General features: G+C 42.5%; 5 protein-coding genes and 2 non-coding genes across 17 annotated transcripts; 6 read left to right on the forward strand and 1 right to left on the reverse strand.

Moving 5' to 3' along the window:
• The first annotated feature begins 26,034 nt into the window (after positions 1-26,034).
• On the forward strand, positions 26,035-29,632 carry LOC138925072 (uncharacterized). The gene is made up of 3 exons (XM_070273515.1): positions 26,035-26,182; positions 26,884-27,111; positions 27,409-29,632. The coding sequence occupies exons 1-3, from the start codon at positions 26,035-26,037 to the stop codon at positions 27,993-27,995; spliced, it is 963 nt and encodes a 320-aa protein (XP_070129616.1). The 3' UTR covers positions 27,996-29,632.
• A 213-nt stretch (positions 29,633-29,845) lies between these two features.
• LOC106783370 (uncharacterized) lies at positions 29,846-45,151 on the forward strand. The gene is made up of 14 exons (XM_070273516.1): positions 29,846-30,149; positions 30,577-30,734; positions 32,103-32,243; positions 32,533-32,650; positions 32,857-33,083; positions 33,279-33,404; positions 33,541-33,733; positions 34,468-34,590; positions 36,873-37,024; positions 37,933-38,019; positions 39,647-39,793; positions 40,228-40,425; positions 43,363-43,485; positions 44,032-45,151. The coding sequence occupies exons 1-14, from the start codon at positions 29,981-29,983 to the stop codon at positions 44,089-44,091; spliced, it is 2,022 nt and encodes a 673-aa protein (XP_070129617.1). The 5' UTR covers positions 29,846-29,980; the 3' UTR covers positions 44,092-45,151.
• A 5,173-nt stretch (positions 45,152-50,324) lies between these two features.
• On the reverse strand, positions 50,325-66,042 carry BTG4 (BTG anti-proliferation factor 4). Of its 3 annotated transcripts, none has more exons than XM_070272763.1 (6): positions 65,952-66,042; positions 54,550-54,775; positions 53,778-53,975; positions 53,148-53,285; positions 52,358-52,556; positions 50,325-50,830 (listed from the first exon to the last, which is right to left on the reverse strand). In XM_070272763.1, the coding sequence occupies exons 3-6, from the start codon at positions 53,948-53,950 to the stop codon at positions 50,648-50,650; spliced, it is 693 nt and encodes a 230-aa protein (XP_070128864.1). In that variant the 5' UTR covers positions 53,951-53,975; positions 54,550-54,775; positions 65,952-66,042; the 3' UTR covers positions 50,325-50,647. The 3 variants fall into 3 exon arrangements, with proteins under 3 accessions (XP_070128864.1, XP_023500549.1, XP_023500550.1); XM_023644781.2 differs by lacking the exon at positions 65,952-66,042 and adding an exon at positions 57,718-59,335; XM_023644782.2 differs by lacking the exons at positions 54,550-54,775; positions 65,952-66,042 and adding an exon at positions 57,718-57,827 and having other exon boundaries at positions 50,513-50,830.
• On the forward strand, positions 64,061-95,549 carry HOATZ (HOATZ cilia and flagella associated protein). 6 transcript variants are annotated; one of them, XM_023644785.2, is made up of 7 exons: positions 64,061-64,336; positions 68,448-68,916; positions 69,430-69,468; positions 69,953-70,023; positions 92,543-92,614; positions 93,219-93,271; positions 95,365-95,549. In XM_023644785.2, exons 2-7 carry the CDS (start codon positions 68,691-68,693, stop codon positions 95,420-95,422), a joined length of 519 nt encoding a protein of 172 aa, XP_023500553.1. In that variant the 5' UTR covers positions 64,061-64,336; positions 68,448-68,690; the 3' UTR covers positions 95,423-95,549. The 6 variants fall into 6 exon arrangements, with proteins under 6 accessions (XP_023500553.1, XP_014596877.1, XP_070128866.1 ...); XM_014741391.3 differs by having other exon boundaries at positions 92,543-92,602; XM_023644786.2 differs by lacking the exon at positions 64,061-64,336 and adding an exon at positions 66,208-66,351.
• On the forward strand, positions 66,771-66,854 carry MIR34B (microRNA mir-34b). Its single transcript, NR_032870.1, has one exon. It is a non-coding gene; the product is annotated as a microRNA mir-34b (primary transcript).
• Positions 67,350-67,426, forward strand: MIR34C (microRNA mir-34c). Its single transcript, NR_032871.1, has one exon. It is a non-coding gene; the product is annotated as a microRNA mir-34c (primary transcript).
• A 3,135-nt stretch (positions 95,550-98,684) lies between the features above and the next one.
• LAYN (layilin) lies at positions 98,685-121,656 on the forward strand. 4 transcript variants are annotated; one of them, XM_014741359.3, is made up of 7 exons: positions 98,685-99,159; positions 102,286-102,583; positions 108,195-108,352; positions 112,590-112,622; positions 116,222-116,305; positions 118,487-118,589; positions 120,756-121,656. In XM_014741359.3, the coding sequence occupies exons 1-7, from the start codon at positions 99,075-99,077 to the stop codon at positions 121,117-121,119; spliced, it is 1,125 nt and encodes a 374-aa protein (XP_014596845.1). In that variant the 5' UTR covers positions 98,685-99,074; the 3' UTR covers positions 121,120-121,656. The 4 variants fall into 4 exon arrangements, with proteins under 4 accessions (XP_014596845.1, XP_070128861.1, XP_070128862.1 ...); XM_070272760.1 differs by having other exon boundaries at positions 98,896-99,159; positions 118,487-118,593; positions 120,760-121,656; XM_070272761.1 differs by lacking the exon at positions 98,685-99,159 and adding an exon at positions 99,380-99,803 and having other exon boundaries at positions 118,487-118,593; positions 120,760-121,656.
• The last annotated feature ends 20,283 nt before the right edge of the window (positions 121,657-141,939 follow it).

Raw genomic sequence — 141,939 nt, forward strand, 5'->3', positions numbered from 1 at the left:
TAGTTTTAGGAAATTGAATGGAAGCACTCAAGAAAATTAGTAAACCTGTGAAATTCATTAGCTATAAGAGACACAGGCCCACCTAAATAGGCCAGGAATTTCAGTAGCAAACGATAAGCATTTGCTGAGTGAAGTTCTATGTGAGGCACGATGGAAAATACCAAGAAGCAACTCCCCAACTTCAACTCTCCTTCAGTTGGTCCAACTTAATTTCTCGTCTCTCCCCAGGGGATGATCTCTCCTTAGGAGCTGATGTCCATCCCACCGCCCTTAAACACTCCGTAGTCTTCCCTGGCTCAGTGCCATTATTGTTTTGCTTTCCATGTACAGAGCATTCTCCTCTCCTCTTCATTTATCTAACTCCCATCCCTTCTGAGCAGTATAGGCCTCAGTGAGCTCTTTCTGTGAATGCAGAAAGCGCACAGTAATAATCGTAGCCAACACTTGGGGAGCCCTTGCTGTGTATCATGCACCGTGCTGAACACTTTTCAGTGCGTGACCTCACTGAATCCTCATAAAAGAACCCAGATGAGGAAACTGAGACCTAGGGAAGTTGAAGAACTTACTCAAAGTCACACAAGCACTAAATGGCAGAACAAAGATTAGAATCCTGGTCTTTATGATTCCAGAACTTAATCTATTAACCACCGTATTTAAGGGCTTCTCAACTGAGATTGGCCATCAAAATGTAGCCCTTCATCATGTGGAGCTAATGTTGTTTCCTAATTATTCTACACATGTTGGCCTTTCCTTCCTTCCAGATTGCAAGCATTTCAAGGGCAGGAACCATGATATAAAAGCACCTGAGCACAGTGCCTCACATGGACAGACTAGCTTCCTTCTTCTCTTCTTTGCCCCATAGTGTCCTTCTTAGTGAGGAAACAGGGCCACATCCAGAAGGAGAAATTAATGGACTTATCTGAAGAGAGACCTGATCTTGTACTTGACCCAGAGAATAAAGGAGGACTCTAGTTTCAGTCATCTGTCAGTTGTCATCATGTGGCGGCTGCATGTTGTTATGATGCCAAAAGCTGTGCCACTGGGATTTCAAATACCAGCAGGGTCACCCATGGTGCACAGGTTTCAGCAGAGCTTCCAGACTAAGAGAGGCTGGGAAGAAGGATCCAGCCACCCACTTCCAAAAAAATTGGCTGTGAAAACCCTATGAATAGCAGCGGAGCATTGTCTCATCCAGCACTGGAAGGTGAGAGGATGGCGCAAAAAGACTGGGCAGGATTTCACTCTGCGGTACATAGGGTCACTAGGAGTCAGAATAGATTGGATGGAACTAACAAAAATGGTTTCAGTATTGTATTGAGAGGTAAACTGAGGGTCGGGAAGTGCGTGGCAAGAGCTACACATTGCTTTGTGGCTGGCCTAGAACCCCAGCTCCAGTATTAACGTCTGCCTAATGATATTATTAACTCTCATTTTTAGAGCCCCTGATATGTGTCAGGCCCTGTCCTAAGCACTGAATTTACGTTATCTCTTGAGTCCACATACCAAGAGTACTAGGCGGGCACTGCTACTATCACTGCTTTAGAGATGAGGAAATCAAGCTCAGAGAATTAGCTTTCCCAAAGGTTCACAGCTGCTAAATGGTAGAGTTGGAATTAGAATGCAGGGCTTTCTGATTCCAAAACCAGAGGGGAGAAGAGGACCCCCAAAACCTATTTAGGGGACAGGACCTCTCACCTAAGTTCAAATTGTTCATATTATCAAATATTCACTATTTATAAACAGATGTTAATTGAGTCATACAAGATATGGCCCCTGCTGTCAAGAGGCTTACAATTTAGACAAGAGGACAGATGAAGGAAAGAAGCAGGATGCAGGACAACAAGCGAGGCTGGACGACATCGAAATGGGCTGCCTTGTGATGGGAGTTGAGGGAAAGCACGGAAGTTTAGGGAGAGGATCTAATTAGATAACTTCTAAGTTTCCTTCCAACACTAATCCGTGATTCTATTAACCGGCCCACAGTCAACCAGAGATGGGAGAACTTAACCCTAAAAAGTTCAGAGCTGAAGACACATACTTTACAGCCATCAGCCCAAAAGTAGTAGATGCTATCACAAAGAGTGGGTGGGATTCCCAATGGCAGACACAGAGAGGGATTGGAACAGAGCCAGAGAACTGAAGATAAAGGAACAGTGAGAGCTAGAGCCAAGGAGACCCTGTCGGAGAGGAAGAAGGAAAATATAAACCAAGTTAGTCAGAGGGCAGCAGCAAGAGAGAGGAGGGCTCAGGGCAAATAGTAAGCACTCATGAGTACCTATTCTTCATGCCTCTGGCATTCTATTCATTCAACAAATATTCATTGATATTCTTGTGTGCCAGCGCTGTGCCTGGAGCTGGAGAGAATGCAGTGAATACACAGGTAAAGCCCGGCTTTCAGGGCACTGACACTCTTGGAGGATGCTTATGAGCAAGACATTCCATTGTGAGGTGACACGCAAGAATGGAGTTCGTGGTCCCTCCACCCAAATCACTCAGAGCTGGGCTATGGATACTAAACTAACATATGGCAAGTTAAATTGCAACCCAATATATAAGTAAGATGTAAAGAAAATAACAGACAAGAGAAACTAGCAAGTCAAAGTGTTATCCTGCCGGGTAGAAGAGACACGAACACGTTTGGAGGCAGGGAAGAGTGCCAGGCAAATTTAATTACATATCGCTTTACACTGTTTAAAAAATTAAACTTTCATGTTCCTCAAAAACTGAATCTTAATACCACTACTCTTCAAGCAGTATATCTGTCCTGCCTAGAAGCAGTTCTAGAAGCCCTTATCATCTCAGCTGGACCAACCCAAGCAGATTCTGCCCAGGAAGGGAGCCAGGAAGGAGACGGTGCCCAGAGTTCATTCATAAACCAGAATTTATTGTTTGCAATAGGCCAAGGAAATAAAATGGTCATAAAATGTACATCAAAGAGAGGAGGGACCTTAAAGATCATCTGGTCTGATTTCCCTATTTTATACATGAAGAAACTGAGGCATGGGGACATGAAACGGTGTGCACACGGTGAATTAGCATCATCAGCAGACTCACATCCAAGTTTCCTAGCCCTCCCGCTTCCTCCAGATAGAAAAAGAAGCATGTATTCAGGAGGCAGTAGGGAGGCAAGGACTCTCTGATGTTCTCCCTAGCCCAAGCCCTGGACAATATCTTTACCCCTTCACCTGTCACTCTCCCTGCCTGACTCTTTCCATCAGCCATTCCAACTCTGGCTGCAGAATAAAAGGCTCTCACCTGGCAGGTCTCTAAAGTTCAGACCGCGTTTGGTCCTGGGGCTCTCCAGCAAGACACAACTCGGAAAGGTTGGCGCAGGCTTTCCCAGGGTTACCTAGTTCTGAGCAGGACTCTGAAGTGTAGCAAGCCCTGGAGGATCCAAAATCAGTCTCGGGTTCTCAAAGCAAACAGAGGTGAGGGCACCTGGCCACAGGCAATGGCAAAAGACCTCTTTGGTGATTCTCTTTGCTGGAATGCTCCAGAACTAGCATCACTCAGGGCTGGAACAGAAACCCAGCAACCCAGCCTGGGCAGCTACTGGGCCAGGGGAAGCTCCAAGCCCTACTCTGCTCTCAAGGACTCAAACCGGGGATGAGGAAAATACTCAAGGGTAGTGTTGGAGAACCCAGGGGCTCTGGGAGACAGGGGGCGGGTGCCTGGAGAGGACCCACCACAACCACCACCACCATCATGGGAAAGAGAAGAAAGGGTCTTGTTTCCCTAGAGGCTGCACCCTACCTGGGGAGAGCAGCTCCCAAGAAATGACACTTGAGGGCCTGGCTTGGGGCCATGAGAGCATATAGCTCAGGGTTTTATTTCCCCTTTATAAATGGAGGCAGGTGAGGAAAGGAATTCTTTGGCTGAGTAACACAATACTTCTGGGTCCAGCCCACCAGGCTTGGCCCTGGGAAGAGCAAACAAGCTGTCTGCCCTGTCCCAACAGGTTTGTGGACACTGGCCCCCAGCTGCCACTCACTGCGCTGAGGTGTGGATGTTGGGGAAGGGGAGGGAAACTGATGCTGGGGGAGATGGGAGATGTGGGGGAGTATCCTTAGTCCAGCCTTAACCTTTGGCAAGGCCAGGGCCCAACACTTAATGCCACCAAGCCATCAAATGTAACTCTGCACCCCATCCCGCACCCCATGCCATCTCAGTTCCCTCCTTCCTCAATGATCCAGGCCCCAGAATCCAGCTGTAAGTCCAGGGTTTCTTCCCCATAGAGCCTATAAGCTGAGGGCCTTCCCAAGTGCCGCTTGTCCAGGCTGAGGGCCTCCCCTTCTGATGTATACGTGTTCTGCACATCACAAGCCAGGAGCAAGCCCCTGTGATCCAAACGCTCAGCCACAGAAGTTAAATCTTATAATAACAAGCATTCGGGCAGTATTCTGCAGCTTACCAAGTACTTCTTACAGATATTATTTCCTGCTAACAAGCTTCTAAGTTAGGCGTTATCATCTCCCCATTTTGCAGATACAGAAACAAGAGGCTGGGAGCAGTATTCACTGGAGCAGCAAAGTCAGTTCTTGAGCCCATACTACCTAACTCGACATCTCCCACTCGTCTGTCCCTCAAACCCAGCAGCCTGGTCATCGGTCTTGGAGATCAGTAGAGTCACTTACGACCAACTCCAGCTTTACAACCCCAGGTCTTTCAAACCTGGCAGTTGAACGAATGAGAGGCTCTCACCTGGCAGCCTGAGGTGGGGCAGGCGGACGTGGGCACAGACCTCCCCTGACCCCTGCGCTCCCAGGCCACAGAGCACAGCAGGTCCCCAGCCCGCCCCTGCAGGTGCCCTCCCACCTCTCCCCGCTGGCCCTCCCTGCCACACACTCCAGGCCGGCGCCCTCCCTCCACACGCTGTTTGTTTTGCTGAGAGTTTCCGTTGGCTCGCGTGTGGGTGTTTGTTGTATTTCTCCTGCAGATGGCAGACAGCGTGCCCTCCCCACCATCACCCCACCCTGAGGGCTGTGTGGAAAGCAGAAGCTACAGGGCAGAACAAAAGCCTAGCAGATGAACAGCCCTGTCTGCCGGCGTCTTTTATCCAACCCGAGTCCAGACAATATCTTTACAAAATTCCTTTCAACTCCCCCCCCATCATCTGGGACTCTTCCTGCCTGGGTCCCATCCGACTGGAGCCCCCAGCACTTCCCCCACCCTCACAGAAACCTTTGCTCCCCCGATGGGGCGGAGGACGCACAGATCCGAAGAGCGATTAGGTTTGTTTCTTGGGCTTTTTTGTTTTGGTTTTTTGGCTTCCATCCATTACGCCCCCTCAGAACCCAGAGACCCCGTGCTCACAGAAACTTCTGGCAAAAGGACAGGAATATATTGATTGTGGAAAATAGAAAATAATTGTCATCCTCCATGCTCAGAACTCCCCTCAGCAGAAGGGCCCAGTGACCCTCAGCTTTTTACTGCCCCTGAGAGGCCCCTTGATGAGGCCTGTGCTCCTGTGGGGACTAGAGCGGAGGAGTGCTGGAAAAGGATGGAATATCTCTGTTTTAAAAGTAAGTGTTTGGGGCTGGCCCTGTGGTGCAGCGGTTAAGTTCATGTGCTCCAATTCAATGACCCTGGGTCGCCGGTTCAGATCCTGGACGCAGACCTACCACCACTCATCAAGCCATGCTGCAGTGGCTCCCACACATAAAATGGAGGAAGATGGGCACAGGTGTAAGCTCAGGGCCAATCTTCCTCAGCAAAAAGAGGAGGATTGGCGGTGGATGTTAGCTCAGGGCTAATCTTCCTCAAAAAAAAGTGGGACTGTTTCTCATTCCCAAATCTCAGTGTTCCCATTCTGACCCTAAGAGAACCCAAGAGCTGTGCTCAGCTTGAGGACTGGTGCCTCCCCCTCTGGAAATATGCTGGGCCAATGCCAGTGAACCACCTGCTGCGGGGTTTAGGAGCCGGCAAGCTTCTGAGTGTTCTTGCCTCCCACGCCTGAGGCTAGAGCTCCTACGGTGAACACAAGCAGCCATCCCCTGCACCCCCGCCACTGTCCAGCCATCAGGAAACCAGGCTAGCCTCCCCGGTTTTCATCCTGTGGCCTCTTACATGCTTCTACCACTCTGCCCAGATTCTCGGATTGATGGCTTGGCTACCCACCCTTCCCAGGTTTTCTTTTCAGCCCTGGTCGTGTCTTTGGCGATCTTCATCAGCAGTATATCTCAAAGGCCAAGGGTCCATCTCATTCCACCCTCATGGTCAGCTCAGACCTACAGGACCCCAGCCAGACCCACAGCCTCCCAGGAGGAGGAACTGATGGCTATTATGCCTAACCCCTGTTGGACAACATTTCACGCCCACCTGGAAGTAGGGCCTGAGAGATGTCCTAGCTGACCCTGTCATCAAGGACCTAGAAGCAGCTGAAAATGCTGCTCAGGAAAAAGGTGAAGGAGCATGCCAGGGCATCTACAGAGCCATCAGCAGGCTCTGTGGCCATCCCCTGGCAGTTTGGCAGTTCTGCAGATGCTGACACAGGGTCCCGGAGTCCCTAGATGGGACTCCTTAGTTCGTGTGTTGGACGACTGACTCTAATTCGTGCAGGCCAAATTCAAGCACAAAGAGAGAGCTTGGGCCCTGGTATACAGAAGTTGCTTTGCCTAGTCCCCGGAGACGTGCTGTGACCCAGCACACATCGCTGGTCTGCAGCCTCTGTTTCCAACATGAACCCCTTGGCTCATGCAGCCTCCACCGCCTCACCTGCCCTGGCCTCCAGACCTGCAAGGCCTGGCTCCGTGAAGCCTTCCCTGACCTCCTCCTAATTGAAGCCAAGCACCCTCTCAAGGCATTTCTTCCAGTACTTACCAAATTCCACTGGGTATTTCATTATCTGGGTACACATCTTATCTGTAAACTCCCAAACCACAGAGATATCATCTTCATCTCTGTTCTTGCTGACCGCCCACCGCTCCCCACCCCCAGCACCTAGCACTGTACCTTGCACAGAGCAGACATTAAACATTTTCTGGATCAATAAATCCAGGGTAATCCCTACCACCACCAAGTCCTTCTGACTTGCCACTAGGGAGTCTGGCTAATGGTTGAGGGGAAATAAAACAAGAAAACCAAAATATGTCCCATCTCCTTGGCAGCCGCATATAATACCCTTAAGTTTCAAAGGAGAGAATGCTAGAGAGCGCCCTAGGTGAAACAGTCAGAAGTCCCTGGACATAAGAACCTTCCCCATGCTCACTGGACACAGCCCTGAATTTCCAGTTATACTTTCCTGGTGGCACTTCTCTCCCTACACTCCTATCCATCCATCAGAAACCTCTGGTTGACATGTTCAACACTCTTTTCAAAACCTCAATTTCCTGAACTTGAGAAAAAATAGACTTCTCCTGCCTGGGGTGATGGGTGCTGCCTGGCCAGCCGGCGCGTGTGGCTGCCCCCTCTCCTGCACACCCACCCTGGGCCAGCAGCTAAGCCTCTGTGGTCAGGACCCCAGGGAAGCCTCTCGTGATTTGCATATAATCACACACAATGCCAGGCACAACAAAGCCGCTCCACACAGCAGAGCCTTCTCAGCTGAGTTTAAGGTTTAATCTCCTTAATACAAAAGTTTCTGCTTTGCTTTGGATGGATTCTGGGACTCCTGCTAATGATGCTAAACAAATAATCGCCCTTTCTCCCCCTCTGGAGGGTTTGCCCTGCACATTGTGGCTGCACAGGCCCCGGGAGTTGTGGTTTACGGGCCAGGCCTGCACCTGCACTATGTGTGTGAGGTCACCGGGCACCCAGCAGAGCTCTTTAAAGAGAGCCAAGCACAGCCAGGGAGAAGGCGCCAGCCCAGAGGCTGCGTGAACCCCTCAGCCAGACATCAGCGCTAGGCTTCCCCAACTCCCACAGACCCCTCTGGAAGCCCTCATCCCCATGCCCTCCTCCCCAAATCCAGCCCCTTCTGTACTAGTCTTCCATGCTGATCCTCTTCCAGACAGCGTTCGGCCCCCTCGTGCTTCGCCTGCCAGACTCACCCAGCCCCTTGGTTTATGCACTCGTTGCCCCACCATCTGGGAGTCATTCCATACGTCAGTTGTCCTATTAACTTCCACACTTCACCCCTAGGTCTCAGGCTTTGCCCAAGCTAAGATCCTCTAGGACACTCTTGAAGAGATGCTTACTACCTTTAGTCTTCGCTCTGGACATCTGCCAGATCATTTCCAGAATGAACCATGATCCTCTGTCTCTTATATTGATGCAGGATTTGGAGGATGATAATCCGACAGGTGGCCTGGCTGTCTCAGTTATCTATGGCTGTGTGAAAAACAACTCCAAAACTTAGCAGCACAAAGTCACAATCATTTTATTAGATCTCATGATGTCATAGTGCAGAAATTTGTTTAGGGCTCAGCTGGGCAATTTTTCTGCTCTTTGTGGTTTTAACGGGGGTTCCTTTGTGATATTCAGCTGATGGATGGGCTGATCTGGGGGTCGAAGATGGTTTCATTTTCAGGTCTTATGCCTCAGTAGGTGTGCCTAGAAGGCTCGGCTGAGCTAGGACTGTTGACCAAAGGGCCTACATGTGGTCTCTTCAGCATGGCAGTCTCAGGATAACGAGATTCCTTATGTAGCAGATCGCGGTTCTCAGAGAGAATATTCTAAAAGAACGGGGCAGAAGCTGCAAGGCTTCATATGGCCTAGCCTCAGAAATCCTAGAATCTCACTTCTGCCATACTCTATTGGTCAAGCAGCTTCAAGAGGAGGGAATTGACAGACATCTTTCATCTGCCACACCAGCTAAAAGTCTTCTCAGGAGCCACCAGCCCCTATAACCCTATAACCAGTACAAGAGCAATGTCCTGGGCCCAGAGGCTGAATAGCCTAGCCTTGCAAATAGACCATCACAACTACCAGCCTGTATACACTAGGCGCTGGCATCACTCTCATTCTTTCCAGAGACTCAAACAAACATCCTACCCCAGGCCTAGTGCAGCGTCCCCAGTTGACTCACTGTTTGACCTGCCTCTCACCTGCCTTAGCTGCTAGAAGGACCTTTGGTTTTTCTCGGCTGCTGCCAGAAGTAGAGTTGCCCTTTTCAGGTTTTTGTTCACAGGTGGCTTTAGATAGGAGATAAGGAAGTTTGAGTTCATTTTTGCAGAGGCAAAGATGCTGCCACAAGATAGGGAGGTCACTGCTCCAGACTTCAAGTTTCATCCTAGCCTTTGCAGAGTGGCTCCAGCAGCAAGTCCCCACTGAGGGAAGGAGTTGTCAGCTGCTCTGAGGCTTTCTGGGAGTCAGAGACAAGCCTTGAGGACAAGGAGGGCAAGGAGAGTGGGGGGTAGGTTTCTGTCTGCCACACCACCTAGGTGCTCAGTCACATCAACACTAAGCAACGCCTGGTCAGACAGGCTCCGGCAGACCCACCTGGTCCAAACCAGCTTCACTGTTACTGCCTCCAGGCTGGGAGTGGCAGGCGTAGGTAGAGCAGTCTTTGCTTCAGGAGCAAGGGAGCAAGGCGAAGTAGGGCAAGGCCACACACAGGTCTTTTTTCGTTTTCTTCGTTAGTGTGCTTCAGATTTTATTATGAAATATCTAAGCCATGCAGAAAGGAAAGATGAATACAAAAACAGATACCCGGACGCCCACCCGCTAATGTAAGAAACGAAATGTTACCAATGCTGTTGAAGGTCCCTGCGGCACACGAATTTCAGGGCTCTGGAGAGCTGGGGAGAGAAGGGGGTGTGCTCATTTCTACCTGGGAAGAGGAGAAGCCTTGACAGGGAAGAGGGACGCAAACCTCAGCATTAGCAATTGCTGCTCCATCCAAAGCGGATCTGCTTACTGGGGCCCCAGTTAAAGGAGATTTTATATGAGTGTGGGAATAGAACACTCCTTCCTCCAACTCCCAGTTCAGAGACTCCCCAGCCCTCATGGTCTGAATTCCTCACTAGCTCCTTAGGGATTTCTTAGGGACTGACTTTTACGTCTCTACAGCCCTCCATCTCCCACACTTGACTGTAAACTGCATGTCTGTGCGTTATTCATGTTTGATCTCTCACACAGTTCTTGTGCCAAGTCAGGACTCTTTGCTATCGACTTGAATGTGTGATTAATTCTTGGGAAACACTCATGGTCAATGGGAAGGGGACAGGAAACATAACAGAAAGGGAAAGAAAAAATGGGTTGAAAAATAACAGACCAGAGCCTACTTAGCACCCAGATCTTGGTTCCTAATACCATTCTCCCACAAAAGGAACCAAGATTCCCTGGAGAAATGACTCATTCTAAGACTGGGGAAGGAATAAACAAGATGAGCCTGGGGCATCTTATAATGCCAGAAAGCAAGGAAATGCTAAAAAAAAAAAAATTAATAAAAATATCCCCAATGATAGGTTATATAAAAGGACCCAGGAGCCAACTGAAAGAGCTCCCAATGGCCAATGTTGGATCATTTTTTTTTTTTTTTTAAGATTTTATTTTTTCCTTTTTCTCCCCAAAGCCCCCCGGTACATAGTTGTGTATTCTTCGTTGTGGGTTCCTCTAGTTGTGGCATGTGGGACGCTGCCTCAGCGTGGTCTGACGAGCAGTGCCATGTCCGCGCCCAGGATTCGAACCGACAAAACACTGGGCCGCCTGCAGCGGAGCGCGCGAACGTAACCACTCGGCCACGGGGCCAGCCCCCAATGCTGGATCATTTTGAGCAAAAAAGTATATATTTTCAACCCAAAGTATGAAGTCAATATCTATGAATCCATACTGAAATAAATAAATAAATGAATAAATAGCGGAGAAGAGACAAATCTCCCAATCAGAAGAATTCCTTATACTTTATGTTGGCACTCCACCCTCAGGGAGGTGGGGCACAGCTCTCCCCTTCTTAAATGTGGGCTGTACATACTGACTTCCTCCCCCAGAGTACCATATGAAAAGGAGACAAATAAAAGAGTGACTTTACAGTGGAGAAAGCCTAACAAACACGACCTCAGCCAGGTGTTCATGGTCAACAACAACAGTGACACATCACGGTGATAGTATGTACTCTTGACATCAAGTGATGAAAACAGCACTTTATCTCTCTGGTCTTCTTACCCCAAACCCATAACTCCAGTCTAATCACTAAAACAGTACCACACAGATCCCAATGGAGGAACATTCTACAATGTGCCTCATCAGTACTCCTCAAAACTGCCAGAGTCATCAAAAACAAGTAAAGTCCGAGAAACTGCCACACCCTAGAGGAGTCTAAGGAGACACGACAATAAATGTAATGTGGGATCCTGGAACAGAAAAAGACATGAGGTAAAAACTAAGGAAATCTGAGCAAAATATGGACTCCAGTTAATGTATTGGTTCTTTAACTATAACCAATGTACCATATTGATCTAAAATGTTAAAATACAGGAAACTGGGTATGATTATATGAGAAGCCTCTGTACTATCTTTGCAATTTCTCTGTAAATCTAAAACTTTTCCAAAAAAAAGTTTATCAAAAATGAAAAATCAGCATGTTCTAAGAAAAACTTAAACAGAACTATAAACAGACGGAACAAATAAGAGACTGAAAGGACTTCAGAATCACAAAAGTTAAGAAGTCCCCAACCTGTCAGACCCACTGAAGAGTCAGCTAAAACCAGAGCTGAAAGGTCTAGACCAGCCAGGGGACACTGCCAGGGGCCTGGGAGAGGGCGGGGTTAGGAGATGGTGAGTACGGAAGTCAGACAGCTAGGGCAGACAGTCCAAGGACATGGAAGCAACAAATGTAGACAGACTCTCAGGAAGTGTGTCTTTAGGGATAGACAGAAAGACGGGATGAAGCATCTGGCCTCAGTTAGAAGCCTCAAATTAGACAGACACTTAGCAACACAGATGAGTCTTTAAAACAGTGCTGAGGTGGGAAAGCAAAAAACAGGATGAGACCTCCACATCCATTTAAAAAGCACACGTGCATAAACAATACTCCTTTTGCAAGAACACACACATACACGTGTTAAATTTATTACAGTGTTTGTCTATGGGGAGACAGAAATGAGAATAAATGGAAAAAAAATAAGTGAATAAAATTGAAGAGGGTTCCTGCCCAGAACAGTAATGAAAATGTGCTATAAGCAACTCAAACCTCTACACCTGAGGGAGGTGGGCAGGGTGGGGGCGGGGAGGACGATGAGAGAGAGAGAGAGAGAGAGAGACAGGGAAGGGAAACAGGAGAGCCAGAAGAGGTAATAGAATTAGATTTTCTTCAGAACTAGAGGAAAGGCAGAAGAGAAGGAAATAGTGGAAAGGGAGGGGTTGGCAATGCCAAAGAAGGAAGGAAGGGGAGCACAGCATCCAAAGCCAAGTGGGGATTTCTCTATGGGGGGAGGGTGGGAAGGCCATATCAAAGCAAACTGTCAACTAAGGAAGTTTGTTTTTGCAAGCCACAATCTTCCTTGTCAAGTAGGGAGTTCCTACATAAGCTTTAAGGAACAGAAAAAAAGAAATATGGGGAAGGGGAAAGGAGAGGCCGTGGCAAAGAGGAGAGACTGGGAGCTCAAAGGAAAAACCTTTGAGATTTGATCATGGTATCGTGAAAAAAGCCCTGATGGGGGTTTGGACAATCGCCCTCATTCTGCCATCAACCCTTTATGCAACCTTGTGAAAATGCCTTAACCTCTCTGAGCTTCAGTTTCGTCATCTTTAAAATGAAGGGTTGGAAATAATGTCTAAGCTCCCCTCTTTGATTCCACCAGTTCATGCAGTTTGTGAGTTACGGCAGGAAGGAAGACTGGTAGCATTACCTGACGGTGGCTGGGTTCACTCAGCACTCTTCCTTTACTCTGGAGCTTCCATTGTTTATCGCACCAACGAAGCCCAGAGAATGACCTCTCTCTGCACCTTCAGCATGTATAGTCATTCACACAACTTAGCACCCAATTCTCCATCTTTTATTGTGCCTTCATTTGTCATATACACCGCCTGTGAGGGCAGAGTCCATTCATGTCTCGTGCTTCTTTTGTATTCCCACAGGACTGGGCCTAGGAAAGGTGTTCATTAACTACTTTGCCACATTCTAGGCCCAAAATCTCTCCAATGGCTAAAAACTCTCAGGGCAGACCTCTCAGTAGAGACCCATTCGAATCAGATTTTTTATTCAAACTTTGATCCGAGGAGCAATCTCAACTTTTTTTTTCCTCTTTTCCAGTTTATTATTCCTAGAAATCTGATCCAAGGACTTGACCATGTGGGAATTTTGTGTTGACCCAAGACAAGCCACTTCCCTTCTCTGGGTCTCAGCTTCCTCATCTGCAAAATAAGGAGGTTTAAGAATATAACCCCTAGGCTCCCTTCCAGCTCAAATACTCTCCAGCCACAGGAGTTAGCTGATTCTATTTAGGCCTCCAGGATCCTCTTAGCAGCCAAGTCCAACCTCACTGTCCAATTCACTGGGTAGAAAGTAACTGTCAGGATTGATTTCACAGCAGGAAGGGAAATGAGGAGAGCTGCTGGCCATGATTGTAATAGACACAGGATAAAGAGAGTCCAGAAGGTTACAGACCTTCCCATTAGATCTCAGAGCAGGAAGAAGCCCACCTATCTTCTCACAGAAGAAGAAAGTTTAATGAGATGAACCCACATTCTGCCACCTGGGAAATTTATGTAACTGATATGGAAAGAACACGCTTGGGAGCCAGAATACCTGGATTCTTCCCCTGACCTCACTTCCTATTAATGCTATGATCTTAGGCAAGTGACTTAACTTCTTTGAGCCTCCATTTCTTACATGATAAGATGAGGTTTATTGCAATGTCTATGTCACAAGATTGTTGTGAGTATCAAATAGGAAAGTGTGTGTCAAAGTTTCTTACAAAACTTTGCAACTTAAAGCACGGTGACCACAGCCTTATCTGTGACCTTTTTAGAAATGCAGCATCCCAGGCCTCACCCCAGATCACCGATAGCACTGAATCACAATCTCTCATTTAGGAACTCAAACACTTAACAGAAAGAAAACAAATAACTCAATTTTAAAATGGGCCAAGAACCTCAATAGACATTTCTCAAAAGAACACATACAAATGGACAACAGATATACGACAAGATGCTCAACATCGCTAATCATCAGGGAAATGCAAATCGAAACCACAATGAGATATCACCTCACACCTGTTAGAATGGCTATTACCAAAAAGACAAAAGGTAAGTGTTGACAAGGATGTGGATAAAAGGGAACCCTTGTGCATTGTTGGTGGGAATGTAAATTGGTATAGGCATTATGAAAAACAGTATGGAGGTTCCTCAAAAAATTTAAAATAGAACTACTGTAGGATTCAGGAATCCCACTTCCGGGTACATATAAAGGAAAGGAAATCAGTGTGTTGAAGAGGTATCTGCATGCCCATGTTCACTGCAGCTTTATTTACAATAGCCAAGATATGGAAACAATCCAAGTGTCCATCAAAGAATGAACGGATAAAGAAAATGTGGTATACGTATATAATGGAATATTATTTAGCCATGAGAAAGAAGGAAATCCTGCCATTTGTGACAACGTGGATGAACCTGGAGAACATTAAGCTAAGTGAAATAAATCAGACAGAGAGAGACAAATACTATATGGTATCACTTACATGTGGAATCTAAAAAAAAAAAGCCAAACTTGTAGAAGCAGAAAGTAGAATGGTTGCCACCAGGGGCTGGGAGCCTGGGAGAAACAGACAGACGTTGGTCAAAGGGTACAGAATTGCAGTTATGGAGGATGACTAAGTCTAGAGATCTAATACACAGAGTGATGACTATAGTTAATAATGCTGTCTTCGACACTGGAGATATGCTAAGAGAGTAGATCTCAGGTGCTCTCATCACACACAAAAAATGGTAACTATGTTAGGAAATGATATGTTAATTAGGTTGACTGTAGTAATCATTTCACTATATATATGTATATCAAATCATCATGTGGTAGACCCTAAATATATACAATATTTATTTTTAAAAATATATAAATAAAAGAAAAAATAAAATTAAAAGATCCCCAAGTGATTGGTAGGGACAGCAAGTTTTAGGAGAATTGTAAAATATTACACAGATGTTAATCTCAATTTCCACTAAAATAATTAAGGTAATGATACTAATTTATACACACACACACACACACACACACATCCTCCCTTGCAACAGCATTTCCTCTTCTCCCTCCATCGACTCCCCACAACCACCACCACCATTTCCTGCAAGCTCACAGTGCCACCTTCTGGGAAAACAAATGCAGGACATCTGAGCCACTCAGGAAAACAAAGCAGATGCCAGATGTGATGCGCAGAGCAGGGGGGACTCACAAGCCAAGAAGACCCTGTAGAGAAGTGACTTTGCCAGAAGATGATACCATGTCCAAAATGGTAATCACTAGCCACACAGGGCTGTTCAGCACTTGAAATGTGACTGGTCCAAATTGAGATGTGCTGTAAGTACAAAATGGATTTCAAAGACATAGTACAAAAATATGAAAGTAAAATATCACACTATTAGTTTCTATATTGATTACATGTTGGAGTAATATTTTAGATATATTGGGTTAAATAAAATATATTATTAAAATTAATTTCACCTGTTTACTTTTACCTTTATAATGTAATTACTAGAAAATTGTAAATTACGTATGTGACTGACATTATATTTCTCTTGGATGGCATTGATGTCAGCTATATTTTTTCAGAATATAGGCTCCCATGGATCTTAATTTCTTCTCCCTCAAATATGTCACCACAAGAAGCCTTTACCTCTGCACTCTGGTAATTCTCCTTCTGGCCTCAGTCCCACAAACAACATCCAACAATCCTTCAGGGCTTGCAGCACATTCCTGTAGGAATCACCAGCCCCAGAAAAAAGCCTGGCACATAGCAAGCACACAATAAACATCTATGGAATGAATGAGTGAGTAAGTGAAGGGCCCTCAAGTAGAGGGACACATGGTCCTGGATGGATTTCTTTCTAGAAGAAAACGAATTATAAGTTATTCAGAGCAAAATTTGGTGAATTACATGGGACAAATCAAATCAGATACATCATTTATTATTATCAAAACCAAGGCCTGATTACAAAGTCATGTAACAAGTTTTCTTAAGGCTCTCCCAATCCAGAACTATTCAAACTTGGAGTCAGAGGTCTCGTTTGCAAGTTGTAAGTTGTGCTTACAAGCTGAGTGGCCTTGAAAATCCCAGAGCTTCAGTTCCCTGGCCTCCGCAGCCACACCTCATCCATTACTCATCCTTTAGCACTCATTTCTGTTAGCGCTTTATGGCTTTCCAAGCACTTCCTCACCTGTTAGCTTGATTGATTTTCACAACTGCTAGGAAGAAAGCCAAATAGTGAATGTAACACCTGAAACCATAAAACTCTTAGAAGAAAACATAGGCAGTACACTCGTTGACATTGATCTTAGCAGTATCTTCTTGAATGTGTCTCCTCAAGCAAAGGAAATGAAAGAAAAACTAAACAAATGGCATTACACCAAAGTAAAAAGCTTCTGCATGGCAAAAAAAAGCCATCAACAAAACGAAAAGAACACCTACCAATTGAGAGAAGATATTTGCAAATCATATAGCCAATAAGGGGTTAATATCCAAAATATAAAGAACGCATACAGTTCAATAACAACAAAAATAAACCCGATCAAAAAATGGGCAGAGGATCTGAACAGGCATTTTTTCAAAGAAGATACACAGAAGGCCAACAGGCACGTGAAAACATATTCAACATCACTAATTGTTAGGGAAATGCAAATTAAAACTACTATGAGATATCACCTCACTCCCATCAGAATGGCTATTATTGAAAAGACAAGAAATAACAAGTGTTGGAGAGGATGTGGAGAAAAGGGAACTTTTGTACACTGCTGGTGGGAACGCAAACTGGTGCAGCCATTATGGAAAACAATATGGAGATTTCTCAAAAAGTTAAAAATAGAACTACTATATGATCCAGCTATTCCACTTCTGGGTATTTATCCAAAGAACACAAAAACACTAATTGGAAAAGACACATGCACTCTTATGTTCATTGCAACATTATTCACAATAGCCAAGAGTTGGAAGCAACCTAAGTGCCCATCAATGGATGAATGTATAAAGAAGATGTGATGTATATTTTATACAATGGACTACTACTCAGCCATAAAAAAGATGAAATCTTGCCATTGTGACAACATGGATGGACCTTGAGGGTATTATGCTAAATGAAATAAGTCAGAGAAAAACATGTATGATTTCACTCATACGTGGAAGATAAACAAACACATAGCTAGGGAGAACAGATTGGTGGTTACCAGAGGAGAAGGGAGTGGGGTGAGGATGAAAGGGGTAAAAGGGCACATATGTATGGTGATGAATGGCAATGAAATTTTTGGTGGTAAACACGATCTAGTCTATACAGTAGTTGAAATATAATGATATACACCTGAAATTTATATGAGGTTATAAACCAATGTGACCTCAATAAAAAAAAGAAAGCCCGGTGGCACTATTTATTACCACTTTTTAATAAATGATAAGTCAACTGATTATCCAATTTCCAAAGGTAATTAACAAGGCCAAGACTACATCCTTTCTCTCCACCACCTGCTGCGTGCCTTATCCATTGCATCACGTGGTTATTTTAAGGCCTTACGGCTGATTTGCAGTTTCTAGGTATTTCATGTATACATATTCTTTAAGAGCATTTGACTGGTTTATGGATTTGTTAAAACTTTCCATTTTTCTGGCTTCAGTCTTCTCATCTGTAAATTGGAAGGGTAGAACTAAGTGATCTCTCAGATCCTTTCTGATGCTGAAATGGTACGAATCTCTGAAACTTGGCTGAATGTGCACCAAAGGCAGAAGCCCTATGTTTCATTCCCTTTGCACCTCGCCTACAGGATTTTGCACACGCATAGTTCTTCAAACAGGTTGGCTGGCTTTGCCTTGCAGAAGAAGAGAGCTGGAATGTCCCTTGCTCTCACTGAGCCCACTTCTACACATAGACACACACAACTTCCGACTGATCTTGGAAGGAAAAAGCACATGAAGAGAGAAATAAGAGAGTGGTACTATTTAAGTTGTCTGGACCAAACCCGTCCAGAGGATCCACATCTCAGATTTCATCTTCATGAAATATTTAGTGAGTGTTTCCTGGAGCTCCTGTGAGTGGCAGAGGCTGTCCTTCCTGGCATTCTCTCTGTGTGCAGATCCCTGGGCCCGGATCTCTCTGTGCTTCTCTGATCCTGATCTCATCCTCTCCTAGTGCTGCTGTCACTGTGTCTTTGTCTTTTTCTCCTCTCTCTCTCCATCTGCTTCCCCAGAGGTCCTTCTCGGTTTCTGTTCCCCCTCCACCCTTGCATGTCTGCCTCTCTCTCTGCCACTGTCGCCCCTGCCCAGAAGATGCGGTGGAGTCTGTCCTTTGGAGGCCTCCCTGGGACAAGGGCCTGTGTAACTCTCCTCTGCTTTGCCCTCCAGAGCACCACATGCCTGAGCAGGGAGAATCTTCAGGACTGTGGAGACAAGACGCCCTGTGGAGAAGAAAAGCCGGACCAACCAGGGTGCCCAGAGGGTAGGGGCTGGGGCTGAATTTGCGCCAAAAGAGTTGGGGGTAAAGTTAAGGAATGGGGAAAGAAAAAGTCCCTCCCTGGCTTCATGAGACCCCTGGACTGAGCTGGGCTGGGCTGGGCTGGGGTCAGAAGCCCCTGAGTGGGAAAGAGAGTAGTCAAGGGTCCACGTAGAGGCCCTGGAGGAATCACTTGGGAACCACAGCCCCTGGAAGTCAGTCTTCACCCTAATTACCGTGTTCCCATCACCGCACAGGCAGGCTTTGCCCTGGTTCACCACCTGCTCCCTGTCCCCCTGGAGCTTTCCACTCTGGAGCCGGTCCCCACAACACCCCCTTCTGCCACCTCTGCCCTCGGGGATTCTTCAACCCCTGGCCTGGCCAGAATGCCTGTTTCCCATGTGGCTCGGAGGCCACCCAACCGGAGGAGGGCAAGGACACATGCATCTGCCCAGGGCCTGGGCGAGTGTTCCAGGTATGTCCTCTGGCAGTGGGACCCAAGGACAGGCTGCATTTCCAGAGCTGTTTTGGTCTGAGTCAGGTTCAACTCAGGTGTAACCTGACCCGGGTTAGCTCAGGTTTCCAAGTGACTCACGGATAGGGTTGCTGGATAAAACACAGGGTGCCCAGTTAAACTTGAATTTCAGATAAATTACGGATAATTGTTTAGTACATTTCAAATAGTGAACGGGACATACCTATACTAAAAGAGGATTCATTGTTTATCTGAAATTCAAATGTAACTCAGCACTCAGCACTCTGCATTTTTATTTGCTCAATCTGGCAGCTCTACCAGAAGGAAAGGGCAGGCTGTTGTTCTCCACCATGACCTCGCCCCAAACCCACCCTGGCTCAAGCCCTTCCAATTCGAACTTTCCCTATAAGCCAAAAAATATGCATGTGAACTCTTCCTTTCCTGAAATTCCCAAGTCTTTCGGCTTGAAATGGTAGCACCAGCTGGACCCTGACCAGCACGTGCCTGTAACCTTCCCCTCTGATGTGACTCCTTTCCAGCCCTGTTGATCCCTCACTTCCCCTCCTCTGCCCTTATCTTCTGGCCCATCTCAGGCAGGGTCACAGCCCAAGGGTTGTGTGTGGTTCACCACAACGGAGTATTAACCAGCCAACCAGAAACTGCATTCCCTCCCTCCCCAACCCCCAGCCCAGCGACGGGCAGTGCCCCTGCCTCCCTGGCTACCAAGATGTTGGAGAGCCAAGGGGCTGTGTCCAGCAGGAACACAAGAGCTGCAAGGACGGGGCCACCCGGAATCAGGAGGGCCTGTGTTTGACAAAAGATCAATGGAAAGACCACTGTGCCCATGAGGTAGGAGGCTGCCATATATCTTACCCCTTGCAGTCCTGGCCCTCTGCCCAATCACTCACATGCCTAACCTCCTAGCTGCTGGGTTCATTCCACTAGCCCCTCTCTAAAAATATGGAGACTTGTACTCTATACTCTGAAGTGGGGGAGAATTGGGGAAAACTTCCCACAAGGAGGTATACCCAAGAAGCTTGAGTCTTTGTGCAGGTGTGTGTTACGCCGGGAGATGTCCATGGCTATGACCCAGGCCTGGGGCTCTGTCTGTGCTGGGGACAACACTCAAGTGGAATGTGTGGCCCCCTGTGCCCAGAGACACAGAGACACATCCTGCAGCTCAGCTGCTCCGAGAGCATCCCGCAGATTTCCGTCACTGAAGGCACCAGAAGGCAGGTACAGTGCCCAGAGGTCCAACCCTAGGCTGAGCTGGGGCGACTGCAGAAAGCACAGACCCAGGACCTGTGGCCTCTGCCTCCTAAGAGAGAGCATGTGTGATGTGCTCGTGCACGGGGCCCAAGGCCCTGCTCACAGACCCACATCATTGGCACAACCTCTGGTACCAGAGAAAAGGCCCCGTTCTTGCTTTAATTTCATCCTATAAAACTCCTTGAAAAAGTCATTGTGTTCATTAAAGAGGGAGAAACTGTCATGGAAATTGTCCCACATGAGCAAGGGACAGTACCCAGAGTCATGACTCCAGGTTGCACCTGCCCCACAGAGCTCTTCGTCCTATTCCCACCACCACCACCTCCCCTCCAACCCAGTCAGGACATTCTGACAGAGCTCGAGGAAGGCCCTCTGCTCTCCCCACCTGCCTGCCAGGCCAGTGCGGTACTCACAGCGTCTGGGAAGACCTGACACTGGACCTCCCCTTCCCAGGAATTTTCCCTTCTGGATAGGCCTTCCTCACCACGTGCTGTGGGCCATCCCTGCAACTTGGACCAAGGGCAGAAGCCTGTCCCTCTGTATGTGGTCAGGATGGACGGTAAGAGAGCTGGACAGAGGGAGGCCCCAGGGAGGGCTAAGGCTCAGGACCACATGTGGGTAAGGCTTGTCCTTACCTGGTGTGGACATTGCCCCCGCAAGCAGAACCTGGTGGATAATGGGTGACACCTCCCCCATGGGAAGCTCCCCAAGAAGTGCATGTGAATTCTGACCCCTTGCTTTTTTAGAAAGTTGAATCCTGCCGTGCGCAAGTTCAGGGATGGACAGCCTCTGTTGTATCCATGCACTAGGAAAAACTCTCCCCAGGCCTTGCAGGTTCAGCAAGATCCCTGTCTTGTTCTAGGGACTGGCTTCCTGGGCCTGACCAGACCAGGTCATGAACTACTGCACTCTCTTGGCCTGCCCCTCAGGGATCCAGGGCTCCCAGGCCAGGAAGCAGGTGAGCATCACAGCTGCCACCTGTTGCCTCTCTTCCTCCTCCTCCACCCTTCCCAGATCCGAGCACAAATCCACCTGAAGAGTGGCTACTCTTCCTCATGTTCTGAATCTTGCCCAGGAAAGTCAAGGGAAGGACGTCTGAGCTCTCCTTGGTTGCTGAGCCTCAACTCCACACGCCATGGGGATCTGTCTCCCCCAGAGCCAGGCATCCAAAACCCTACAGTCTGCCTCCAGACCAATGATACACTGGCCTTCCTGGTGACCCGTGAGCATTACCCCGAGTATGACCTGTGAGTGTCCAGAGAACACCACCCTGCCACCATCAAGGCCCTGGGTAGGAAATGCTCCTGTGCCTGCAGCCACTTCCAAGAGACAACACCCTCCTTCCTTTCTCCATCCCCAGGGGCCACTTCTATAACACCGTAGAGGAATTCGACTGGGGGCGCTTCCGAGCCCTGGCTGAGGAGTCCCAGCTCCAAGATCAAAGCCCCTACCTCTTTCTGCAGCAGTTCCAGCAGCCTGGGATCTACGTCTTTCGTCTGAGCAGCAATCGGCATCGGAAGATGGTTTGTCTCTGATGGTTTGCCTCATTGAAGACATTATCCCACCATCCCCCCTCGCTTTAAAAAATACTGCCTCCTAACCATCCCAGACAGATCTCTAAGGAAGGCAATGCCCTGGATGCTCCGATCAAGGTTTCAGTATCAATCCTAGCAGATAATTCTGGGGATGCCAAAGGTTCACTTGATAGCAGCCCACCATGTGATGTGTAAAGAGGGGAGGACTGTGAGGATGACAATACATTGTGTATCTAAGGACATCCAAATGTCTGGCTGTCTCTCACGGCTCTCCATTTCATTGCCCCTCCCCTTGTTTCATCCTGAAGGCACACATCCCAAGCCCATCTACACAGGCTCTTATCCATGTGACCTGCACATGATGCCACCGCCGATCCAGGGGCACTGTCTTGGTCACACACAGGATCTAGCATCTCCATCCATCAGCACAACTTCTAAGAGGTTGTGCTGACCTAGCCCCGGAAGATGCAGTCAGCTCCCCAGACAGTTACCTGATGTGAATTCATTTCCCAGGGAAAACCCAGATTCTGCTTCCCCCAGGGATGTACAAAGATCTGGACTGCTCGGTTACTGTTGACAGGCCTGGGTTCCCACTCTGTCCCCTGCCAGTCTCTGGCAGTGAGGCAAAGGCTGAACAGACTTCTTTCCACCCAGTACATCCGCACCCTCCCACCAGGGGGCCAGTGCTTTGGGGAAGGGCCCTTTGCCTCCACAACTCCCAGGTATCTGATCCAAACTGGCATCGCCAAGATCCCCAGACCCCCGAAGAGGTCTGGCTGGCCCGGAGTCCTCGGGGGGACTGTCCTGCTCCTGGGACTATGCCTGCTTCTGTTGGTGAGTAAAGCTGTGAACAAGTAACATCTTGACCGCTATGCAACACCACCTCTCCAATCCCATGTGAATGGGTCTTCCAGTCCCCGTTTGCAGTAGGCATGACAATAGTTGCTAAGATGAAAAGTGACGAAGGAGGAGCCTCAGGCCTCCAGTGGTCAAAGTTTAGGAGGAAGAATAATAGACAAGGAAACAAATAAATGTCAGAGAGTGTTACAGAGTATGTCCATATAAAGTGTGTCCAGGGTGCCCTGGCTGCACAAAGGAGAGATTGATTGTTCTCCCTGAGGGGCATGAGGACAGAGGACAGACTTTCACAAAGTCTGCGATCCCTGAAAGAGGCTTGAAATATGAGCTGTATAGGAATGTGGTCCCTGTGCTAACAAAGGGATTGGTGAGCTGGAGTAGGGGGAGGGTAATCTATTTGGGAGGAGGAGTGGGGATGAGAAAGGGAGTATTGTGAACAAAGGCACAGAGGCGTGAAATGGCATTCACCTGCTCAGGAAACCAAACATGGTCCCCTGCAACTGGAGCTTAGGCTGCAAGGACAGGAATGAGCTTGGAACTGAGAGAGAGACCAAATTGTGGGTGGTCTCAAGGGCCCTGCTAAGGAGTCTGGACTTTATCCTCTAGGCAGTGGGGATTCATTAGGAATTTTTAGCAGGGGAGAAACCCTGGTAAGAATTTTTTTTCTTTTTTTTTGCTTAGGAAGATTGGCCCTGAGCTAACATCTGCTGCCAATCTTCCTCTTTTTGCTTGAGGAAGATTTGCCCTGAGCTGACGTCTGTGTCAGTCTTCCTCTATTTTGTATGTGGGTCACCACCACATCATGACTCATAAGTGGTGTAGGTCTGTGCCAGGGAAATGAACCGTGAACCCAGGCCACTGAAGGGGGGCACGCAAACTTAACCACTAGGCCACAGGGCTGGCCCCCAAGACTTTTATTTTTACGCTAGCAATAGGGTGGAAGACAGAGATGGATTAGAGAGTAGAAAGCTACAAAGAGATAAGCTGTTAGAATGGTCCAAACAAGAGAAAACAAGGTGCTCCCTATCCAAAGCTGAGCAGAGAGCTTCCTCCTCTCAGAGTCTTCAAAAAGGATGCTTCTCCCTCAGTTTTCCTTTATGTTCATATCATCACATTATGTACCTTGTAGATTCAGTATCAGAGCCTGAGCTGGGCCCGCAAGGCCGCTCCTCACCCCACCTTCCGGAAGCATCAGCAAGGATACAACCTGGCTGCCTACACTTTCCCAAGAACTGGGATGACATCAGTGAGGAGAGGCCGGTCACACCCAGACCCTGAGACCCCCGGAGTTGAGGGAGGTCACGGTGAGTGACAGACTTGGGCTAGAATCCCCGAGGGGCCCCCAAATCCACCTGGCTGGCTCCTGCTTCCTTTGTCCATCTTCCTAGATTACTCATTGTTCCAGTCCTCTCCATTCATTCAGTCATTGGCTCAGTAAATATTTACTGAGTGGCCACTGTGCCAGACACTGGCAGGTTCTAGGAGCACACAGTGCAGAGAGGAGTAGAGACATCTAAATACAAACTTTCCAAAAGAAAGGTACAATCACCGTGAACAAAGTTAGGAAACGACCAGGACTACGTGGAGGAGCGGATTGCAGAAGGCGTTACGTGTCCTGCTGAGGGGTTTCACCTTCTACCCGTCTACTCGAAGTCTGGTCCCCAGAGAGCAGTGCTGGAATTTATCCTTCTCAAACTTGAATGTGATTATTAATTGCCTGGGACCTTCTGCTGCAGTAGGTCTGGGATGGACTTAGAATTCTGCATTTCCACCAAGTTCCTCAGCAAAGCTACTGCTGCTCATCCAAAGGCCACACCTTTAGTAGCGAGTCTGTGTCTAGATGGTTGAGGGTCTGCAGGAAGCAGACACATTGGAGATCTGTAGAGAAGCTCCTATTTGCGTTTCAGGAGGATGACCCTGCTTCCCTTCCCCCACAGAGGGGAGCTGGGAGCCCGAGGAGCAGGTGGACCTGGAGTGGTTTGACACGGAAACCTTCTTTGGGATCCTGCTCAGGCAGTCTCTGTCAGTGACAACCAAACTCAGCCAGACCAAGGAGGAGGTGAGTGGAGAAGCCAGAGAAGCAAGTGGAGCCAGAACAGGTTTGTCTACGGCAGAGTTGGGCCATCGAGACTAAAGAAATCCTCAGTCCGTGCATAATGAAGCAGGAAAACAGGAGAGTATACGGGGAGGGGATAGAGAAGATTTCTGGTTAAATTTTGCACCGATAGGATGAGACCTAGGGCCTCAGATCAATGGTAGGAATCTACCAAGGCCATCTCTGGAGTCTCTTAGATCCCCATTCCTGGTCCTTAACCCAAGTGGGTGAGAAATTCAGGCCAGCAGGTGACAAGGGGCACCAGCAAAAAGAACGCACTAGAAGTCCAAGTGTCAAAACTTGGCCACGGGTTCCCCAGGCAGAAGGTGTGAGCTGGGACTTGCTGGCATCTGCCTGGGCTGGTCCTCACCCGTTTCTTCCAGGCGGCAGGGCATTTTTTCCTCTGGAGTCCCGCCACAAGCTGGCAGTAGGGGGCGCTGCGGTCAAGCAGGGAAAGGGGCTGGGTGGCTCAAGGATCTGAGTGCCGGCGAACTCCACCCTCTCTCACAGCTCAAACTCCTCTGCCTCAAACTTGCGAGCGAAGCCCGTTCTGTCCGGCAGCTGTGGGGTGCTCAGCAGCGCATCCCAGCCTGCACTGACCAGCTTTTGAGGAGCACCCAAGGAGAGTGGCAACAGGTCGGGCTGTGTTCATGCCTTCCCATCTGGTCCCTTGTGCCCAAATGCAACTCTCCCCATCACTGAGACCCACACTCCGCGCTTAGCACCTCTCCCACCTGTTCCATCTCCCAGGCCCCAGGGGTTTTACCCCCACCCCCACCCCTGGGGATTTCTCACCCCGTTTGCCACTGCTGCCATGCCCACCCAGAATGCTCTGGAGTTCCCCGGGGAAGCTGATGTCCGGTCCCCGAGTCTGCTGTCCCTGGAGGCTGTAGCCGCTGCAGGTAAGCAGGCAATTGTCTCTGACCCCAGGCTGCTGAGATGGCTGCCAGGGCTGCGGAGGAGGAGGCCAGGCGGAGGGGGCACCTGGCAGGCGAGTATGCGGCAAGCCTTCGTCGCCAACTGAAGCTCCTTCGCCAGGACCTCCGTGCAAGGCAGGAGCAGTGGGGTTCCTTCTGCTCAGCACTGAGGACGGCTCAGCGGCTGCTGAAGGCACAGACAGGCTCTAGATTGGCAAAGTCCTCCCAGGCTAGGCAGAACTCAGCAGGGTGTGTACCTGGTGAATATGAGTGTGGCTTCGTGAGAGCTGGTCTAGGGAAGGAACAAGTGTGGCTTTGTGGGGACTTGGAACTGGCCAGAACAAAGTGTCCTTTTCCCACCCCTAATTGCCTCTCCCACTGATGGGTCCTCCCCCATGCCCTTGCAGGGATGTCCCCCAGCTGGATGCTGTGCTGGGCCACCTGTCCCAGGCCCTGCTGCATGAGGGTCACCGCCTGAAGGCCTGGGGTGTCCTGGGCACCGGCACTGGGGCGGAGCTGCTGCGACCAGGTGAGCTGAGCCTCAGCCAAGGCCCCCCAGGAAGGCTGGCCCTGCATTCAAGGCAACAGGCCCTGCAGAAACTCAAATCTCACCCTTAAGAAACCCTGCAGGGGAGGAAGGGAGGAGGAGGGGTAAAGACAGTGGAAACCCCCAAGGTTGGGAGGGGCTTCCTGTACCATACCCTGGGCAAACGTCTGTGTTACAGAAGAGGGAGCCTCGGAAATGGGAAGAACAGAGGAGGAAACAAACAAAACCACCACAGATTAGAGCTTTACATGTAACGTAGCACTTCCTGAGAGCAAGAGCCTGGCCGATGAATGCACGGGGCCAGGTCTGGAAAAGGCTGGACTTGTCTGAAAGGAAGAGTGGGAGAAGGATCCCTCAGGGACCCCGTAGGCATGCTGAGTTCTAGGAGTCCCCCGACCCCATCTGGTCACCCCACAGGCTGTCACCACCATTTCCCAAGGTGCTTCCAGTCGCTTCCTGTCTGCAATATGATGATATCACAGTGTCATGCCCAGGATGTGGAGTCCCAACCTGGACTCAGCAAGAGACAAGATCCCCTGCCCTCGGGGAGCACCTGCTACACCTTGGTGCTGGGGTGTGGTTGGGGTGGGGTTCTCACCAACTTCTAGTCACCAGTGAAGGAAACACCTAGTCGCTCTGTTGGCTTCAGACCCAGGGCTGAGCTGGCCTTCACTTTCCTGCAGCCTCGGCAGGCCCTCAAGGGGGCACCGATGACATCAGTGTGAATCCTGTCACCAAGTTGATGGTCCCTGGCCCCAAATGCATGATGCTTCCAGCCAGTGGCCACGCAGGGTCCATCCCCCCTGGCTACTTCATCCACCCTGACACTGGGCGGGTGCTGCCCGAGGCTGGAAATCTGGGATATGATCTGCAGGAAGCTACTCTGGTGCCCACCACGGACTCCAGTTCTGGTGAGCCCCTGACCACTAAGTAGCCCCAACCCAGCCCAGGGCCCTCTTGAATGAATTCATAGGGGCACAGCACAGCAAGCAGGGCACTTGGACAGTGGGGCTTGGTGACCAGCAGACCAGTAACCACCTTCTCCTCCTTCCTCAAAAACATTCTTGCTGCAGAGGGTACCATGTTGAAGAGAGGTGCCAGATGAAAGAAAGCAGGTGCCCAAGGCTTCTCTCTGCCCCTGCTCTGCAAGGCTAGGGAGGGAGGCTGGCATGTCAAGGGTACCAACGTCTCCTTGTCTCCTTGTCCAGGTGGCCTCCGAACATCAGAAGCTGCCATCCTCCCCTATGTGCCCTTCCCAACCTGTCCTGCCACAGGCTCCCCTCCAGCCACCCGCCTGCCTGTCCTGCAGCCAAGAAGGACATCTCATCTGGGGGCTCTCATGACAGACCCCATAACTGGCATCGAGGTGCCCGTGCTGGCTGTGACTCTGCACCCCCAAACGAGGCAGTGGCTCACTCTTGGGGGGACATACTGCAATCCCCTCACCAAGACCTTGGCCCCTCTAGAGTTGGGGGGCCCCATGGAGGATCCAGTCACAGGAGGCATATCACCAATCCTGGGAGTTGGATTGGATGAAAACACAGGTCTCCTGGCAGCCCTCAATGCTGTCCTTCCACCCTCTCGTCCCTGCCTGGCCTGGCTTCCCAATCCCCTCCTCTCAGCCCCCAAGGCCCTCTGTGTTCTGGTCCACCCCAGCTCCATCTTCCCACCCTTCATCCTCACTCTGCCTCTCACTCCCACCTTCCCTCTCCTTCCTAGCTTCCTTCACCCCTTCCCCATCTCCAGCACAGTGCACCCAGGGAGGAAAAAGAGAACTGAGCTGGTTCTGCAGTAAAAGTAAATGGATGTTTTTCTTTTTCTTTTTTTTTGGCTGGGAAAGATGCACCCTGAGCTAATGTCTATTGCCAATCTTCCTCTCTTTTTTCTCTTTTTCCTCCTCAAAGTACCAGTACATAGTTGTATATTCTAGTTGTAAATCCTTCTAGTCCTTTTGTGTGAGCCACGGCCACAGCATGGCTACTGACAGATGAGTGGTGTGGTTCTTCTCCGGGGAACCGAACCTGGGCCACCAAAGCAGAGCGTGCTGAACTTTAACCACTAGACCATCAGGGCTGGCTATAAATGGATCTTTCTCAACCAAGAAGGGGCATTCCTCCTTCTGCCACCACCACGTGCTATCCGTCTGCCCTCTCCCTCACCTCTTACCCTCCCCATTCCCACAGCTTCTGATCTCCCACCTTGTCACTCTCTCTGCCCTCTGGTCCTACTTCTCCCTCATGCCTCATCTGCCTGCATCTCTGCCCCATCCCCTTCCCACCTCACTCTCTTGGGTTCCTGCTTCCAGGTCAGGTGCTTGCCCTGGGGGGCCTGCGAGATGCCTCGGGGAACCTCATGCTGCCTGGTGACAGCTTTGTGGAGCCGCTGAGCAGGAAGATGGTCCAGCTCCAGGGGGCTGCCCAACAGGAGGGCCGGACATTGCCCCACATGGGAGGGCCACAGGCCCTGCTGGATGCCAATGTGCTGGTGGCCCAGAGGCAAGTGATTACAGTGCTCCAGAGGTACCAGGAGAGGCCAGGCTCCAGGATCCAGGGGCCTCTGGAGGCTGCCATCAAGGACATGAGACAGGCACTGGCCTTGAGTCTACACCATGTCCTACAACAGGCTCGGAGACTGGAGAGACAGCTGGAGGCAGCAGATGGCATCGAGGCCAGCGGCGGCAGGATAGGTATGCACTGATCCAGGAAAAAGCTCTCAGATCCTGAAATCCCAGGCCCAGAATGACCTGGTGCTTCGGTGCTCGTCAGCCTATAAGCTCAGGGACAGGCCTGCAGCCCCCTGGCCGTGCACACAGTGACCAAGGGAAGAGAGAAGGAATTCAGTGACTTCATGCCCCGACCTCCTGAATGCTTGGCTTTTAACCTCTGTCTTTCAATCTCTTGCCAATTCCATTGGGTCTTATACTTTATGTTTATAAAGTGTATATTCTCTTGTTATTTCATAGGAATCCCCAAATATAGTAACATATTATGACACCCATTTGACACTAGAGAATGTGAATTCAGGGAGTTAAGTGATTGCCCGTCCAGGGTCCTATCGCTGGTTAGCTGCACAGCCAGGCCTGAAGCCTGAGTCTCCTGAGTCCTCAGCTCTCTTCTCACTTTTGTTCCTGCAACAGCCTTCAACTTTCCATTAATAAGCTCAGGAAAGGAGCCCACCCAACTCCTCTGCCTCCCCCACGGCACTAATACAAGGAAGGGCAGGGAGAGGAAGTAAGAGCGGTATCTTCCTGGAGCTCATCTCAATCCCTCTTTCCAGAGGCTTCTGCCCATGAGGTGACAAAAAAGAATGAGGATTTGGGGTCAGAATTTGAGTTTGAAGAAGTGCCCCACCATTTATTAACTCTTTGACCTTGGGGAAGCTGTTAAACCTTGCTCTGCCTCTGCTTTAGCATCTTTAAAATGAGGATAAAAAGTGTACATACTTTAGAGACTTAGTTGTAGAACCAAATAAAATTTAATTTACAGAGAGTTCTTAGCTCAGCCTCTGGCACATGGGAGGTGCTCAAGAATATTTGTTCCCTTGTTTTCCACCTTTTCCGTGTGGCCTGGAAATGGTTCTCAGCTTCCTGAAAGTCCTGATGCAGCTCAATTCTTCCCTTCTGAATTCAAAATGCTAAGCTGGGCCCCAAAGGAAACGATGCAGTCTTTGTAGGGGAGCCTCTCTGGTCAGGGATGTGGCCCTTTGAGCCTGGAAAGACCCTTGGTGTGACACTTAACCCTCCACTCCTCCTCTCTCTGCCCCCTCCCTCTTGTGTTAGGGATGATGTGCTATCCTGGGACAGAGCTGTGGGTCCCGGCCCTATATGGGATGGAGATCCCAGACCCTGAGGGCTCAGGGCTCATAGTGCCCATCCTGGGCATGAAGAGTGATGGGAATTCTGGTGATGCCACACCCCTGGCAGGTTCAATGGAAGATGCTGATGGCAAAGGTAGGAGGGAGCTTGCGGCCTCTGAAAGCCCTCGGGAGATCAGGAATGTGACTTAGCCCTGGGGGAGAAAAGTCTGTAAAGTTCAAGAGGGGTACCCTCAGTCTGTTCACTCATGAGCCAAGGAATGGGATCATTCTGATGCTTCCGCTAGGGCTGCTGAGAACCAAAATAAAGGTGCTCAGAGATTCCAGAACCCCAGTACCACAGGTCATTTATCCCCCACTGAGAAAATTGGGTCCTTAAAAGACCAGCACTTCAGAAACTCAAGAAGCCCTCTACTCCAGCTCAGAGCCCTTCAAATGGTAGGAGGGGTTCTAAGGGTTCCTTTAGCTCCCTTCCAGCCATGTTTCCTTCTTCCCATGGCTACCCTTCTTTCTTTTTCCCATCTCTGCTTACTAAAGCTGGTGACGGGCTTGGCATCCCACAGGTCTTGTCCCAATCTCAATTGGGGCTCAAGCCATAGACCCGTTGACTGGGGAACCTGGTCCTGTCATTGGTGCTCAAATGGATCCCTCTGCCGGAGTGGTAGTGCCCATTGTCCAGGTGCTGGAGGCCTTACCTCGAGGAATGAGAGACCCTGATCTGGTATGTAGGAGGAGTTCATTCTATTCATTTCTTCGTTCACTCAGCAACTACATTTCGAGAACCTTCTATGTTCCAGGAACGGTGTTAAGTGTTGAGATGCAAAGACACCTAGACAGGGCTCCTATCCTCAGGGAACTGACTGTCTGTGGGTTCCAACCATGATTGTGGTTCACGAGGGTGTTAAGGGAGCCCAGGGGACAGCCATCTAAACCACACGGAGGAGAGTTCAAGGAAGGCCTCCCTGAAGAGGTAATACCTGGGCTGAAACCCAAAGAAAGAGTCAGAGAAAGGCCTAAGGGGCCAGCAAGCGTAAAGGTGGCAGGTGGAGACTACGAATGTTCCAGGATCATGAGGAAGGCATGAGGCAAAGGCAGCAGGTAAAGCCAATGAGGAAGGCAGGAAACAAATCATGAACAGCCCTCTGTGCTTGGCTAAGGCCAAGAAATGTGACTTCTCAGGAAAGTCATGGGGGCCCATTAAAGGATTCTAAATCGACACGTGATCTGATCAAATATGAATATTTTTAAGACTTTTAAATTTGGGAAATATGCAACAATACAAAAGGAAGACAAATTATTCATAATCCTACTACATTTTTATAAGTATGCAAATGAAGAAGCTCCCTCCTTCCCATTCCTCTCACTCCATCCGCCATCAACACCCATCCTAGTGCTCCCATATCCAGACACTACTCACCTCTCCTCCAGTCTCTCCCACAAATGCAGCCACTATTAACAGGTTGGCACACCTCCTCCCAGACATTTTTGTGCTTATGTATGTGTATATATAATCAGCATTCTAGAAAGTTCCCTCTGGCAGCAGAGGATGGATGGGAGCAGGGCCAGACTGGAGCAGAAAGCCCTGTCAGAAGGTTATTGCAGTAATTCAGGCATTGGCAGATTTTCCCCAAAAAGACAATAATTTAGGGTCTGCCCATAAATTCTCAGCCGAGTTACAGTCTCAGAAACAAAGATGGATGTGTTATAAAAGATTCTCATTAGAAGCCAAGAAATGTAAATTCTAGCCCCAACTCAGTTTCACAGATGAGTAGGAAGGGGTAATATGAGAGGGTGAGAACAATTTCCCACTGCCGCGTGCTCATCTCCCCTGGCCTCCCAAGAGAGAAATGGGAGCAGGGAGACAGGTGACTCTGGAGAGTTCAAGTGTTAGAAGGAGAGAGAGAGGGACCGGGAGCTTGAAGAAGGTTTTACCATCTACAACCAAGTCAACTGCCTCACCAAGCTTAGTCACGGACACCCAGGGGTGGAAGAGGCCCATGTCTTGAGAAGCTTTGGGGATCTTCAATCAGACCACTTGGGGCTGTGAGGAGAAAAAGCATATGAGCCCTAAATAAGCTAAATGTTGTAGTTGGACACCCTGGAGAAGGAGCTGAGAGCCCGGGAGCAGTACTGGCGCCGCCAGGAGCAGGAAGAGGTGCGGCTAGCAGAACACCTGTGGGACCTGAGCCGGGAGCTCCTCTTCACTCCAGGCAAAGACCCCAGGCCGCAGGTGAGGTGCAGAGGCACCCCCTCACGGTTCCCACCCACCCGTCTGCCCAGACAGCACAGGTTTCTCTTGGAAGTGTGGAGGCCTTTTCTCCCTGTACCACAGGAACAGAATCTATCTCAGGGCAGATAAAGTCCCAAGATTCCCCAACTCCAGGCCCTAGATTTCAGCTACTCCTAAGTGTCGCAGCAGGATAGAGGGTGGGGAGGAGGAGACAACATGAGGTGGCCCAGCCCACAGCTCCTGCCTCCCCATTCATGGCCCTTTCTCTCGTGCTTCCTGTCCTGTGTAGCTGAGGGCTGCTGAGGAGGCCTGTGTGGCCCTGGAGTCCTGCTGCCTGCGAGAGACCGAGAGGAGAGCCAGAGCCCTGAACACGCAAAGCGGCCCAGGGCGAGGCCTGCTCTGTCAAGGTGGGAAAGCAGCCCCAGGGCCCAGACCTCCAGAGCAGAAATCTCCTGGGAGCGGTGCCACCACCCACAGCTTCCCAGTTGAAAATCCCTCCTGCTCTCTGCATGTGCTCATCTCCCAGGCTCCCAGCTAGACCCTGGCTCTACCCTGGCAGGTTCCCCTGGCTCCAATAAACTCCTATGTCTTTGCTTCTCTTCCCTACCCCCAGAGGTGGCTGCTGCCAAGGGGCCCTTTTCTCTGCCCCTTGTAGGAGACAGAGAGGAGTGGGAACAGGAGGCACAGGTGGTGCTGGGCATGCGGAAGGTCCTGCAGAGTTTAAGACAGGCAGCAGAAAAGCTCAGGCAAGCAGCTGGCTGGCTGCAGGGCCAGGAGGAGGAGATATGGCTACAGCAGAGTAGGAATCAGACCCCACAGATCTGGAACCGTCCCAGGAAGGTAAGGCTCAGAAGCTGACAAAGGGACTCACATAGGATGAGTACATCCTCCCATGTCATCACATGTGGCTCTTCAGGACAATGTAATGTTCAGGGATGGGTGGACCCAAGGAGCAGTGGATGGACTAGGAGGGGAGCAGGAGGAAAGAGAAAGACGCTGCATTTTAATTTGGACATCTTATTTCCTGTGTTCTAGGTGGTTCAGCATCTCTCTGATGAATTTCAGGCGGTGGTGAGAGAAAGACAGAGCTTCCTGGATAGGGCCCTTGCTCAGTTGCAATACCAACGGGATCTGAGCCGCCTCCAGCTCTTGCACACTCAGGTACTGACCTCTGGACTTGGTCAAGGAGAGCTGTACATCCAACTTTAATGGGGGCTTCAGAGAGAAGCTCGCAGAGCAGCCACGTGGGACATGTGGGAACCAAGCATGGAACTAGGTTCTGACTATTTCATCCTAGATGGTCGCCTCAGGAACCCCTGTGTGTTTGGAGAACTACCCTGGAGACATATTTTATGGGACAATCACAACTTCTCTCAGGGACTGGGCTGCGGCCTGCCCGCTGTTGATCCCCTTCCTGAAGAGCATCACGGCAGCGCTGGTGGGAGCTCAAGGCCGTGGCCCAGGATGGGAGGATCAGGGGCCGGGGACAGGTAAGGCTGGTCATGGGTCCAGTGTTCCCTTCTGCTGCCAATTCTGATCATGTTTTGATGAATTCTAATACTACAGTTAGGGCTTCAGGCACCATAAGAGTGTGGCCATGGTAGTCTCTATGGGAAGAAAATAAAGAAACCCAATGTATTGGTTATACATCACTATGTAACAAACTACCCCAAAATTTCCTGGGTTAAGACAACAAACATTTTTTTATGTCACAGTTTCTGTGGGTCAAGAATCTGGGTGCAGCTTAGCTGGGGCCCTCTGGCTAAGCATCTCACACATCAAGACGTCAGGCCAGGGCTGCAGTCACTGCAAGCTCTGACTGGGGAATCCAAGTTCACTCTTATGGCCCTTGGCAGATCTCAAGTCCTTGCTGGCTGTTGGCCAGAGAGATCAATTCGTTGCCACATAGACTTCTTAGGACAGCTCACAACATGGCAGCTGGCTTCCTTCAGAGCAAGCGAGAGAAGGCAAAAAAAATGTAAGCCACGGTCTTTTTATATCCTGACCTCATCACTTGTGCCATATTCTATTCGTTAGAAGCAAATCATTAGATCCAACCTACACTCAAGGGTAGGGGATTACACAAGGTCTGGATACGCCTGGGGGAATCATCGGGGCCATCTTAGAGGCCACCTGTCACACCAATGCTATGTCTGGCTCTTTTGGACTTTGGCCACAGTCCTGTGCCCCTACTCCAACAACTATTTTCTTCCCCTCTGTTCAGACACAGATAAAGTTGACATCATGTGGACCTCACCACTCCTTCCCATCCTGAAGAACGTAGATATCTGGTCCCAAGCCTACAAGGAGGGAGCTGAACTGCAAGGACAAGTGCATCACAAACCAGGTAACCTCCTTTCCCTGGCAGCTTCTGTTTGGAATTATCATGGCACAGTGAAGGTGGGATAACCTTGGGTTCAATGCTACAACCCCTAGGGACTAGGAATGTCAGAATCCTGCTTTGCCAATCATCATTTCTCTCTACCCTCATCCTAAGATTCCCAAGGGATTTTTCCATATAAGGAATAATAAATAGGAATCACAGTCCCACTGTAATAATAACTTGGCCAGTCCCCAAAAGGGAATTCCTAAAGGCCTTCTACCTCCCCACAAAACACTGAATCTAAATCTTGGGATTTTATCCCATACCAGCCAGCCACATGTTACAAAGAGTCAATGGAAAAGTGTGAGACACGGAGATAGACAGAGGAGACAAAGAGAAAGAAGATCTTGCCCCAAAAAGGGACTCCAGATCGCTTACGAATACCACCCTTGAAATTGAAGTCAGAAGAGAATGTGGCTGGCCTGCCCTGAAGAGTCAGGTCTGTTTCAACTATGCACCTCCCAAGTAGAAGAGGATTAACAGGAAATGAGTGTATCCCCTTCAGCTGACCCTGATGCAGGCTACTAGTAAGCACAGTTCCAAGAACATCTTTGAACTTGACCAGGGGTCAGAAAACTATGGCCCACAGGCCAACTCAAGACTGCTATCTTCTTTTGTATGGCCCATAAGCTAAGAATGGTTTTATATTTGTAAATAATTGAAAAAAAAAGTCAGAAGAATAACATTTCTATGGAGTGCTGTACAATAGGTCTTGTGCTATTCTAACTCTTTGGCTATTTTAGCTCATTTAATCTTTACAACGACCCAGTGAAGTAGATACTATTACTCATTTTATATAAGGAACCTGAAGCTTCTGAATAGGTCAAGTAAGTAGTCAAAAATGATATTGCTAAGGAGGGGTTCAGCTGGAATTCAATCCCAGGGAGTCTTACCCCAGGGCCTAACCTAACCTGCTTCCCCAGATGAAAAATTATCCAACACTAGGAAGGCAATGCCAAAAGGGAGATGCAGGCAACATATTCTGGTGAGTTCCCAGGATGGCAGATCACCGTGTATCACAGAAGCAAAGGAAGGCTTTGTAGGAGAATGAGGTCTTCTACCATGATGACAGGGAACACTAAATTTGAACTCCAATTTTGCCTCTTGGCTGGCAAAGCCTAAAATATTTACTTTCTGCCCCTTTACAGAAGAAGTTTGCTGACCCCAGAACTTGACCAATCTTAGTATTAATTCCACTTCTCTTTGGAGGAAACTAAGAAGAGTATGGGCAGAGAAGTGGGCCCTCCTTTGAGGGGTCCCACCATTACGTCAACCTTCGTTGTGTGATAGTTATATTGACTTTATAATGTTGAAAGCAATTTTATATACATTGTCTTGTTTATGCTTGGAAACCAAACTCTAATTCTGTAAGATAGTGGAAGATTATGAACTTATTTTTGTTATAGATGAGAGAACTGATGCTTGAAGAAGTTAAGTGACTTTCCCAGGGTCTTACAGAACCTGGACCAGAATTCAGGTCTTCTGTTAGTTCAGCATTCTTTCCTCTGCCATGCTGCACGAGCCTTTTTTCATTGTCCTCTCAAGAATAAAAAAACAATAGAGGGGCTGGCCGCGTGGCCGAGTGGTTAAGTTCGTGCGCTCCGCTGCAGGCGGCCCAGTGTTTCGTTGGTTCGATTCCTGGGTGTGGACATGGCACTGCTCATCAAACCACGTTGAGGCAGCGTCCCACATGCCACAACTAGAAGGACCCACAACGAAGAATATACAACTGTGTACCAGGGGGCTTTGGGGAGGAAAAAGGGAAAAAAAAAATAGAATCTTTAAAAAGAAAAAAAAATGGAAAATGGTTAAAGACCCAAAGCCCATTAGAGACAATTTTGTAGGGAACTAAGATTGTTAATACAGCTTACATTTACTGAGTACTTACTGTGCACCATACACTGTTCTGAGTACATTACGTTTAATGCTCCAAACAATGCTATGAAACAGTAGAAGAAAATCTGTTGCCATCTTTTCTGGACCCTCATTCTGTTGTTCTTTCTCCTCTGTTCCTATTGACTGAAACTCAGTGGCTCTTCCATGAAGATGGGCAAGAGAGCCTGAAACACAGTGCATACATAGCACAGGAGGGATGGAAGGATGGATGGATGGATGGATGGATGGATGCAAATACACCTTTTCCTAAGCTGAACTGTATTATTGTTGTTGTTACTGTTTTTATCAATATATCATTACTGTACAGAAAAGTCAGTGAAATTGTTACTGGTTTCTCTTGATCCCTGTAGCCCCAAAAAGCCCTTTGCAGGATTTTCCAAAACCTCAGATAATGCAGAAGGAAGAGCTGATAACTGTGCAATCCACAGACCTTTCTGCCAGGGAGTTTGTGGTTTACCAGTATGGCCTCTCCATCCTGCACCTCCTCATCCCCCAGCTTCATGTAAGTCTGGTTTCCGGCCCCTCTGTGAAGCAGTCATCTGTGGAGCCATGAAGCCAGGGTGACTAGGAAGGAGGCTTTGAGGTAGTAGATATTCCTTAGGATTAAACACCTGCAACAGGGAACTTTCTAGTCTCTCCTTTAAGGGGACTGATAGGAATCATTTTACCAATCTAAAGTCTAATCTCTCAAATGATAGTAATAGTAATAGAATGAATTAAGCACTTTGTACATGCCAGAAAATGTTCTAATAATTTGCATGAGTTATTTCATTTCATCTTCAAAAAAACCCATGACATCAATATTATAATTTTTTTTTCTCATTTTGAAATTGAGGAGGAAAAATATAGAGTGGTCGAGTAAACTTACCCAAGATCACCCAACCAAAAGGCTAGCACGAGCGTAGACTCCAGGAGTCACAGTTTGAGAGTCCTCAGGCCTGACTGCCAGTCTAGTCTACCTCTACTTAGAAGTAAATTAATTCTTAGCATAAATATCAAACACATACTCTTCCCACTGTCGTGTGGTGTATACTGAATCTACTTATCCTATTAGCATTTTAAATTGATGTTCCAGTGCTTTTACTTCTCTTTAATTTGGTTGGTGCTATGCAGCTGAGTTGCATGAGAATTTTTTAGCAAAATGATGGGTTTGGGTTTTGGTTTTTGGTTGGTTTTGTTTTTGTTTTTGTTTTTTGCTGAGGAAGATTAGCCCTGAGCTAACATCTGTACCAATCTTCCTCTATTTTGTACATAGGATGCCACCACAGCATGGCTGACAAGTGGTGTAGGTCCGCGCCCAAGATCCAAACCCATGAACCCAGGCCACTGAAGCAGAGGGCACCAAACTTAACCACTACACCACAGGGCTGGCCCCTGGTTTTGTTTTTATTTGTTTTTTATTCTTTTCAGGCTCCAGAAATCACCCTGAAGATTGCTTCTCATCTTCCTGCCATGGAACCCTCCGACAATGCCTTCCAAGGTTCCTTCTTCTATCAGGTGCTGCAAATCCAGTCCCAGAGATGGGTTGTAGAATTCTAGAGTCTAGTAAAGATAGATGCAAACACAACAATGTTATAAAACATTTTCTCTCTCAAGTCCTGATATATTTTATTCTCCCTTGGTAATAAGTCATTTAGCTAAGGCATAATAAATGTCACCATGTAAGAGCTTTCTCTAATTAGTGAAATGAATATGTCCTGGCGTGTGCCCAGAGAATCATAATGGCTTTGTGCCCATTAATGAATCTCTGTCACTATCAAGCTGGTGGTTCCAGACTGGTGTTTCCCGTAAGAGTCACCGTTCCAGCTTCAGGAAATCCTGTACAATCAGCATCTTTCTACAGAAAGGGATCTAAATTGTTCCTGTCCGGGTAGTTCCTCAAATATAGAGGTTGGCAGTGCCTCAGTGCAACTCTAAGCCGGTGTATGTAGACCTTAAACTCTAATGACAGTACATTGGTAAACAATGATTGTGAAAGGAGGAACTGCTAATCATCGTTAGAGGACTGGGAAATGGGTTATACCAGACTACTAAATTGTTAGGGGATTTAATAAGACCAAAAATTACTAAAACATGCTACCCTCCAGGCATTATTTCACTTGATCCTCAAAGCAGCCTGTGTAGTAGGCAAGAATTTAATCCCATTTTTCTGAAGGGGAAACAAACTCAGGATTCATTGAATACTGTGTGTCAGGCACTTAGCCATATGCCTTACATGCATCATCTCATTTACAACTTACAACAACCCAACCCTACGGGGGCGGGGGGGTGGTACTCTTGTTATCTCTATTTTATGAATTAGGAAATTCAGGTCCAGAGAGGCCAAGTAACTAGCCCAAGACCACAGTGTTAGCAAGAGTTGAAACTCAAGTCCAGGTATATTTGAACACCAGACTCATTTTTTAACCACTAGTCTGTGCTGCCACCCACAGCTCATTCCAGGGATGGATCTCAGATTCCAATTCCAAATCACCTAAGGCTTTTCCATGCCAACCTTTTGCCTCTTAAGAAAATGAACAACGGAGTTATTTCAGATCAATTAGGCAAGACAGGAGATTGAGAACTTGATTGCAATACAGGCATGACAGACAGAGAAAGCCTGAGAGCCCTCTAAGGCAATGATTCTCAAACTGTGCTCCTTGGGCCTCGTGCATCAGCCACCTGGGGAGCTTGGTAAAAATGGAAGTGCCCACCCAAAGCCCACAGAACGAGAAATTCTGGGATGGACCCCAAGAATAGACTCACTCCCGTGTGATTCATAGTCACACTAAAGTTTGAGAACTGCTGCTTAAGGAAACAATGATTGGAGGACATTGATAAAAGACAGAGGTACATGAGAAATTTTGCTCTCAATTTCCCACCCTTTGTTTTCTGTAAGATGAGGGTAGCAGAAAAATTGAGACACAGTGGAGAAAAAGATTTATTCACAGAGCTGAAATGAAACAAGAGTTTTCCCTTTGTCATCTGAAATCTTCCCTTCAGTAAATTTCCATTAAGCCCAGGGAGTCTCTGACTTTATGATTCCAAAAGTTATTTTAGACCATATAAAACTAGAAAAAGAAGGAGGTAGCAGAAATGCTCCCTGAGGCTGACATCTCTGTGTTTGGGTATCTTCTCCACTTAGAGTGCTGAAAGCACACTGTTTGTTGGGAGAGAGTGTCTGGCATCCGTGGGAAGCTTTGTTCTGCTCTTGATCCACTGCCTGGCCCACATCGCTGCCGAGGACCTCCAGCAGGACTCCAGCCCCGCCTTTCTGAGGTCATTTTACAAGGTATTTATAACACACACAGGGCTTTTTCTTCTCTTTCTCTGTGACTCAGACTCTATTATCCAATAAACGCTTTAAGCTTTGTAACATTTCAAATCTACTTAAGTCCTCTTGGTGGCCTTTGGTTTCTACTGCTAGGCCAGGAAGAAGATTTTCCTGATCAAATTTCCTATGGCGGCATCTAACAAAATGCATGCGTTCTGTGAGAATGCTGGAGAGAAGTGGTCTTCCTATGAGCACAGTATCACAGCTTTCTCTGGATATTTCCTTGTCAACACATAAACCACCACAATTGCTAAAGCAATGATAACCCATATTGAGGACAAGTAAAGATGATAAATCTCAAGTCCCATTTTTCTTTCAACTATTATTTTAAAGCTTTAATAGCACTTGTGTAGAACAGTACTGATCTGCCCCCTCACCTTTTCCATGACCAGGGGTTGGAAGCCTATTTCAGAGAAGCATTCTCTATCACACTGCGAATGTCCGCAGTTTCCCGGGACAGTAAGCTGGACCAAAGCGTAAGCGCTCTTCTGCTAGAAGAGCAGCCCATCTCTGACAGAGGAAGAGATCTCCTCTCTAAACTCATTGAAATGAAGTGTGAGTCTCACTTGGAGCCAGAGTCATCAGAAGAGGTACCTAACTTTATCTTGTGTAGCACATGGCCTTCAGTAAAACTTTCTTCTTCACAGAGTAAATGCCTCAGTGCATGACCTATTCAGACATTTCTGGCCTCCCTAGGTGGTACACTGCCTTGACACTCAGCCTGCTTCTCAAACCACATATGACAATATTTTTTAAATCCTATATTCTACAAGGCACATAGTGGGTACCTGGCTCTCTGAGTTAAGAGAATTGCAAATGTGACTCCATAGTTACTTAACTTATATCACATAATATATTGTCCATAAGTAAGCAGAATTCCATCTATAAAACTCAGAGACTAAATTTAGATGCCCATGTGGTAGCCTATTTACCCAAACTTACAGTATGCTTTCTGTGCCAGCTTGACGATGGTATTCTTAATATTGTTATTTAAAGCACTTCTGTGAGAATATTATCAACCAGCTTTTTAACTATTACAAATATAAAATTTAAATATATGATCCTCCATTAAAGGTCAATTCATTCCTGAAATATAAACAAGAACATATCTTTTTTCATTATTTATATAAAACTTTCCAAGTTGCAAGGCACTTTTATATATATTGTCTCATTTGATCTACCCAGCAATCCTGCAAAATAGGGAAAATACATATTTTGTCATATTTTGCATTTAAGGAGAAATTAAGCAGTTTGCTCGAAATCAAGAAGCTGTTTATAGTGGTAGAGCTGAGACTCGATTCTAGATCTCCTGACTCCTAAGTAAATGTTCCATATACATCTCCCTGTAATCAAATCTCCATTAGCTACTGAGTCACAGATTTATTTTGTGGTTGATGTTGATGGTGATGTTGGTCATCCAGATCACAGAATTCTGTTACACCTACCTCCCGCAAATCACAGAGATGGTCAGTTCTCTGTCCTCATCCAACAGCAGCATTTACACATCTGATCCTTTTCTCCTCCTTGATATATTTTCTTCACTTGGCTCCCAGGACACCAAGCTCCTCTGGTTTTCCTCCTACCTCTCTGGCTGTTCCTTCTCAGTCTCCTTTGCTGATCCCTCCTCTTCTCCGTGGCCTCTTAATGTTGGAGGGCCAGGATTCGGCCCTGTCCTCTTCTCTTCTTTGTCTATATTTGTTCCTCTTGGGGATCTCATCCAGTCATCCAACTTTAAATCCCATCTATATGTCAATGACTCCCAAATTTTTATCTCCAGCCCCAACCCAACTCTCTAACTCAACTCATATATCCAACTTCTTACTAGCCATCTCCACTTGGATGTCTAATAAGTATCTCAAACTTCAACATGCCTAAAACCGATCTTTCCAAACATGCTCCACTTGAAACTTTCCCCGTCTCAGTTAATGGCAACTCCATTCTTCCAGTTTTTCAGGCCAAAGTCTTCCTTGAAACCTCTCTCTCCGTTACATACACCCCACAACCAATCCATCAGTAAATCCTGTTGCTCTACCATCACAGCATGTCCATAATCTGACCACTTCTCATCACCTACATGCTACCAGCCTCGTGCAAGCCACCATCCTCTCCCACCTGGATTACTATACTCACTAACCAGTCTCTCTGAGTCCAACCTTGCCTCTCTTGAGTCTATTCTCAGCACAGTAGTCAAAGTGATCCTTTTAAAATGAAAATTGGGTCTGCTCAAAATCCTGCTGGGCCTCCCCATTTCACTTAGAGTAAAAGCCAAAGAAGCCAAGTCTCCCTTGTCTCCCACCCCCTCACCCACTATTCTCCCCCTCATTCACTCAACTCCAACCACACCTTCCTCCTTGCTGTTCTCCAGACACACCAGGTAGACTCCCCTCTTGAGGGTTCCGTCTGCCTGCAATGCTCCTTCCTCTGAGTCGGTGGTTCTCAACCAGGAGCAATTTTATCTCCCAAGGGACATTTGGCAATGTCGGGGATGTTTTTGATTGTCCTACTCAGAGGAGGGGGGTGCTACTGTTAACTAGAGGGTAGAGGCCAGGGATGCTACTAAACATACTACAATGCATAGGACAGCTCCCACAACAAAAATTATCCATCCCCAAATGCCAATAGCGCTGAAGTTGAGAAACCCTGGTCTAAGGAGTTAGAGCATGCCTGACTCCCCTACCTCCTCAGGCCTTTGTTCAAGTATCACCTTCTCAATGAGGCCTACCCTGACTTGCCTGTCTTAATTTGCAACCCTCTTTTTTTTTTTTTTTTTTTTTAATTTTTTTTTCGGATGTACATCATATTTCAAATTCTGGATACATTACATCATGTTCACCACCGGAACACTAATTATAGTGCATCCCCTCACATGTGACCCTAATCACCCCTTTTGCCCTCCTCCCTCCCCCAATGGCAACCCTCTTTACCCATGTTCATCAACTTTTTCTTTCTCTGCTCTACTTTTTCCTATACCACTTCCTAAGACCTACACTGCATAATTTACTTACTTTTCTTCTCTGCTAGAATGTAAGTTCCATGAGGGCAGAGATGTCGGTTTTGTTTCTTGTTGCAGCCCATGTGCCAGGCTCAGAGGAGGCTTTCAATATATTTACTATGTTAATGAACAGGTTTATCTGGACCCTGATGCTATAGACTGAAACATTCCAATCTACCAGAGCTAATTATTAGGTAGACAATAGCAAACATTGATTACACACTTGCCACGTGCCAGATGTTCTGCTGAGAGTTTTACATGCATTATCTCATTTTATCTTCCCCATGCTCTTTATTCCTAACTTAAAGATAAAAAAAAAAAAAATTGAGGCTTAAAAGCGTTAAAAAGAACTTTCCCAAGACAGAGATGGAGGTAGAATGTTAGTCCAACCACCATCTAAGAAGAGGTGTCATTTTACTTTAAAAGTAGAATTGTATGTAATACTCTCAGGTCCACATTCTGGCTGAGAATATCCAAGAGTACTTCACAGAAATGGGAGCAAAGATAAAACGTCTGTCCTCCACACTCTCTACAGTATATTAAGAAAAACAAAGATCTTCTCCTCTTCACCCATATGGAACATTTCCTGAAGAGCATCCTCACTGCAGAGCAACAAATCCCAAGAAAGCCAAGAGATCAATTTGGGGGTGAAGACACGGTGAGATGCCCTTATGATCTATAGCATTAAGATTGTACTTTGCTGTACACCTTGAAACTTTTTATCGTGTATTGAACATGTCAGCAGAACAAAGGATTGGAAATCAATGGTGATATGAATAAATTACATCATCAGTCACTTTATTTAAGAGCTTTCCCAGTAGCAACAGATGGTGGATCTTAGATCTCAGAGTTAGAAAGAACCCAAGAGATCATAGAGTTCATCCTTCTGCCTTCAGGCTGGTAAAGTCTTGATCCTAGAGAGCTGGAACTGAGACTCAGACTTGCCCCAGTTCACCCAGCTAGGAGAGGACAAAAAATAACTAGAACTTGGGTCCACTACCTTCACAGGGTTTCTTCCACTCTACCACAGTGATACCTACTGCTGTTTTATAAAAGGTTGTTTTAATCATAAGCATTTAAAATGTTGTATCTTTTAAAAACTAATAAATATTTTGGTTCCACATGACCAACACTCATATTTTGTAAGGTTTACGAACAATTGGCAAAGAGAAAACCTCCAAACATCTTCATTTTTCCCATGCAGAGTGGTGACCTAATGTGTCGAGATCAAGATCAGAAACTAGCAACCTGGAGAAATAACTGAACACTGACGCCAGCCCTGGGCCCCAGTCCACTTTATTTAAAGTTATCACCAATGTCTGGGGTGAAAACCACTTTTAAGACTGTATTAAAATATAATATAGCTTTTAAAAGCGTGCACGTCATAAATGTACACCTCATGAATTGTCAAAGTGAACATTCCCATATAACCAGCATCCAGATCAAGAAATGGAACGTTACCAGCTTCCCAGAAGCAGCCCACGTCCCCTCCTTCCAGTCACCTGTCCCGAGAGTAACCACCACCCTGACTTCAAACATCACAAATTGGTTTTGCTCATTTATGAACTTTACATAAATAGAATCATAAAATATGAATTACTTTATCCCTTCTTTTGCTCAACGTCACACTTGTGAGGTTTATTCGTATTGTTGTATATTGTTGTAGTTTGTTGATTCTCTTTGCTGTAAAACATTCCACTGTGCAGATGTATCACAATTTATTTATTCTTTCTACTACTATGTGCATGTGGGTATTTTCCAGTTTGGGGTTATTACAAACAGTCTTGCTTACCTTCTGGTGACATTTTCTACTTAGTCAGGTATTACTCAGGACTACAAATTCTGGGTCTTAGAGGATGGATATGTCCTACTTCAGTAGATACTACCAACCAGACTTCCAAATGATTGTATAAATACATACTGCCCCCAGCAGTGGATAAGAGTTCTACTCGCTCTCCATCTTTATCAGCACTTAGTATTTTCCATCTTTTTTTATTTTATCCGTTCTTCTGGGTGTGTGGTTTTAATTTGCACTTCCCCGATGGCCAGTGAAACTGAGCATCTTCATATATTTATACACCATTTGAATTCTCTCTCTCTTGAGATGTACCTAGTCAAGTGTTTTGTCCATTTTCCATTGGATTGCCTATTTAATTGATTTGTAGCAATTCTTTATTCTGCAACTATTTTTCATCATTCCGTGGATTGCCTTTTTATAAAACTAACTATATATAATGTTTCTTTTTCTGTTTTGTTTTTAGATCTAGAAAGAGAAAGGTGATCTCATTTCAGTCTGCATGATTAAAAGGCGTTAAATATATCAATACATCTGATGAAGCTGATAAGAGAATTTTTTTAAATACCTATACCATTCATGTATAAATCACATAATGTATATTATAATCTTGCATAGATATATCATACCAGGGTCTAATATTTGGCAAAGATAAATAACATGCTGACATTTTCACTGTGACTAAAAGATCATTAGACCATATATCTTATTAAATATTCATTATTTAAAGATATTGACTGGACCTCTTTCTAGAAATGTAAAGTTTGTATATATTATCATTTATTAGGCTAACATCTAAAATTCTCTGTTACTGAGTCACAGAGGTATATTTGTACAATATTTGGTGATCTGGAATGAGAGTACATAAAATATAGGCCACATGGCACACACAAAATTCACTTTGTAGGCCTTGGTTGGAACACCTCAAAGAGATCAGCTGCCACATGAAACAATTTTCCTGGTGAATCTGAGTGCTGATCAGGAGAGACACAACCATCACATGAATTCGATGTAAGCCGAAGAAATTTTTTCAAATACAAACTCCAAATCAAAAGGCTGCTCATATTACAAATCCAATGCTAGCAATTTAAGCTGCTTCTCACATGGATAATTCTCTTTATTGTGCCCCAAGATGAGAAGTAGAAGGAATTTTTTTTATATACAAGGTTTATTGAGTCTCTCAAGCAATGGAAGACAGACAGGCTAGTAAAAAAAAAACAACCTTTAAACAAACACACTATGTAGGTAGATAATGAATGATAACTAATTAGTGAATTCAGTATCCATCACATATTCAACACTTTTTAGTACTGAAGGTCTTTTGTCATAATTAAGAGGTGTCCATACATGGCTGAGGATTTAACTCTAAATCCAACCAAAATACTAATGGTAAATAACTTTAGGGAACATAAAATAAAAAACACTGTGAGACAACAAGACAAGAAGATTTACAATTAAGGTTTAACAAAGAGTTTTAAATCAGCCATAAAGAAGATCTGCTCAGAATCAACTTACTACATCGAACTCAACCATTTCTCCCATCTTACACTGACGTTGAGTTCTCATTTCTTTGCTGCTAGAGTTTAGTCACTTATCTTAAATATCATTCTATTTACATGATTAGATTAGCCATCAGGCAAAATAAGTACCAAATCTGTCAGCCTTAAAACTGTTTCATTAGTTACTATCTCAATTAAAATCACCTGCTGCCTTCATAGCACAGATACCAATAAACTGGTAGTTGCCCATAAGAATGGACTATGAGGCAGCTGTTCTCCTGTCCCTTCCGTGACCTGGGATCTCTTAAAGATAGCACACACCCCCAAATCAATGCATAGTAACTTCATAAAATTAAAGACTTCTCCATACTTTGAGAAGGTAAATCGTAGCTTGCTATGGTAAATATTGAGTGTGTCCTGAAGAACATTATTAAGCTATTCACATAAATTATGAAATGTATTTCCCAGAGAGCATAGTGAAGATTAATTAAACCAGACACACAAGACTATTTAGAATAGTTAAGCCAAGAGTCCAGGGCCTCTGAGAGAGATGGCAAAGAAAAAGTCATGCAGAAATTAAAGATCTTTCTTTTATATTCCTCATTCTTGGCTGAGCAAGGCATCTACCAAAACATGATATTAGCTTCCTGGCTGACTTCTTGGGCTCTTCATCTGATTCCATTAATATACTAACAGCTGCAAGCTTTTAATAAGCACATGCTTTTTAATGGAAATACCACAGATTACAAGCCAGGGATCATGTTCTCCTTCCTGCTGCATTATGTGTATTTATTGCTGAGTCAATAGCAAGCTTCTTTTTAAAAGTTTTAAGATTCTAGTCATCTTTAAGGAATTAGCTTGTGTGCACACACATGCACAGCCCACTGACCAGAAAAAGGATAAGAAAACCTCAATAGATATAGAAGCCATGTTACCAACTATTAACAAAAAGGACCTTCTCCCCAAAATATAATACTTAGTTGTTTCAAGAAAAATTTTTTTTATTTCAAAAGTAGTACACAGACTTCTGCTTCCAGGAAGATGGAGTAGGCATACTCTTCCCACTGAGTACAACTAAAACTCTTGGACATTATTTATAAAAAACAAACAAGAAGATTCTGGAAGGTGTAGAGAAGAAAATAGACCAGCTAGGGACCTCAGAATCCATAGCAGGATATGGTGGTGAACCCCACAGATTATCTTTTTCCCCTCATATATTACAGACTTGGAAATAAAGAAGCCAGCAACCCATAAACACCAATGGGCACAGACCAAAAAAGCTCCCAAAAAGCCTGCTGTCTCTAGCCAAAGGATTAAGAGAGGGACAGTGTAGCAAGATAGAAAACTTTTAAACAACAACTGCTTTACTCTAGCCAAACATCACAGAAAAGAAAAAACTGGCTTCATCCATGCCAGCAAAAGTTGAATGGGGAGTCTAAACTTCCACCCTTGCCAGGTTACCAACAAAGCACCCTAACCTCCTTCTGGCGCCATGTGAGAAGACGAGCAGAGAGCTGGCAATTTTCATCTTTTCATCCCCACAGGGCAGAAACAAAGCCCCCTCCTCATGGTGTTAGTGGAGACCACATGGTGAATCTCTACATCAACCAACATATGGCAGTAATGAGGCCCCTCACTACCACCTCCCTGCTCAAGTAGCATTAGTGGATGCCAAGTAGAGAGTCAGAACTTCTACCATTGCCCATCAGTAATGAGGCCACCCCCACCAAAGTATTAGTGGAAACCATATGGGAAGCTGGAACTTCCATACCTGCCCAGCAGATATGAGGAACCCCTTCCTTGGGTATCACTGGAGACCAACTGGGGAACCTGGACTTTTGTCTCCCACAAGGCAGTAACAAGGCAGCACCCTCCACTAGAATGGTATCAAAGGAAGTCAGCTAAAATAAAGTTTAAATAAGATGTCAAGTCTTATAACATCAAAACTGTACAGGTTTCAGTCAAAAATCATTTATCATATTAAGAACCAGAAAGATATAACACTGAGTAAAGACAATAAATACATGGCAACACCAAGACAAGATTTTAGAATTATATGACAATGAGTTTAAAGGAGACATCATAAAAATTCTTCAATAAGCAATTATGAACATGCTTCAAACAAATGAAAAAATAGAAAGTCTTGGCAAGGAACTATAAAGTCACAGCAAATAAAAGACAAACAAGAATCAAATTGAAATTTTAAAACTGAAACATACAAAAACCAAATTAAAAAGCTCACTGGATAGTCTCAACAGTAAAATGGAAGGGATGGGGGGAGGGGCGCGGAGAAAGCATTAGATGTTTAGATAGAACAAAAGAAATTACCCAATCTGAACAACAGAGAGAAAAAAGACTGAACAAATGAACATATAGTGCTTCAAGAACTTTGGTACTGTAACAAATGATCTAGCATTCAAGTCATCAATGTCTCAGAAGAAGAGAAAAAAAGGCAGGCTATAAAAGTACTCAAAGAAATAATGGCTGAAAATCCTCAAATTTGGAAAGAGACACAAACCTACAGATTCAAGGAGCTTAGTGAATTCCAAACAGGATAAATCCAAAGAAATCCACACCAAGACATATTATAATTAGACTTCTGAAAACTAAAAGCAGAGAAAAAGCAGCCAGAGAAAAACACCTTACATAGAAAGGAAATAAATTTGACAGATTTCTCATTAGAAACCAGAAAGAAGTGTCACATTTTTCTAGTACTGAAAGAACCATCAAACCAGAATTCTATATCCAGTGAAAATACTCTTCAAGAACAAAGAGAGAAGTCAATACATTCACAAATGAAGAAAAATTAAGAATATGTCACAAGCCAACCCACCCTAAAAGGAAAACTAAAGGAAATTCTCTGAAAGAAAGAAGCTTGGAAAATCAGGAAGAACATGGTAAGCAAAAATAAGGATAAATACACTAGACTTTCCTTCTCCTCTTCAGTTTTCTAAATTATGTTTGACAGTTGAACTTAAAATTACAACACTGTCTGATGTGACTCTAAATGTAGAGGAAATATTTAATACAATTATATTATATTATAAATGACAAAGAATTCAAGTTTCTATGCTTCACTTGAACTGATAAAATGACAATACTGGTAGACCACAAGTTATGTACATATGATGCAATATCTAAAGCAACCACTAAAAAAGCTATACAAAGAGATACACTGGAAAACACTATAGATAAGCCAAAATGGAATTATAAAAAAATGTTCAAGTAACCCACAGGAAGGCAAGGAAAAGAAAACAAATGAAAAACAGAATAAATTGAAAATTAAAGTGCAGACTTGAGACCTAACATATCTACAATTAAAATAAATGCAAATAGCCCAAATACACCAATTAAAATACAAATTGGTAGAAAATATGACAAGTATATGCTGTCTACAAGGAACTCATTTCAAATATAACAATATAGGCAGGTCGAAAGTAAAAGGATGGGAAAAGATATAGCACGCACACATTAATCAAAAGAAAGCAGAAGTGGCTGTATCAATATCAGATAAAGCAACATCAGGGCAAAGTAAATTACCAGAGACAGAGAGGGACATTATATAATGATTAGAAGGGTCAATCTACCAAGAAGACGTAGCAGTCCTAAATGTATATATACAAAACAACAGAGCTGCACAATATGTAAAACTAAACTGATAGAACTGAAAGGAGAGAGACAAATCACAATTATAGTTGGAGTCGTCACAAGATCCCCCTCTCAACAATTTATAGATCTAGACAGAAAAATCAGTATGTCTTCTTATTGTGTTTTCTTAATAAATTGTGTGTCAATTCTTACATCTGTACGTATATGTAGGATGACTGGAAAGATGGCCACCATTTAATGTTAATAATGGTAATTTCTGGCTGGGTAGTAGGGATTTTTTTCTTCTTGGGGGTGTGTTACTCTGTTAGCTTGAATTCTTTATAATGAGCATGTATCACTTTTATAAAATAAGTCATAATTAAGTCTGTTAAGAGGTTTAGAAATAAACCAAATTTTTAAAAAGATACACAAACAAGGGAGTTTTGCTCCTTAAAAAGTAATTTTAAAACAAGCCCTCACTGGTCTTGTAGAACCAGAATACTATACCATGAGGATCTCGCTTCCCTAAATGAAAGTCTACTTTTTCTTTTTTTAATGGCTAATGAAGAAACAAACTTTCAAAACTTTCTTACAACAAACTCAAATAGGAAGGTATTAAAAACACAATAAGTTTATTTAAACTGCTACTTTTCATAATTCATTGAATCTTATCACAGGTCAGTATCTTCATTCTATCATGTTATTGAGTACATTCACTAGTGTTACATAAAACTTCACATAAAATTAAATAAGAATTAAATTACAGCTAAGAACATAGTCATGATCTGTGTGAGAGGATTCACCATCATGCACTCTAGTCCCTAATGTGGTTATTTTTTTCAGTTTCATGGGCCTCTCAACCTTAGACTCATTTTCCTTTCAGAGAAAAGTAACACAGCTTCTCTGAGCTCTATCCTACCGAGTGCTCAGTCACTGCATTATCGGTGCGTGTTGACCCAGTGGTACCTGTCCACCCGGTGTATGGCAGCAGCCCTATGACCCTTAGGGTTCTTATGCAACACATGATAAGCATTTTCTAGGAGGCCCATACGGCCATCCACCATATTATTTTTGCGGGGGATTTGGAACCAAGATTGAAAGGGTCGTTTCAAATTCTCAACCTGGAAAAGAAAAAGGAGGGGGAGGAGTGGGTATGAAGATCTTCTGTAAACTGATAAGCCAACTCTAAGGACCAAATACAAACCTGTAACTCAGAAGCTAAGCTTTTCAAAAGCATAGGAAGTACAATGAATAGAAATCAAAGTAGATAATCATCTTTGGAAAATTGGCTAGCATTTTGGAAGGTATAAAGTAAGTCAAGTGACATCTTTTAACAAAATTAATTCTTTAATCCAACTAAATAATTTAAAAACACATTTATTCAAATTTATGTGTATTCTTGGGTTCTTCCCTACCCCACCACCACCTCACTGGCCCAACCCAAAACTCTCTCATCATGATCTCTAAGGCTGAGGTCTAGAAATAGCCATTTTAAACATCCCAGATGACCCATACAGATGCTTTACAGACCACACTCCCAAAGGACATTCCACTAAAAGAATATAGCTGACTATAGATCTGATCCCTAGATGGAAGATCTTTAAAGATAAAAATAGAATTAAGAGCAAATATTTCACTACGTAGTTTTAAACTTTTATACATATAGGACTATATATAAACTATATATATAGTTTAGAAAACTAAACGAGCTAGAGAAAAAATATTTGCCAATAATATGTCAAGGGGCTAAAATATTCCTAACTTTTGAAGAGCCTATAATAATACATTAAGACCTCAAGTGATAAATGGGTGAAGAAGAGAAAATCTGTAAGACAATAAGTACCCAAAATATTCTGGCACATGGAGAATATTTTTTAATATTTAATTAAGTTAATATCTATAATAGACAGCATTTTTAGGAAATTATTTTTAAATGAGAACATCCTATTTTAGGGAACATTATAAAACAGACACTTTCACATAGAGCTGATTAGACTACAAACAAAGACAGCTTTCTAGAAGGTATTCTGGCCATATATTGAGAACAATAAAATGACCATACCCAGTGACCCAGTAATTCCATGTCTGAGAATCAAGTCTCCAGAAATAACTTAAAACTCAGACATCTCTATAAAAACAATCAGCTTTTTTATATCACAACAATGTGGAAACAATTTAGATGACTACCGGTAACAGATTAGCTAAGAAAATTACAAGATGAACGAATATTTTTTAAAAAATTTTTTTAACTGCTCTGGTGGCAGGATTTCAGACCTTTGACCATTTCTAAATATTCCAAATTTTCCACGGGGAATGTTATTTTCTACTGGCAAAAAAGCCCACCAATTTTAATATTTAATTCTGAAGGAATTTAGGTGAAAGGAAACGTATGTATGTTCAAGTACTGTATGGAGAAACGGGACTACGAAAGATTGTGTACATACTAAGCACTCAGCCAAGCAGAAGGACTATATAAAGAAGAAAAAAACAGAAAAACTTCTTCTAGCATGTTAATATTGTCATTTTAACCTTTATAGTTTTGTTTTTTCCATGTTTTCCACTTGGTTCTCTGCTTTTACAGTGAGCATATTCTTTTTAGAATGAGAATAGAAAAAAGAAGTATAAAGAAGAACTGGAACACACTTTACCTGATAAATACTCTTTGGATTGTTGACTTTAGGAATTATCTGAGGTTCTTGGTTACAACCTTCTTCATCGGAGGAGCTGCCCGGGGAGGAGTCCAACGTGGCCCTACTAACAGCATAACTGATTTGTTGGGAGAGTTCCCGTTCCTCCCACCTGCCTTTAAAAGAAGCAATTGTAAATGGATGATTTTTCTCACCATACCTAAGTAGGAAAGGAAAGGAAAATATTCAGTAGGGATTCAACTTCTCGAAGTTTTGACCTCTAATCTTTTCTGGAGACAAGTCACTAATTTACAAAGAGTTACTTAAAAGAAACAGATTGAAATGGCTTGACAGCAAAGCTGAGAGGCATTATGACCTTCAGCTGCTACACTGTCATAATTAGTGGGGGTATTCTGTAAAAGCTATCTTGGTTAACAGCTCAGAAAAAGACAAGGACCAGTTTATTTTGTTTCAGCTAATGGACTCTGAAATGCCCGACGGTAAATAACTGTTCCCCCTAGATTTTGCCTATAACACTTAGACGTGATAATCTACGGTTGGCAGTTGGGTGCAGTGATTAAAGTCAAATTTCAAATACTATGTAAAATCTTTTTGCTTCCCACTCCATCCTCTCCTAATGGAAGTCTGTGTTGTCTAATAGATTCTAAAATCTTAGCCAACCACTGCCCTCACTGCTCACCCAGGGCTTTGGAGCATCATCTTTCACAAAGGTATACAGAGCTGACTAAATGACCTAAGGTTTCCAGGGGTCACAGAGCACACAGACTCTAACTCCAATGAAATTACTCACCTGCAACACACTTCAAAGGGATCTACCCATATGGTCATCTCCTTTGGGAGTCCCAGGTGAGAAAAATCCACATTGCTTTCAGCACAAGCCCTTTCCAGAATGGGATCTTTGTTTTGATTATTGTTTATCCTGATACATCTTAAAAAAATAATGAAAGGGAAACAAAGACGTGGTGACAGGTGCTTTCGTGGGAGAATCACGTTGTAGGCAAATAGTCCCGATACACACAGCTTCCACCTCACCCCACCCCCCAGCTTCCCCTAACCCCTTCCCCACCCTCCACAGTTTTACAAGATAAAACATAATTAACTTTTTACACCGCGAGTCAGAATGTGAGTTGCATTACTAAATCACACAATTAGTGCATCAAATCAAATGTTCACTGCATATCTTTCACGGTGAACATAAATTAGAATTGTTTAATCCACCTCACATAGGGGGTTTGTGCTATAATTTTCCACTGCACTGTCACCTGCTGCATCTCTTTCTTTCAAGCCCGCGTTCAAACAAATGATTTGAGCCCATAAAACTTTTGTGACTTATAGACCGCCAACAAAATCATTGCTGATGCTTGCGGCTTGCTTGTTGCTTCCCTTGTTGCTTGTTGCTGTACCACATCCTAGCTCTCACCTGAAGGCTTGCCCCTTAGAAGGGCAATCAGAGTGCCAGTGACTTCTGTATGTTTCAAACAAGATTGTGATCAGCTTTTCTGCAAAGTCTTCAATTTGCTGTTTACTCAGTCTGTCATGCTTTTTCACCAGTCTTGTGACAAAGAAAACTGTTGTTGCAATTTCATCCCTCATGATTCAAGAAAAACTTACAAGAAGTCTGCAGCCATTAAAAGGAAACAAGAAGAAATTAAAGAGAAATAAGGGTCTAACTTATTATCAACATGTAATTGCCATTTGGAAGTTTTTATACCATAAATTTAAAACAGAAATCATTTGCCAGTCTTTAACGAACTAAATAAGCCCATCAATACTATCAATAAAAACAGCCAAGAACACCAATTCCTCAACTAGCCAGCTTTAACGATTTTCAAAAAAAAAAATCTTTCTAAAACTTTAATACATTTAAGAAACAAATGAAACATCATTATGTAACTTAAATTTTAAAAAGTTCTGATATGGGGCAATAAACTATATAAGCACTACTTTTTAAAAACATATTTACAGAGAGCAAAAACATTTCAGGATACAATAGTTATAAAATGTGACTCAGGTTGCACACTTTAAGTAAAAGTTAAGGTTAATCAAACATATAATATACTTACCAGCAAAAGCTCTTCAGCCTCAACAAAAAGTGAGCCAGAATTAGAAGACACTCTGACCCACACCTGTTCTGTTAGTTTTAGGCTGAAGTTTATATAAGATGGGGCCCAAAAGCCTGAGAGGTACTTTACCTTACACAGGTGCTGTCTTTTAGGATAATCAGATAGCGTTTTCCAGGTCCCCATCAGGATGCTCCTTGGCATGTGTAGAGTGAGTTCTTTATTGAAAGTGGTTAAAGATTTTCACACTGGATTTGTATCTTCTATTTTGGTATTAAAGTCTTCTCTTTTATAACATAGATTGAGAATCAAGCCTTCTCCTTCCATATCCTAATATCCTACCTTCTGATAATTTCGTCTGTAATTGTAATTTGTCAACATATCAAAGAGTTGTGTCATGGATCTTTTATAAAACTTAAGACAACTTCCTTTGAACAATCATTACACTGACTACATCATTTTTTACTAAAATGTTTATTCGTAAAATAAGTGGAAGAAGAGGCCAGCCCCATCGCATAATGGTTAAGTTTGTGTGTTCCCCTTTGGCAGCCCAGGATTCAAGGGTTCAGATCCCAGGTGTAGACCTACACACTGCTCATCAAACCATGCTGTGGTGGTGTCCCACATACAAAACAGAGGAAGATTGGCATGGATGTTATCTCGCAGCCAATCTTCCTCACCAAAAAAAATAAGTGGAAGAGATCTCAGAGTTTATCTAATCTCACTTATTCTCAAAGTGTGGGTCACTGACCATCTCATTTGGACCCACTGGGCTGCTTGTTAAACATGCAGATTCTTGGACCTTATCCCAGATCTACTGAATCAATACTTCTAAAGGTGAGGCCTTGGAATCAGTGTTTAACAAGTTCCCCCAGGTGACTCTTATACCCACTAAAATTTAAGAACCACCATGCCTGACATAAAAGTCTTTAAACCCACAGTAAGTGGTCATTCAGGGTCTTCATCGTGAAAAAGAATTCATTCCCTTAGCAGGAAGCCCATTTCATTTCTAAAAAGCTCCAGATATCAGGCAGTCCTTCCTCCCTATCAGGAGCCCAGTCCACCTCTTTGATTCTCTCTCTGTGCTGCCTAGTTTTTCGTCTAGAACTACAGAGGTTCTATCTAACCCTCCACCACATGAAGACACTTCAAATACGAGCGTTCAGCTTCCCCGGGTCTTCTCTTTTCGGGCTAACTATTCTCAGCTTTTTAACAGTTCTTCCTACAGACATGTTACTCAGATTACTCAGACACTTCTCTGAGCTCGGTGCTCACGTCTGGATGAGTTCCAGGCATGTCAGGAATCCCCTTTTAACGTGTGGAGCTCAGAATCACACACAGTGCTCCGGGTGTGCTCCCCCTTACAGAGTAGAGTGAGGCTGTCACCTCCCTTGCTCTGAATTACAGTCAATCACATATTAAAGCCTGCCTAGCCGTTGTTACAGGAAGGCTATACAGCAGAGCAGCTAAGAAATCAGCTAGAAAGTCAAGTGTCATGGGACTGAATCCCGGTCCCTAGCTTACTAGAAACTTGGGGAAGTTTCTCAACCTCTCTAATCTTCAAAATCTCAACTATAAAAGGGGGTAAGAAGAGCACCCAAGGCCTTGGAATCAGACTGCCAGATTTGAATCCTAGCTCAATTTACCACATGACATTAGCAAGTTATTTAACTTCTCTGTGCCTCAACTCCCTCATCTATATAAAAGAAACAACAGTACCCACTTTGTAGGGTTGTTATCAGAATTAAGTGTAAAATGTCTAGAACAGCACCTGATACTCAGTAAATGCTCCATAAATGTTAGATATTATTACTTCTAGGACAATTACCATACTACTACTATTGTCTTACAACGTATTTGTCAAGATTAAAGTATATGAAGCATTTAGCAGAGTGCTTAGCATGTAGTAAGTGCTCAAAAAGTGATAGCTTTTCTTATTAATAAATGTAAGTTTATATTTATCATTTTATTACATCTTTTCTAATGCTTTGTGGCTTAAGTGGTGTATAAAACAACTACCTATTGCAGCTATACCTATCAGATTTCATTGTGTTAAATTTAGACCACCACTATAGGGAATCCAGATTATCTGTGACTCTGATCTTGCCATCCAATAAATTTCCTTATCTTTTTGGCTACCTGTTATCTGTAAATTTGACAAGAATATGTCCTGCTACATGTAATGAGTACATAAGTTGAATAGGATAAAGATGAAGCAGAGTGCTTTGACAAAATCCAAGTCACTCTCGAACACACTGGCATATATTCTAGAGAGAGCTGCAAGCACATACTCTTTAGAAGTCATTCTGTAGCCTAACTGTTTACAGTAACATTAGTACTACTATTTTGAAACTGTTATATGTATAGAGAGAGAGATGGAATAGAATAGGGTAATGAAAATATTTAACATTGTTATGAACTAAGATTTTCAATGTAAGGAAAAAGGGATAAAATTGTAAAATCAAACAAATTTAAGTAAAAATCCTATAATGTTAAATCTGGAATGGCAATATTAATATGAACTTGTGATTTTTTTCTTTTCAAAAATATGTATTATTCTGTCCACTGAAAAGTCCTAGAATCAATAAACAATCCTAACACTCATTTAATGGGAATCAGCCATTTCCCACTTAAAAAAAAAAATCCTTGGGGAAATGGCTGATTCCAGTTCTAGTTCAGGTAATATATGAGATGCGCCTGGAATGAATTATACCAGAAATCAAGGAAGCTATGCAAAACCAAAGGGTGATGTCAAAAGACACAAGAAGAGCTCCCACTGGCCAAAGGTAATTCATTTTGAACATTGTAACAGATACTGAGGTCCTTCAACCAGTTCCCCTCTTCAAGGTCAACACGATCATCTCCCAACTGCTGGCACCATCAAATGCTGATGGCTCATAGTTGCATCTCTCATTGGAAATTGCTCTCAGAAACTATCTCAAGGTAAGTTAGCCACTGACCAAGGGGTGGCCTGCAGCCACAGCTAATGTGGGGATACAAAAACCTGGCCCCTTTGCCTCAATTTGCAATGACTCTGAAGGGCCACCCCATCTCCAGAGCTCCCCATAAGACAGCTGAGACTTCAGTTGCAACGCATCACTGGGCCACCTCTCCCTCGGCCCAGTCCTCTCTTTCTCACTCCCTTATGTGTATATCTCTCAAGATGACTCCCCAGTAAATCTTCTGCGTGCAACTCCTCATCCCACAGTCTGTTTCTAAGGAACCAGTCTAAGACAGTTTGTACCAGAATGTTTTAAGGAAGCAAACTCTAAAATGTGATTTTGAAGATGGATTACTCACCTGCTGGCTGGAATAAAAACCTCATTGCTAGTACTAGCAGAAGATGGATATGGATAGCTCCTGGCATGCTGGAGTGGTGTAACTGCTAAAACTTTCACCAGTGATGAACTGAGAAGAAACACAGATATTAGGGGGTGCACTGGCTAGTGTAACATCTTTGATGCTTAAGTATGAGAAATGATGATTCAAGGACTACAGAAATGGATGGGTGAGCACCTTGATATCTAGTAACAACACGATTTAATAATCTAGTTCAATTCAATTTGGTAAGTATTTAATCATCTACTATATGCCCAGAACATATGAAAATAAAGGTGCGACTAGGACATTAATGATCTTCCACTTTCACAGTATCTTATTTGTTTCAGCTTTCCATGATATATTTCTCATCCCCCTCATTCCATTGCAGGGGTCCAAAACTGCTGCTCTTTGGAATCATCTGAATATCTTTTAAAAATACTGATGCCTGACTCCTACCCCCAAACATTCTGATTTAATTGGGATGGAGTACAACCTGGGCATCAGGATTTTTAAAAGCTCCCCAAGTGATTCTAATGTGCACCAAAGGTGGAATATCATTAAAATAGATATCTCCTAGCTATCAAGGAGATTTTAAATTTATTTTACACTGGTTATTTTTTTTTTTTTTTTTTGGTGAAGAAGATTGGCCCTGAGCTAACATCTGTTGCCAATCTTCCTCTTTTTGCTTGAGAAAGATTGTCTCTAAGCTAACATCTGTGCCAGTCTTCCTCTATTTTGTACGTGGGACACTGCCACAGCATGGTTTAATGAGCAGTGCATAGGTCCACACCTGAGATCCAGGCCTGCAATCCCCAAGCCACTGAAGCGGAGCACTTAACCACTTAACCACTTAAGAACTTAACCACTACGCCACCAGGCCAGCCCCTATTTTACACTTTTGAGTGGTTAGTAATGCCTTAAGCTTAACAAAGATTATTATAACAAATTTGCATCATTTATTCTCGTCTTTTCTAGCCTTTGCTGGGATAACTTTTGCAAAGATTACTTCTTAAATTTATCTTAGAAGTAACAAAACTGAAAATCAAGACAACTACTCATGTATTGCTGGAAATAAAATTTGCTTCAGAACTAAAGACAACATATGCATTAGCAGATACTCAAATTTTTCTTTCCAAATGTTTGCATTTACAATATTAAACTGGTGCCAGGGGCTTTCATTATTTCACCTTCCTGGATGACATACTGTTCTATTGCTCTTCAAGTTGGTGACACACATTAGCTGATGAGGCTTTGAACCCTCCCCTAGCGTTATTTTCTGCAACAGGCCCAGGCAGGCCTTGGAAGTTCTGAATAGAACAGTAGAATAGCAATGTACTTAGATTTCAGAAAAGAACAATCAAACAGAAACTAAACATCACGCAAGACTTCCTTCAGTTGCTTGTTTACAATGATTTTAAACACCTTATTTAAATCACCTCCTACATCTTAATGACAACCATACCTTCTATTATCATTAACATTCACTCAGCGTCTATTTACTGACCATCTACTACATATTAGATACTGCTAAGTGCTGTGGGATTAAAAGAAAATTCATCTCTCCTTCCAAGAGGTTTATAATCTAGAGAAGAAAATCAGATATGTACACAAGTGACCATTTGGATACAAAGTTTGCGAAATGGGGTACTCAAAAACTGCTGCATGTTTCAAGCATGGTGACCAAGACAATAATGTTACCAGTGAAATAAGTGAGTTTGGCAGAAGAGCCAGTATAAGAAGAACAACGGTTGGTTCAGGTTGAGATATACTGAGTTTCCGATGGCAATTAAACACCCAAGTAGTAATGGCCATTGAAAGCATATTAGATTTTAGCAGAAGCTCTAGCCTAGGACAGCTTAAGCCAAACTCATATTTAAGTAAAATAGAAAATGGCTGCTCAAATTTGAAGACAAAAAACAACTCTTCCACTGTTTTTACGTAATGCCTAAGATCCCATCATATGACATTTATTGCCTTGATTAAGACATTGTCTTTCCGTGACTTCCTTTTGAAAATGTCCAATGAGTTCTCCACAGTAGAAGAAAAGGATCGTGTTCTGTCTGGAGACGTTTGGAAGAGGGAAGGAAGCCTGGGGAGGGCGCCACAGAAAATGAAGAAATTTGAGGTTTCTGGCCGTGTGAAATGAGGATGAAGAACAGAACAAAGGGGAAGCATCAAAGACATATTTTACCTTTTTATTAAGCTTATAACAGAGAATCAAATGGTATAAAACATGAAAATAACCAAAATGGCCTTGTACAAGTAATAGTTTCCAGAATTGCATTTCTTCATTTTAACACGAGGGAATTCAACTTGATCACTAAGGTATCTTCAAGCCCCAAGGTTCACCAATAAAGATAAACCTTCAACATCTGATTCTACGTTTGTCTTCTTGATTTTAGCTAAACTTCATCTATAAAATGAAAATATTTACATATAGAAGTTCAAACATAGGCAAAATAATTTTAAAATAGCATCTAAATTGAACATAAAATTCACTGGACTTCTGATGTCATAAGCAGTCTTCTAATCAGCCCTATTTGATTTCATTAGCTGCCATTCCTTAAGCTGCAGCTCACATCCCTAGGCTCATCCACGCATTTGCAAATGCACGTCATTGCTAATGAGGGAAAAAATAAAGACGTTTTAGCAAAAATACCACTTCAGACAAAAAGTGTATTTTTTTGATAACAACAAGTAAGTAGCACCATTTTGTAAAGCAATGAACTAATTCTACAACCCACACAGGAACTCAGTCCCATTATGATCAAACTGCATATAAAGGCAGTTATATGATCGAAACAAAACTGCATATACCAAAATTCAACCCAAATCAACCCAAAGGAAATTAAGGTTAGAGCTGCCTAACCTACTAAGAGAAACTCATTTACTAATAAACTAAATGAATCTTAAACCATATGATGCTTCTTTTTCATAAAGTTATCATGCTAGTGTTTTATTTACCATAAGCCTTTTTCTATTTTATTTTTATTTTCTATGTGCATTATTGAGCACTCAGAAGGTTAGTGGCATTGTGCCAGAGGGCACAAAAAGATATATATATCATGCATTAAGTTGGAAACCAAGATAGCCCACTAAAAATACTTGAGGGTGTGAGAAATTGTATATACAGTGCTCTGCCCTAATATAATAAATATGTGTTACATATACCAGCACTCTGTACTATTATAATAAAATGCTAATTTCAAAATGCTATTAGAGTATTGGAGAATAATGCTCTCTTACTAATGGAAAGTACTAATTATAGAAGGAATATATTAAGTGCAAAAGGAGTTAGAGAAGGGAAAGATCACCAAGGGAATGGCACCAAGGAAGATTTTACCCAGGAATTAGGACTTGAGCTTGAGACTGAAACAAGCTACAGATGAGCTGAGTGGGGAAGGACCACATGAACTTTACTAAATGTCAGCATGATGAAATCCTTGAGATGTATTCTATGGATGCAGAGGAAATAAAGATAACAAGTGAGAGTTACGGAATTTTTAAAAACTAAAGAATTTAAATTCCACCTAGAAAAATGGCTTAAGTGCGAAATGGGGAGAGTAGAAATAAAAACAAGAATAAGTAGACACAGAACGATGCTTAAGAGAATGGCATTTTAACGTATTTTCATTCTTGTAAATGAATTAACAAGATAATCAGTCAATTTCCTCCATTTGGCTTCATAGCGTTACAGGACACATCCTAGAACTCATAAGAATAGACTTTCTTTGTGCCCCTAGACTGCGTGTTCACTTGAAATTACCTCTGTAAACCTTGAAAATCTACCTGAGGTTTTTTGGAGAGGTCACAGAAGCTCATCAGTGGTGGGCAGTGCCCAGGAAAGCTAATCTGTTTAGTCATAGCCTAGAGAAGTTCATGGCCCCTCCAATGACTCACAGAATAAAGCCCTGAAACGTTCTGGTAGGGCCAGTGCAGTCACCTGCTGCCCTATGGCTAATTTCGCTGACCAAACGTTATGATGTGGTGGTGCCAAGGGAGTGGTTTCCTTTGAATTCCCATGTGTATATGACCCTGTTTAAAACAGCCTGGCTTTTGTGATCGTCCTCGCTGCTTCTCCTTGTGGACTAACCCTTCTCAAGATTTACTTCCTCCTGCCAGCCCCTCAATACAGCTGGATACTCTCAGAGCTGCTCCTGCGCTTTCTGCTTTCCTCATTCTATTCTCTATTCAGGAAAAGCCCATTGCTGTTAGTCAGCTACTCTGTCCTCTGTGAACCATAGCAGGTGCTGGAGGGTCAATGAAAACTAAGACACTGTACCTTTCTTGGGGATCTCATTTATCCTCACGAATTCAACTATTACAGCTTTAGAAAACTACTAAATTTCTCCTTCACTTCTGGCCTCTTTCCAGAGTTCCAGCTCCATATACCTAACTCCACCACAATGTCCTTCCATTACCTAAAACTAAACATGCGCAAACCTAAACACATCATAATTATCCTTCGCCTGGATTTGCCTCGCAACATCTCCACTTGTCATTGAAACCTGAAGGTTAATCTTGTTCTCGCTCTCTTCACTTTAACCAGTCACCAAGTCCTATGAAGTGTCCTTCACAAGTCTCTCTTATTCATACCATATATTTAATACACCACTTCATCCCAAGGCGATGAAAATAACCTCCTCCATGGGCTTTCAGTCTCCTTGTCTCTCTCTCTTCTAATCTATGCCAATTTATTAATCTCCATAAAACAACACATTATATAAGTCATAGGTCCTTCAGTCATTCTTCAGAAGAATGAGATTAAAACTCCCTGGCCTGAAATTTACAGTCCTCCATGATCTATCTCCTACTAACCTGCCTCTCTAATCTTACTTCCCCAGTGGGAACACGCTCATTGCTCTCCCAATTGACCATGTATATTATGGTCTTCATGAATATACTTGTGCTTTTCCTTCATAAGTTGCTCCTGCTACCAAGAACATCCATTCTCCATCTTCTTCCTTTACCTATGTCCTGCTCTTCCTTCTAGCTCGATCCCATATTTTCCATACAGCCTTCTCTGTGTCCCAACTTTTGGTGATTTTCCCTTTTCCTTTTTCCTAAATACTGGCAATAATGAAGCTTACATTAGTATTCAGGAGTCTTTAAACACCTATTAATCTAGCCACCTTGGTATTTAATATAATTATATATAATACAAATATATAAATAATAAATTATTATATTGCATACATTAATATAATTAATACACTATAACTTTCTTAATTAATTATCTATGTATACAAATTGTCTATCACTCCAACTTGACCATAAATCCCTAGACTGTGTTCCTTAAAGATGGTAAATATACAACATGGTTGCTCCTACTGCTAAGCCGTAACTAAGGGCTCAAGCAATTTTAATTATAAAGCCTATTTTTTAGATTGTGATTTACTAAAAGATAAATTAATCTAATGTTTTCATATTGGAAGCAACAGTATCGATTAATCAATAAATATAAACAAGAAGCTAATTAAGAATCTGGTGCACTCTTACTAATAAGAGTACCATGAAATGGAATCAGATTTATAAAATTATAAAAACTGCTGGCAGTTCATTTTAGCTGGAAAGAAAACATCCTCTCATAATTCAACGGATTCACTGATTTTTAGTTCTTTAAAGGCACTAAATTGACTTCAGTCTCCTCTTGCTTCAACATATAAACTAGTTCCTAAATATAGTATTATGAATGTTAATAAAGTAATCTGACAATTACTGATCTATCTAAAAATCAAAACATGGTTTTATATTTCCTAAGAGAAAACACACATTTTTTAAAAACAGGTTTAAAAAGAAGCTGCTAAAATCCGGTAATTTCTAATCAGTCTGAGTCTTCTCTTCTTCCTCCCTGACAACATCCATCAAAAGCTATGGAAGATACAAAATGTTCAGATGGTGTGTTTGCGTGTGTTGACAGGAGAAAATAGGTTGTCTCCATCTTTTGTAATTCCTCAGTCCCATCACCCTAGCCTCTTATCTAGGAGTGGTAAATCTAGCCAATATAAATTTGCCAGAGCTAAAGCAGAAGGTATTTGTTTTCTGTACTCTTCCTGGTTTCCTCCTAATCACCAATCTCACCTCCTTTCCTTGGTGCTCCTTCTCCATCACCCTAATCACCAAAAGCCCAGAAATTAAATAAAACAGTAAACAATTCCCCTGAAAGGTACCTTCCTGGTGCTGTCTAAAACAAATGCAATCTTCTGTTTGGGCATTTAAAACACCACGAGCATTCTTCCTTAGATTAAACCGTGGGTCTCCCTGGTCTCCAGGCATGCCTAGACATGAACCATAAAGGCAATGAGATCCGTGGAGTTTCTCTAGTAACTGCGGGCCAAACCAACAGCAACCCTAAGAACAAGCATTCTGGTTTTTTTTAAACAGAACTAGGCCACACACATTTTCTCTCGTTACTTTTTTAGTTGTACTACTTACAAAATAAACTGCCTTTAAAAACATTTATTTCAATAGGCAATGAATTTTGATGACTTTTATATATGAGTTTTATTTTTTACTATCTCTGAAGAAAAGTTTTAAAAATCTAAATTTCAAGGTGTCTACTGCAACCATTGCCTGGGATGGCAGCAATCCAGCTCAGGTAAGACATGCAAGATGCAACTAATAATCATAAAATGTCAATCAGGAAGAGGTATTAAATAGAGTATTGGGTAAAAATGACTAACAATTTAAAAGAGCAGAACTGTTTTTGTAACTATATCCTAATCAAGACTTATAAGTCTACATATCGTTAATGGAATGGAGTCTACGCCTGAATTTATTTTTACATATATATTTATAAAATACAAAATTAGCTCTACAGTTTTCTCTAGAAAGCTCAGTGGTTAATTAGCTCTGATTTCAGCCTGTTGCCTGCTGTGGCTTAGTACATTGTACATGTTAAGGGAGTATGAGGAATTTATGTAATGTGTTCTGCATTGTGCCTCTCCCAAAGATATGATGAATACAAATTATAGTTAGTTGTAAATGACCTGTCTTTTGCAATTTAACTTTACAAGTTAACTGTTACCATTAAGCTTTCTGCACTGTACATTTTATACTTCGCTCTGGTTTCTTACTCTTCAACTGGTATTCGCAGAACAAATGATGCATTGGGCAAAAAATGTGCTGTCTTTCATATTCAAAGAGAACACTATAACTCACGCAAACTTATCCCTGGAAAGTTCTCCTGGTGTTTCAGTAGTGTGAGTTTGGAATTTGTGTTAATGATCTTGATTACCTGCCCTTATCCATGTTACATCTGTCAGGTGGCATCTATGAGACCATTTGCTGGTCTTAGGGAATCAATCTATAGCTGGGAAGTTTCCCTTTGGGAAAAATAATTTAGAACTAAGCTTTCAGGGTCAACAAGGAGTACTCTATACTGGGTGCATGTGGACCATGTGTGAGGGGTGGCGGGTGGCTACTTCCAGTTGAGTTCTACAAAATGTTTAATCAGAGAATATTCTTTATCCTCTCCTGATTCATTCATTGAAGGAAAAGTGGGGAAGGAGTAACTAAAGGAAAGAAATATTAGTTGAGGTCTCCCAGAAATCCTCCGTCACTCTCCTCTTTGCCCACTCTACCCCAACTTCACACAGAAACACATCTACATCATCAAATGTGGAATTGTAAGAATAAGAAAATGTAACTAGTCACAAGACATCGTTTCTTTGGCCTCCCCAGCCCTCCCCCTGAATGCCCAAATTTAGTCTTGCTTCAAGGATCTGCTCAAGTGTCACCTCCTCCACGAAACTTCGTTGACCAATTACAGTTCTGGTCGATGTCCCACTCTACCCCCTTCTATTTCTACCCAATTTAGTGTGTATTATATACTGTCTTGAATGGTAAATAATGTGTATTCACTCCATGTTACCAAGAACGTACATATGGAGGGTGGAATGAATGACTTCGGTGCTGACCATATAGGAGATAGTTAAATAAATATGTGCTACAAATAGGAATAGTTTTGCCTAAAGCTGACCTTCAGAGTACGAAACTTTGGCCTTGATATCAAAAGCACGGCACTTTGATCTAATTAACAGCTGGCTAGCACAGTGACCAGAAGATCCAGCCTTCCACCTCATTGCATGGCCCTCCAAAAGTATAAGGGGAACCCAAGGGTACAGGTGGGACTCTCAAAGGCAGCCCTCCCACATGTCAGAGGCTACCCAGGCCTATCTCCATTTGGAAAATTTGAGCCTACAATTTGGTACCTGACAAGCTGTTTTCCCCAACAGGGATGGGTATGAAAACTGGGTGGGTTTGTGGGGTTTCTCGGGGAGGAGGAAGGGAGATGTCCCTCCCTCCGTATCAGGAAGAGAAACTTCTCAAGAATCTGTGCCTCTGTCTCCAGGGCCTCTTCCCTACAGGGGCCCGCCCTCTGCCCCTTCTCGTAGCTTCCTCCCCTCCCCCATCTCGCCCCTCCCCCATCCCACCCCGTCTCGCGCCCGCCCCACCCCCTCTGCCCGCGGGGTTCCAAGGGCGGTTGGCCCGCCACGGCCACGGTCACTCGGCCACTCGGAGCTGCACGGGGTTGAGAGAGCCGGCTCTAGGGTTTGGGCTAGGAACCGAAGAGAAGTTTTCTGGAGACGGGTCGCACCGAGAGTGAGGGAGGTGGGAGCTGCGCCCGAGAAAGCTGAGGGCAAAGGAGAGGGGACGGAGACCTGAGGGAGAGGGCCCTGGGAGGCGCGGGCGATCGCGGGGCAGGGGAGGTGAAGCCAGCCGGTCGGGCCCTCCCTGGAGTCACCTAGGGTGGGGGCGCCCGGCCCCGCGGGTGCAAGTCCCCTTTGGAGCGCCGCCCGCTGGCTGTGCCACGCCAAGTGTGCGCGGCGAGTCCGGCGGGGACCAGCGCAGCCCGCGGGCCCGGCGAGGGTCCCCGGTGGGTCTGGGGGCGTCTGCTGGGGCCAAGCACTGTCAGGCGTCGCCTCGGGTGAAATGTGGGGCCGAGGCGCGCCCCGATCCGCGGCCCGCTAGCTCGGGGACACCGCGTCGGCGCTGCGGACCGTCCGGGAGCTGCAGCCCGCCGGCGCCCGGTGCTCGGTTTGTAGGCAGTGTAATTAGCTGATTGTACTCTGGAGCTTACAATCACTAACTCCACTGCCATCAAAACAAGGCACAGCATCACTCGCCGCCCTGCTGGGAGGAGGACGCCACCCTCCGCGGCGAACTGCCGACCCGAAGCGTTTGAGAAGAGAAAGCTGCGCTTCGAGGCTGGATGCGTCAGCATTTCTTCCGCGCGGCGCGGCGAGCGCGTGGTCCGCGTGCGAGCAAACCCCCTGCAAACGCAGGCGGGCTGATGCTTCTAGCTGGAGTGAGTTAGCTATCGCTAGGAGTAAAAGCAAGATTGGGCGATCCCATGTAAGGAAAGCAAAATCTGGGGCGTTTAGTAGCTTTAATTGTAAGGTGTAAAGACGTTTGAATTGCTGGGGCAAGCCCCCTGTGTAACGTTCAGAGCTGTGAGTCACTGTGCCTATTTTCCAATGTTTATCAGGGTACTCACCAATCCACCAACTAAAGTGAGTACCACGGAGCCAGTGATCTGCCTGTCACGACGCATGGGGGCACCAACTTGAGACTGAAGTTTGTGATGAAAGTAAAGCTTTTTTGCTGTGAGTCTAGTTACTAGGCAGTGTAGTTAGCTGATTGCTAATAATACCAATCACTAACCACACGGCCAGGTAAAAAGATTTGGGAATTCAACCAGATGAGCTGCGTGTGCACACCGTTGGGTTTGGGGGCAAGAAGGGGATTGGAATACCCTAATAGTACGCATTGCCTGTTTATCCATAGCTCAGCCAAGAGAGAAATCAGCATTTTAGCTGCTAAATATACAACATATGTAGTAAATATACATTTTTAACATATAATTTTTCAATGTTCCTTCAGGCGCTTAACCAAAAAAATTTTCAGATATATTGAGGAATAGAGGTTTTCTCTCTTAGCTCATTTATGTCATTGTGTAAACTTGTGATTATTGACTTTTGAACTATCTTTCTGTAAGACTGTATTACTATTTTGAAAGAATAAAGTGCCCTAAAGTCATAAATTGTGGTCATTCATGTGTCCATTGCCTTTCCTAAGTTGGCTTTATGATGTCCTTCTCAGCGCCTGCCACAGTAATTATAACTTTCCTATCGCTAAAATGGTTAAATTGTTCCTAGATTAACAAAATCTCCCGGGAAGGCTGTTCACAAGCACTTTTTAGTATTTTTCTAAGAACACGTTAACAAAATTTTCCGTATTTTTCATGAAGGGACTGAGTCCACTCATCAGGTATACCCCTTCTTTGAAGTGATCGTTTACAACTGTTGCGATCCAGGCAACTTTTACTGGGACTGATTAGCAAATGTAGTTACAATTTAACCCAGCTTCTTTCCTAAAATTTGTCTTAAAGGATTCAGGGGGAAATGTATAACCAACGCTATATACGTAGATACCTATCCGCCCAGTTCAGACCTCTAGTTCCCACAGGGTAAGATGTCAGCTGCCCTATGGAATTCTCCAACCGATGCAGACCCAGAACTTCCACATGGGGGATGCTGAGTTGGGGGCAATCTGGTGTAGAAGGGGTTATTGGGGCGGCGGGGCTAAGGAATTGAAAGCTTTCTTTAGATAGCTTTTTTGGCGTGGAAGCTGGGGTGGGGGTGGGGAGGCAGGTAGAAGGCTGACGGGATGTGAGAGCTGAATGGCTCTCCCACTGACTCCAACAGGAGAGGACACGCCCCAAGATTAGTGTTTTGACTCTCCGATCTCGACTCCAAGGCTTGGACTGGTCCGGAAGCCTGTCATCACTGCAGAAGTGGGCTTCAGATGGCCCAGAAGCGCGCGCTGGACCCCAACATCTACCGACGAAACTAAGGGCTTCCAGCCGAGACTGTTGTCAACTTGGCAGTTCACCAAGGGGCGGGGCTGGGAGACGGGAGAGGGAGCTTGGAGAAGCGTCCTGAGTTGCCATGGAAACGAGGCCCAGTAGCAGTCCTAGCAGCGGACAGGAGCCCCCTGAAACTTGTCCCCAGGGATTACTGGTGTTTGCTGGCTCTTCAGAAAAGGATGCCAACTTAGCCAAGCAGTTCTGGATCGCGGCGTCAATGTATCCTCCTAACGAATCTCAGTTGGTGCTGTCCAGAGGTAGCAGTCAGCGTCTGCCGGTGGCGGGGTGCCCTAAGAGCAGTGGGCTTGGTGAGTAGCTGCCTCCTATGGATGATTTCTGCCTCCACCGTAACTAACCTGGAAGATTCCAGAGCCCCTCCCAGGGAAAACTGCCGAACCTAATTCTAAAACAAGAATCTCATTGCAAATTAAAACCCTATACAAATAGTTATTAAACCTTCTCGGCAATCCTGCCACCCAAAAAGGATCAATGGCATCTCTGTTACATCTTAAACATACATTTTAAAGTATCCCTTAGATTATGGCATCTATTTGCTAAACAGTATAGAATAATCTGGGAGAATGTTATATGTTAGCTGAAAGGATATTAAAGGTAGTTGTTTACATAATTGAGTTCAAACATGAAAGCCCTGCAGAAAGTTGAAAGCAAAGTCAACACTGGGAACAAGTTTCCTGACCTGTAAGACCTTAGTAAAGCCTAAGATACGGAAAAATGCCATTTTTATAGGTATAGAAAGTTTAAATACCTTTAACGCTGTGGTTTTTCCAATAATTTCTTTATTTCCTTTTTATATCTTTTAGGGAAAAATTACTCGCAGCCTCTTTTTCCTAAGCAAAGCAGTAAGTACCAAGTTTTATGCCTTTCAACATCCTGATTCCTAGATTCTTCAGAAAATAGGTAATAAGCATAAGCCTGCAACTTTACACTTTGGGATAACTTTTTGAATAACATACCAATGAGACCCTGCCTCAGGGACCACCCGATTTCTCCAGAGGAAAATGTCTAATTTCCTATAACACTTTAAATAGGAATGTAGTAATTGGAATCTCTGATACTGCAAATATGTCCTCTTTGGAGACCTTTTCTCGTCTCTGGACTCAGGCTGACTCCTAAAGAGATTAGAGATTCCTTGCAACCATAGCCAATTAATTCAGTCTCCAGTTATTTCGAATCTGACTTATAAAGTTTCAAGACATAGTGCATATTCGTGTTTACCTTCCTACTCTATGTATTGCCTTTTAACCTTTATCCAGTTATATACCAACATGATTGTAAATTCATGATAAAATTATTTCAGATTGAATTTGACTTTATTTGCTTTAGAGAGTATAGATCCCGTTGCTGAAACCCTAAAGATTCAGGAATCTAAGGAGAAAGAAAAGTATCTCCAAAAGGTAAGCCAGTATTTCAGAAGATCATCTGATGTTCATTACATTTTCTAAATAACCCCATTTATTCCTTTTTAACATATATATATATATATATATATATACAAATTTCTGCTTCTGGCATGTCAGCTTGAGCAACTGGAAAACCTTTTTTAGAACTGAAGATTAATAAATTCTATCAGACTTTAACTATTCTCAGTCTCTGCAAAAACCCAAGGATGTATAGGAACAACAGAATCAGAGGAAAACGGGGAAAGATGGATTCACACACTTTCCATTCAATAAGGCCCCAAACCATATACAATGTCCTAAAAACGAATAATAGAAGAACAGAAAAACTCAAATAGAATTGAATTCTTAGGGCCTGTCCGGTGGCACAGCAGTTAAGTGCGCACGTTCCGCTTTGGTGGCCCAGGGTTCACTGGTTCGGACCCCCGGTGCAGACATGGCACCGCTGGGCACACCATGCTGTGGTAGGCATCCCACATATAAAGTAGAAGAAGATAGGCACGGATGTTAGCTCAGGGCCAGGCTTCCTCAGCAAAAAGAGGAGGATTGGCAGCAGTTAGCTCAGGGCTAATCTTCCTCAAAAAAAAAAAAAAATTTGACTTCTTAATTGATCAAAATTAAATGATCAGAGGAATGAGTCTGTCATCTAGAACCATTTTGACTAAAGGCTGAAATTAAGCACATTGGTATTTGTTGTCAAATCAACTGAATGCCTCTCTTGGCAACATTTCTTGTTTGCTCCTCCTGATGCAGGCACAGCCTTTAACTCAGTAATTAATACAGTGCTTTATAGAAACATTTTGTTTGGTTAATGGATAAATTCCATTCCTGTAACTGTTCCTGTACTACAAAAGCAAAGATAGAGGATTCATCTTGGCCTAATGTCTTCAATCATTGGACATGTTGGCAAACTCTGAAAGACTTATCGGGAATTTTACATAAATTACAGAACAATGCATTTGAGTTTGCTGATCACATTAGTTCACTTTGTGGACTGTTGGTGATTCCTCCAAACAAATTAGGTGATTAGAAATAGTCAGCATTTTCTTCTCTCTTGAGAATATTAGGTACTTATATATTTATACTAGGACTTAATGGGGGGAGGAAGCCTAATTTTCAGTGAGATAAAAATCATTAAAAATTGACTTCTTCAGCACTTTTGGAGTTTTAATTTTCATTTATTTTCATTTTTGGAAGGGATTAGAAATAAAAGTTTGAAGGCAAACTATTATCAATTTTTATCATCTTTTGTCAAGCAATTAAGACAATTTGCTATGAGTTGCAGGTGGATATTCTGCTAATGGACTATTATATTAGTAGTCTTAGAACTAGTTTCCTTGCCTCAGGTTCTTCTATTAACTTATTAATTACTTAATTAATTCCACAGATGTTTATTGAGAACCTGTTCTGTGCCAACTTCTATACTAGATGCTGGGAATGCAAGGATAAGATGTGGTCCCTGATCTCAGGGAGTTTACAGTCTGGTGGAGGAGATAATCAATAAAATCAAGAATTATGATACATTATTATGATAGACGTATGCACATAATATTATGGGAATATGTTGAAGGACATCAAAATAAACCTTAAGGAGTCAAGAATCTTTCCCAAAGGAGCCAAGTTTCGAAGAATGTATAGAGTTGACCACATAATATGCAGAGCAATCCTCCACACTGTACTAGTTATCTTCCTCAAACCCAAATCCAATTATGCTACCTCCTACTGCATTAGTCAGCTAGGGCTGGCCTAACGAGATACCACAGACCAGGCGGCTTAAACAACCGAAGTTTGTTTTCTCACAGTTCTGGAGGCTGGAAGTCTGAGATCAAGATGCCGTCAGAGTTGGTTTCTGAGGAGGTCTGTCTTCCTGGCTTGTAGATGGCCACTTTCTCACTGTGTCCTCACATGGCAGAGGAAGAGAGCTCTGGTGTCTCTTCCTCTTATAAGGATACCAGTCCTATCAGATTAGGGCCCCATCTTTATGACCTCATTTGAGCGTAGTTACCTCCCTAAAATCCGTGTCTCCAAATGCAGTTACACTGCGGGGTTAGGGCTCACCATGGGAATTTAGGGGGAACACAATTTAGTCCATAACCTACTTTCATTTTTTTCCATTGCTCTCCACTTCTGCAGGATCGAGATCAAACCCTTGAGTATGGCATTTCCAATCCAACTGATTTCTCCTACCACTCTCTTCCTTCCCCGGTTCCCCTCCCCAGCCCCCAGTGTAGTCGACTCTGGACAGTTGGTTCTCAACCACTAGGCTGGGGCATACTGTGTACCCCAGCTCATATGGGTTACCAAAGTGGTGAATGGGTAAAACATATTTTTGCTAAACCTAAACATACACATTATTCTGTGATATCTGCCAAATTGTACATTAAGTCAAGTGGGTCCTGCAATGCAGTATAGAAGAAGATTCTATTTGTTGAGAGTATAAGGTAAGATGCCTAATAAAACTGCAAGCCAGCAGGAAAGAAAGAGAATGTTATTGAAAATGTGCCTTGCGAGTATAGTGTGGCAGAGCTTAGTCAGTCCTGCACAGTACAGTTCTGTTCAAACAAGGCCATGGTGCAAAAAGCAACCGTGAGAATCCTGCAATGTGAGTGCTCTTATGGTCATCCTCAGCTATTATTGTGGTGTAGTATTCACAGCAGCCCAGTTAGCAAGTGCTGACCATGTGCTACGTGCTAAGCTAAGCAGTTTACATGTATCAAGTCATAGACTGCTTAGAATAGCCTCATGATGATTATCCTCATTTAATCAACAAGGCTTAAACTATTTTCCAAAGTTCCCGCAACTGGTAAGTGGCAGAGCCCAGATTCAAAGCATGAATCCTAACCCCAAAGCCCATGAGACTCATTGTATTGTAATGATTGCCGGCTCCGCCTCGCTCAGGTATGCTGCCAAACATTCTACCGCTCTGAGAGTGAGAAACACTGTTTATAGCCCTGTGGGACTATAACCTGTTTCTTCAACCTGCAATGCACTTTTATGTCTCTACCTAAAATGCTCTTCCTTATTTACCTTCAAGGCCTAGCTCAAATGCCAGCTTCTCTGTGAAGCCTTTCCAAAGGTAACCTAGAGACCAGCAGAATGAATAGCTTCCTGCTCTATGCTCCTATAGCTAGTCACATATTCCTTTCTCATTGTATTTATTACAGTCTCTGATCTGTTATAGGTCTTTGTGCACATTTCTGTCATTCCTGCTAGATTACAGGCACCATAGTAAAGTGGACCATGGAGACAGAGTGGATTTGGAAGTCTAACTCTGCCACTTGTCATTTGTGTGACCTTGAGCAACCTATTTAACCCCTGTGAGACTCAGCTTCCTCAGATATAAAAGGAGGAATGATAAAAATATCCACTCCATAGAGTTGATGTCAGATATGGAAAGTGCCTGGCCGTAGTTTGCCCAAATGTTAATTCTCTTTTCCTCTATGAGGGCAGAGGTCATTTCTTATTTGCTTAACCTTGCTGCCTTTCCAGTTATTGAAACTCAATAAATATTTGTTGATTGAATAAACAAATGCATAATTGAATTAATTAATGAGTGAACATATGTTCTATTCAGTGATATTTCCATTTTGTTTAGCCTTTTCCACATATATCCATATGGCAAATTTTTCTAGGCTAATAATTTTTGCAAGAATACTCCCAAAAACTTGTCTGTTTGCAAGTCTGCTTTCGGACCATTTTAGCACATCACCTCTCAGTGATGCTTATCTCAGTTTTGATTATCTCATGGGCCTATATATGATGGGAGGGAATGTGACTCCCTGTAATTACTAAAACATGGAATCTATTTTTGGATACCACTGTTTGTTTTTCTAAGTCTATAGTACTCTCTCTGCATTGTTGCCACCACCATTCCAGACTTTTAGCTTGATGGCAGAAAATAAATGGGCATGGAAGGTTCTTTTTAACTAATAAAACATTTGCAATGATCTATTTAAGAGAATCTTCTACATGTTTTGAGTATATACATTGATAGGTAAACTCTTGGTATAATTTTCATTTTAAAATGGGAAAAAATATTTCCCATGGATGCTCTTAAAGGTTTTTTATTCCACTTTCTCCTTAAAATTAATTACAATCTAAAAATTTCCATCTCCCCTAAAAGTACCTTTATAGTTTTTTCTCCTCAACTGATATTGAATTTTCAGTTGTTGAACTTTTTTTAAACTTTGTTATCCTCCGTTTTGGAATATTTTCCAGGTATACATTATAAATGCTTTTGGTCAGTGGACAAAATGCTATTAATCATAACTTCTATTCCTGTGATGGATATCCATGGCAGAAAATCAAAAACAATTGAATCTGTTAAGATTAAAAGACTTACTCTGTCTATAAAGGAAACCTTATAGCACTACACTGGACCATTATTCTTCCTTTGAGAGTTCTAAAGGAGTCTGAGAACATTATAATAAATGAATAGTCAGCTAATTCTTTGAAATCATAAAACTAATTTGCTTTTTAGTTTTGCCACCTTTAAAAAAGCTCTTTAGCTGATTATCTGTTTATGAAAAGAATTATAAATAATTCATTTGCTGGAAGAAGGAAGAAGGGATCAGAGTGGTATTTTAAGGCATGTATATAGATGACATATTTGGAAATGTCATCTGGAATCAAAGTTTTAACAAGAGTGAAAATAAACTAAAGATTTTTACAAGGAAATTATTCAATCTGAAGAACAACGTCCCAGATATACTCTTTATTGGGATTGGAGTGTTAATCTAGCCCATCACACAATCTATACAACCAATACTGACCATAGTGTAAGTCTTCCTCAAAAATGTTTGCTACCTGGCACTTCCGTGAACCAGAAGCAAATCATGCTATGATGAGACCATTCTTAGAAGAAGACTCTAAGAAGCGTCGCTACACTAAGGTGTATCTTTAGACACTGAATCACGAAAGTGGAAAACTTTAACATTATTCTTCGTTATCTTACACTTGCAAAGTAGTAAGAGGGATACTCAGAATCATTATGTCAGTTTCGTAGAGCCAAATCAGAGATGCAGGGAATTTCCTCAGTGTCATTGCCAGGATGCTCAGATGAAAGAAAATCCGCTTCTTGTCAAATCGATCAGGATTGGCTTCCCAGACAAACATAAATTTTCTCAGTAACGTGTTATCTGGCTTTGTTTTAGTTTTGCTCTCCTGCCCTATTGTAATATTAACAAAATTCTTTTTCCTCCATAAAATAAATATTGTTAGAAGGTAGTGGGTTTCTCCTTCACCAACAAAAGCCACCTAGTCATTTAAATTTTTGTTGTTCTTAATTTGTCAAAGAATTCAACCGGAAGAATCTTAAAAACAGACTGTGCATTCACAGTAACAAGCAAATATTTTGGCGGCAGATGATAATTAGGAGATTGCATAAATATTAATGACTCTTATATCATCTATATACCACTTTGTTTTCAAACGTTATTCAGTCTTGGGGAACATTTTACATTGACAGGTGAGGTTCCCCTCTTAATCTTCTTTAGTAACATCTGCAGTCCATGAGAATATACTTGGGGAAAGGAATGAGATTTGGCATCAAATAGCTAAATTCATTGCCCCAGATAGACCCAGCCCCAGAGTTGGATAGGGCCATGCCCCAAATGCATCTCTTCCTCTTTTGTCCAAAGATCTGTATACTTTATGTTCTATACACATTCACCTTAAGAACAAAATAAAAGCATTTTAAATCTTAAGGTACTATTAGGAAAGGCCCTATACTAATTATCTGCTTGTAAAACATGATTAAATGAAACTATTGAGTGAAGCAAAAAAAGATCATGTATCTTTTTAAAATAAATGCAGAAGAACTATCAATTTGACTCCAGTTACATGAAGCTTTATTGTTCAAATTAGTAAACACCTTACAAGCAGTAGAGCAAATCAAATAGGATTTATTGAAGGATTGGAATATTCTGTGGGTCAGGTAACTCAGAAAATAATCATGACATACCTGAAATCAAAACCATAATTTACCTTTTCCCTTTGCCTCTATCAAAAGCAAGATGAAAATATCTGTAAGCAAGTTTTATTGGAGCCAGATAAAGTTAAATGATTTATGTATCTGTATTTACTTCACCATTTTCTATGATGAGGTATATTAGTCACATGAAGTGTGGTCAAGAATGCCCTCAGAGCCTGAGGTAACAGTCATTTTCTAGTTCGTTCTTGAGATTTTATAGTTCCCTAAGCCACTGTGTTGGTAATATAGTCAATCCTCATTATTCGTGGATTCCATACTGCTAATTCACTTAGTAGCTACAATTTGTAACCCCAAAATCAATCCTCATGGCACTTTCATGGTCATTGATGGACATCCGCAAAGCAGTGAAAAATCTGAGTTGCCCACCATACATGTTCCTAGCTGAGGTTGAATGAGGCAATGGTTGGCCTTCTTATTTCAGCTCTTATACTGTGAACAAGTTTCCTTTTTGCAGTTTATATAGTGCCACATCGTTTTTAGCTTTTTTTTTTTTTTTTTGGTGACTTTGCTGTTTAAAAATAGCCTCCAAGTGCTGAAGTGCTATGTAGGGCTCCGAAGCGCACGAAGGTTGAGATGTGCCTTATGGAGAAAAGACATGCATTAGATGAGCTTTGTTCAGACAGAAGTCATAAGCGCTGCTGGCCATGAGTTCAATGTTGATGAATCAACAATGCATTTTAAATATGGTGTCTTTAAAGAGAAACACACATAAAACAAAGCTATATATTGACCCATTGATGAAATGTTGTGACCAAAGGCAGGCAGGAACCTAGGAGCAATGGTTCAGTATTCACTAATTCAGTTTTTGCAGACACTTTATAGAACATAGCTCCGTGAATAATGAGAATTGACTGTACTAAAATGGGTTGAAACATGGTTTAATGTACAAAGTCTTTCACTATCTGCCTCCTGCCACACCTCCCCAGCCTCCTTTACCACCATTCCCCTTTGAGTGCAATTCACACTATAGCCATTTTGAACTACTTGTAGTTCTGAGAACCCACCAAGGTGTTGGTCATCCCTCTGTATCATTAAGCCTACCATTTCTTCTTCCTGGAAATGCCTTTCTCCCATTTCTTCCTATTTAACTAATGCCTACCTGTACAGTCATGTGCTGCATAACGACATTTCAGTCAACGAGAGACCACATACACCATGTTGGTCTCATAAGATTATAATGGAGCTAAAACGTTCCTATTACCTAGTGATGTCATCTTCCAGTTGTATGAAAGCAGAGCACAAAGAATTATGTACAGTAATAGCTGATAGTGATAATAAATGACTATGTTACTGGTTTGTGTATTTACTATACTTTTTATCATTGTTTTAGAGTGTGTTCTTTCTACTTATTAAAAAATAAGTTTACTGCAAAACAGTTTGCCCTGTTACACAGGCAGCAGGCTCACACATCTCATGTTTACCATGTCTCTTGAGTGCATGATTTTCTCCTGTGTATGATTTAACCTCATATTGTTTTGTTCATCATGGCCCCTAAGTGTACAAAATTCATTGCTAACGTTGCCGGTAAGAGCCCACGTCAAATGATTGACCTGGAAACAAAATTAATATTAAGGACTACAAAGATGGAAAATCAATGATGGTTATTGCTTGCCAGTCAGGCATGTCCCATTCCACCATAGCTACGATCTTGAAGAACAAGAACAAAGTGACGGAAGCTCTTAAAGGATCTGCTTCAATGAAGGCAACGAGACTAACAGAAACTTGAGAAAGGCCTGTATCAGACAAGGAGAAACTTCTAATGACCTGGATTGAAGACCAGCTACAGAAGCATATCCCTCTCAGCACCATGACAATCACAGCCAGAGCAAAAAGTTTGTTTGCTATGTTGAAAGCAAAGGCTGGACCAGACTACAATGTTGAATTTACTGCTAGCTCTGGGTGGTTTAAGTGATTGAAAACTGTTATTCTTGACATATTGTGAAAGTGAGTGGTGAGTCTGCAACTGCTGATGTGAAGGCAACTGAAGAATTTTTGGAAACTCTAGATAAGCTGACTGTGGAGGAAAATTACTTACCAGAACAAACATCCAATATGGATGAAAGCTCCCTATTCTGGAAACAGATGCCTGAAAGGACTTTCATCCAGAAAGAGGCCAAGTCAATGCCAGATTTCAGGGGTTTTAAGGACAAGATAACAGTCTTGCTTGGGGGCAATGTTGCAGGCTACAAATTGAAACCTTTTGTGATCTGGCACAGTGAGAACCCCAGGGCCTTCAAGCATTTCAATAAGCACACACTGCCAGTGTGCTACAGGAGCAGTATGAAGTCATGGATGACCCAGTTCCTCTTCCAAGATGCCCTCCTGAATTCCTGTACCAGCAAAATGGAGAAGTACTGTTTGTAGAATAATAAATGTTTCAAGATTTTGTTTATTGTTGATATTGCTCCCTGAAATCCTCCTTTTATTGGTGATCTTCATCCCAATATCAAAGTGATGTTTCTCCCTTCAACCACCACCTCTTTGATCCAATCAATGGTTCAAGGAATTATAGCAGCTTTTAAGGCCTACTGCCTGAAGAAGACCTTTGCCCAGGCTCTTGCTGCAACTGAGGAAGACACTGATACAATTCTGGAAGAATTACAACATCTATGACTGCATCGAGGACCTTGCTTCGGCTTGGAGTGATGTCACCAAAAAGTGTATGAAGGGCATTTGAAAGAAGACACTCAAGAGGTTCATCCATGACTTCAAAGGATTTGCCAAGGATGAGGAGGTTGCAAAAATCAACAGGGCTGTGGTTGAGATGACAAACAACTTAACCTGGGTGTGGATGAGGATGACATTGAGGAGCTCCTAGAGGTGGTTCCTGAGGAAGTGACTAATGAGGGGGTGTTGGAACTGGAACAGGAATGCATAGCTGAAGAAGAGGCAAGAGAAAAGGAAACTACAGGAGAAGAAAAAAGAAGAACTCTCAAGAAAATTCACAGTGAAGAGTTCAGCAGAAGCTTTTGCAGAGCTCAACAAGGTCCTTAAAAAGTTGAAAACATGGACCCCAATACCGAAAGGTTTTCATTATTAGAAAGGAATGTTCATGGTGCATTATGCGCTTACGAGCAAACCTATGATGAAAAAAAGAAACAAACCAAGCAAACCACGATAGTCATTTTTCTGAAAAGAGAAACACCTCCTCAAGAAGAGCCTCAGGCAGGTCCTTCAGGACGTAATCCAGAAGAAGACATGGTTATCATAGGAGATCAAAGCCATGCATGTTATTGTCCCGGAAGACCTTCCAGTGGGACAAGATTTGGAGGTGGAAGACAATGATATTGACGATCCTGACTCTGTAAGCCTAGGTTAATGTGTGTGTGTCTTTGTTTTTATCAAAAAGTTTAAAAAGTAAAAAAAAATTACAAAAAAAAGCTTATTGAATAAGGATATAAAGAAAGAAAATATTTTTGTACAGCTGTGCTATGTGTTTGTTTTAAGCTAAGCGTCAAGAGAGTCAAGAATCTTTTGCCTTTGACGAAAGAGTCCAAAAGTTAAAAAAAAACTAAAAAGTTTATAACGTAAAAAGTTTACATTAAGCTAAGGTTAATTTACTATTAAAGAAAGGAAGACACCTTTTTATAAATTTAGGGTAGCCCAGGTGTGCAGTGTTTGTAAAGTCTACAGTAATGTCCTAGGTCTTCATATTCACTCACTCACTCACCCAGAGCAGCTTCCAGCCCTGCAAACTCTATTCACAGTAAGCGCCCTATCCAGGTGTGCCGTTTTTTGTCTCTTTTTACCGTATTTTTACTGTAACTTTTCTATGTTTAGATACACAAATACTTACCATTGTGTTACAATTTCCTACAGTATTCAGTACGGTGACATGGTGTACAGGTTTGTAGCCTAGGAGCAATAGGCTGTACCATATAACCTAGCTGTGTAGTAGGCTATACCATCTAGGTTTGTGTAAATACACAAGAACGAATCGCCTAATGACACAGTTCTCAGAGCATACCCTCATCATTAAGCGATGCATGACTGTACTTAAAACAACTCAGTGGTCACATTCAAGTCGTTTCTCACCCTCACGTATTCCCCAGTCTGATACAAATGCCCCTTCCTTTGTGCTTCCCTAGGACCCCGTGCATTTCCCTGTAATAGTCCTTGACATAGAGTGCTGTGGTGTAGTCGATGTATTTCTCCTACAGACTCTAAGTTCTTTAAGGAAAAGGATCATGACTTCTTTGACTATAATCACAGGTCCTGACCAATAGCAGATGATCTCCTGATCTTCCAAATAAATGCTTATGGATGAGTTAACTTGTGTGGACCAGGATCCTGCGTGATAGCCCAGTTCCTTGAGCTAGATGGCATATGAGGTACTCATTTAGTCCAAAATAGCATTGACCAAGTCTCAGAGGCCTCACAGACTCATAGGTATTGAACAGACATGTAGTTACTTGTGCAAAAGGATGAGGATGTGCAAGCAACAAACAAGAATGGGAATACAGTCTGTAGGTCACAGAAGAAAGCCACAGTAGATGAGCATTATATAGTCTCTGAAGGAAGTGATACCAGGAAAAGGCAATAGGTCAAAATTTAAGGTCATGGTGCCAAGATTCAACAGCATGTAAGAGAAACCTTGACATGGGAATGAGAATATAGGATCAGGAGTGGAAAATAAGGCAGGACCACTGTCCCAGATTATCCAGGATACTAGACAAGGAAACAGGATACAGAATTGAATCCAGAGGACAAGACAATATTCCATATACTAAAACTTTGGTACAAGAGAGAGACTTGGCTATAAAAAAGAAAGCAAAGTCCTAGAAGCATATACCCTTCCCCCAATCTCCAATCATATTACTAAACATTTGTGTCATTCTTCCTGCCATACCCGCAAAGCTACTTTAGAGCCATCACTATACAAGACAAATTGACCTAAATATGGTAATTTTTATTTCTTTGGCCAAGCCAAAAAAGATTGTTCAAAAATCAATTTAAAAACAGTTGATTCTATTGTTGAGATAAACTCTGTTAAATAACTTTTCAAGGAAAAAAAGGGCATATTTTCATTGTAATAGTAATTCAGTAATTTATTCAAAAAAATTGGAAGTTATTTAGGATAGTACATCTCACCTTTGAAACTTTTATTACAAAGGATAAATTTCTAGAACACTGAGTAAGTAAACACAGAAAGAAAAAAGTTCTTAACTGTGTTTACGATGTTTATGTATTATCTTTGCATTCTCTGGGCTTTATGACCAGCAATGTTCCCAGCAGACAGAATGTAGATGTTGGTGTAGGTATAGACATTAGTCTGTATGTGTGAGGTTGAATTGGACGTATAGGTCTCAATCCCTCAATCCATACAGGTGAGGACCCTGCCCTGAAATGTAGGATCATAGGACCCAGCTGAACTTTACAGAATGTTTGCCCAAAGCAGCTGAAAACTTTGCATCCTTAAAAAGAGATGTAGGCGAGGTAAGGGTCAGAGCTGAAGAGGCTATGTCAAGCTCAGGCAAGAAGGGCTGAGCAGAGCCATTTGGCCATGAATCATGGGGCCAAAAGTTAGGAGAATCTGATATGGAAAAATTGTGCAAGATTCATTCAAGAAATATTTATCGAGCACTTCTATGTGCCTGGCATTGTTCTAGGCACAGGAGAACAATGATAAACAATAAGAAGAAAAATGTTTTAAAGATGATACAAACTCTGTCTTTATATGAAACTTGCAATCCAATCAGGGAAAGAGAGATTTATGCAAGAATCATATATGATATTAAGAGGACGTTTAATAGATCAGTATTGATCCAATCAAGGGAATCAGGGAGGGTTTCTGCAAAGATTAAGCTGAGGTTTGAAGAGTGGGCATTAATTAGGCCAGAAGGAGGGGGTGGAGTGAGCCTTGGGAGAGCATTCTAGACAGCAGAGGCAGCCATGCAAAGACCCCGTGCAGAAGCTGAATGGCCAGTGCGGTGATGCAAAGGTTAGACCATGGTGAGAACAGTAAGAAGCACCTGCAAGGTTTTAAATGGGGGAATGATAATATCAGATTTATTTGAAAAAGTTCAGGAGACTGTAATATGGAGAATGGATTCAAAGTGGTCAGAGCAGAAGTGGGGAAAACCAGAGTGAGGCCACTGCAATCATCCAGATGGGAGGTGATGGTAGCTTGGATTAGAAAAACTAGAGAGATTTGAGAGAGGTTAGGAAGTAGAAGAACCAGGATTTGAGTCAGGTAGTGGATATGGAAGGTGTCAGAGATAACTCATAGCTTACGGCCTTGCATAACAGGATAGATGGTGCCCTTCTGTGAAACAAGGAACATTAAACGAAGGTCTGATGTTAGGGGGTTTTTTGGAGGCGGGGAAGGGGTTAAACATTCAGTTTAGACTTATAGAATTTTAGGTGCCTTTGAGATAAGCAAAGATAAGCCTATTTGAACTGTCAAGTAGGGCTGTGAATATATGGGCTAGAGAAGTAAGGGCCTGAGTGAGAGAAGATAGCCATCTGGATCGGGTGTCTCCCTCCCCACCCCCTTCTTGCATCCTAATTAGCAGGACAGGAAAGACATACCTGAAAGATGAGGTCAGTCCCATTCACCCATTCATCATATCTCTGTAACCATCAACATAATGAAAACCTTAAAGACTCTTAGTTATTTGCTTGCTAAGGACAAGCCTTGATAATTACTGTAGACTAAGTCATCGGAAGTATATAATTCAATCATATATAGAAATATCCTTAGTATATCTATACTTGATTGAATTTAAAAACATAATGTTCACTTTATGCTTATATTTTTCTCAACATTAAAATTCAAATCTCACTTACTGCTTTTTAAAAAATAAGTGCCTTTGAAAGCAGCATTAAAGCAGTTTTTAAAAATCCTGCATGCACTTTTACTTTCATGCATTTGTTTTATGTGAATGTTTTCAAAGGAGCTATGCTCCAGGTAATTATTGGCTTTCCATTAAAATATATGTAACAGAACTAAGAAAAAACATTTAGCAGGACCAAGAAAATACATGTCTTCTGCTTCTTCAAAACAGATAAATTCATTTCTTGTTGAAATCTACATTTAAGAAAAATTGTATTGACTCCTTCTTATGTAATAGCTGATACGTTTTTCTCATTTTAGTGAGCTGTTATTTTTTAAATGAAAATTATGTATGTCAGAACTGGGAATTGAGCCAGGATCAAGCAATTTCCAGGAGGGATGAAAAGGTGCTTAGACATGCATCTTTTTTCTGCAAGTCAGCATTCTTCCTCCCCGCAATTAACAACCCTCCACCATCTTCCATCCACTCCCATCGATTATTGCCATTAGGTCTACGTTCTAAAAATCAGATTAGTGCTGGAGAAAGCTTTCACTGATTATTCAGGCTATCTTGGAAAGTGTGTAGTAGATCATTTGAAGTCCAACAGTTCTGGATCTTATTATTGTAGTACTTATAAATTTACTATATGGAATTTGTAGAATCTGCAAAGCAGATTCAGTTAATAGACGCAGGGATGGTAGTAGTTTCATAGACTGAATTTGTAGCTGAAGCATTCTCTTATCAAAATCTACACGCTAAGAGGTACATACTGCCTTTTGGAATCAAGCCCAAATGTGAGACTTTTTACTGATACATGGTTTTACCTTAAGCCAATAAGAATTCTTACCTTCCTCAAGATTGCATTTGTAACATAGAACAGAAATGGAACTTACTGAGGATTAAGACTGTGTGTAGAATAAGAGCTAAAATTCCCTAGTGACCCTATTGGACATTTAACTCCCAATCATTGGCATAAAATGAAAAATTAAATTCTGGAGCCTCAAGAAAAAAATCAGATAATGTTTTCAACCTCTGTAAAACCATGGAACCCTTGTTTTGCTAAGGTAATATTCTGAATTTGAAATGTAATTCCCATTTTACAGATAACATAATCAAAAACTCTATCATAAATATTAATTTACAGTAAATAAGATCTTAGAAAGCTCATCAGTTTATAAGTCCCACTGTAATTCAACTGCTTTTTACCCTTTAGCCCCTTTTTGCAAAATGCTACGTGATTCTATAAAATAAGTAAATTAACTTTGATCAAAACTGACCTCAACCTGGATGGGCTCCCCCTGCTGTGTATTTTCAGAGCAAACATTTTCACCTAGACCATAAATTTTTCTGAGAGCAGAGGCTGTATTTGTCTCCTTCACCGTGGTTAATCCTAATTAATTCTTCATTTTCAGAATGAAGATTGAATGAAGAAACCATCTGTCACTGTAGGTGTGTGTTTGTGTGTGTAAGTGTGCCCAAATCTCTAGCATGTGTATAAAGTAATACAACAAAAGAAGTATAGGATGTGGAGTCAAATAGAACTGGGAATGAGCTCAAGTCCTTGGCTCCGCTGGTTACTAGTTAACTAAGTGACCCAAGAAAAGTTGTTAATTTTTATGTAGTTGAGTTCCTTCTATCTGTAAAGAGATAATAATAAAAATGATATCATCTACCTCACTGTGTTAGGAGGATTAAATGAATAATCTTTCACACACAGCCTGACATCCAGCAGTTACTCAATGAAAGTTTGTTTTTATCGTCCCTACTTTCCCTCTTTCTTTTTATTAACCCATAATTGAAAAATAAAATTTTAGCAGGTACAAAATAAGCTTTAGTATTGAATGAAATGCTTTGACTGAAGTGGTGCATCTCAAAGGACAGTGAGTGAATTCCTAAAGGCAGGGCCACCCGAGGATCCCCGTCCTCATTAAAAGACACAGTCAAGATTGGCTTGCTCATACCAGTCGTAAAAAGGGACTCTCATGATATTTTCCCTTAATCCTATCTTTATCTATCACTTGCAAAAAGAAAAATTACCACTGAAGATATATTTTGAAATTTCAACTATGGAGCAAAAATGTGTGGGCAAAGTTAATTTAACCCTTGCAAGTAAATAAAAGGTAATTAGATTTATCCTAGTGCCTCTCTCTACAAGTGTAGATTAAGAGGTGAATGTCATGAAGATTCTGAAGGTTTGGGTCAGTGGTTCTCAACAAGAACTCTATCAAAAATGAACTAGGAAAGGAATATTTTCAACTATCCACATCCTTTGCAACAATTCTTGGAAACCTAGAAGAAGACTCTAGTACAGAAGCTAACTTACTGAAGCCAAGGCACTATCAGATGTGGTGAATAGTACGGTGAGCAGACCCAACTCAATACAAGGCAAACCCATGAGCTATATGGTGACTAAAATTAGTTGAAATGATAAATATGGCCCTAATCTGCATAAAGACTATAGGTTTGGTTTGCTTGCTTATTCTGGTTTTGTGTTTGAATAAATAGATGGGCCTGTCTTTTATTTCTTGAAATAGTTTGGTAAGTTATTTTTTCTCTAGGAAATTGTCCATTTCATCTACATTTTCAAACTTATTGGTTAAAGGATTCATAGTGTTTTAAAGGACTTATTGTTTTAATCTCTGCCATAGCTCTAGTTATTATCCCCTTTCATTTCTAATCATTTGTATATTTTCCTCTTAAGTAATTATGCCAAAGAGTTATCGATTTTAATAGTCTTTTCAAAAAACCAACATTTGTGGCTGGGCTGGTGGTGTAGTGGTTAAGTTCACACACTCTGCTTTGGTGGCCTGGGGTTTGGTGGTTTGGATCCCAAGCATGGACCTACATACCACTCATCAAGCCATGCTGTGGTGACATCCCACATACAAAATAGAGGAAGATGGCACAGATATTAGCTCAGTGACAGTCTTCCTTGAGCAAAAAGAGGAAGATTGGCAACAGATGTTAACTCTGGGCCAATCTTTCTCACCCAAAAAAAAAAAAAACAGCATTCACCTTTATTATCCTTTAAGGTATTTTTGTTTTCTTTATTAATAGTTATTGATTTTTATTACTTAAATTTTGGGTTAGTTCTTATTTTCTTTCTAACTTTCTTTCCTTTTCACTTTGTTTCTTAATTTACCATTTTATCTGTTTTCTAATATAAGCATTTACAGCTATAAATATCCCTCAAAGTACTATTTTAGCTGCGTCTCACAAGTTATATAGTATTTTCATTAATATTCCATTTTAAATACTTCTCAATTTTTATTTTGATTTATAATTTGTTCCATGAATTATTTAGAAGTAGGCTTTTTAATTTCCGAATATATGACATCTTATCTGTTTTTTATCTCTAACTTAATTACAGTGAAGTCAGAAACATAGTTCCTATCTTCTACTAAATCAAGTATAAACAGAGCTATCTTTATGTCAAGATCATCCATATGATGCCATTCAGCTGTCCTTCCCTATACTGTACCCCTATTCCCCAAAACACTCATCTTGTCCGTCAAACCAGGCTTATCACCTTTAAGCTCATTCCTACCTCCATGTCTCTTTATTTTTGATTGGACTTCTATCTTCTTTTCATCACTGAGAGTGCTTTTTGTGTTATGATCATTAAGCTAACCCACTGCTTCCCTAGCTGCCTTTCTCCCTTTGAAGCATTATTTTTAAATCCTTAGATTACTTTGTTGAAGCTCCTTTTAGGTTCTTCTAAAACTTTTACATGTTTTAAAATTTTAAACTTATATTAAGATTTTAGATTCAGCAATGGATGTGTGTAAATATTATTTTTCTTTATGTGCTTTCTTTCACATTTTCTGATGTTTGTGCCATGAGCATATATTGTATTTGTATTCAATGGAAAGAATTTTTCCATTTGAACTAATCTATTTCCCCCACTGCTTCTTAGTCTATTTTCTTCATTTTTTTTTCCCTTTCAGAACATCTGCTCCTCTTGCTATATAACAATAATATTTTTGAGAAATAACTACATAGCATATACACTATAAGTCCTTTACTCATATTCTTATTTAATCCTCAGAACAACTCTGTCTCAGAAACATTGTAATTACAGATTATTACAGATGAGGAAGCTGAAGCTGAAACATGTATGTGACTTTTTCAAGGTCCCAAAGCTAAAATATAGTAAAGACAGCTCAATCCGGGGTCCCTCTGATGATGGAGCTAAGGTGCTTGACTACTATACCATACTGGTTTCAAGAGTTTCTAGATTCTCTAAGTATTGGGATGGTTGCCAGGTAACTAAGCAAAGAGCTGATTTTGGAATCAATTCAATATTCTTCTAAGATATTATTAAGGTTAAATTCGGTAATTCAGCTTTTATACTATGGTAATCAAGAGCAAGTTTCTTTTGTAATGTAGATAGGTAATCAGAGAAATAAACACTACCATATGCTTTTTGTTTTTTTTTTTTTGGTGAGGAATATTGGCCCTGAGCTAACATCTGTTGCTGATCTTCCTCTTTTTGCTTGAGGAAGATTGTCACTGAGCTAACATCTGTGCCAATCTTCCTCTGTTTTATGTGGGATACTGCCACAGCGTGGCTTGACAAGGAGTCCTAGGTCTGTGCCCGGGATCCGAACCCATGAACCCTGGGCTGCCAAGCAGAGTAAGTGAACTTAGTCACTACATACACCACCAGGCCAGCCTCTACTGTATGCTATTTTTTTTTTTTTAAAGATTTTATTTTTTCCTTTTTCTCCCCAAAGCCCCCCGGTACATAGTTGTGTATTCTTCGTTGTGGGTTCTTCTAGTTGTGGCATGTGGGACGCTGCCTCAGCGTGGTCTGATGAGTAGTGCCATGTCTGCGCCAGGGATTCGAACCAACGAAACACTGGGCCGCCTGCAGCGGAGCGCGTGAACTTAACCACTCGGCCACGGGGCCAGCCCCTACTGTATGCTATTTTTGAAGAATGTTTCAGTCGAAAATTTCCACCATAATACAAGGAAGAAATGCATTTTTCATATGAGAACCAGGTCTTGAGAAGAAAAGACCTTTCTTTTAAAGTCTAACATTTATTACAAGCTTTTTTATAACTGCAGATTAACTTGGGAGAAGATTTATATACAATGGAGAAGTTGTGGACAGAGGAATTTGCACTGCACAATTAAGGGCAAGTAATATCTTAGATATTCCTCCTTGTTTCTCCTTTCTTCCTTCCAACTCTATTTACCAACTCCCCCAGAGGTCAGAGGTTGAATCATCAGAAATTCTCCATACCTGTACACAGAAGCTAGGCAATCCATCCTTTTCTTTTTTCCACTCTTCCACATTTTGAAAGCATCAAAAGAAAAATTTTCTCTCATAATAATAATATTGCTTCCATTTATAAAATATCCACCATATGCTGTGCATTCTGTTAAGTAATGTTTGCATTATCTCCAATTTTCACAGCAATCTTCTTTATATATGAGAAATCCAAGACTCAAAGAAGTAGTTCTTTGATTTACCCAAGATCACAAACTTCCAACCTATGGGTTAGTAATTACAGTTGGAGGGAAGAAAGGAGGAACCAGGAAGGACAGTCACAATATTACTTGTCATTAATCACTCAGCAGAATTGATGTTCAAACCCAAATGCATTTGACGCCACTAATCTGTGTTGCCACCCAAGTTGTTTGGCTCTGAAAAGCCAAAAATAGAGAACTAAGCAATTTTCTTGAATTTTCTTGAATAGTTCTTAGAGTGGCACTAAAACTCACTAAACATCTATGAGACATTAAAATTATATATTATCATATTCTAATTTCCAGGAATCAATTTTTATTCCATAATTTATTTTTTCAAGAATAGTATATCAATGTAAATAATAGAAATAAAATGTATTAGAAAATATCCAAAGCAAAATATTGTAAATATAAAATCTGACCCCCTTGTAGTAGTATTTGAAGAATTAATAAATTAAATGATTAAAGTATCTTATAAAACTCTATTAATGAACACAAACAAAACACTATGATTAGAAATGAGAATTCTTTTGTTGTTATGAAATTAACAAGTAAATTATTTATTCCTACTACTAAGGTAAATTGTAAGGATTTCCTCTTACCACTGAATTTATTCAGTTATCCTGGAGGAGATTTCTTAGAATAATCGGCAATGTTTTTGTTCTGATGACACAGTTGCTTTCAGTAGTTTGGTTATTCATTCCCAGGAAACATGTCCAGGAAGCAAAAATCAAATCATGTTTGAAAGCTTTGTTTCTGGTGCATTATACTATATTATATTATAAAACTGATTAGGCCAGTATAATAAAAAAAGGGCTTGCTGGGCCCAGCCCAGTGGTGTGGTGGTTAAGTTCACATGCTCTGCTTCAGCAGCCTGGAGTTCGCAGTTTTGGATCGTGGGTAGAGACCAAGCACCACTTATCAAGCCATGCTGTGGCAGAATCCCATATGAAATAGAGGAAGATTGGCACAGATGTTAGCGACAATCTTCCTCAAGCAAAAAGAGGAAGATTGGCAACAGATGTTAGCTCAGGGCCAATCTTCTTCTTCAAAAAAAAAAAAAAATTAAAAAAAAGAACTTGAAATCAAAATTTTAAAATGAACGAGGGGCCGGCCCCATGGCCGGGTAGTTGAGTTCATGCGCTCTGCTTCGGCAGCCCAGGGTTTTGCCAGTTCAGATCCTGGGTGCGGACATGGCACTGCTCATTAGACCATGCTGAGGCAGCATCCCACATGCCACAACTAGAAGGACCTACAACTATGTGCTGGGGGAAATTGGGGATAAAAAGCAGAAGGAAAAAAAAAAAAGATTGGCGACAGTTGTTAGCTCGGGTGCAAATCTTTAAAAATGAACAAACTTTTTCTTCTACTATTATTTTAGAATCTCGTAACTAAATATTTGTCCTTTTTTTATATTGGAAGTCTTAGGGCAATATAACTTGCCAATGGCTACCTAGTAGTTACACAGAAAATAATCACATCGTTTTGTTCATAGGGAATTTTAAGAACTAAACTTACCCACTGTTCGATTTTGCTTTTAGAAAATTTTCTTTTTTGCTTGGGCTAATAGTTATATATTAGACAGTGTAATGACTTCATTCATACATCATGACCCAATTCAATTCAATAGAAATTCATTGATTCTCATATACAAGGCAGTGCTAAGCTCTAAGAAAAGATAAAAAGATGAGTAAGACTCTGAAAGAGCCATGGTAGCAACTGTGGGATAGAGCAGAGAGAGTAAGATCAATGCCATCATAAAGGAATAAAGTGCTATGGAATCACAGGATGAGAGCAATTAATTCCAAGTGAGTACATGCATAATGGAAAAGTTGGAAGGAAACTAACATTGAATACCTACACTGAAAATATCCCCGGTCTTTATCTACAGACATTATTTTGTTCAATCCATAGCAAGTTGACAGGTATTGTGAAACTTAGCTTGATTCTAAAAGTACCCTGAATATTTTTTTCTTTCAATAACTGTGATATATGATGCCTAAAATTCAAGTAAAAACTAGAAATCTTGTCCCCAAATAAATAAAATTCAAACTTTGAAGGTTCTTAAAATGCAGGATTGATACAACTTGAACAGAATGATGCAAAGCCAAGGCACAGCGTACCTGGCCCAGTGGCTGGTTCCTCTGCCCCAGCACAGGCTCCTCCACTCGAGTCGCAGTGGAGCATGCCTGAGGTCTGCAGCTTCTCTTCAGGCCTCGAGACTGAAGAATCCACCTGAGGAATGACTCAGCGATGCAGCAGCCTCTAAGGCTTTGCACACTGTTTCCTCTGCCTCAAAAGCTTTCTTTCCCATCCTGTCTCCGTGGTTATCTGGTGACTGCCACTTCCAGGTCTGAGCTTGGACATTACCTGGTCTAGGACGTCTTCTCTAAGTGCCCCCCACAGATACATACACACCCTAGTCTGAATTAATGGTCCCTTTCAGGGTTCTAATTGCACCCTATACTAACCCCATCATAGCACGTTCTAAACTATTTACTTGTCTTTTCTCCACAAGCCTGAAATCACCTTGCAGGCACAAACTGTGTTTTGTTCAGCCCATAGAACAGTAATGTTACATGGTAGGTGCTCGTTAAGGATTGAAATGTGTCCCTCAAAGAAAGATATGTTGAAGTCCTAACCCCCAGTACATCAAAATATGACCTTACTTGGAAATAGAGTCATTATAGATGAAATTAGTTAGGAAGCTAATCCTGGAGTAGAGTGGGCCCCTAACGCAATAGGACCCGTGTCTTTATAAGAAGGCCATGTGAAGACAGAAACACACAGAGAGAAAGCAATGTGACAACAACGGCAGAGAATGGAATAACATGGCTGCCAGCCAAGGAACGCCACAGACTGCCAGCAAACCCCCAGAAGGTAGGAAGGAAGAGGCAAGAAGGATTCCCCCACAGGTCAGAGGGAGCAGGTCCTGTCGGACACCTTGATTTTGGACTTCTACCCTCCAGAACTGTGAGACAATAAATATCTATTGTTTTAAGCTACCCAGTTATGATACTTTGTTACAGGCCTAGGAAAACAGTGCAGATCTCAATAAATTTGAATAGATGGATGGATGGATGACTCAGAATTTTTACTTGCCTATGACAAACTGTGTTGGTTCTCAGTTATTTCTTGCTTCTGTCCTTGATCTAAACAGAACTTCTTTCATTTTATTTGGCCATTCAAAGCTACAAGTTTTATTTGTCAGATTCTCAGGTTTTTCTTTTGTTCCCAAATACTCATGTGATTTTCTACCTGGCTATTTTCAAAACTGAACAACTGGATTCTATGAAAAAAAAAATTGTACCTATATTTACCTCTTTTTATATGGTCTGTATCTTGATAAATCTTAATGCTTGCACTAGATTAGCTTTTTACACTTAGGAAAACTTACCTGAAAATGTGCTTATCTCAATACATAAGACAGAAGAGAGATGAGAGGATAAGGCTCTGTTCCATATTCAAGATGCCAAGAGCCCTCCTGTCATGGACTGAGGTGGTGGCACGCTATTGGAGCTTGCTGATGTGGTATCCTGCTACCATTTAATGGCAATTTAGTGTGGTGGTCAATCACTTGTGCTTTGTTGTGAAATAGACCTGATATCAAATCCAGTTCTGCCCCTTTATAGCTTATAAATCATTTAACCTTAGAAAGCTTCAGATTCCTCATCTGTAAAACGAGATGATAGTAATGTCAAACTTCTGGACTATGTTGAAGTTCTTGTGATAAAGTGCTTGGCATAGTTCATGTAGTAAAGTCTTAATAAAAGTTAATTATTATTAGATGGGCAAGAAAAATCCCTTCCATTTAGGATCAAAATAAAATTATTTTGTAAAGGAGCATCCTCTGGAATAAAAACTGGATTGTGTTACAAATGAAAAGTATAAATTTATCTTGGAAAAAATATTTTAAAATTCTGCCAAAAAATACAAGAAGCAAAATGAAAAACTTCTACCCTCCATAGGCACAATGCTTTATTATTAAGTCAGAAGACTCATACTTAGGTCCAGCCCCGTGACGTAGTGGTTAAGTCCAGTGCACTGCACTTCAGCAGCCCAGGTTTGCAGGTTCGGATCCCAGGTGCAGACCTACACCACTGTCAAGCCACGCTGTGGTGGCAACCCACATATAAAGTGGAGGAAGATTGGCACAGATGTTAACTCTCAGGCAAAAAAAAGAGGAGGATTGGCAACAGATGTTGGCTCAGAGCAAATCTGCCTCAACAAAAAAAAAAAGACATCCTTGTTTTTTTTTTTTTCATTTAAACAGGCTAAAACAAGAAATGAGATTCTCCAACTCTTAAGAAAACAAAGAGAAGAAAGGATCTCGGTGAGACTGACAGTGAGACATTCAGATAAATCTATGTGTTGGGGGGTGAACTATGGCAAATTCTCAGACGTTTTATAGATTGACCTCCTAAATCTAGATACCCAGGGTCTAGAGGCTTCTATGTGCTGCAGATGGGCAGGGTGTATAAACATCAGATAATTTGGCAGTCCTTGATAAACCAAAGCTATCTCCAGAGTGTGCAGTTCTGCTGGCATAGAAATGACATGTTAGTGTCAGTGGGCTTATTGTCACATACTGTAAAGCTATAGGATATTAATATGGGGTATTAACAGTGCTTATATTTATTTTACAATGATTGATCTTGCTTAGATCATACAAAAGCAAATGCTAAGTGAAGAGAAACAAGCTTAATAAAAACAATAATAGCACCCTGTAAACTTATGGATGTACAAACACACACTCTCCTCAATGAACCCCAAATTCCCTAATCTGGAACATTTCCGACCCCACAGTCTCCAGATTTAAGAAGCTAGTCTGTCTAAACTCTGATAATTTTACCTCATTTTTTTTCAAGTAAGTAAATTTCATCCCACGCAAGAAGTAAAAATTTTCCTTTTTGATTTATATTTTGTTTTGTTTTGTCTTGTTCTTTCAGAAAGAACTGGTTTCCCTTCCTTATAAACCAAAGGCCAAAATACACAAAGCAAAGTAAGTTTACTTCTGTCAAAAGCTTCTCACCTTTCTAGTTCCCCCATAAAAAAGCATTTCTTTTTTCTTACTCACTTTACCTCCCACCCTCAAATCTTCTTAAAACTCTCCCAGCATTCTAGAGATTTCTTGCCTTGAATAAACTTTCTCTTCCTCTACGTTAAAGCCTGTGTGCCCCTTGCATATCTGTGCAATATACAAGCATAGGTTGGTGCAAACAAGAGAGTGGATCAACCTTGAATCTCTGTACACATTCTCTCCCACTTCTTTCTCAGCTTGGGTTCTTGTATTCACCTGCCATCGTGCCCTCTCAGCTCCCCTCTCCCCTCCCCACACCTAGCCCCACATCTTCAGCAAATCAGCAGATCTCCTAGATTATCAGCTCTGATACCACCAACGGCATGCCTAAGGTTGCTAAACCTAAATTCATGTAGCAAGGGCTTTAGCCCCACAGTGCTGGGCCTTATCCCTGGAATAATGTTAGAGCAGGACCAGGCACATGGTCCAGAAGAGTTTAAAGAAAACCAGCTATCACCAATTAATCATTAAAGAACCCCTAATAAAAAAATCTCTCCATTTGTATATTAAGACTGAAAACCAATGTGGCTAACTCAACATTAATTTGACAAATATTTATTTGCATACTATATTCAGGGAAGAACAGAAAGTAATAGAATTTTTATTCTTATCTCATTGGTATTGAGGCTGATTCCCTTTAAATTTATCAAATGCTATTAAAGAAAAATGAATATGTCTATAGTAATTTTAAAAACTTCTGGAAAAAATGGAAAGATCATTTAAGCACCTGGCTATATTGTCTACACAACGCTCAGCAACTTAACTTCTTGCTTTTTAGCCAGATCATAGGACTTAGCTTCCTAGGGTAGAGCAAACAGTCAAACCGAAAGATTCGCTTATCTGATTCAAACAATAGATGGAGACTGCTACTTGAAGAGCAGGAAGAGCTGTGTCTGGGTGCCTTAGATTTCTGTGCACATTTTTACAGGAATGATCAGAACATTCCTGCTACTATCTATGTGGATCCACCTAAGAGTAAAACATTATTTCACAGTTTGAACAAATAATTCCCATAACGATTTAAATGCTTACTTAATTCCTTTTGTACATCAGCTTGCCCATTCTCCCTCCTCCGTCCTGAAGCCTTGAATTTCATTCCCTTTCACTGTGACATCGTCTTCCTCTGAGCTTCTTACACAGTTGTATACAACAGTACAGTTGTATACTGTCTGTAGCATTCTTTTGGCAATTAGTCGTGTACTACTTTGTGCCCATATTTTATAATTGTTCAACTCCTTATCTCTTATTTAACATTTTGCATATTTTTGACTTATTTATGACTATATTGTAAGCTCCATGAGAAACTGGATCACCCAAAGTGCCTAGCACACTGCCTATATGTAGGAACTCAGAAAATATTTGTAACAAAAAAAATTTTAGTTCAAAAACATCACGTAATTCAGTATTAGCGAATTTAGAAAGTGATGTTTTTATACTGTACATTAATTTATAAACTTTTTTAAATTTTGAAATATTTTAGACACAATTGTAAAATACTTTAATTTTTCCCTCTTTTTCCTGTCTCCATCCTTTTCTGTCAAAAACCCCCCTACATATACAGATACCCCCTCCTCCAACAGATCTTAGGATAATCCAAGTCCCCTTGTATCAGAAGGAAAGAACTAGAAAGTGTGTACATAGTAAGGCTTTAGTAGCAATATGTTTACTATCCACCCCAGGAATATTTGCATTTTGAAAGAGAGCTGACTAGAAGGAACAATGGGTAATCCAAAAAAATCAATTACCAATGATGAAATCTCGGAAGTTTGACTCTTGGGCGAGCCAAATATATTTAGGGTTAGGAGGTCTTCTCCCATGCCCTTCAAATCACACTTCACAGTAGAATGACCACTCCTCCCACGTGTAAGTTTATACTTGGTTGCAAATCTAATGCATAGTCAGTATCCAAGACAGTAAATCTAATTGGGGAAACATTCACCAGTTGTTTTCATGCTGCATTCTGTTCACAACTACAGAGTTCTGTGTTTTGAAACTGTTCATGTTACTGCCAACAGGAAAGTGATATCAGAGTCTGACAAAGAAGAACAAGAAGAAGTCAAAGCCTTGGACTAATTTGATTGACACATGGTAGAGGATGGCTCTCTTAGATCTTCACTTTTGAAACAGCCTGCTCTTACAGCAGGATCGCTGGGATCACTTAGTTAAAATAGACAAAGAAATAAAAGCTAAAGATGCAGTATTCATAGGAATTTTACCAGTTATTGAATACTTGTGTCTATTTTACTTATTGGACACTACTGTATTTGACACCACACAATTATCATCTTTCTCATCTTACACATTCTCAAACTCCTATTTATCTCATTTTCATTTGAAGGATATTTCCAAAATTGCTACATTTAATCTATATTATGAATGTCAGATAAACAAGAAACAGGGGCTTTACATGCCCCAACTTGTAGACCACCCGTAAAAACAATTAATACGGAAATAGGGATGAAAGGGTAATCCTGAAAACTTTAAAGTCTTCTTGCTGTAAAAAAAAAAAAAACCTATTTGCCAAAATTTGGTTTATTCAGTCTCTGGAAAACGTCTGAAGTCAGAAATCAATTGCTTCTACTTCTGTGAATAGCTGGCTTAGCATTCCTCTGTCTTACACAGATGTGCGTAATCCCAGCGCCAACCTCCCTCACTTTCAAAGGTCATTCCCCTTGGTATATATTGGAAAAGAGAAGGTTAAGTATTTGTCCCTTCTGCATTTTCCAACTGGCAGTCCTACTCAGGGTTGTACACTCTGCTCCAGTGCTCACAGCGCTATCTAGGACCACTATTCCCTTCGCTCTTGGCCTCTACCTACAACTCCTGGACAGCACCTCCGTAAGATGCAGCTCCCACTCCACAGTGCTGAGAAAGGAATGATGACCCATTGATCAGAACTTAATCACAGGGACACACCTGCAAGGGAGGCTGGGAAACAGTCTTTAAATAGGGGGTCATCCGCCTAGTTAAAATTCAGGACTCTATGGCTAACAGAAGTGGAGAATGGATATTAGTGGACGACCAGCAGTTTCTGCCACAACACCATTTGGAGAAAAGTATTTTGAAGAGTACTTATTTTGAAGAAGAAAGGCAGGCCTAGAAAAGGGAAATTCAGAAAGTTGTAAATTGACAATCTCATCTCAGCCCTCTTAAAAATAAAAGAAATGCTAGCAGAGTGATGTGTTTGTCTGCCAGACAGATAGGTCTCTGTTGTGAAGATGGATATAGAAGGCTATCAAAGCCTAAACTTTCAAATCATCTAACTAATTCCCTTTGTTCTGATTCCATGCTCACTGAGAAATATTCTCCTGCCCAGAGGCAAAGTATATGCTCAACAGACCAATGTAAACACTGGTTTACCTGATGATTACATTTCTCAATGTGTAAATATATTAGTCTCTTAGATTGAGTTTGAGCTTGTCAAACGAAGGATTGGGCCCTGGACCAAGACAATTTCACCAAGAAAAATTCCACTTTGTGAGCTTTCTTGGCAACCAGCCTTCCCCTGGTGACACCCCTCCGCATTTCCAGGTGTCATGGTTATGTGTTGCTGCAACAATACTCCATGACAAAGTGATCTAAAGCAACAGTTCTTGGTGCTCACCCACCTGTAGGTTGGCTGGGGGGTTGGCTGATCTAGGCTTGGCCAGACAGCTCTGCTTCAGGCTACAGCACCAAGGCAGGCCTGCTTCTCACGCCATGTCTGTTGACTCACTGAGGGAGCTCTGCTCCACACATCTTCTTTGGGATGTACATGGACCAGTGGGATATCTGAGCCATGTTCCTCTCAGAGAGTGGCAGAGAAGCAAGAAAACAAACAAAAACATGTGAGGCTTTTTCCAGTTGAGGGTCAGAAACTTCTGGCTCATTCTGTTGGCCAAACAAGTCACAGGTCAAAAACAAGGACTGTGTTTGGAGAAATACACTCTGCCTCTTTAGTAAGAGGAGCTGCAAAGTCAAGGGTAAAGGATGTGGAGACAGGGTAGAGTGAAGAATTGAGGTTGTTGTCATAATCTACCACCTTAGGTCAACTGCACACCTTAACAAAGTCTATCTGGCCCAAGGGCCAGGGCATCAAAGGGAAAACTCGGGGCACAATTTAATTATTTGGGCCGAGGTAACAGCTTCTCTGAGTTGTAATAGATGTTGTAATATTGGAAATAAATCGTTTGCAATTGACATTAAGGGCCCAGTATCTGCACGCTTACATATCTATTTGCCTTATCAAACCTTCACAAAACTCTTAAAGTAACTTTTAGTGTTACCAAGAATTAATTGAAACTTAGGCAAAGAAACGTCAAAGGCCATGCGTACATTAAGTGAAGAAAAGCAGGATTGGAAACACAATATCAGTTGCCAACTCAAGTGCTTCTTTTCACCATAGCAGCTCACTCTTTGATTGTTTTAATAATCAGGAATTTCTAGAAAGAATGTATGTTGCACATGAGATATTCTCATTCGGACATTAAGGGCTGTAAATGAACTTGCCATAAAGGTCAGTCCTCATCCTGTGGACGCAGCAGTAGCTGAGCTTCCCCATATTATCAGCTCACATTGAAACAGATCCCCACAGACTGTATTCAGGGCTGTTTGTCTGGAGTTGCAGTGGCTCAAGCTGAGACCAAAACCCAGAAGTCAGTGGCTCAGATGGGGCTTCCGCTGTGCTTCACAAGAGCACGGAATGGAAGAAAAGGCAAGAAAAATCAGACCCACCGTCTGCCACTTAGTACCTTAGTTTTTGAACAGGAGGCTCAGTTTATTATTTGAATATATTTGAAAATATTTTGTTTACTCTAAGAAGCAAACGTAAAAGACAACTATTGTGGGAGTTTAGAAGCAGCAGCACACATTGAGGGCTGGGTTGGTGCAGAAAACTTCCAGAGGAAATGGGGTCATTCTTTCCTGTGGGATCTCCCTCTGCCGCCAGTCCAAGGCTGAACAATCACCCTTGCCTCCCAACATGTGCCCTGCAAAAGGCAGCATTATTTCCTTGCTGAGTTCAGGGACACCCTTTGGCTTCGGGTAGAGCTACTGTCCTCTCAGCCAGAACTCCAACTTAGCCTCCTCCGAACACTATCCAGCTGTCCCATCACTTGCCTGGCCAGTGGGCACACTGCCTACTTGAGCATCTGTTCTCTGCATCCTCCATTTCTTTCTCAGGTGAAGGAAGCCCTGAGCGCCTGGACTCAACCAACCGAGGCCCGGGTAGGTCTCAGGTCTTGCCTCTCCCGTCGGCCCGCACTGCAGAGCCTAGGGACGCTGGATAAATTTGGCTATTCCCCCCAGGGGAGGGGTGAGATGCGGTCCTGTTTTTAGCCACAGTGCTCTCTTCATCAGATTTCAGAGAAGCCAAACCGGACTTTTCCTCGGCCCTGAGCCCTAGGCAAATGCAAGATCTCTCTGGGAAGCTCGGAATGGGGCAGGGAGCTGGCTCCGCTCCTCTGCTCGCTCCCCTTCGAGCGGGACTGGTGTCTGGCGCCGAGCGCGCGGGAGGAGGCCATCGGAAGCGGGCCAACCGGCGGGGCAGCCCTCCCCGCAGTGACGTCCCAGGGGGCGGAGGGGCGACTGGCTGGCTCCGCGCCCTCCCCGCCTCCTCCGGGTGCCAGGTCCGTCGGTCCTCGGGAGATGCTGCTGCCGCGGTTGCAGTTGTCGTGCACGCCGCCGCCGGGCCGCCCGCTCCACCGCCGTAGCACCCGGGTGTCCGAGGGCGCACCCGAGCCGGGCCATGCAGCCAGGGGCGGCGCTGCAGGCCATGCTGCTGGCGGTGCTGCTGGCGGGGCCCGGGGGAGCGACGGGGCGCCTGCTAAGCGGTGAGTGCGCGTGCCGGGGCGGGGGCTGCTTCCTGGGGGGACTCGGACGCTGCACCCACTGCACCCCAGCTTCTGCTGACCGTCTTCAGGGCCGCCGTGCCTCTTCTCTGGCTCTCTGCGGATTGGGTGGGGGAAGGCGCCCCCACCTCACTAATGGACTCAGCCCTCCGGCGCCCCCTGCTTCCAGGGGAGCAATCGTCCCGCGGCTGAGACCAGCGCCGGTTCCCTGCGTATCCTGGAACGCTCGAAGCCCGTTCCCCTCCCAGGGTTACAGGAATCCGGGGGGAAGTGGGGCAGTGAGCAAATCTGCGCCAGTAGGCGCCCCCTCGGCCCTTGTATGTGGTGCAATAGCCCCCGGGACCCCCACGCAGGGCGGGCTCACCCACTCCCTTGTCCTGCCCACCGGAAGGTTCGCCTATCCTCGGAGACGGCGGGTACTGTAGGGGTTCTGTATCGACTGCGCCGTGGGAACCCAGCCTGTTACTCCTGGGCTCTTCTGGGGGGAGGATGGCTGGAATAAGAGCGCTTAGAGATCGGAAAGAAGCCTAGTTAGCGCGGCACACGCCCCGCCTGACTGGGGAATGACTCTCTGCTTCCTTCCTCCCGTCGTGTCACTGCAACCTCGGACTCGGATGTCACAGGAGGTACAGTGCTCTGGCTTCTTGCCTCTTCCATTTGTTCTGCATGTCGGGGGAGGGGAGAGAATGTCCGTGCCCCTTTCCCGGGTCCCCTTCGCAGGCGACAGATTGGCAAGAGGGATGGAGAATGAAAACCTCCACTCCTATCCGTGCTTGCGAAGCTGTTTGAAGGATCTGAAGTTGGTTTCAGGATGGGGTGGGGTGCCGGGCGGCCAAAGGAGAAGTTAACTGAGTTAAGCTGTTTGGGTTAGGGCTGTATGGGATCTGTCCTCGGTAGTGGGGAACAGAAGTCCCGCCCTCCCTTCCCTTTCCTGCAAATGAGAAGAGAGACACTTCCTGAAGGCTGGGGAACCAGATGCGCCCTCGGGCCACCTTCCAGTCTGGCTCTCTCTGGCACTCACCCGCTGACTTGGGGTGTGTGACCAGGCTGGGCTATACAGGAAACTCGTTGAAGGTGTGATGTTTTCTCTGGATAATCCAACGGTGGAAAAGTGGGGACTGCCAGTAAATTTAACTCCAGCTTTTTTTTCTGGTGGCCAGGTTGGGGGTTCCTGGAGGTGACCAGGTTGGGGGTTCCTGGAGCTCATTTGTTTTTCCTCTGCTGCCTCATTTGGAGCCATTTTAAGGACACACAGAAGCTGGGCTTGCCCAGGATTTTGCTTAGGCAGCATCCCAGCCACAACCTCTCTGGCCAGTGGTCCCCAGTCTCTCTGGAACACCTCTTTAGTGAGAATGTCTCTCTTTCGAGGCCTCCTAATTTGCTGATGGACCAGTCCTGTTAGAGTTTCTCTATTTAGCAGTAGCAGAAGAATGACAGAGGAAGAGAGAAGATGCAAAACTCTTAGAACTTGTTGCTTATGGAGAATTCTTTTACAAAAGTGATGAAAAAAGAAACGGAAAACAAGAATTCACATGAGCTTTCTGGTTTATCTGTATGTGCTTTGTTCCCATTTAGCACTGAAAATGCAGTTAGCCGTCTGTGGCCTTTTGCCCTGTATTCTGGACAGTATTGGGAATAATGAATGCGATCCGGCTCCCTGAACAGCTGCAAAACAAGTTAGGAAAATAAGAACATTCCATGAGGACTGAGATGAGGCTTCCAAACCAAAATCCTTTGTCCCTTGCTGTGTGGCAGCAGTTCACACCCACAGCCCACAATTTAGCTCTCCATTGCAAGGGATTGCCCTTGTTGAAATTTGATTTTCGCTTTCTACATCTGGATCCAGAAACCTATACTGGGTGCTCCCGCGGGCTAGGAACTGGCATTTGTTTCTGTATTCCCAGCACCTAGCACAGCACCAGGCAGAGAGGGAACCCTCAATACATGTTGACTGAATAAAGGAGTAATGGTGGGCTGGCCCCGCGGCATAGTGGTTAAGTTCTCACGCTCCGCTTTGGCAGCCTGGGGTTCTCCAGTTGAGATCCTGGATGCAGACCTGTGCACCGCTTATCAAGCCATGCTGTGGCAGGGTCTCACATATAAAATAGAAGAGGATAGGCATAGATGTTAGCTCAGGGCCAATCTTCCTCAAAAAAAAAGAAAAGAAAAAACTAATGAATAAAGGAGTGATGAGGCTAATGTTTTGGGTACAGCAAGACTACAGGCAGTCGGACCCAAGCTAGTGGGGTGTGTACTGGTAAATGATTCGTTATTTGCTCCTCATTAGAATCCCAGCCACTTGTCTGAGATGGTTTTCAGTCAGTCAGACGAGACACATTACATGGGCTCCAAGCCTGCGGTGGAGTGAGGAGGGGGCAATATCGTTCAGTGGTTACCAGCATGACTGTGTAATTAGATCTGGGTTCTGACTCAGGCAATGCTACCGATAGCTGTATGACCTTAGCCAAATTACTGAATTTCTCTGAGCCTCAGTTTTCTCATTTGTAAAATGGGGCATAAACAATATCTACATCAGGGGATTACTATGAGAATTCAATGAGATAATTGTTGTCTTCAGGCAAGATCAGTAGCAGAAAACCCCAAAGATCTGGTGCTTTTAGCTTCTGTTTATCCCATAGACTGGGTGAATTCTCGGGCCTGCTACACAGGCAGAGGGTTCCAGGGTTGAGGAGCCCAACCCAACTTCAGAATGCCTCTCTCCACTGAAGGAAACAGCAGAGATAACTCATTTAAGCCATGCTATCCCCTGAGACTCCCTGAAGGCATAAATGTTCTTGTGCCTTTAAGTGAAACCTTAAATCTTCATCCATCTCTCTTTTAAAGGATAGTCAGAAATGTCTGCTTTACGAGAATCTGTAACGGAACAAACAAAACGTGGAGTCCCAGCACGATATGGTTAAAATCACAGCGTCTCCATGCTGGAAGGGGTATTAATTTGCTCAGAGAACCCTGACCGACTTTGTAACAGTCCACTGCGGAGTCATCAGGGTTCCTGCTCAGGGAGCACCTTGTTCAGATGCCTCCCAGCATGCCTGCCCTGGTATTCTTTGGGGGACACTGAAATAGATTGGCTTCTTTTTTCTCTAGGGCAGCTGGTCTGCCGGGGAGGGACACAGAGGCCTTGTTATAAAGTCATTTACTTCCATGATGCTTCTCGAAGACTGAACTTTGAGGAAGCCAGAGCAGCCTGCCGGAGGGATGGGGGCCAGTTGGTCAGCATCGAGTCTGAAGATGAACAGAGACTGATAGAAAAGTTCATTGAAAACCTCCTGGCGTCTGATGGCGATTTCTGGATTGGGCTCAGGAGGCGCGAGGAGAAACAAAGCAATAGCACAGTCTGCCAGGACCTTTATGCTTGGACGGATGGCAGCACATCCACATTCAGGTAAGTGTGTGGAACCCACAGTGGCTAACTCACTTGACGTCACTCGGAAAAGAGGCAGGCTGGATCCGGGTGCTAGGTCAGAAGGCCTAGCCAGGAGAGTCCTGAGGGGCTAGCAGAACCGGAACAGCACTGACCAGAGCAGTGTGGTGAAGGTGGTGAGTCAGCCTTGGTCTGGGCCCAACTCATGGCCAAAGAGCTCTGTTCAGGAGGGTGTGGCCCAGAAGCATTGTTTCAATGGCAAGTGATGCTTCAAGTCAGTGGTTCTGGCTGTCTGGCTTTTTGGACTAGAACCCCAGTGAGACATTGAAGGTCTGTGTGGCTAAGACTCAAGATAGGTCTCCAGACCACAAGGAATCATGAGGATGGGCAAGAAATCAGAGCCAAGATATAATTCTATGGATTGGCCAAGAGAGGACTTAAGGAAAGCTGCAGTTTGTGGGACCCTGCTGAACCAAAGCATCAGGACTCACTCATTTTACACCCCACCCTGGCACCATGGCATTGCCATCGTACCCCCCTAAGAAATCCAGTGATCTGGACAAACGTCAAAAAATATGAAATTATAAGGCAGACATAACATGGAAAATTGTTGTAATAAGTTTAACAAATAGTATCTTTTTATGATAAAGAGTTTATATAAGTCAGTAAAACCCCAAAAGACAAAAAGGCAGAAGACCTGAGCAGACAGTTCATAAAATAGAAAATCTAACTGGTAAACAATCATAGGGAAAAAGAGTTTAAACTTATTATCAATCAAAAGAATGAAGATTAAAATATATCTTTTTTACCCATTACATTTAAGACAGCATGTCAGCATCTATCAAAGTCCACCATTATGATAGTTAGATCCACATATTCATCTAAGTTCCAGCAGTACCTTCTCCAGGATTTTCACAGCAGAAATTTTTAGAGGAAGGTTAATAAGATGAACTACGCTCCCCACCACTGCAGCTGGTCCCGGGGCCACAGCTGATACTCATTGACTTCCCTCCTCTACTCTCCAGTTCCCTTACCATCTGCTCGGGGAGCCTTGTGGCAGGACCCAGACCCTCATCCCTGAGGAGTGTGAGGCCCTAGTCACTTTGCACTTCTCAGGCTGGAGCGATGGCACATTTCCATTTACCATCAAAATTGGATACGTAAGTACCAACAGGCACCCAAGGAGATAATCTGTGTGCCAAACATATTTCTCCCTGCCCATAATGCATAACAGCAGACCTGCCTCCTCCTCATGGTTAGGGTCAGTTGCCTCCTGCCAAGATAATGACTCCTCTTCTTGCCTGCTGGTCCCTGGACACAGGCATCCCAGAGTGCCCAAGTGGCAGCCATAGCTCATAGTTCAATAAGACTCTTGCAGTGTCTTCTGGGGAAAGTGTTCCCCCTTTGAGTACCAGGACCTCTAAATTCACAAGGACCAGCGTTGCAGAGACAAGAAGCACAAATTCCCCAAGTGGGTTACTACCAATGATGGTAAGCGGGGCTACTCCTGTTTCCACCATTTGGCTCCCAGACACATATATTCTTACTCTTGGGGACACAGGATGGTATAAAGTTCGTTGATTCAAAGTGTACACTGCATCTTGGAGGATGATGCCCTGTCCTCACAAAGCAGCCTCTAAACTAATGCTTCAGCTGTGTTTTTAACAAGCTCTTCCATCACTCTGTCAGGCTGGCAGCGTCAGGATGGTGCAATACGTGATATGACTAGCAAATCTCATGGCCAGGTGCCTTCTTCCATACCTCCTTTGCTATAAAGTAGATCCCTTGGTCTGATGAGATATTATATGGGATCTTTTGCTAGTAGATCAAATACTGTATAAGCCTTCAGATAGTGGTGCTCACTAAGGTCCTGAGGCAGGAAAGGCAAACCCATACCCAGATTGTGTGTCTATTCCTGTCGGAATGAATCATTGCCCCTTTCAGGATGGAAGGAGTCCAGTGTAGCCAACTTGACACCAAGTGCCAGGCTGGTCTCCCAGGGTTGGTGCTCTTTCAGGGACTTAGTGTCGTTCTCTGTTGCTGGCAGGTTGGAGGTTTGGCAGTAGCTAGATCAGCCTTGGTGAATGTGACCCGATACTGTCGAGCCCATGCGTAGCCTCCATCCCTGCCACCATGGTACGTATCTATTGTGCCAGCACTGGGGCTGCTGATAACAGGCTGGCTGACATCAACTGGCTGAGTCGTTTTCTCTCCCTTTAGGGCCTCTTCTGTGCTAGATGCTTTCTGGTGGGCCTTGACAGGTGACAGAGTCTCGTACTTTATGCCTACTCCCAAATGTCTATTCACGTGACTCTGTCCAAGAGTGCCTTGTCCCCAATCTGCCACTCTTTCTCCTCTTGGAAAGACTTTTTTCTTCCTGATCAGCTGGCCAAGATCTTTGCCTTACCCCTGAGTCCTTGTATATTCTAACTTCCTATAACTTCTCTTCCCAAAGTGGTTAACTAGGTACACCAGTTAAGCTCTGGCCATTGGGAGGACGTCCCCTTACCACTTGACCTTTCAAAGCCACCTCTGAGTGGTGCTGCAGTGCAGCTGTTGTCCATTTGGAGTTGTACTCCCATACTTGGCTGACCTCTCCACAAACCAAGCTCAGGCTGCCTCTGTCAGCTAGTCATAAGGAATTCCCTTATGCAGTCATAGGTGTCAGCTGAGCAAAAGGCTCTGGTATGACAGTGGTAGATGTCATGGCAGTCTGCTCTACCTACTCATCCTCTGCCCTTTTGTCCTGTATATATCTCTTCCGTATTATAATGGATTGATTCTAGGCTGCCCAATCTATGACAGGGTGTGCCTGACGTACTTCATTCATGATGGGCAAGTTGGATTGCATGGTCTCTTGGTGCTCCTTGCCTAATAGCAAGCCAGGAGTTGTTTTGCAAAAGATGATTATTTCTCAGCTACAAATTACATGGCCTTGCTATAGAATCTTGAGGGTCTGTATTGTGATTCTCTCATTGGGGCTTGTCACAAGTTCTATATAGCATTGTTTTTCCCACTACTGATACCTCTAATAATAGGGTTTGCTGGATAATATGACCTAAGGGGCGAGTCTGCTTGCCCCACTGCCTAGACTTGCTTCAGAGTCCTTTCTGCTCTGGACCCCACTCAAAGCCGGCTGTCTTTCATGTCAGCTGGTTTATGGGCCAGAGCAGTATTCCCAGAGTGTGAAATATGCTACCTGTAGAACCCAAGGAGGCCTACTAGGTGCTGTGCTTCCTTCTTCAAATCATTGCAAAATGTCCTTTAATTTGAAAGGGATGCTCAGGCATTCCCTAGATCACTAGACACCTACACATATTCATGAAGTGACAGGCCCCTGAATCTTCATAGGGTTTCTCTCCAACTGTTGGAGCACATGAGTCTCACTAAGGCCTCCAACGTGCTAGCCACTTCTTGCTCATCTGGTTCAATTAGCATGACGTCAGCAATATAATGAACCAGTGTGATTTTCTGCAAGATATCTAGGCAGTCCAGGTCTCTTCACACCACCTTATGACAGAGAGTAAGAAAATGAATACAATTTTAAGGCAAGATCATAAATGTATACTGTTGTCCATTCCAAATGAATGCAAACTGTTTCAGATTCTCTTTCTGATACAGATGGAAAAAAATGTGTTCACCAGATCTGCATACTAGGTACCTCAGGACATGTTAACTGCTCTAGCAAAGGTGCCACATATGGCATAGCAGCTGCAACTGAGGCTTTTACTTGGTTGAGTTTTACTGTTCCAGTATCATCCTTCAGGATCTGCCTGGTTTTTGCAGAAGTCAGATTAGTGAATTAAGTACAGAAATAATAGGAAATACCACCCTTGCATTCTCTAGGTGTTTAAAGTTGGCACTACTTTCTATCATCTTCCCCTGGATAAGACAGTGTTTTTTACTTGCTATCTTGGAGAGGGTGGGGAAGACTGCAGTTTCAGAGGTTTCCACTTGACCTTCTTCACTATTATAGATCTTACTCCATAGGCTTTCAATTCATATATTTGGGGATTGGGGAATGACCACTGGTTGGGTCCCACTGTGAGCTGGTCCTGGGCCAGAACTCCATTTAATATCTAGCCTCAATATGCTCCCACTTGAATGGGTAACCCCGATGACACTTCAAGTCTTTGGATATCATTGTAACTTGCACCCTGTGTCCAACAGTGTCCTTGTAATATCTGGAGTCCTCTTTCCCAGTGTATGGTTACTTAACTAAATGGCCATAGGTCTCTTTGAAAGAACAGGGGAAATTATTACCATGTGTATGCGCTATGGTGTTGCAGGGTCCTTCCTCCTGGGAACCTGACCTCTCCTTCTATCAGTGAGTTCTGAGCCTGAAATCTGGCTCAAGTCCAGAAACTAGATGCCAGGCATAATATTCCATCCATTCTATCATCTGTGAAGTGAAATAACATGAAACCACAAGGCCAGTGGTGAGAACAAGGCAAGTCAGAGTAGGAGGTCCACCAATGGGGCTGGAAAATGGACTGAAGGTAACTAATGAGGTGCAGAGCCCAGCCCCAGTCAGGGTCCCCAGCTGTCCAGGCATAGTGTACAAGCAGTGTTGCAAGCTCAGCTCTTGTCCAGGCGCATTCAACTCAGTGGGTGCAGCAAAGGATCCTCCCTCTGATGGATGACAACATAGCACTCAAGCAGAGCCATATTGAGGAGCTACAAGGAGACCTCTTAGCTGTCTCCTAAGGATGGGCTCTGACAAGAGCTAATTAGAGCAGCAGGGCTCAGCTAAATAATGTGAGCATCAGGGCAAGATCTGAGTACCGGAAGGAAACAGCTCAAATAGGTAACCAGACAGATGACAAAGCCCAGCCCTGAGTCACCATACGGGGCGAGTGCTCGCTGCATGTAGATTCTCTATGGAATCCAGAGCCTCAACCTGGCACCCACATATCCAACTGGGTGGCAGCACCATTTAATTCCAAGTACCACTGGATCGTGGAGCTGAGGCTGCTAATGCACCCCATCCAGGAGCCAGGGAGACAGAGACAAGAAATCTGGCAGTGGAGGCTGACGGAGGGGCTCATCAGCCTGATAAGTGGAAACAACTGAAAAAGATCATGTGGGCCTCTTGCTCTTGTCCCCAGCCCCTCACCTGCTTTGACAGCATCTACATTTTGGAAAGTCTTGCTCAGGTGCTTGAATTTTCCATCTACCTCCCAGGGCTAGGAAGGCAGTCAGGGCCATTGAAAAGCATGGGGAGATGGAGACAGGGTGAGCTCTGGATGAGATGTCATGCCTTTTCTCAGAGCATCCGATTTCTAAAAAAAAAAAGAGAAACAAAACCCAGTTAGCGAAAATCAAGAAAGAAATAAGATTGTACAGACTCGCCCTGCTAGCTGCTTTTTCTCATAATTACTTTGCAGACATCGTTTGGTAATATATTCCTCCCTGCAAAGAGGTTGTGGCACATGTCAGATGATTGATTGTGATGTCCATATTAGAAGGCGTGTGGTATTGGCAGTAGTGCAATTCCTCCCTCTCTTTCTATTGTGTTCTGAAGCAGAATCTTAAGTTCATGGCTCAGTGAACTTGATGGAAAAACAAAGGCTTTGAAGTCCTGGTGTAGCTTTCTCTAGTTGCCCTCACTGTTGACCTCTTTCCTATACAGGAACTGGTACGTGGATGAGCCTTCCTGCGGCAGCGAGGTCTGCGTGGTCATGTACCATCAGCCATCAGCACCCGCCGGCATTGGGGGCCTCTACATGTTCCAGTGGAATGATGACCGATGCAACATGAAGAACAATTTCATTTGCAAATATTCCAATGGTAATGAATGCTCTCCCAAGTTATGGGGCTGAATTCTCAATCTCCTCTCTTATTACATAAGCAGCCGCTAGTCCCAAGAATTTGTGATGCCGTCTCTAAGAAAGCTTGTTACAAATGCCAGCAGCGTTAAACGTTGGGAATTTTTGTAAAGGGAAATATAGTGACACTTCCTTATTGAAGAGTACTTCTAGCAGAGGAGAGGGGTATCAGAGGCTGAGAGAAGGGATGAAGAAAAGAAAGGGTCTAATTTATGTATGATAAAGCAAGGGTTATGCGAACTTCAGGAAACAAAAAGCCTTCTGAATGGACAACAACAAACTCTTATTGTTTCCACATGTGAGGTTGGCTGTAGGAGCTTGGAATAAAGAAGAAATATGAAAGGAAGCTGGCCATTGTTCCTGCAAGTCCAACAGCCATGTGAGATTATTTTCTGGGGCTTTAAGGAAACAAAATAATGACCAGAGGAGGTAGATGATGAAACACACCAATTTTGCTGGCTCTGGGCAGATAGCAGACACTTTGATGAGCAGGCTCCGACTCCCCAGGCCACCCTCTATATATGCCTTGCAAATTCAACTGGCATTTGCTTCTAGATCTGTTAAGGGTTTTGACTTGGCTACAAGCCTTTAGTCTCACTCTGCTTGAGTTTCCCCAATTCCTCCATTGTAACTGACTCAGATCTAAACTTGAAGTGATTTTGATCTGTCCCTGAAGTTGCTCACCTCCCTGAGGCCGACTGCTTGGCCCCAGTTGTGCATCCTTTCCTGACAGGAGTAGAATGACCTGTTAGTTATATCTACTTGGGGACTCATTAACCCTGTCATTTTAAAATGGTTTGAATTGGACTATGCTTTCGCTGCTAAAAGGTGTTTTTTCTCTCTCGTCCCCCCTCAGATGAATTCTTCTCTCCAGAAACCTGGCCCTCCCCGCCATACAGAGTTGTCTTAGGCAGGGAGGTTGCAAAGACCCAGGCTGGCTTGGCAGGTCGCCTTTTTGGAGCAATAAAGGCAAGACACTTGTTACAAACTGGCTTCCTACCACTTTTCTTAATTCCATACTATTAGCTCCATGATTTAAAATTTTGTACTTTTTAAACATTTTTTGAAATGTGAGATTTTGACAGTTGTTTTCATATCCATTTAGTTTTGGACTTTGAACCTAGTTAGGTTTTTAAAAATCATATTCTTTATTACTTTTGCTATTACTTGTATTAGACTGAGTCCTGGCAGGAGAAAGATGGAAAAAGATGTAATGGTTTAATTAGGAGAGTATAATAAAAGGATATTTGCAGATGTGTGGGCAAAGAGCAAGAGATAGTGAAGTGCCCAGGGACTAGCTACAATGGGAAGCTCTTACCATTCCTAGGCCTAAAGGAGTGAGGGGAGAGAATGGTTTTAGTAGAAGCCAGAGATATCTTGGAGTCATGGAAGAGGAGCCACCCAACAGGAGCTATAACGTAAAATGCAGCTACTGTCAAACCACAGAGGGGCCTGGGGAATAAATACCGGGACCTCTCGTCCTATCCTCTGATCTCCTGCCTCTGCCACCCATTGGTTAAGTCCAGTCAGAAGCCAAAGGACAAGGGAGCCCGAATGACCAGTCCATAGAGGTCAGCCTCCGAGGACACAGAGAAGAACAGAGAATAGATTGGGCAGAGGGAGGTGGGCACATGGAGAAAAACTAACACATTGCCTTTATGTGGTCATCCATCCTCAGGATAAGTTTACACACCTTAGCATGCTATACAAGGATCGGCATGACCAGACCCATGCCTCTCTCCAGCCTCAGTTCTCACCACTCCCACTCCTCCCCTCATCCCTTTCCCCTTTGCACTCTATGAAATTCCCCATGAGCTCTCAATTGCTGTTTCTTGTGCTTGGAACACCTTTCCCCTTTCCCAGTCAACTCATTCTTACCTTTCAAGCTCAGGTTAAACTCACCTTCTCTCATGACAACTAAGTGCAACAGGTGATCGTGGATTGGATCCTGGACAATGATGATGATGCAGATGAGGATGACGATGATGATGACGGTTTTCTATAAAGAGCATGATTAGGACAATTGGCAGAACTTGAATAAGGTCTTCAGATTAGATAATAGGATATCAATGTTGATTTTTTGGTTTTGATCATTGTACTGTGGTTATGTAAGAGAATGCCTCCCCCAAACCTTTTTAAATACACAATGAAGTACTTAAGAGTAAAGGGTAACCATGTCTGCAACTTACTCTCAGGAAAAAAGTTATGTATGTATCTGTATGTGTTCTCTATACATATATGTGTATACATACAGATATAGATAAAAATACAGATACAAATATATAGAGATATACGTAGAGAGAGAATAAGTAAATAAATGATATATGGTAAAATGGTAACATTTGGGTGAAGGATATATGAGAATTCTATTCTTGCAAATTTTCATAAATCTGAAAATATTTCAAAATAAGAAATTAAAAAAAATTTCTTCTGGGAAACCTTCCAGAGCCCCTTAAAACTAAGTTAGGTGTTCCTCCTGTGAGGATCAGAGCACCTCACATACACAATACCTTAACAGCCTATTTATAGGTTTGTCCCCTTCACTACATGGTTGGCAGGAGGTCTGAAAACATACGTGTTTGACCAATTAATCCTCACACTTGATGGGCTAGGGAAAGTCACCCAGAGTTCCAACAAGATGACACACCATCCATTACGCCTGAGTGCTAAGGGACTGGTTGAATAACATCTAAAACTAGATTTAACAACATAAGCATGTAGAGTAGGTGGCATGCTAGTCAGATCTGAACACTTGGTTACTTCTGGGGTATGCTAAAGGCATAGGTGTCTTCAGTGAAAATCAAAGTCATCATCTGAGGTAACGCATTGCAGATGCCTTGCAGGGGTTGATGGAAATGCTGCACTAACGTGCCATGTTTACTGCAGTTCTGCACAGTGGATTGCACCGTGAAGGAACAAGAAAAAGAATAGATTGTGTAATATTATCAAATATGCTATGTATTATAATGTAATATCACAGAATTAATAATTATTAATATTGTCCTGCATTTCCATATTTTATGCCCATCCCATAGAGTATAAGAGCCTTAGAGGGCTGAGACTATTTCTCATTTGCTGTTATATCTCCACTACTTAGCAGAGAATTTGTCTCCTTACCATTTTAATTTTCATTTGAATTTGTTTGGTTCAAATCCCATTTCAGCTACTTATTAGCTGTGAGATTTGGACAAATTGTTTAATATCTCTGTACCTGGTTTCCTTGTGTACAAAATCAGAATAATAACAGCACCTACCTCATAAGGCTGCTATCAGGATAAATCAGGTTTGTTTCTGTAAAACACTTCGAACATAATGACGTTTTTATCATATGGCAAGCACTATGTAAGTGTGTTTTTTAAATAACTAAATGGATTTTCATCACCTATACACACACACACAGTTATGGGAAGGTGGTTAAAAGTTTCCTTTCTGAATGAAACGTCAGAAGAGCCTTGACATCCTGGCCTTAGGACCGTAAATTCTAAAACCTTGCCTTTAAGGACCCCATCCCTATGAATCCCAGAGCATCTGATTAGCATAAGAGATTCAAGGCCAATACAAGGCCAACACAATGATGCACTCCCAGCCTAAAGCAAAAACATTTGATATACTTGTCTATGCAGCCTGACTTTCCTGTGAACTATTTTAAACGTCTCAGGGTTCTAGATCACCAGTCTCTGACTTGGGGCTGGCCAGTGGTCTACTTAGCCCCCCAACCACTTCCACTGCTTAGAGCTCAGTGTGTGTTGCTTTCTAAAACATCCCCAATAGGAATTGTTAAAGTGTCTTGGATTGCTTTAAAGTAATCCAGGCCTGAGTGTGGTTGGGGAGGTGTAGGGATTATTGTTGAAACTAGATTAGCCATATGTGGGTAAGAGTTGAATCTGAGTGATGGTACATTGAGGTTCATTTTACCAGTCTTTCTAATTTTGTGTGTAGTTGGAAATTCTCATATTTAAAAGTTTTCAAATGCTTTTTAAAAAAGGAAGAAGTGCCCAAGTAAAGCTGGGGGAAGGCTAATCTTTGTGCAGAAGTGATTCTTTTAATTTACTAATCCAGTTCCTGGCATCTAGTAACACAAAATAAAGTCTATTGGATGACTGAATGAGCAAAAGAATGGATGCCTTGCTCTGGCCAATTTCATCCAAGTGGCATGTAAATTTAGTTATTATTTTTGTTTTTGTCTCTTTCTGCTACAGAGAAACCAACAGCTCCTTCTACAAGAAGTAGAGGTAAGTCTGTCATTTGGGATCGCAGTTAATTTGGGCTGTTTCACAACCCTTCTTCATAGGTTTGATTCATATGTTCTTTAGACCACATTGAACAACAGAAAGACCACCGGTCCAGACCATCTGGGCAGGTCTATGCCATAGCCAACCATGACAAGCAGTTCATTAATCTCACTCTCTGGTGTTCCCATTTCTCTCAAAGCTGAAAAGCAACAGTTGCAAATTCAGTTTGGGATTTTACTTATCATTATTGACAATATGAAAGGAATAATTCAATCTAATGGGACAAGAAGTGAACCAAACTGATAATTCATGGTCCTAGAAGTGAGTCATTGGCCCTTTCCCTCAGTGTTTCATGTGCCTTGATGCCAGCCACCTGCTGGTTGTTTCAGTACAGTTATGGACCACATAACAACATTTCTGTCAACAACAGACCGCATATACAGCAGTGGACCCATAAGATTATAATGAAGCTGAAAAATTTCTATAGCCTAGTGACGTCAGGACGTCATAGGAAATGCACACTCACATGTTTGTGGTGATGCTAGTGTAAACGAATCTACTGCATAGCCAGTCCTATAAAAGTACAGCACATATAATAATGTACAGTACATAATACTTGATGATGTTAATAAATGACTATGTTACTGTTTTGTATTTACTATGCTTTTTATCATTATTTTAGAGTATACTCTTTCTACTTATAAAAAAAAGTTTACTGTAAAACAATATGCTGTGTTATGCTGTCAGCAGCCTCATACACCTTGTGTTTACCACGTCTCTTGATTATATCATTTTCCCTTGTGTAGGATTTAATCTTGTGTTGTTTTGTTCATCATGGCCCCTAAGCATACAAAATCCACTGCTTATGTTACCAGTAAGGGACCACGACAAATGATTGACCTAGAAACAAAATTAAAATTGATTAAAGACTACAAAGGTGGAAAATCAGTGATGGTTATTGCTCACCAGTCAGGCATGTCGCATTCCACCATAGCTACGATCTTGAAGAAAAAAACAAAGTGATGGAAGCTGTTAAAGGATCCCCTTCATTGAAGGCAACAAGACGAACAAAAATGTGAGCAGGTCTTGTATCAGACATAGAGAAACTTCAAATGACCCGGATTGAAGACCAGACACAGAAGCATATCCCTCTCAGCACCATGACAGTCACAGCCAAAGCAAAAAAGTTTGCAACATTGAAAGGAAAGGCTGGACTTGACTACAATGTTGAATTTATTGCTAGTTCTGGATGGTTTAAGTGACTCAAGAATCATCATTCAATATATAATGTGAAAGTGAGTGGTGAGTCTGCAAGTGCTGATGTGAAGGCAGCTGAAGAATTTTTGGAAACTCTAGGTAAGCTGATTGTGGAGGAAAATTACTTGCCAGAACAAACATCCAATATGGATAAAATCTCCCTATTCTGATATGCCTGAAAGGACTTTCATCCATAAAAAAGACAAGTCAATGCCAGGTTTCAAGACTTTTAAGGACAGGATAACAGTCTTGCTTGGGAGGAATGTTGCAGGCTTCAAATTGAAACCCTCTGTGATCTGGCACAGTGAGAACCCCAGGACCTTCAAGCATATCAGTAAGCACACACCGCCAGTGTACTACGGGAGTAATAAGAAGTCATGGATGACCCAGCTCCTCTTCCAAGATGCCCTCCTGAATTGCTCTGTCAACAAAATGGAAAAGTACTGTTTGGAGAATAACATGCCTTTCAAGATTTTACTTACTGTTGATAATGTTCCCAGACATCCTTCTTTTGCTGGTGATCTTCCTCCCAGTATCAAATCAGTGTTTCTTCCTCCAAACACCACCTCTTTGATCTAGCCAGTGCATCAAGGAGTTATAGCAGCTTTTAAGGCCTATTACCTGAGAATCACCTTTGCCCAGGCTCTTGCTGCAACTGAGGAAGACACTGAGAAGACACCGATGCAATTCTGGAAGGATTACAACATCTATGACTGCATCAAGGACCTTGCTTGGGCTTGGGGTGATATCACCAAGGAGTATATGAATGGCATCTCGAAGAAGACACTCACTCAAGAGGCTTGTCCATGACTTCAGAGGATTTGCCAAGGATGAGGAGGTTGCGAAAATCAATAAGGCTGTGGTTGAGAAGGTGAACAACTTTAACGTGGGTGTGGATGAGGATGACATTAGGGAGCAAGTAGAGGTGGTTCCTGAGGTATTGACTAACCAGGAATTGTTGGAACTGGAACAGGAACGCATAGCTGAAGAAGAGGCAAGACAAGAGGAAACTTCAGGAGAAGAAAAAGGAGAAGAACCCTCAAGAAAATTCGCAGTGAAGGGTTTAGCAGAAGCTTTTGCAGAGCTCAACAAGCTCCTGAAAAAGTTTGAAAACATGGATTCCAACACTGAAAGGTTTTCGTTACTAGAAAGGAATGTTCATGGTGCATTATCTGCTTACAAGCAAATCTATGACGAAAAAAAGAAACAAACCAAGCAAACCGCCATAGTCATTCTTCTGAAAAGAGTGACACCTCCTCAAGAAGAGCCTCAGGCAGGTCCTTCAGGACGTAATCCAGAAGAGGACATTGTTATAGGAGATAGCTGCTCCATGTGTGTTATTGTCCCTGAGGACCTTCCAGTGGGACAAGACATGGAGGTGGAAGACAATGATATTCGTGATCCTGACTCTGTAGACCTAGGCTAATGTGTGCGTTTATGTCTTTCTTTTTAACGAAAAAGTTTAAAAAGTAAAAAAAAAAAAAAATTTAAATAAAAAAAAGCTTATAGAATAAGAATATAAAGGAACAAAATATTTTTTGTACAGCTGTACAATGTTTGTGTTTTAAGCTGTTATTACAAAAGAGTCAAAAAGTTTTAAAAATTTAAAAAGTTTATAAGGTAAAAAGTTTGCATTAAACTAAGGTTAATTTCTTATTGAAGAAAGAAAAAAACCTTTATAAATTTAGTGTAGCCCAGGTGTGCAGTGTTTGTAAAGTCTTCAGTAGTGCACGGTAACGTGCTTGGTCTTCATATTCACTCACCACTCACTCACTGCCTCACCCAGAGCATCTTTCATTCCTGCGAGCTCCATTCATGATAAGTGCCCTATACAGGTGTACTCTTTTTTATCTTTTATACCATATTTTTACTGTACATTTTCTATGTGTAGATATGTTTAGATACACAAATACTTACCATTGTATTACAATTGCCTAGGGTTTTCAGTAGAGTAACATGCTGTACAGGTTTTAGCCCAGGAGCAATAGGCTATACTATGTAGCCTAGGTGTGGAGTAGGTTATACCGTCTAGGTTTGTGTAAGTACACTCTGTGATGTTCGCACAATGGCAATATTGCCTACCAACACATTTCTCTGAACGTATCCCCATCGTTAAGCAACTCATGACTATGCATGTTCTTGGCAACAAGAGTCTCGTCAGAAAGACGAAGACAGCTAAACCCCTAGGCCAACAAACTCAACCCTTTACTTTTCTGTTTATGAAGGCATTGGTCAAATTGCCACTGCTTTTTGGCATCTCACCTTGAACCTGGTAGGACCTCAGAGAATATCTGGATTTTGATGTCTTTCTCCAGGTTCTCAAGTCCATGTTCTCTCTCCAGGTCAAGGAACAGAGCCAGCCACACCCGTACTTCCAGAAGACACAGAGAAGGGAGATGCCAAAGAAACATTTAAAGAAAGCAAAGGTGTGTACAGAACTGTCCTGGGAAAAATAGCTAATGGGACTTTCTTGATCTCAAATTACCCATGGTTACATTCCCACTTTGTTCTTTCCCTCAGCTATTTAAAAATGGAACTAAACAGGGCATTAGTGACTTTGCAAAAACTGCATTAAATGCTAGATTTCATTAGTGAAATATACAAATGGAGCTATCCTAAGATAATTGGGGAGATTAAACTAGAGAGGACGTGAAAAATCTGTGTGAAGACAGAGCCTTGGGAAGCACCCAGAAGTGGTGGCGGGAGGGGGTGGGGGACTGAGAATGGAAGTAGAGAGAGGCCCGGACCATGATGCATAATATCCATGATTTATATTCATTTGTGAAACAAATAGAGGAAATGGACAAAAACATTTTAAAAGTTAAATCATAAAAGATAAGAGAAAATGCGGTGATAAATTGGAGTGCTAATGGACTTTCAACCTCAACTCTCACCCTGAGTTTCAAGAGTGAGATCTGTTTTTGTCACTGTGAAAACCACTTAGTTTCTCTGTTCTTCAATTTAGTCATTTGCAAAATGGCACTAATAATATTTTTCTTACCTATCTGAGAGCATTGCTGTGTCCGTAAAATGAAATAGGATATTACAATACTACAATTCAGTTCTGACGCTAGCCACCCCAAGTTAATGCAGACCCCACAGGTTAAGGGCTCGGTCTCCAACAAGACTGCCCTCAATTCTGACATCAGCCACAAGTTCAGGGTCCCCAGGCCGTCTGAACTTTTGATCAACTGGCTACAAACCAAGGCACTGCCCACGAGCCCCTCAGGTTTAATAATTTCCTGGTACAGCTCACAGAACTCAGGAAAACACTATACTTATGACTACATTTTATTATAAAGGATACAAATCAGGACCAACCAAAGGAAGAAACACGTAGGGTGAGGTCTAGGAGGGTCCCAAATGGGAGCTTCTGTGTCCTCTCTCTGTGGAATCACGATGCCTTATCATCCTCCTGGCACATCAATGTGTTCACCAACCAGAAAGCTCCACTGAGCTTTGGTGTGCAGAGATTTTATTGAGGTGTCACTATGTAGACATGATTGATTTGATCATTGGCCGTGTAACTGAATTCAGTCTCTAGGCCCCCTTACCTCCCCACCAGCCCCCATCCTGAGACATCTCTGTCAGCATAAACTGATGTGGTCTGAGAGGCTCACGAAATATTACCTGAGAAATCCCAAGGAGTTAGAGCCTCCTTCCCAGGAACCAGGGATAAATGCCAGTCAATTTCTTTATTATACAACAGATACAGTGTGTGAAAATGCTTTGGAAAAAGTACACAGTGCTATGCAGAAGTGAGTGGCATTTTTATTTCTTATTGTTATTATGGTGGTATTTAAAGTGGGTTTGGTTTGGGGGTTTTTGGTTGGTTTGTTTTGGGGGTTTTGGTTTGGGGTTTTGTTTGGTGGTTGTCAGGTTTGCAGCCTGACGGAAAAACACATCAACAGTCCCTGGAAGGCTGGGGATCTTGCACCAGGGGAAGTAGGAAGGGAGTCAGTCTCCAATCCTTCATTCCTCCCAAAGCCCCTTGAGGGAAAATTCTCTGGTTCTAAGACTCAAAGGACAGAAGAGGTCAGGAAAGCAGACCTCGAAGCACCTTCCACACTCATGCTCGTGGGCCCAGTTGGATCCAGTTCGTCTTAGAAATGTTGGGAGGGCGCTACAGTCTGAGCCACATGCTTCATGTGACCTTCTCTTTCCTGGTAATAACCCCGAGGCTTCTGGCTTGCCTCTTTTCCCTCCCTCTCCCTCACCCCACCTTGGGAACTACTATTTTTGTCCTTAGAGTCAAAAACATCAACACTGCCCCAGCAGCCCCTTCTTCACTGAAGGCGAGGAAGAACAAGAAAAGAGAGAATCTCTCTCCTCTGAAAAAAAAAATTTTAATGAACAAAAGTGCCCTTCTGACATTTTGCAAGAGACCCCAAAATTTAAACTTCTTTTCTCTATTACCTCAGATAATAGGACAGGTGGGAAATGTTCCTTTATTGAAACTAGAGGACTTTGCTAACTGGGTAGCTGCACATCTATTTCCTCCCAGGAATGTGCTCTCTGGAATACTCTGTGCTGATTATGCTTTTTTAGCCTGTTTTGAAGGATGTAAAAACATCACTAGTGCTGATAATGTGCGTTTTTCTTTTCAGAAGCTGACTTGAATCTTGCCTACATCCTAATCCCCAGCATTCCTCTTCTCCTCCTCCTTGTGGTCACCACAGTTGTATGCTGGGTTTGGATCTGTCGAAGGAGGCAAGTAAAACCTTTGTCATGTAAACCTTTGTATCTTCTGACACAAACCCTGTTTATTTCATTAAAAGCTAGGCAGCTCCAAGAGAATCACCATTGCAGAGTTCAGAGTAAATTCTCTGATGGGCTAGGGCATTCAGAAGTACTAAGCACTGGTGCTTAGTTGTGGTTAACTAATTTTATATTCTTTCATTTTTTATGTGGAATATTTTAAATGACTTGAGGGGTGAAGCTGTGTTATTCACCTCCTGTGTATCCACTCATCACTCGGCAAAGTTCTTTCGTGAATCAAAGCTCTCACTCCAAAAATTTTTGTTGGGTGAGTGAAGGAATGACTAGTGAGCCATATGGAAAATGTCCCAAAGCATTCTGGCAAACATCTGAAACTAACTCACTTAATTTCAAAATGAAATAATTCAAATCTTTTTTTTTTTTTTTTGCTAAGGAAGATTTGCCCTGAGCTAGCATCTGAGCTGATCTTCCTCTATTTTTTGGTATGTGGGCCACCAGCACAGCATGGCCACTAACATAGCAATGCAAGTCCATGCCTGGAAACTGAACCTGGGCTACACACTGAATTTAACCATCAGCCACCGGGATTGACCCTCATATACTTTTAATTGGCTTTTCTTCTAATTGAATAGATAATTGTAGACTGCTACAAAATAGCTACACTAAGTCACCTAGAGTACCTGTTTGTGGACCACATGCCACCATTTTTGAAGTACCCAGAGCTCTTCTCAGCTAACTTTTTATTCCCCATCATCATGGTTTACATAGAAAAAGCTTTTACAACAGGAAAACTAAGGTCCAATGTAAGATTTGACTCACTTTGAATGCCAATTTAAGATGAATTAGTAAGAGTCCAATGTCCAACATACTTCATTTAATAATAACTTCCTTATAGGATTATTAGAAGAATTAAAGCGGTTAATACATGCAGAGTGGGCATATAGTAAGCACTCAAAATGTTAGCTCTTACCATGATCACTGTTATTAGTTAACTCCTTTTAATCTAAAAATAGAATTCAGTTCAAAAAATTACAAATATATTTTCCAACTGCTTACTCTGCAGTTGGTACTTGATTTCTTTTCCTTTCTCTATCTATTTAGCACCTCACTATGATTTGGGAACTGTGACTCTGAGGCTGGAGTCTATCTCAGGGTTTTTTGACCTTTTTTTGTGCCACAGACCCCTGTAGCAGTCTGGTGAAGCCTATGGACCCCTTTCCGGAACAGTATTTTTAAATGCATAAAATAAAATACATTGGATTGCAAGGGAAGCATTTATACTGATAAATAGTTTAGCAAAATATTTCCAAAACTGAATATGTGAGGGTCAGCCCAGTGACACAGCAGTTAAGTTCGAATGTTCTGCTTCATCAGCCCAGGGGTCACCGGTTCGGATCCCAGGTGCAGACCTACGCACTGTTTATCAAGCCATGCTGTGGCAGGCATCCCACCTACAGAGTAGAGGAAGATGGGCACGGACGTTAGCTCAGGGCCAGTCTTCCTCAGCAAAAAGAGGAGGATTGGTGGCAGATGTTAGCTCAGGGCTAATCCTCCTCAAAAAAAATAAAAATTTAAAATTAAAAAAAATGAATATGTGATACCGTAACACATGCACTTCTTTATTCATGCTTTTTTATTCAGTAGTGGGAATAATTATCATAATTTTGTAGTAGAGATGAGTGTAAAATATTTTAAGGCATCTATAGTAATTGTGATGTCATATAAAAAATCATATCTACTGTTTTTGTTGGTGATCAAGTCAAAGACATTACTAATTCTACTCTGGTTTATCGCCTACATTCAGATTTGAAAGACAGGCTAAATTTCACCTACAGATGAGTTTTTAGAAATGTGTTATTTTTCCCCACCCAGTCCTATCCTAAGACCGCCTGGGGGCTCTGGGGATCCCAGGATAACCACCTCTGTTCTATGCTCTGGCAGCAGTGAATAACAGATAAACAATCACTTTGAACGTAACAACACCTTCCTGTTTTGTCCTCTCACCCACCCCACCTCGAAGCCCTGACCTGTAAGCTTGGGGGAGAAGTGCCGCATAGAGGTGGCCCAGGATGACCTCCTCCTGCCTGAGCAGGAGGCACAGGGATGTTCTCAATCACTTTGTCTAAAGTACTCAGCCCTGGTCTCCTTTCCTCCTAGGAAGCGGGAGCAGCCAGGCCCCAGCACAAAGGAGCAGCAAACAATTTGGCCCTCTCCGCACCCAGGGCACAGCCCGGACCTAGAGGTTTATAACATCATCCGAAAACAAAGTGAAGCTGATTTAGCAGAGACCCGGCCAGACCTGAAGAACATTTCATTCCGAGTGCGTTCCGGAGAAGCCACTCCCGAGGAGATGTCTTGTGACTATGACAACATGGCTGTGAACCCATCCGAAAGCGGATTCGTTACTCTGGCAAGCATGGAGAGTGGCTTCGTGACCAATGACATTTATGAGTTCTCCCCGGACCGAACGGGCAGGAGCAAGGAGTCTGGATGGGTGGAAAATGAAATATATGGTTACTAAGATGTGCGAAAAACACTTGAACTGACAAGAATGGGAAAGAAAAGAGAAGCAAAATTCTCCTATTTTCTATAAGGAAAACACTCAGAAGGTCTATGAGAATGCTCAGATCTAGTGCCGGGGAGTGAGCATGTGACCCCCAAGAGCTCCTGTTGGATCCCCATCAGCTCCTGTTGGATCCCCAAGTTTTGGTTATATCCCTTATCCTAGTCTCTCACCCAGCTCAGCCTTATGAGAAAGCCCCTTGCCCAGGGTCTGGCACATAGTGGAAAATAAATGTCAATTGATTGGTTATATCTGACTTTCAAGGGACAATGCTTTCATGGTCAGGGATAAGGTTGTGGCTGTGGGACTTGGGAAACCCATCTCTCGGTTCTGTTTTTCTTGCTCTATACATCAACACACATAATCACAAAGAGACAGAAATTATAGAAGCTTTTCAAAGCCCACGTACGCTAGCATCGGGGTGGCCTGCATATCAGCAATTCTTCTCTCTGTTTTTTTTAAAGAGTCAAATCAAATAAAAAGCAGGAAGCAGAATGTTAGTCAGTCTGTGTCTACAGCCCTTCCTCTACATGTGGCCTCGAGGGACTTTTTTTTCTTTCTCCTGACATCCAAACTTGGAAATATCCAACTTGCAAATACTTTAGAAACTAAAACTGGAATTTGGGTCTCTGCTTCTAGGCTTGTTTGTGTTCCCAGCCCTGATACTGCACGTTGTTGTGTTTGTGTGTTTGTTTTACTCAAGCATCGGCATAATATTACTGATAATGATAATGATTCTTCCTTTTTGTTTTAGGGACCTGACTCTTTCAAATACTTTTGGGCTCAAATCCTGAGAAAATTTTCTTGGCCTAACATCAGTCGTTTACACTTTGAAGGTCTGAAGGCCATTATTCAAATCACCAGCAACCTCCCTCTATGTCATTATTTTCACCTTTCCCCATATATCTTATTTTTAATAGTTTGTAACTTTGCCTCCCATATAGAGCCCCAAACGAGACACAGTGAAGTAGTCTGGGTCAGAGCAATATCAGACGCAGCCGATTGTAATCTCTGCCCAGGTACCTGCTCTCCTGGGGCAGAGAACAGGGTCCATAACAGAAACATCATTTTTGCCTGCTTCGGGGAAGCGCGTTTTGTGGAGTTACAACATTTCAAGCAAAAGCAGTGACTGCGCGGTCTGAAGGACTGATTCCTTGCTCCAAAACCTGGAAGTCCCCATTTTGCTTCAGACATCCTGGCTCTATGATGTGTCCTATATCCTGCCCTGTGTCCCTCTGCTCCGGCCCCTGTTAGGCTGCAAGCCCCAGGAGGGAAGGGATCCTATCAGCCCTGTCGGCACCATACCTCCTGCACCCAAGACAGCACCTTGCACAGAGTAGGCAAGCAGTATTTGTTGAATGGATGAACAATTCATCTTTCTGACTGATGTAAAAGAGCCTAAATATTTCAGCTGAAAAGTTTGTAGGACCTGTTTTCACGCTTTACCCGGGTGGGGGAGGTAATTGAGTTATTTTAGTCAGAAATGCACTCCTTGCCCACGAAGAAGGAAGTCTAGCAACAAGCAAACGGAAGCTGGTGAATTGTGTGAACAACTTGTTGTCAATATGTCACTAAAACTTGAAATGAGGACCCATTCTTAAGGTTATAACCAGAGTGAAGCCCTCAGCTTCTTCCCTTTGTCAGCAGTGTGTTATCTCTACCGGGGCCCATGGAGCTCTTTCCTCTGTGTTTGCACAGCATCAGTCTTACCCTGTATTTCAATTCTTCAACTTCTTTTCTCCTCCTCAGATGTACTAGCCTGAATTTCTCCTACTCCATTTCTATCTCTAATAATTGCACTTCCCTAATTTAACAAACACTTGTGAAGTGTTAAATATTATGTTCAAATTGAACATTGAGCTTATTCATCCTGGTATCATTTGAAAATTTAGCTTGTTTCAGCATTTAAAACCATAGTTCCCAGCTTTTTTTCCCCACTATGATACACATAACAGATGAAACGTAAGTATCAGATAATTCCTTGGGTCTATCCACTTAAAAAGAGCTTCCTGAATACCTACTATGCGCCACACACTGTGCCAGATTTCAGGGTAAGGCTTGGATAAGTTGGGCTGTAGGTTATGTACCTTTCCCCAGCATGGTAGCTATAAAGATCTTTTTTTCTCATTTCATTCGTTTATTCAGAAAGTTTTAAACACACCTACTTTGTGTCAGGAAATGTGCTAAGTGTTAAACATACAATGGTAAATAACACAGACACGGGCTCCATCTCATGAAGCTTACATTCTAGTGGGGAAAGAAAAAAACATCAGAACATAAGCAAGTAAAAGAGAATTTGCTATAATTTGATATTTTTAATTGTGTGCAGCTCTTTCTATTCTCCCTCCTCTTTCCCTTCCCTTTCCTTCCTTTCTGTCCCTGAACACGTCAGTCCTAAAGCCATTAGGTAAGTCAGAGGACAGTAGGCATCCATGTCCGGGGAGGTGGGCGGGGGGTACTTGGTAGCTCAGAATGGGGTATCAGGCCCCAGCAGGGTGAGGAAGGTGGCCATGCAGAGGAGAGACCCAGCTCAGGTGTGGCCTGAGTAGGTGGGCAGGCCGTCCTCGCAGGACAGGGGGCAGAAGTGATAATGGGAGATTGGTTGACAACAGGGGGATTGATGAAGGAAGCAAGCATACTGAGGATACGAAGAGTAAGGTTTCTTGCTATCAGAGAAGAGAGCTGCAGATATGAAAATAGAGAGTACTGTGGTATTAGATTAAAATTAGAAATATTGGTGTGACCTCGTGGTTTTCAATACAGAGTATATATACACATATATGTGTATGTACATACATACATATATCCTCTAGCTGGCACTCAGCTCTTGGCTTCTAAATAACATTCTCTCTGGCTTATTTAATATAATAAACCAGGGCTCTTTGAAAAAAATGGCTGATTTCATGACCAGAACAGGGAAAATACTAGATTAACTTGGAAAATTTTTTGTGCCAGAAAGCAAGGAGATATTCAAGAATGATGAGGATATGTCAATAGACTAGCTCATAGAGCTAGCTTATAGTGGCCCACATTGGCCAAATGTGAGATAATTTGAGCATCAAAATAAATTATTATAGTGATACATTATAACTCATTAGATAAATAGAAAACCATGAGTTCACACTGGTATAAAAATAATAAATTAATAAACAGAAATTTTGATGAGGTATAGAATATTTACATAGTTTCAAAGTGTCTCCCCGACAAAATGCTCACTAATTACAAAGGCAACACCACAGGGAGACACTACCTTAATCAAATGATCGATGTGAAGATTGTCAATAATGGGACAAATTGAAATTATATACTACCTAATGGGTCACAATGAGACAAACACAGCATCATATCTATGATATTTCTGGCAAAGATGCGTAATCTGAATCTAATCATGAGGAAGCATCATACAAAAACAAATTGATGGACATTCTATAAAATAACTCCAAACTTTGGGGCCAGCCCGGTGGCGCAGTGGTTAAGTGCAGACGTTCCGCTTCAGCAGCCTGGGGTTCACCGGTTCGGATCCCGGGTGCAGACACGGCACCACTTGACAAGCCATGCTGTGGTAGGCGTCCCACAAAAAAAAAAAGTAGAGGAAGATGGGCACGGATGCTAGCTCAGGGCCAGTCTTCCTCAGCAAAAAGAGGAGGATTGGCAGCAGATGTTAGCTCAGGGCTAATCTCCCTCAAAAAAAATTAAATAAGTAAAATAACTTCAAACTTTGAAAGTCTCAAGGTAATGAAAGTCAAAGAAAAACTGAGGAACTGCTCTAGAGTGACAGAGACAAAAGAGAGACGACAAATAAAGGCAGTGCTTGATTCTGAATGAAATCCTTTTGCTAGTTAGGAAATTATTGGAACATCTGGCCAAACTTGGATGGATTCTGAGGACTAGATAGTAGTAATGGATCGGTGTTAATTTCCTGATTGTGATGGCTGTATGAGGTTATCTAAGGGAACATCCTTGTTGGTAGGAAAAATACAATGAAATATTAAGGGATGATGGAACATCAGGCTGGCAACTTACTCTCAGATGGTTCTGGGGGGAAAGATCTTTGTACTGAACCTGCAACTTTTCTCCTAGTTTGAAACTGTTTAAAGGAAAGCATTTGCAAATGGTGGGACTATAATTATCAGTAACGTCTTACTTGCAGTACGGCTTGCATCTCAGCTGGGCACACCAGTTTGTCATGATGTTGTGGTTGAGAGCATTTGAGAGCTGCGGATCCAAGATGAAAATGAATCATTGTTACAGCTGTCAGTCAGCACTCTAGCCCCAGGCTCAGGATCAGGCTCAGACCCACACCCATCTTGGCCTTGTCCTTACAGGCTACAGGGACCCATGATGAGTACTTTCCGATTCGGACCACCATCCACTAAAAACCAATTGAGCAATTCCTTTCTTCCAAGATTTCCCATCATCCCCCTGGAAAACACAAACAGAAGGTGTGATCTAGACTAGACAAGCACTAAGGTGTCGTCCAGCTCTAAAATTATTTGCTTTCGATATGATTTTTTTCTAGCTTATTGCTGAGCACGTCATGCCCATGTCACTTCTGAACTTATAGTAAGACATTCCTAATGGTGGATAGCAAATGGTAGAGACAGGTGCCCAATGAAGGCCTAGGAAATTACGTGAGATGGAAAAGCAACAAAGCCAATTCCTCTGTACAGCCCCTCTTTTTTTCTTGCCAAGAGCAGTAAATGGTTAGTAACTGCTAACTAATCTTAAGTTATTTTTGAATCCTAATTTGGACAGCAAAAAAATAATAGTATCTAGAATGAATCATCAGAGCAAGGGCATCAGGGGAAACCTGTTTTTCAAAATAGAATAAGCCCAGGTATATGTTTCAAAGTATAAAGTTATCAAATATATATTATCACAGAATAGATACTCCAGAGTCTTCTATCATGGGTTATGTATTTTAATCAGCAAAATTTAGATCCCTTCAGGGGCTCTAAGTTTGTGCTGTTCTGTTCTTACATTTTCTCATATGCCTTGTATTTGGTTTAAAGCAGGATCAAGCAGAATTCATAACTGCTTGACTGTATTGGTGTTATTAATCAGGGGAAAAGACCACTGAGCATTTCCGGTAAGGCAACTTTTGTTAGGAAGTTGGAAAATGCTTTAATTGCTTTCACCGCCAGGTGGCAGTGTTAGAGTATCAGAAATTTTACTTACTACTACTGTCATGCCTCACTTAACATCGGGGCTACTTTCTGAGAAATGCATCATTAGGCGATTTCACCACTGTGCAAACATCAGAGAGTGTACTTACACAAACCTAGATGAAATAGCCTACTACACACCTAAGCTATATGGCATAGCCCATTGCTTCTAGGCTACAAACCTATATAACGTTACTCTCCGAATACTGTAGGTAATTGTAATACAATGGGATTTGTGTATCTAAACATATATAAACATAGAAAAGGTACATTAAAAATACAGTATAAAGGAGAAAAAAATGGTCCACCTGTATAGGGCACTTACCATGAATGGAGCTTGCAGGACTGGCAGGTGCTCTGGGTGAGTCAGTGAGTGAGGGGTGAGTGAATATGAAGAACCAGGACATTACTGTAGACTTTACAAACACCGCAGCCTTAAGCTACACTAAATTTTTAAAAAGATATGCTTCTTTCCTCAATAATAAACTAAGCTTAACTTAATGTAACCTTTTTACCTTATAAACTTTCTAATTTTTTAACTTTCAGTTTTGTAATAACACTTAGCTTAAAACACAAACACATTGCATAGCTATACAAAAAATATTTTCTTCCTTTTTATCCTTATTCTATAAGCTTTTTTCTATTTAAAAAAATTTTTTTTTTTACTTTTTAAACTTTTTTGTTAAAAGCTACAACACAAACACACACATTAGCATAGGTCTGTCCAGAGTCAGGATCATCAATATCACTGTCTTCCAACTCCACATCTTGTCCCACTGGAAGGTCCTCAGGGACAATAACACACATGGAGCAGCTATCTCCTGTGACAACGGTGTCCTCTTCTGGAATACGTCCTGAAGGACCTGCCTGAGGCTCTTCTTGAGGAGGTGTCACTCTTTTCAGAAAAATGACTATCACGGTTTGTTTGGTTTGTGTCCTTTTTTCGTCATAGATTTGCCTGTAAGCAGATAATGCACCATGAACATTCCTTTCTAGTAACGAAAACCTTTCAGTGTTGGAATCCATGTTTTCAAACTTTTTCAGGAGCTTGTTGAGCTCTGCAAAAGCTTCTGCTAAACCCTTCACTGCGAATTTTCTTGAGGGTTCTTCTCCTTTTTCTTCTCCTGAAGTTTCCTCTTGTCTTGCCTCTTCTTCAGCTATGCGTTCCTGTTCCAGTTCCAACAATTCCTGGTTAGTCAATACCTCAGGAACCAGCTCTACTTGCTCCCTAATGTCATCCTCATCCACACCCACGTTAAAGTTGTTCACCATCTCAACCACAGCCTTGTTAATTTTCGCAACCTCCTCATCCTTGGCAAATCCTCTGAAGTCACGGACGAACCTCTTAAGTGTCTTCTTCCAGATGCCATTCATATACTCCTTGGTGACATCACCCCAAGCCCAAGCAAGGTCCTCGATGCAGTCATAGATGTTGTAATCCTTCCAGAATTGCATCGGTGTCTTCCTCAGTTGCAGCAAGAGCCTGGGCAAAGGTCCTCCTCAGGCAGTAGGCCTTAAAAGCTGCTATAGCTCCTTGATCCACTGTTTTGATCCGCAGTGTTTGTTCACTTTTGGATCAAAGAGGTGGTGTTTGGAGGGAGAAGCACTGTTTGACATTGGGATGAAGATCACCAATAAAAGAAGGAGGTCGGGGAGCATTACCAACAATAAGCAACATCTTTAAATGTATGTTATTCTCCAAACAGTACTTCGCCATTTTGCTGGCATAGCAATTCAGGAGGGCATCCTGGAAATGGAGCTGGGTCATCCATGACTTCTTTTTACTCCTGTAGTACACTGGCAGTGTGTGCTTACTGATATGCTTGAAGGCCCTGGGGTTCTCACTATGCCAGGTCACAAAAGGTTTCAACTTGTAGCCTGCAACATTGCCCCTGTCCTTAAGAGCCTTAGAACCTGGCATTGACTTGGCCTCCTTGTGGATGAAAGTCCTTTCACCTTATAGATGAAAGTCCATTTCCAGAACATGGAGGTTTCATCCACGTGGGATGTTTGCTCTGGAAAGTAATTTTCCTCCACAATCAACTTATCTAGGGTTTTCACAAATTCTTCAGCTTCCTTCACCTCAGCACTTGCAGACTCACCACTCACTTTCACATTATGTCATGAATAATGATTTTTCAATCACTTAAACCACCCAGAGCTAGCAGTAATTCAACATCGTGGTCAGGTCCAGCCTTTTCTTTCAGCACTGTGAACAAACTTTTTGCTTGGATCACGATTGTCACAGTGCTGAGAGGAATATGCTTCTATGTCTGGTCTTCAAACCAGGTCATTAGAAAGGTTCTCCATGTCTGATATAGGCCTTTCTGGAATTTTTGTTCATCTCATTACCTTCAATCCTTTAGCAGCTTTCACCACTTTGTTCTTGTTCTTTAAGATCATAGCTATGGTAGAATGTGACATATCTGACTGGTGAGCAATAACCATCACTGGTTTTCCACTTTCATAGTTCTTAATCAATTTTAATTTTGTTTCCCAGTCAATCATTTGATGTGGCCTCATACGGGCAACATTAGCAGTGGATTTTGCATGTTTCGGGGCCATGATGAACAAAACAGCATGAGATTAGATCAACCACAAGAGAAGATGATGAAATCAAGAGCCATGGTATACATGAGATGTATGAGGCTGCTGCCGGTGTAACACAGTAGACTGTTTTACAACACACTGGTTTTTTCATAAGTAGAAAGAGTGCACTCTAAAATAACAATAAAAAGTACAGTATAGTAAATACAAAAACCAGTAACATAGTCGTTTATTATCATTATTTAGTATTATGTACTCTACATAATTGTATGTGCTATACTTTTATATGACTCTCAGCGCAGTAGGTTTATTTACACTGGCATCACTACAAACACATGAGTAATATATTGTGCTACAATGTTATGATAGCTACAATGTCACCAGGCAATAGGAATTTTTGAGCTCCATTATAATATTATGGGACCACTATTGTATATGTCTTCTGTCATTGACTGAACATTGTTATGCAGTGCACGACTGTGATGTTCATTAGTTTATGGCAAGAAACTTCCTGCAACTATAAGGGAAGGGGAAGTAAAAATGATATGAGGAGAAATAAGACAGTACAATGAAGTAGTCAAAATCCCGGGTTCTGGAATCAGTGTCCAGGTTCTAAATCCTGTTCCTGCCATTTACTGGCTGTACAATCTTGGACAAACTAACAAATTATTTAAGCCTCAGTTTCCTCATCTCTAAAATTAGGGTAACATTACCTACATAAAAGTGTTGTTGTGAGAATAAAATCACAAAATATATGCAAAGCATTGGCACATGTTATGTGTTGACCTGGATCCCACAAAATTCGTATGTTGAAGCCCTAACTCCCAGTACCTCAGAATGTGACCTTATTTGGAGATACAGTCATTGAAGATGTAATTATTAACATTGTAGAGGAATAGAATTTGTCACCCCAAAATATGTCTCTTTGGCATAAGGATTATTTTAGACAAGTTATTTTTAAGAAACACTGGACATGGGAGACACTCTGAAAACCAAGGAGAAGTTACCCCTTGTAAAATTTATAATGAAAATCTCCTTTTGTAAGGGTGTCTCTCTCGCTGTACCAGGAAGAGGTAGATGTCTCAGTCTCTAGAAATTCTTATCAATGGTGAAGGCAATGACTTAAAACTGGCTAACAATCTTACTCTTGTTTACTGTGCTTTTCTGGGTAAGCTTTCATAACTGACTCCCCCTACCCACAACATATCCTTTTGTCTTTGCCTGGAGATGGTATTTAAGGTAGTGGCTTCAGCCATTCTGGCAAGTTACTCAGTTTTCCTGGGTCCCACCCATGCATACAGGAAGTATACATGTTGCTAAACTTCTGTTCATTTTTCTCCTGTTAATCTGTCTCAGGTCAATTTAATTCTTAGACCAATCAGGATCTTTAAAGCAGAGGAGAAACTTTTCCTCCCTGACAGTTCACGTAGTTGGCAGGATCAAATTTGCTGGCTGGAACTCTGCTCCCCCACCAAGTCTGCTGCAACTGAGAGATTCTGGAACAGGTGACAAAAGCCAGCAGAAGGTAAGATTTCTTACCATGTCAGTCTCCCAAAATCTTTGTCTGTGGGGTTCAGTGGAAGTGAGAGTAGTGAGAGAACTTTTTCTCTCTTTCTAAATTTAGATTAGTAGGACAAAATATTTGTGGAACTTATTCCTTGGGCATAGTTACTCTGGTTATTTGGTGGGGTAATCTTCGTTTTATTGATCCTTTTCCTCCCAGAGATGGTCACTACTTTTCTTTGTCTCTGTCTGTTGTGTTATTTGCCCTTTCATCCTGTTCTGTGTCCTGAGAGCTTGGCTTCATGACAAGTGAGAACACGCTCTGGTCTCCGCCATCCAGAATGTGCACTAAGCAAGGTGTACCTTTGTGGCCAGTTAGATAGACCGGGGTTCTGAGACACAAAATCACAAGCAGCACTCTCTTCTTCCAGCTGTGCCAGCTCTCAGGGGAGTTTGTCATAAGGGATCTCAGTCCATAAGAGGCCTTTGTCATCTCAACTTCATTGCTTCATTAGTGCCTGAAAAGCCCCATTCCAGTAGCTGGTGTCACAGATTAGTACGTTTGTGACTGGAGGTGTCTCGCATTTATGCAGGAGACCAGGGACACCACTTTCGCTATACCATTCTTACCACCTGTGGCAACAAAGATCTTTTATTTCCTTAAGACTGTCCTCTGGAATAAACTTTTTGGATCTTGCGAGGACGTCATCCTTGGCACTCTCTTGTGGGACACCCCTTGCATCCTTGGGTAAGTCATAAAAAGGCTTATTGGTTTGAGTCACTATTGAAATTAAAAGATCCTACTTATCACTGGCCAGGTGATGGACCTTTTACATTGGAAAAACTTCTAAATTGAAAAATTTCATAGAGAGTTCACAGTCTAAATAATTGTCCTGAAGTTCTAGAATATAGAAATCTTTTGATTTCCATCTTAGTTGGCAATCTCCCTGAAATGAAGAAGCAAGTTTAGTTGGATGGACAGGTCAGCCTCTTAATATTCAGGCTACAACTCAATTCTTTGAGAAATTGAAAACAACTATCTTTGTCTTGCAAATCTCTACAAAAGCAAAAATGTGGCTCTAGAAACAATTCAAAAGCTCCCCTATCTTCACCAATCCCCAAACCTCTCCTGTTCATCTCAAAATGCTTATAGACATTATAAAAGATCAGTACATTGGAAACAGAATTGTCTGTATTTACTGGAAAAAATTAAATAGAAATTACCCTAGACCTCTGATAATAGGCAAATATGCCCCAAAAACTCCACCTTGGAAAAAATTTGGATATTCTCTGTGCCTTTGTTATGTAGATTTTCTACCCCCATTTTCTCTAGGACCTAAAACCCATTCTTTGAAATGCATACCTTAGAGAGAAATTTCTCATCAGAAGGAACTTCAAAGAAGGTATGTGGAAATTAGGCAAACAAAAAAAATAAGGATATTTTAGGTGAACTTTTTAACAATGATTGTTTCATGATATGTCTACTTAAATAAGTTTCCCAAGTCTTTTTAGTAACTTGAAACCTTAAAGTTTTGCTAAGTTAAATTAAATGATAGAAATTTATTGAATATCTAGATCATTTCCAAATAAGATAAAACAATGAAACATTAATTACTAAACATAGATCTATTTACTGTTGGCTTTTTATTGCAGAGAAACTAAAGATGTTTGGGTCTGTCAGTAAACATGTCTGTGCCATATTTAAAAATGTACTAAGGAAGCATATGTCTCTAGAAACTATGAGATGTATTCACAAATTTGACAATCTAAAGAATACTAGTGTGGCAGACAGTTCACAATTGCTTACTTCTTAGTTTTTACTGGAAATTGAGGTTTCTGAGGGTTGAAAATTCTAGTTAATATTTAGTTAAAACTACTAGAAATAATACGAGAAATAGCTCTATATAAGAAAAGTAGGGTGTGTTTTTAGGTAAAAAAGAGGTATGAGAAATGAAGATACGTATTTGTTAAGGAAAAAGAAAGTATATTGTCCCAAAGTAAAAACTGGTTATGAGAAGGAGGAAAGGACAAAATCTAGATGTAAAAAAGAAAGTTGTAGAAGGTTTATGGAGAAGGAATCTTTGGAAAGAAATTTTACTCATAATCAGGACTAGCTAAGATTGGAATGAATGAATTTTAATGTTAAAAGTAAGTTGGTGCAAAATTAGAATTTGGTTTTCTCTCTGTTAAAGAAGAAAGTGTTCTTGGACTATTGGTCTACTCTTGATAAGATATTGTAAAAGGCTTTTCTTTACCTTTTAAAATAATCTACCTAGAAAACTAAGAATTCTTGTTTTGTCAAAATAATTTTCTGTCTTCAAAAGCTAAGTCTTTTATAGTAAAAGAGCTAAGGTTTATTTACAACTATTTAACTTTCCGTATTTTCCTTTAACATCTTCAATTGTCACTTTAGTTACATGGATTACTAAGCATTGTTTCTCAGTGACCTATGATCCTATCTGACCAAGTGTTTTAAAACCCCTTTGATTTTTTTATTTGAATTCATAATAGTTTACATCACTGTGAAATTTCAGTTGTACATTATTTCTTGTCTGTCATGACATAGGTGTTCCCTTCCACCCCCTGTGCCCAGACCCTACCCCCTTCCCCCTGGTAACCACTGAACTATTTTCTTTGTCCATGTGCTTATAAAACCCCTCTGATATTTTTGACAACGTTTTCAAATAAAATTCTAGATGAAGTCTTTTTTACCTCAACTAACTTTGAAATGCTCCAGAGGGCCTCTGGAACATTTCAAAAGATTTGTTCCCTCTCCTTATAAAAAGGGAATTGTTAAACTAATTAGGCTTATTTGATATGCTAAAATCATGTGGGAAGCATTGTAAAATAAACAATGATAAACCTTCTTAGGTTACATTGCATGGGTGAATGCTATTAATAAAAATGTTCTGGAAGTTTATAAAAGTTCTAAAATTCTGATATGTCCTGGTATAAGATTATCAGCCATAATTCTAGTTATTATCTTAGGTGTTGTGTGTCACAGAAATAATAAAATTTCCTTACTGCATTATAATAAACTCCCATCTAACCTTTAACCATGGGCATTTTTAAGCCTTTGTCATTTACAAAGAGTTATTGTTTTACTCTGACACTTCTGCAAATATGTTTAATCTTCAGAGTGATTCATGAAAAGGATTCTGACACTTCTGATAAACTTTCGACCACACCACTGACGTGGGTAAGAATTTGCAGAACTCTAACAGAGAAACTGATGGCTTCATACAACTGCTAACAAAAGACCAAGATCAACAAGAATTAATCACGTTGGACTAACTAAACTAATGAAGGTTATTATACTTTTTACAACTTCTGTTTGAAATATTACTGGTTCTTTAATTTTTTGTTTTCCTGATATGAGGAAACCTTTCCTCTATAGCTAATTATGACTTACACAAATTTGATAAATTATACTTTTGTAAGCAGAATTGAAACATTTGTCTTTTTCTCCCTACCTGACCCCTCCAGAATTCAGAAACTCTCAGTTAATATTCTTATATTTTCATGGCAATATAGTTATTTGCATAAGTTAAATAAGGATCTGTTCTCCTTGTAACAAGACACAATTGGAAACTGGTTGTATTATCAAGGCTTTGACTGGAATGTCATATTTGAGAGAGACATGCACAGACTTGGATATAACCAAACAGCTTTAAGGAACTAAGATTGATTATATGGAGCCAATAAAATCCCCTTGGAAGAACAGTCGATATCTTGCTTACAGGTTCCCAACAGCCTAACCAGGTGAGTAAGGAAAGTCACTTTTCTGGTATGCCTAGGAACTCCAAGATATTTTGGGGACCTGAAGAAGCGAGGAATTCACCCAAATTTATAGGTATTGCAGGCAAAGTTTGATGGCATGTCCTTGGCTTGGCTTTCCTGGCTTTGAGAGGTCTTTAAAAGTTTAACCTGAGATTCCTTATCAAAAGTTGCAGCAAAGTAGATTTAAAAGATTCTGTATGGTTAACCACTATTCTTACTGCACTTGTATAAATAAGCAGGCCAAGTTTAATGAGACTAGACTTATTCTGAAAACAAATTAGTCTTAATGTGGCTATCTTTGGTAGAAATGAGGGTGATTTTTAGAGAGAAAAATTATGTTTCAGTAATACACTTGCAGATATCAGATTCTAGTGCTATACATTGTCCTTTTTTTTTTTTTAACCTGCAAACTGGACTGGATCCTGAATTTTTCTAGTCACAAACCTCCAAAGTAACATTTCCAATTTTCTCCCTTTCTTTTGACTTGGAATCATTAAGAAATAAAGTTGCCTTTTTCCCCAGAGCCCTGCAAACTGAAGATGAATGACTTGATATATTAACTTCAGAGAAATCACCATAACAGCTCATATTTAAACAATCTTCTTCACGCCTGTTGCTATGTAGGCCACTCAGAAAGTTTATCTGAATATTGGACAACATCATCAGAAACACTTCAAACTGCAAAGAGATGCTTCAAGACAGACGTCTAAAAGTCTTGACTGGCTGCCCTCTGGGCTCAGAAACTGGTTTATAGTCTGCTCCAATCATTAACCTTTGTGGGTTTTTTGGTTTGTTTCCATAGAAATGCCTCTTATTAAATATCTGATTTCTCACGCAATACAGGCCTAACTCTGGGAACCCAGCAACATCACCGTTTCCTGAAATGAGACACAACTGTCTAACTGAACTGACCTATTCACCGGACTGAGTGACTGGTTCGATGAGATGGATGAAACTATCAAATTAGCTTTTGGATTGTGAAACTTCTTGGGGAAGTTTCAAAGGCAGGACTCTAGGGGGACAGAATTTGCCACCCCAAAATATGTCTCTTTGGTGCAAGGATTATTTTAGACTGATTATTTTTAAGAAACAGCAGAAATGGGAGAAGCTCTGAAAACTAAGTAGAAGTTATCCTTTGTAAAATTTGTAAGGAAAATCTCCATTTGTAAGGGTGTCTCCCTCGCTGTACCAGGAAGAGAGAAATGACTCAATCTCTAGAAACACTTATCAATGGAGATGGCAATGACTTAAATCTGTATAACAACTTTACCGTTGTTTACTGTGTTTTTCTGTGTAACCTCCCATAACTGACTCTCCCTACCCCCAACATATCCTTTTGTCTTTAGCCGAGGATGGCATTTAAGGTAATGGTTTTGGCCATTTTGGTGAGTTACTCAGTTTTCCTGGATCTCTCCCACTTATATAGGAGGTATACATGTCACTAAATTTCTGTTAGTTCTTCTTCTATTAGTGTGTTTCATATCAATTTAATTCTTAGACCAGAAGAACTTAAAAGGGTAGAGGAGAAGTTCTTCCTCTCCAACAACAAAAATGAAGTTACTCAGGTGAACCCTAGTCCAATATGACTGATGTCTCTACAAAAAGAAGAAAATTAGAATGTAGAGACATGCACACAGAGAAAATATCTTGTGAGGATGATGGCAGAGATTGAGGTGATGCTTCTGTAAGCCAACGATGCCAAAGATAGCTAGCAAACCACCAGAAAGTACACAAGAGGCCTGAACCAGATTCTTCTTCACAGTCCTCAGAAGGAATCAACCCTGCCAACAACTCAATCTCAGACTTCTAGCCTCTAGAACTGTAAGACAATACACTTCTGTCGTTTAGGCCATCCAGTGTGTAGGACTTTGTTACAGCAGCCCTGAGAAACGTACAGCATGTGATAAGTACTAGTTAATATTAGCTGTTATTAGTCCTGTACACTTTTAATCTAATTGTACTGAGGCAACAAGACTGTTTCTACTGTAAATTAAAGTGCATTTTCTAGCTATCATGGATTTACATCCCCTGTCTCCCCAAAATCATGACATTCTGTGGAGCAACACAGGGCAAACTTCCCAACAGAGGGAGGAGGATTTCAATGAAATACAGGAGGCTACCTGCCAACGATGAGAATTATGAAGTCTTCATTCCCTGACGAGGTTCACAGTTCACACAAGAGACCACAAGACCCCTGAGAGGTGAAGCCAGGTACCTGTGGGGTACTAGAAATATTCAATAAGATTACCTTTTGACCTTGTTATGAAAAGAAGTTAATCTTATCAATTTACTGTTTTCCTGTTTAACCTGAGGGGTAACTCAAGGGTCTCAAGGATCTATGAGTTTGTTTTACACAAGAAAGAGAATGCCTTCAAGGGTCACTAGATAACCAGCCCCCAGAGCTGCGTTTGATACCCAGAAGTAAGATTGCTCAGCGGCATAAGGGGAGTGAAAGAAACAAAGATTACCCCTTTGTTTCTCTGAAACTCTTGCCACACTCCTTAGCTCTATAAAACCCCTTCTTTTCTTCTCTTGTTAAAGCAGATTTGAGAGAACCCATGCTCCCACCTTCTTGTCTTGGCCAATCAAAATAGATCTTTCTCCATCTCCAAGCACCGATGTCTCAGTGTTCGGCTGGTTTACTGTGCATTAGGCACACGAATTTGAGATTAAGAGGTTCAGTAACATGGGGCTGGCCCCATGGCCGAGTGGTTAAGTTTGCGTGCTCCACTGCAGGTGGCCCAGTGTTTCGTTGGTTCAAATCCTGGGCACAGACATGGCACTGCTCATCAAACCACACTGAGGCAGCGTCCCACACGCCACAACTAGAAGGACCCACAAGAAAGAATATACAACTATGTACCAGGAGGTTGGGGAGAAAAAGGAAAAAATAAAATCTTTAAAAAAAAAAAAAAGAGGTTCAGTAACAGAGGAGGTAAAATTTGGAGCTCCGTGATCAACCACATGCTGTAACGGTGTTAGCTCTTATTACCAGAGGGGCCTTCTGCTGGTTGGAAGACTGGATTTAATAACCTGTAACATCTTTATCCCAGTGCTTGAATTTCAGCCATTTTCCTTTTACCCTATAGAAGCTAGGAAAGGAAAGAAGGCAAAGAACTTTGGTGGTAGTTTGTTTCTTTTTCTTTGTTAGTGTCTAGAATCTCTAATAGCTCATTTTATTAAAGACTGAGGTCAGTTAGGTAGGATTAAGGCTAAGGAACTGCTCCTAAAACCCACACCCTATGCCACATACATCCTGACCATTTCATCCCCAGCCCTCCTCCACAAGGCAATGAATAAAAGAGTCTTGAATAAATTTAGCTAGAATAGGAAGCACTACAAGTTACCATACTTGGCAGACAATTCACCCCAAATCATCCCTTCCTGGGGCTCAAAGAAGAGACCCGGCCCCATTGGGTGGGCTGGAGGGCTGACAGCAGTTAGGGGGATTTGAGACTGCCTCTTTTGTCTGTATGATAAAGAATGCAGGAGGGAATACTACCTTAGAGGCTGGTCCAAAATGCCCCACACCCAGGTCATTGCCACAACTTGCCTCCAGGGAAGACACCACCAAGTAAGATTGGAATTTTAACTAAAAGGAATTACAGATGTGGGGACCTTGTTTGGTTGCTGATACAAACAAACCAACCAGAAAAGACACATTGAGACAACTGGAAAAATTTGAACATAGACTGAGAATTAGATAAAATTAAAGATTTATCCTTTTTTATTTTATTTTAAAGATTTCAATTTTTTTCCTTTTTCTCCCCAAAGTCCCCCAGTACATAGTTGTATATTCTTTGTTGTGGATCCCTCTAGTTGTGGCATGTGGGACGCTGCCTCAGCGTGGTTTGATGAGCAGTGCCATGTCCGCGCCCAGGAGTCAAACCAACGAAACACTGGGCCACCTGCAGCAGAGTGCGCAAACTTAACCACTTGGCCACGGGGCCAGCCCCTTTTATTTTTATTTTTATTAGAAGTGATAATGGCACAGTGGTTTTGTAAAAGATAAAAGGCCTTATTGGGGCTGTTCCCTTGGCCTAGTGGATAAGTTTGATGCTCTCTGCTTCGGCAGCCCAGATTCAGTTTACCACTGTGGACCTACACCACTCATTGGTGGCCATGCTGTGGCAGCAACCCACATACAAAATAGAGGAAGACTGGCACAGATGTTAGCTCAGGATGAATCTTCCTCGGCAAGAAAATAAAAGGCATTATTGGCTAAAGAGATATACAGTAAAATGACCTGATTTCTGGGATTTGTTTTAAAATATGCTAGCAAGAAAAAAAGGTAGAGGGGATGAATGAAAACAAGATTAGTGAGCCACTGATAATTTCTTATATTGAATGAGAGACTCACTGGAGGAACCTCAGTGAAGGTTCATTATATTATTCTCTCTATTTTTAGGTATGGCTGAAAGTTTCCATTAAAAAAATTTAAAAAATAAAAAGAATGGGAAGGGGGAAAAGAACCACAGGTCTCCAGTCCTAATGAGCAAAGAAGTTCTTTGGAAGGTAAGGGAGAGAGGCTTAGAAACCTCACTGAGTTTGTCCTTACAGGAAATAATAATAATAAAGTGACATGGAGAGAACACTAGAACTAGTTTAACAAATACTTAGCTAATATCTACTCTTTACCAAAGCCTGGGATATAATAAAGAAGAAAGAATATTAACTCACTGAGCAGCCCCTCTGTGAAAATTGCTTTTATGAACATCTCCTTATTTAGTCCTCTCAATAATACCGTTCAGGAAGCAAGATATTATTTTTATGAATCCCCATGTTGATTATTCATCATTTGACATGTCTCACCCCCACCCCTGCCCAGATCCATTTTCTACCATCTTCTGCTGTGCTCTGCAAGCTGACCACTCCAGATTGCATCACCCAACTCCCTTGCCAGGAGGTTTCCCATACCATATGGATAATGGGAAGCTGCAGTGGGTCATCTGTGGGCAGGAGAGGGGAAAGGTCATGGTATTTCTTCCCCACTCCCTTCCTGCTTTGGTGTCTTATCTATAGCAGTAGTTGCGTCCTCTGAAATTAAAGGTCCACCGCTTGGCCCCTCCTGCAGCTCTCACTGTGAGCCAGTAACTACTCCTTCTCCTTGTGCCCTCACAAGGAGGTAAATTCTGCTTCCTATCAAGGCCCTTATTGATACAATTCCAAAGGCTACAGTCAAGGGTTTTAAGAGGAACATCACATGATCAGATTTGTACTTTAGAAAGCTTATCATGGCCACAGTGTGGAGAAGAAATTGGAGGAAGAAAAAACCAGGGGAGAATATGGCCACTTAAGAGATTATGTCAGTATAAAGGCAAGAGATTATGGAGAGAGCAGGGATTAAAGGAAGTAGATAGATTCAAGGGACATTAAGGAAGCAGAATTAATAAGACTTGGAAATCAAATGGACATATAAAAATAAGAAATGACAATCATCATCTGGATGGCCAGCACAAAAAAGAGAAAAGATGGTGAAAAAAAATCACAGAAAAAAATACGGTGATCAGTGTGTAACATCCAATACTACTTAAGAGATAAGGCCCTCAAATTTAACCAATATTCCCAGTGGTAGCTCCATCCATATTGCGGAGATGCATGCATCAGCAATCACAGACTGGGAATCTCTGAATCACACAACTAACCCCCAATTCTGATGCTAAGATTACAAAGCACTTTTGGGAGGGAGGTGTGAGGCAGATTGGCCATGAGCCAACATCTACTGCCAATCCTCCCCTTTTTGCTTGAGGAAGATTTTCCCTGAGCTAACATCCATGCCGATCTTCCTCCATGTTGTATGTGGGACACCTTCATAGCACGGCTTGATGAGCAGCGTGTAGGTCCAGTACAGCATCGGAATTCATGAACCCTGGGCTGCCAAAATGGAGCGTGTGAACTTAACCACTATGCCACTAGGCTGGCCCCACAAAGCAATCTTAGTAAGCGTAAATAAGCTTCTCACTTAGGTCTACTGAAGGAGAGAGAAACATTCCGGTCTACATGATATTTATTTCATTACAGATTATCAAATTCTACTCTGTTCTATGTATAAGACCACCTGATTGATTCCTGTGTCTATCTCCAGAGTGAGTCCAATCTACTCTGAGATCCTGGAAGGATCAGGTTTCTAGATCTGCAAGTAAATGACACCGACTCTTTTCCATCCCAGGACTCCTACATGTGTTTGCTGTATCCTCTCCTTAAAAGAACTTCTATCCCACTCCACTTTGACTGACTAACTCTAACTTGTCCTTTATGACTCCAGCTTTAAGGTTATTTTCTCCAGAAATACTTGCCTAATCTCTGTATTTATCCGTCTTAATTACATGGAGCGGCATAAAGTCAGGAACTTTGTATGCTCACTTCTACATCTCAAGCACCTAGCGCAATGCCTGGCCCATAACTTGTCTTCCTTATTGGCCTGGAAGCACCCTGAGATCACAATATTTATCAAAATCATTTTTATATCTTTCCAGAGTGCCAAGAACAATGCCTTGTACACGGTAGATCACTAAATACTTGTTAAATATATAAACGACATAAAAATGCAAAAAGTGTGTTCTTTCTCGCTATACTTCAAGGGAAAATATAATAAATTATCATGATACCGGAGCCAAATGAATCCAAAGGAACCTCCAGGAAACAAAAATGTGCAAATGTGCCAAGAGGTTTTACAGAGTAAGCCCATATGGGATTTTAAAAAACAACACAAGTGCTGTAGAACTTTATTGTGAATTGGATCTGCCAATATCAATAGTGAAGAAGCCAGTCTTGAAGCCAAATGCCAGCATTTGTTTCCCGAACACTGATTAAAACAAATATTTTTTCAGTTGCCATAGCTTTTGGATCTATTTTTGACGTACACATTGAATGAAGCAAATAAGATGGAAACCCTGGCTCCCTTCATTGCTGTTTGACATTAAGGAACCTAACCTCACTAGTGAGGCCAGAAAATACCACTTCACAACCACAAAAGATCATTTTCCTTGGTTCTAGGCAGCCAACTCCAGTACAATCTTTGTGATGGTTTGTCATTTCTACTAAATAGCATGCGCCTTAAAATGAAATACAGCCTCAAAGTAACCTTCCAGTTTGGAAACTAGTTAAAATTAGACTAAGCCCTCTGTCGTTGCATAAAAGCACCAACAATATCTCTTTGATACTGTGTGTAGCCTCTATATATTGTTATGAATTAGTATTATGGAAATTTAACAATATGTACAAAATTAGAAGAGTAAAAGGATCTGAAGTATCTTTCACCCTGCTTTAACAATTACCAATTGTGAAAGAACTCAGACACAAACCATCAAGAAAAGAATTTTTACTTTCACTATTTTGTAAGGGAGACCATACTTCAGAACAATCAAGCTCTCCAAACAAAGAACACAGCAGGTATTTCAAGAAAAAAATGAGAAGTTGCCCAGATTACAGTTTGTTCCTCATATGATTATTATATTACAAGGGTTGTCGTCAATCTGTAGACATCAATATACTGCAAAAATCAGGAATAAAGTTGTTTGCAGTACGTTGTTAGCAGCTTACAAGAAGGGCACAGGTCTTCATTTAGAGGCTAATATTAGAGTGTTTCTGGTTTTTTTAGTTTATTTAAGAATGTCAAGGAGCCGGCCCCGTGGCCGAGTGGTTAAGTTCGCACGCTCTGCTTCAGCAGCCCAGGGTTTCGCTGGTTCAGATCCTGGGAATGGACATGGCACGGCTCATCAGGCCATACTGAGGTGGTGCCCCATGTGCCACAACCAGAAGGACCCACAACAAAAAATATACA

Source organism: Equus caballus, chromosome 7 (genome assembly GCF_041296265.1).
Source record: "Equus caballus isolate H_3958 breed thoroughbred chromosome 7, TB-T2T, whole genome shotgun sequence".
NCBI lineage: Eukaryota > Metazoa > Chordata > Mammalia > Perissodactyla > Equidae > Equus > Equus caballus.

Bases quoted from the DNA above. Each gene is read 5' to 3' on its own strand.
- LOC138925072 (XM_070273515.1), top strand. From the start codon at position 26,035: ATGGGTCCTCCCCCATGCCCTTGCAGGGATGTCCCCCAGCTGGATGCT. The intron at 26,183-26,883 runs GTGAGCTGAGCC...ACTTTCCTGCAG, and splicing joins GGCGGAGCTGCTGCGACCAG to CCTCGGCAGGCCCTCAAGGG. The intron at 27,112-27,408 runs GTGAGCCCCTGA...CTCCTTGTCCAG, and splicing joins CACCACGGACTCCAGTTCTG to GTGGCCTCCGAACATCAGAA.
- LOC106783370 (XM_070273516.1), top strand. From the start codon at position 29,981: ATGATGTGCTATCCTGGGACAGAGCTGTGGGTCCCGGCCCTATATGGG. The intron at 33,405-33,540 runs GTACTGACCTCT...ATTTCATCCTAG, and splicing joins TCCAGCTCTTGCACACTCAG to ATGGTCGCCTCAGGAACCCC. The intron at 33,734-34,467 runs GTAAGGCTGGTC...CCCTCTGTTCAG, and splicing joins GGATCAGGGGCCGGGGACAG to ACACAGATAAAGTTGACATC.
- BTG4 (XM_070272763.1), bottom strand. From the start codon at position 53,950: ATGAGGGATGAAATTGCAACAACAGTTTTCTTTGTCACAAGACTGGTG. The intron at 53,286-53,777 runs GTGAGAGCTAGG...TATTTTTTTAAG, and splicing joins TCTAAGGGGCAAGCCTTCAG to ATGTATCAGGATAAACAATA. The intron at 52,557-53,147 runs GTGAGTAATTTC...TTTCCTACTTAG, and splicing joins CCCTTTGAAGTGTGTTGCAG to GTATGGTGAGAAAAATCATC.
- HOATZ (XM_023644785.2), top strand. From the start codon at position 68,691: ATGGAAACGAGGCCCAGTAGCAGTCCTAGCAGCGGACAGGAGCCCCCT. The intron at 92,615-93,218 runs GTGAGACATTCA...TTGTTCTTTCAG, and splicing joins GGATCTCGGTGAGACTGACA to AAAGAACTGGTTTCCCTTCC. The intron at 93,272-95,364 runs GTAAGTTTACTT...TACTGCCAACAG, and splicing joins GCCAAAATACACAAAGCAAA to GAAAGTGATATCAGAGTCTG.
- LAYN (XM_014741359.3), top strand. From the start codon at position 99,075: ATGCAGCCAGGGGCGGCGCTGCAGGCCATGCTGCTGGCGGTGCTGCTG. The intron at 108,353-112,589 runs GTAATGAATGCT...TTTCTGCTACAG, and splicing joins CATTTGCAAATATTCCAATG to AGAAACCAACAGCTCCTTCT. The intron at 118,590-120,755 runs GCAAGTAAAACC...CTTTCCTCCTAG, and splicing joins GTTTGGATCTGTCGAAGGAG to GAAGCGGGAGCAGCCAGGCC.